This window comes from Calidris pugnax, unplaced genomic scaffold (assembly GCF_001431845.1).
Source record: "Calidris pugnax isolate Ruff unplaced genomic scaffold, ASM143184v1 scaffold44, whole genome shotgun sequence".
Classification (NCBI taxonomy): Eukaryota; Metazoa; Chordata; class Aves; order Charadriiformes; family Scolopacidae; genus Calidris; species Calidris pugnax.
The window spans coordinates 35,152,975-35,297,153 of record NW_015094506.1 but is presented as its reverse complement, the minus strand read 5'-3'; the positions used below and the strand labels follow the sequence as shown (position 1 = coordinate 35,297,153).

The 144,179-nt window shown below is 39.4% G+C and overlaps 2 protein-coding genes across 3 annotated transcripts in view; both read left to right on the top strand.

Annotated features, from left to right (window-relative positions):
- Positions 1-27,675, top strand: part of ATP6AP1 (ATPase, H+ transporting, lysosomal accessory protein 1) — a 53,924-nt gene extending 26,249 nt beyond the window's left edge. For both annotated transcript variants that reach the window (XM_014964009.1, XM_014964010.1), the window contains 4 exons: positions 14,777-15,018; positions 15,607-15,660; positions 21,823-22,060; positions 26,757-27,675. In XM_014964009.1, coding sequence (XP_014819495.1) covers positions 14,777-15,018; positions 15,607-15,660; positions 21,823-22,060; positions 26,757-26,966 — 744 coding nt within the window. In that variant the 3' untranslated portion in view covers positions 26,967-27,675. The remainder of the gene's footprint in view (positions 1-14,776; positions 15,019-15,606; positions 15,661-21,822; positions 22,061-26,756) is intronic.
- Positions 27,676-31,603: 3,928 nt separating this feature from the next.
- SLC13A1 (solute carrier family 13 (sodium/sulfate symporter), member 1) lies at positions 31,604-92,405 on the top strand. The gene is made up of 16 exons (XM_014963242.1): positions 31,604-31,702; positions 63,683-63,816; positions 65,666-65,794; positions 66,519-66,655; positions 70,305-70,492; positions 71,174-71,231; positions 71,321-71,387; positions 71,895-72,058; positions 76,600-76,719; positions 77,927-78,025; positions 78,115-78,216; positions 84,455-84,558; positions 85,466-85,575; positions 86,229-86,390; positions 87,346-87,483; positions 87,585-92,405. The coding sequence occupies exons 2-16, from the start codon at positions 63,718-63,720 to the stop codon at positions 87,726-87,728; spliced, it is 1,821 nt and encodes a 606-aa protein (XP_014818728.1). The 5' UTR covers positions 31,604-31,702; positions 63,683-63,717; the 3' UTR covers positions 87,729-92,405.
- Positions 92,406-144,179: the final 51,774 nt, after the last annotated feature.

Here is a 144,179-nt window from a genome sequence, read left to right as displayed (position 1 = left end):
TTGACATAGTATAATAGTATCAGAGAAGAAACTGCAGGAATTCCTTGTCCTTTAGTCCTCTCCTCTCTCTGCTTAAAGAATTCATTATAATAAAAAGTAAACTTTAACTTATAGATGAAGAATATGCACTTAATTATTTCCTAGCTAACTCAGGTGTTGGTTTTTTACTTAATAGAGGTAGAGTCTCTTTAAATAATTACAAAAGAACTGCTTAAGGCTGGTTGAAGCCAGTTAGTTGTCACTCTAGAATAAAAAAAATGAACAAACATTTAGCCAAATTAGCTTGGAAATTGAATGCTAAGGGTGTGAGAAATGCTTATCAGTAATTCTGGATGATTCATTCATGTGTTAGTGGGAAATTCAGGGAAATAACTGAAAAATAGTGTTTTACATTTAACCCTGGACTTTGCATGAGGACATTAAGATCTACCTACTTCTAACATTTTTGCAACTTTAGCTTTCATTTTATATTTACACTTATATCTATATATGCTTATTAACTTCACTGGGAAATGAGGGCAGTACAGAACAATTTTTTTTTTTATTTTCAGTTGCTAACTAACCTTTTAAGGCATAGATGAAGCCTATACAGGTGTTCCATATACAGCAAATCAGAAAGTTACATTTATTTTGCTTTTAAAACTAAGAACCAGGAAAACTGGGGTGGAGATGGTGGAGAAGGGTCCAGGGGAGGTGAATCCGGTCTTAGGGAAAAACCAGAAACTGGTAAAATGCAGGTATAAAAATTGCAATGAATACTCTTAAAAATACAGCCATATATTGGCAGAGGTCATAAACATAATAATTCAGAATAAAATTAAGGTATAAGGCTAAAATAGGATAGAATAAATGAAATGTGTAATTGTAAACATATATTGATATGGCATGTTGGTAGGCATGCTAAAAACCTTCTGGAAGAAGAATGCCACAGTCAAGAATTTATCAGAGTGACAGAATAGATCTGTAAGGGACTGCTCTTGTATCTTAAAAGAACTTTGGATTCAAGGAGACAAAGATTAATATGCTGGGAATTTTAGAGTCCTGTTTAAGAACAGAATCTTTGAAGACTGAGGTCCAACATACCATTCGAACAATATGATTTTAACCTAAAGAATGAAGTGACCCACATATTTGGTGAATTGCCAGTTGGGAAATGTTTGTAGATGGCAAGATGTGTCTTTAAACACAACATATTAAAAGCTTGAATTTTATGTCAAAAAGCATTTTTGAAAGACTGCTTCTTTCTCCTCACCCTCTTCCCAACATAGAAACACCCCAAACTGTGTCATAATTAAACAACAGAGTGACAGTGGTTATTAAGCTATAAAAAGTAGTAAAGGCATGATTCTAAAATTCAAAGTCCTGTATGCATATGGAAAATTAAAAGGAATATAAATTCTTGCCATTTTAGTGCAAGTTCTAATGGTAGATTTAAAGAGATTCAGAGAAATAATGTGCAAATGACATAAATCTATTAGTAAAAACGCATTAGACAGGAATTGTTTCGGAGACCATTGGATCTAATAAAAAAGAGGAACTCAGAAAAATGGGTGACAACACAAAGCCAAATGGGTCTGTGTGTTGATTATCTCTGTGGTGGAACATAGACAAGTTCTCATTTCAAACACTTTTTCAGTAATCATTGAGCTTCAAAAACTTTTGTTGTTACTGCGGTCATAGTAGAAGAGATTTCCAAATAAATCAATAGAATGAATAGCATTATATCACCAAGGTCAGATAATTTTCACCTAATTTTTAACTAAAATAGGGTAAGAAACTGCCGCACTATCAATTATCATGATTTCTAAGGCACAACCTAAATTATAATTTTTATTTTATATATATATATATAAAAATTGTAAATTAGTTCAGCTTTAATTCCAGAGGAGCAGGAAGTGGCAACTGTGACATGGGGTTTGAAAAGAGGCCCCATATCTCTGGAGAAACACGACCAGGAAACCTACCCTCTGTGCTGGCAAAATTGGTTGAAACTAAAGCAGTAAATATGTGGATATATGAAAAAAATATAATATGGATTAGGTGTTCTCTGAGAGATATAAAATACGTTGGTAAAAGTGATCCTCTTGCTACACTAAAAATGGTAAAAATATTGGTTCAGAAACAAAAAAATTAAAGGTAGGAAACAAAGGATAAAAATTAAGAATCAGTGTTTGCAGTGGGGAGTAATTACCAGTGGGATTCTGTGGGGATTGATGTTGATGCCTGTGCTGCTCGACAGAGTTGTCCTTAGTATGGAAAGGAGGTGGAAATCCAAAGGTGCCAAAGTTTGCTGATGTACTGACGAGCTGGAGAAACCACTCACAGCACTGCGTTACTGGGTGATAAAGTGACAGATGAAATCCGTTGTGAAGCAAGGTAGCACACATAAGGCAAACCTTAAATAAGGAAAAACAGCAAGCACCAATTAGTTCAATGAGCCCTTGGTGGGTGCAAGTCTGCCAGAGGAATACTGTGTGTGATTCTGGCCATCCCATCTCCAAAGGGAGACAGTAAAGCTACAAGGTTAAAATATTTTAGCTAGGAAAAGTGACAATTCAAGAGGGAAAGAATAAATAAAACCACCAATGACACAGGCGGGCTAAATAGGAAATAATTGCCCACTTTCTCTGACCAGTATTCACGATTGTCACCACTCATAGAACATAACGCAGGAATTCGGGAGCACCAAATTCCTTTAAAGAAACAAAAGAAACTATTTTGCAGTGACAAATGTGCATTAATTTCAGTGATTTTGTGAGTTAATGGAAGAAGGATGGAAGGAAGATCCTATTACAGTGTTCATTTGAAAGCAACCTTCAGTTTTGAAGGTTTCTAAAGGTTGAAGGTTTCTAACCCAGTTTACAGAAATCAAGGAGGGTATCCTGGGACAAGTATTGTTTGTGTTTACCCTTTCCTTATTTTTAGCTGCCAGTTACTATCAGTGGCAGTGGCAGTGAGCTAGGTGGACCTTTGGTCTTGCACAGTTCAGCTGGTCTTGTGTCTTGGCAGTGGGAGGCTGGCATATTGACATAGCATTTCTCTGGAACAGGAATGTGAAAGGTAATATACGTAACTTATTTAACTAGAGGTCATGAGCCAGCAGAGACAGCCAACAAACTATACACAACTGCAGTAAAGGAAGCTCATGGACTTTCCCCCTCATGCTCGCCTGTTAGATTGGTGTAGAATTGCCACTTTGGAAAATGAAAATAGTTGGCACATCAAAAAAGTGCTTGCTGCATGTAAATCATTGTTCTGCTGGCAATCAGGAAATCTATAACAAAAAATCATTACCTAAACATCTACCTGTAGTATTCCTGGTCTTCCTTCCCTTTGTAGGAAATCTAATTAATAGAGCTGGTAAAAGAACCAGGTGGTGCAACCACAGGGATGCCCTGTGCACTGGCAAAAGCATTTATATCCTGCACCATTTGATTTCTATTGCACCTTCTGTTGTCTGTGCTGAAGGAAGAGCTGTTAAGAGGAACAAAGACACATTTTACCAATGCATGACATCAGAATTTTTCAGTAATTAGTAAAATGCAGATCCCTGGTCCTGGGAAGTGTATGTGATCTGATGGCAGGATAACAAAGCCCTACATTTTAGTCCATCCAAAGTGTAACACAGTTAAGACTAGTTAGAAAAAACCTGTATTATTTCACCGTAGTTTCAAGTGGCATATTATATCTTTCTTTTAATTTTAGAAAAGAATTTCTTCACTTCATGTAGTGCCACAGAATGTTTCTATTTTAGAAATTCAGTGTTTTGTGGCAGGAAAACATTTTGTTGCGCAGTTCTAGATCTCCTATATTTTCGCATATAGTGGTTATGTTTCTCTTTGCTTTCTAACTCTTACCCTGCCTGTGATCCCCTGAAGTATTAGACACTGTTGAAAGCCATCAGCTAATGATTTTCTGTCATTTGAAACAGAAAAGAGGGACCATCATTTTTCATACATAGCCATTGTGCCTATGCAGTCATTAAACTCATAAGTACAGCATATATGCCTCTAAAATTAGGATAGAGGATGATAATTTTTTTGTGCAATTTTCAAGCATATTTATGACTGTAACAGAGAAATACATCCTTACTTTAGTGATGGATAGTTCTATTGAAATGTTCTCTCTAAAAGTTCCTTTCATTAAACCCTACAGGCTTTTCCATAAAAATCTGTGAACCTGGAATTGAATGCAAGCCTCCATTCAGAGTTTGCAGATGAGAGTTCGAGCAGACAAAGCTAAGAACTAGGCCAGGGTGTTAATGAAATGTTGACAGACTGTTACGGCAGTGTTTGTGTATTGAAATACAGATCTTATTTCTTTCTGAGAACCATATTACTCCATCCCTTGTAGCTGACAACCTTAAATGGAATCAAATTTCAGTCACCTAGTATATGGTATCTTTCTTTTTAGATAGTTGTCTAATTAGAATATTGACTGATTACAGAAACTTTTGGTGCTAATATCTTTTGAGGAAATACTGTTAGACCACTCTGCAGTCACCTGTGTTAGCACCAGGCAAATTACAGCAGACCCAGAGGCGATAGTGGGAGGGCTCTGGGACTCCTGAACTGTTGGCTGAGGATGCTCTAAGAGAAGAAGCAGATTTGCCCAGCATGAGGTTGACAAGTCTTTGTTTCTTCTGGGATCCAACCTAGTGTTGCAGCACTGTGCTGATCCATGTAGGCTTATCAGCTCACTCAAATCTCACATGGGAACCTCTGTTATTGTTGTATGACATATGTCCTTAGTGTCGCTGGTTAAAAAAAAAAAAAAAAAGAAAAGAAAAAAGGCAAGAAACTCATCCTTTTCCTGCCAAAATGCCACAGGCCTCTTATTTAATTTGTTAATGGAAGCATTGCTCTAAAAGCCATGCACAAAGTGGCGCCTGACATCAAGTTTGATATTACATGGCGTATTTTGTTCTTGTTCTGTCCTTTTCATTTTACTAAAACCTCAGTGTCTGCAATTTTATTGAAACATTGCAGCTGTTCTTCTCTGATGGGATTTCTTGTTTAGCCCAAATGACTGTGTGACTTCACAGATAGATATTTTATGAAGCATAAAAAGTACCATTCTACATTTTAGTGCACTACTGTATGAAAGTTAAGCTCTGAGTATTCTAACAGCTGATATCTCTTCCTCTGGGGCTTTCCATCAAATCACTTGCAAAATCCTCGAGCAGAGTAAGGAGAGTTTCTTGCCTTATACTGAGCAGAACTATTGCAAGGTGAATGTTGGATCCTCCTTTGCCTCCTCACTGTTGAAAACTCCTTCATCTTCTCCTATACGTGATTCCCTTATGATCCTAACAATATTTCTTGCTATTGCTCCACAGTTTTTCTCAGTATCTGAGCTGCCAGCCGGAGCAACTGATTGTGGTTGAACCAAATCCGCAGCCAGGCTTCCCATTACCTGGCACTGAAGCTTGGCTATGTGGTAGGAGCAGAATAGGCATCAAGCTGCTAAAGCAATCTCACAGGAGTGATGGAAGGAAGTTGGTTTTTGTTTTCTAATGCCCCTCACCTTATAAGGTTCAGTTTTCCAAAGCTTAATATCAAAGCATCATGACTACCAGACAGAGGGGTGGCAGTTACACCTAAACGCTGGCAAAGATTGCTTGCTTTGGTCTCATTTTGGTTTAGTTGATGGGCAAGAGATTGGTAGGAGATGAAGGAAATTATGAAATTGAGATTGATGACATTGACTGAGATGTGTTAACTGGAAGGGTTAACTAGGCTTCAGTGGAAAGATATCTATTTTGAGACAAACTTGGAAGAGGAAAACAGTTTTATGAAGAGAAAAGAAAGCAGGGTAATCTTCAAAAAAGCTTGGATGTTATTTCTAAGATTAGCTTTGTCTAGACTTTCTGATGTGAGTTTCATTTTTTTATATAAATATACCTTCTAACTTAAATACAGTATTGTCAGAAAAATTAAGTGGATACTTAGTGCAAGAAAACAGAGTAGAAGGTAAGCACCTTTTTATTGATTTTCTGTGAAAAAAAATGCTTGTTTTAACTTCCCTGTCAAAGGGATCCATTCTGCTAGAATTATTGGCCTTTGCATTTTAATTCAGCAAAACCAGGAAGACAGAGCCAAACTATCCTCACAAGTTCCTGCAGTGCAAGTTTTGGCTTCCTCTGTTTTCTCCAGAAGACTTGTCACACACAGATGGAGATGCTGAAAGCAAAGAATGGTGTTGTCACAGTGAACACAGTATTTTTACAGACAGAATCTGACCATCTGAAAAACACACTGGTATTTAGACGGTAATTTATTACAGACGGACCTGATGAATTGTAAGAATGGCATGTAGCTGTTTAAAGTTACAAATAAATTTCCTTAAATTATCAATACAAATTTGAAATCTAACATGTAATGTTATCATCCTGTCCACACCACTTTCTTCAAGCTAGGATAAAACAGGGAGATGGGCTCCCTGGTTTTGTAGATTAGTCCTCCAAAGTGCTGCAGGATCAAAATACTTAGTGGAGGGAGGGAGACTTTTATGGATCTTCAGATTTTTAATTTCCCAGTGACTAACCTACATCCAGGACAAACAGTGCTGCCAACTCTCCTGGCACTGTGAGTAGCACATTTTGGCCTGTCTGCAGTTTTCAACGAGGTAACCCACTAGACCCCCATCTACCCTCAGTCCAACCCTCACTATATGGCCGTTTCTTCTTATTGCAGCAGAGGCTCCTCATCCTTTTTCACATCTCCCATGGCAACTTGGGTTCCACATATGAACATAAGAAAGCAGGGAAAACAACCAGTTGGAGTGGGTATTCCCCTTAGCAGTCTAAAAATGATGCAAAATCTGTAGCTTCTTTTATCTTTATAGCAGAATTGCCTGAAACAGGGCCCAAAATCTAATGTTAAACCTGGGGAAACTGTCATCAGCGAATACTCCTTGAATGATACATCTGGTAGCTCTTATTGCATTTTTTTTTTCTCTATCGCATATTAGATTGAAAAATCTGATTAGCTAAAAGGATGTAAATGCATTTTAACAGTCTGGTAGATTGTTTTCATTGGAACAATTGCATTTGGGTTATTTGTCCTAAATGAAACTTAAGATGGAGAAGTAAGTGTAGCAGCTCCTTCCACTGCTGCTCCAGCTTATACATAGTCTGTTTTACTTTCTAAAATCTTTTTGTAGGCAATTCCTGCTCTTCCTTAAGTTAGCTAAAAAAGTTCGGTATAAAAAAGTCCATTAAATGTTGGAGCAAGAAATATCACCATTTTCTTCAGAAAATTAGGACTGCTGTGGCATTTATGGATGTTCTTTTATGCCCCATACATGCAAAAATTCCTTGCCCCATTTTAAGGCCTTTCAAGCAGAATGATGGTTACAAGTACTGCATCACAGTACCTTCCTCTGCCCTGGGTTCTGCCACTTGCATGGTCCTTCACTCCTCTCTGCACCACTTTCAGTTGCACAGAGTACTCACGTTCTCTGGAAAAGACAGTCAGAATTCTCTTATACAGCCCAGTGCTGCAAAAGGACAGCCTGTGAAGGAACACATCTAGACATAAACTTATGAACTGACACTGTAGATTGTGTTTCTACAGGCAACTGAACTAAGCAGTATCATAAATGTTGCAGTTTTATTGTCCCTTCTAACAGAAGATCTTCAAGTGCTTGGTCATGACTTGGGTTCTATGCACATGTCATAATAGCACTATCAATTAATAAAGAGAACATTATCTCTTACAGTGGGATCATTGTCTCTTACAATGAGACTTAAATTTGACTTTAACATTTGTGTCCCAGCCTGTGAAAGACCCTGGGAGATGCAGAACACCAGGTGGGAGCCGGGTGCCATAGTCCCCAAGCCATTTGACTTACTGGTAGAAGTACACATGGTTGGACAGGGGAGCCATCAGGTGATAATGTGAGCCAGTAAGCTTGGTCATGTATCCTACAGAGCACTATAACGATAGTAATCATTGTTAATAAATGATTGCCATTTATATAATGTACCTCATTTCTGTGGATTCTTTCCCCTTTGCTTTGTCAGAATATTAATAAAGAAGAAAAAAAGAGGTGAAGGATTCCTCTGGGCAAAATGTCATGCTACTGACACTTATTCTGATGTCTTGATTAGGCTTACAGTTCTTTAAAAGCATGTGAAACAGCATAGAATTCACTTCAGTGTGGTAGCAAGCAGTGGCCTAATGTTTCCTACCAGCTGCTGAAGTGGAAGTGAAAAGGAGAAAGTATAGCCTTAAAAAGGAAACCATTTTCTGGAAGTTTGATTTCAGTTTTTTGTGAGGAGTCCATTCCAGTTTCAGTAATCCAAACTTAATTGTGCTTTGAAAACGTTTTTCTTTCTGTGTGCTTTTAAGTATGACCACTTTAAACTCCTTCTCTCGGTCCCCCAGATCTACATTCTCCATCAGGATCTACCGTAGATCCATGAAGTCAGCAGGGAAAAGAATGAGATTTCTGAGAAGTTCTCCACTTCTGAGTATACTTCCATGCTACTCTTTATGTATCTGTGTATGTGTGAATGCACATACATATGTCAGCAGTACATGTATCCAAGCCCATACTTTTGCCATAGTATTGTAATAGTTCAATTATGTATGGGTTTGGAATTAGGTTACTTTAAAGTGAGTTTCTCTTTTTGCTTATAACTTAGAACAAATTTTCTAGTTTGGGTATCACTGAAGAGAAGTGCATTACATACCTGCTTTCTTTTTCTGCACAGACTGCTGATTCTTCTCAGTTTAAAGTTTCTACTTAGAAAAAATTCATTAATGTTGACAGGAAATATATCTGAGTAAAAAATGTAAGAGCTTGGCTCTCACAATCGAAGGAGCTTACTGCGGCTTATGCATACATACAAAAATTGATTTTTCTAAACGAGGTTCATAAATTTTCCTGAATCTACACAATGCACATTTTTACCTGCTTTGTTTCCCTTGAAAACTGTATTGTAGCTTTACCTCATGCTGTTTGCACTGAAGAGAATTAATATGGAAGGAAAGAACAATTTTAGAAATTGTATTCTGGTTCTGATAACACCTGCAAGTGCAATTACTTGGGATTTGTGCAGTCTTTAGATCTGTATGTTTTACTGTATTATATGCAAGTTATAAAATTCCAGATGATTTAGTATGAACAGAAATTTCAAATTTGAAAAACTACCTTGAAGTAGTGATAACCTACCACCCTGAATGAGATAGGTAAACGAGCAAGAAAGGTGTATTCAAATGAGCTTCTGGTAATTCCTGATAAGCTAAACATCTCCACTGGAAATGTCTGGGGGATTCTGAGTATAACTAGGTCACCCTACAAACATTCTTGGTGGAAAATGCAGTTTAAACATCCTCTGGGTTCACTTGCAGCAGAGCAGAAATTTTGCCTCTGTCAGTTTTCATGATAAAGAATGAAAGTGAAAATTAGTTGCAGGTAGGTAAGATCCTTTGCAACAGAGCACAAAAGACCGTAGTTGCTGCATCGAAGCTTGCATTTGAATTTGAACTTACTCAAAATTTTGTGCTGCTCCAAGCCGGCGGGTTTTTTTCAGTACTGTGCTGTCGTGGTTTAACCCCAGCCAGCAACTAAGTCCCACGCAACCACTCACTCACTCCCCCACTGGTGGGATGGGGGAGAGAATCAGAAGAGTGAAAGTGAGAAAACCCATGAGTCGAGATAAAGACAGTTTAATAGGTTTAAATAGCAAAACGAGGAATTCATTCACTGCTTTCCATCAGCAGGCAGGTGTTCAGCCATCTCCAGGAAAGCAGGGCTCCATCACGTGTCCCCTAAGCCAGGGATTGTGCATTCAAGTCCCATCTGGGGTGGAAGACAAACACCATAATTCTAAATGTCCCTCCCTTCCTTTTTCTTCCCCCAGCTTCATACACTGCGCATGACGCCATATGGTATGGAATATCCCTTTGGTCAGTTGAGGTCAACTTTCCTGGCTGCATCTCCTCCCAACTTTTTGTGCACACTCACACTGGCAGGGCAGTGTGAGAAGCAGAAAAGGCCTTAACTCTGTGTAAGCACTGCTGAGCAATAATGAAAACACAGTTTCAGCACTGTTTTCAGCACAAATCCATAACCTAGCCCCATAGTAGCTACTGTGAAGAAAATTAATTCTATCCCAGACAAAACTAGCACATATGCCTAATTTCATGCCTTTGTAGGTGATGGACAGACAGTATCTCATTTTGTACTGATTTCACATTTTGTACTGATAAATTAATTCAAACAACGGGATTCGGAAAAAGTAGTTGGCAAAATATGTGTAGTTCACTCAGTGGGCAGGAAAATACAACGTAACAAGATTGGTGTTCTATATCTTTTGAAAACTAAGAAACTAAGTCTCTCCATGGAGACATGGACAGTGGGATAGAGTGCACCCTCAGCAAGTTTGCCGATGACACCAAACTCGGTGGTGCGGTCGACACGCTGGAGGGAAGGGACCAGGGCAACCTGGTCTAGTGGGAGGTGTCCCTGCCCATGGCAGGGGGGTTGGAACTCGATGATCTTTAAGGTCCCTTCCAACCCAAACCATTCTATGATTCTATGATGCTATGAGAGCGCTTAAGATGCAAGGGGGAGAGCTGTGAAATGCAAGATTCACCAAATCTAGGGCCAAAATTGAATTTATATTTTAAGATAGCCTAGAGTAGGAGAAAAAAAATCAAAACCCACAGATCATTAGAAATCATAAAAATGTAAACAGTTCAGAGTCTCAAAAATAGAGATAATTGATAACTGCTTAACGTTCCAGATTTTGACAGCTCAAAGCACTGTTTTGCTACAGTCTTGTGCTGACAGATGAATGAAATAAGTGTAATCAAATACATTCTTTCTGCTTGCTATACATGTGATTTTGTGAGCTTTACACTGCAAAGAACATCTTTGTTGTTATACCAAATTCAAATGCTTGCCTTTCAAATTGTTGACCTTTAGCAGTGAGATACAAGCAGCCATTGCCTGCATTGCAGATTTGTGGTACAGCATCTTTCAGAAAAACGGATGTATTAGCAGGAGACGTTCTGGTGATGCTGGCCATAACAAGGCCATGATGCTACATCCATTAGAAAACATGGAGGAAAACTGACCTGTTTGAGTGGGAAGGAAACTGAAATGGTCATTTCAGAAAAATGCTTTGAAATGTGCTGCTGCTTGGCTGGGATGTGAATGCTGAGTGGCTTCTGATGTGCTACAGCCAAACCCCAGCAAGCAGCATTCTGCTGGGAGTAGCCCACCTTGCATCCAGCACACAGCAGCCTCCTAGTGTCATTTTTTAAATGATAAGTTAAGAAAAAAGATATAAAGTAAATTGAGAAAATGCAAGCTCTTTTCTGCGTTTGTGAAGTTTAATGCCATTAAGCAGTGTCTGGTTCTTACACTGCACTAACAGAAGTGCAGTGTAGGGTTTTATGTAGTTTTGTGATTCCAGCAACCGGTTTAATCATGTTATGACTAAATTTGGAAAAATTACCATTTATGTAGGGTATATACAGAGATTGTACTATAGTGCACAGTACAGTATGGAGGCAGGGACTAGGCTAAGGTACAACGTAAAAAGAGAAAGGGAGTGGACCCTCTTTGAAACTATGGAAAGACCTTCCCCTTCCCCTTGCTATTACAATTAGAGCAACAACTCCGCAGAGAGGATGTGGTCATAGATCCATACTGTTAGAAAAGAAAAGGAGCAACAAGCACCACAGGACCGTTTTCTTATTCTTGATGTGCATGCCTAAACATAGCAATAAAAAAGTCAAGAAGTACAAGACTGAAAAAGAAGGCAGAACCATCTGTTGAACTGATATCTAAAAATCCCACATTGAAACTAGTGTGAAATGTAGCCTGTTTCTATGGTTCATTACCATTCATCGTTTCAGCCAATGAAAATTTTATTTTCCCAGTATTTTGTATTTTTCTCATATGTTTGCTACCATTCAATTTATATTTGTCATTTCAAATATCTAAAATGGCCCCAAATCTTTTTTCTCGTCTCTAGTCATTCTATTTTGAAACAGACAACAAAGTCCCAGAAACAATAACAAAACAAATGAATAATTTTGGATGTAAGGTCTGTTTGCTTTGAAAAAGATCTGTATGTTTGTGCATCAAAATGTTGCCAGATCATCTGTCTTTCTCCTTTCCAAGAGAGATGATTCTGAACTAGGAGGCTTGCAAAACAGATCAAAGGGAAGAATTTTGTCCAGGCTACTTCTGTTGCAGGTTCAGGTAGTAATTACAGTGTTCAATTCTGGTCTAGGACAATGTAAGTGGCATCCTTTCTTTTCTGTATCTTACTTAATCGGGTCTTGTGATTGTTTCTGAGATCAAAAGTGTTATTGGTAAATCCAGAGGAGTGAGGCAGTGACTCACACATCTCATGGTTCAGATTAGGTGAAGGCGAAGGGGGCATTAATCAACAGAAAAAAATATGGTTTAAACATTGACAACACTGCCACTATGGTTTGCTCCTAAATAGTCTAATTTGATTTACAGGAATTCAATGTAAATATAATCCTTTTCTCAAGGAAGTACCTTGTCATTTATAGTTTAGAATGAAATATATGGCACGGGGAGGCTGATTTTAATTCAGTAAGCTCATGTTTGTGCAGCAACAAAAGAACAAGAAAATGTTCCTGAAAGAGAGAGGAGGGGATGGACGGGGGAGCTCTCCCTTTCCCTCTGCAGGTCAGCTGGAAGGAACGACTGCTGTCTTCAGGTCTCCAGTGGGTCCGCTGTGGGGTGTTTCAGAGGTCCTCCTTCCAGCCTCAAGACTACATTTTCTTGAATCTCTGTGTTACTCACAGGTAACTTAGAGAAATGTGTCTCCAGGCGGAAGGGGTGGACGTACAGGCCAGTGCAGGCATCCTGCTGCCCGTGGCTGTGCAAGCCAGAGCCCCCTGGGCTGCACAGTCCTGCGCACAAAAACCACCACCTGCATTTTCAGCCACAAATCTGAATGAAACGAAGACCACTTTTAGAAATGGTCTTGGCAAGCTGCGTTGCCTCCCATCTTCAGCATGGGTAAATCTTTTAAAAAAGCTTTAATTATGGGAAACTAGTAGATTTCTTAGTCCCTGACAACCCTTTTTCGCAAGCAAATGCTCTTTCCATTCATATGCTTTTTCAGAGACCAAAGGGAGTCTTTCCATGAGAGCCTCACGACAAAGTACTGGCAGCATAGCAAGAGAAATAAACCTGCAGTCCCATGATTATATTCTAATAGCTTTCTTTTTATTTTAAGATACTTAAATCTAATCCCCCAAGTTAACCCAATCACAGTCTCCAATGTAGCATTGTTTTCAGCTATTAGCAGGTGGTTTTTAAAGCCCTCTTTAGATGATCCGCAGGGCCCACATAGTGAAGTCAATTGTTAGACAGGATATAATTTAGACTTCAGCTCTTCCTCTCAGTTTGAAATAAAATGATTACATTTCAGGAGAGCCTAAGGGAAGATTAAAAGTTTTATATCGAAAGTTGAGTATTTTCTTTTGTTGTACACTCTTCTTTTAAAGAAAATGGTATTCATTTAAAATAATGCACGTTCTCATGTTTTTGAAAAGGCACTACTCTGAATTTAAAAGAAATTCATAAAGTATGCATGTATGGGAGAGGAAGATTGTAATCTTCATTTGAGCACTTAGACTAAGTTTTTTAACTCAGCCCATTCTGCTTTGTTCATAGAACAAGGTATCTGCAAAGACAGGTTGTAAATAACAGATGGCCCATAGCATTTAGAGAGCAGCAGTTAAGGTGACAAAATCTTCTGGGGCTGCTCTCCACAGACAGGTTATAAAGCGGTATTATAGCCTCTGTTCCAGACTGGAAAATGGTCCCTGCCTGTCTTTAAAACTGTTAAAAATGGTTCCAGGCAATAGCTCCACATAATTATAGTTCTGGTAACCCCTGTGATGCCTCTCATTTCTTGTATCCAAAAGTTATCCAAGGGCAGAGGCCATGTGCAGAATACAAAGTTGTAAAACTGATATGGGTCTTAAAAATAGATGGAATAGCCCAAATATGAACAGAGTAAGAAGTGAAGAATAAGACGTGATCAACAGGATTAAGTTATTGTCTGATAAATTCAGCTAGCTTTTGCCATTGACATCAATACGACTGTTATACCAAGGATGCCCTGGGGACATTTGTAAAAAAGCATTACCTATTAAAGAGAGTTCCTGGAAGCCTCTTAAAAGAAAATGTATATATGCAGTGAAGTACCTTGTAGGAGTTCACCATATCAGCCAAATAAGCATAGATCTTCTTTTTCCAGAAGCCATCAGAAGAGTCTAAATATAACACTGCTGCAGTTAAGTAGCCTGCTTTCTATGCCTGGTAAAAGAAGAATTGCAAAAGCTGTTATTGTGACTAAGGAGGGGTGGTCACTGAACTGGCAAGTTGAAGTTTTCTTGTGATTTTATTGCAAAAAAAAAAGTTAATTTCTTTCAGTATATTCTACTTAAAAACTAAAAATTTTTTTCCACCTGCTCGCACTAATGTACACTCCTGTCTTAAGGCGGTTTTAACATGGTTTTACGTTCATTTGCCTAATGTCAGTGAGGCTTGTTGTCACATGTGGACACCTGACCATGGGAACCTACATTCACACTACTTCATTTGCTTCCATACTGCCAATTAAATGGACAAATAATAATAAATATTGAGATTGACTGAGAATTTAAGAAAGATGGATGCTCATGGTGCAGAATGGTGAAGGTCTGTGTTCAGCTGATGTTATCTCTTGCAAAGGAGATGAGTTGTTAATGTGCTGTTATTCCAGATTTCAAGAAGAACCGATGTGATGTGGGAATTAAGGCGACAATTAATGGCCACTGAGGAAGAAGACAGTTTATCATACCCTCCTCTGAATGTGACCACTGGAAATGAAACATGCATCCTTTTTTATGCTAGTAATTTCAGCCTCAAAGCCAACAATTCAGTTTCTATAGATTTGACGAATGCAACATTTGTAACCCGGAATGCGGATACTTCTTCCTCTGAGTGCTCAAGCATCAACACAACGTGAGTAGCACAAGAAATTTCATATTATAATACCTGTGATTCTGAAAGCTGATCAGAAATGGTGCAATGCTATTTTAATTTTCTCCTTCTAAGGCATAAAACAAAAAAAAAAAAGCTAAATTAGATATTCTTGGCAGAAAAAGATTGTGTCAGGACCACAGAAATGGTTCAGATGCAGCACTTTTCTTTTTCCCTCTTGCATTCCTTACTTCCATGTTTATTTATATTTGGTCCAAAAAATTTTTCCTGTCCCCAATCTTACAATCACAGAAATCTCCACTGGCATTAATGAGATCATAATTTCATTGTAAAATTCCCTTGAAGCAGAATATTGCCACTTACTAGGTAGTAATTCAGCTGGAAGTACATTAATGAAACATGATCTCTGTTTTCCTTTACTTCGAAGCACCTGCTCTTGGTTAAAGAAAATTAGAGAAATATTTTGTCATATTTTTTTGTGTACTGAACCTTTGCTATATGACTTTTGTAATTGCCTATTGATTTAGAATATTCCCTCCGATTGAAATGTCACAGTGATCTAATTAAAGCTGACTACTCTAACATTAAAAATCTGTTTCTTGTTCTTAGACTGTCATTAAAATACACAGACCTGGTGAATGGAATCAGGAGCCTAGAGATAAGGTAACTTATGATTTATTCTTCAATAGATCTTTGTGATGTACAAAGCCTGTTTGTAAATTAGGACTAAAAACAGAGGAGGAGTTAAGTGAACATGTTTTCAAAATTATAGTTTGGTTTCTGTTCTGAGAAGTAACTAAACAGGAGAACAGTCTTTATATAGAGAATATATATTAATATACTCAGGTAAAATTTTGAAAAAGTGGTATATGCTGATAGTTATACTCTAAAGTACTGGTGTATGAAACATCCCATTTTGCTAATAGGATCAGACCATGATCTCGTCTCGGGGAAATCTACCTGTGATTTGTAAACAGTTCTAGGGGCTGAATTCTACTTGCATGGCCAGGGCTGCGTTTAGTACTAATGTGGATCACTGGTGTAGTCTGTCAGAGTTAGTTTGTCGCTAATGAGGGGTGCAAAAACTCATAATTTTTCTCCTCCATGAATGATGACAAGACCATGTTTCTCCTGCAGTTAGAAAAGGGAAGAAAAGTTTGGGAATGGGAAGTCAAAGGGAGAACTTGACGCTGTTGCTGTCACTAGAGAATTATGAGCATGGGGAAAGCATCTGCTACTGTTTGAGGGCTGCCATACAGCTGCTGGTCCACAAACCTCAGTTCATTCTTTAGCAGCAGGAATAGCAGTTAAAAATATTTTCTTAACCTCTGGCTAGGATAATGTGACCTGCTTTTTTCATTTAGGTACCTCAGTTAATTGCTTAACTTCATTTGGGAAAGACTTGGGCCTAGGAACTTGCACTGAATTAAATTTGTGTATGTCAGGGGATGAACTGGATGCTTGCTTGGGCAGCAGGAGGAAAAATGGCTTGGCCATTGAAAAAGCTTTTGACATCTTGAATAAGGGAAATTGAAATCCAAGGAAACCAAAGAGAAGCAGTTTAAAGTAATAATGAAGAAGACAATCAGAGCTCAAACAACATTTTGGTAGGAGAGTAAAAGAGGCACGTGGCACCAAGATGATAAGCACAAATGAGAAAACACCGTTATTTACAATGAGATAGAAGGACATTCTACATTTAGGTAAGAGGACCTCCAGAAGGACATGCGTTGAACACAGTGATGTATTTGGAGTTGTATTGGAGTGCATAGAGAGACTTGCAGTCATCATCAGAGATCATGATAGGTGGCAAAAAACTAAACATGCTTTGTTATTTAACATCTTTCCTCCCCTCTCCAAGCATGTAGAGCTTTGTGAAAAAATATAATGTACAGATAAGATTGCTGTTAGTATAGTGTTTTTACTGTTTGACTACTGTAGTTAGCTTTGTATAGGGTACTTGAGACTTGTCCTTGGTGATGGAGTCAGGCATTTCTTGGTTTCAATACTTTAAATTATGAAAGGGACATGCACTTCCCTGAACACAATTGGGAATTAAGGAAACATTTTCCTTGTGTCCCATTCCAAAAGCACTGATCTCAAACGAAGATTTTGCCCAAGTTGTGTCGTTAGTTTTACTCCAAGTCACAAAATATTGCTCTCTTTTGTGCTTCCCTGGTGCTTCTTTGTCTACTCTCTGCTGCCCCTGTCTCACTCCCGTTCAGACAGACCCACCAAACCAGTACCCTGGATTCTCGTTCTGTGTCTTTGCTCATACCGGTACTCTCCTTTGCTCATTAGCTGCTCTCCTGTAATCTCTTTCTGTATGAATGAATCTGGTTGCTTTCTACATTTGTCTTGAATATGGCCATCCTCAGCGTAACATCATGCTTTCTAGTAAAATTACCGTTCCAAGAAAATAACATGAGTCATAAAGCACTTGAAAATCCTGTGGAGCATGACACTGTGCTGCAAAACTAGCTACCAAGTTAATGGATAGATCTAAGAGGGGTTGTTTTCTTTAGTTAACAGGTTTTGTTCAACTATACAACAGCAAATTGTAAACCTTAGGATGCTACTATAGAAAAAAATACTTTGGCTGTTAAGACATTTATTTTAGATTTTGATTGCTGCAGCAGGCATAAGATGATCAAATGTGATGTTAGTGCATGCATATTGACTTAATGAGGATTATTCAGGTTTACACTTAGTCATCTGCTTGTTAAAATCTTATAATTTTAATTAATTATTGGGAGAAAACTTTAATGGGATTATGAATCTGAGGTGCATCTGAAGAGAAGAAATTTGAAGCAACTCTGCAGACAGACTGACTGTAAATTAAAGGAGACTGCCAGTACAAAAGGTGAATGGTTCATGTTTTCTCCCTTATTCTGGAATATTTTTTTACATCCTTTAAACCTGTTTTAGTAAAGGCAGAAATACTCACAAAGTTTCTCTTGACCTGTGCTTCTGCTTGAATACATTGTAACAAGATATCAAAATGCATAAACAGCCCCTGTAGCTGGGATAAGAAACTCATGCTCCTCAATAGGTGAGGACTTGAAAAGACAGTAGATGAAGTCCTGCCCGCTGTCATGCCCAGCGAGTAATTAAAGTAACATAGACTGGCTGTGTTTTGTAGGAGAATTTGATTTATTCCATTGGGCCAGGTGTGATCTGGGTTTTTAAGAGCCCCTCAGCGCATTTGGACGCAAAAATGCCTAAACTGATTATTTTTCATGTGTGACACAGGTGCTTAGCAATAAAAAATGGAGTTGAGGAAGAAGATGAATGGGTGGCTTCCAGGGTAGTTATTGCTCAGGCATTCACTGTGCATGGGTCTGCTTGTGGGAGGTAGTGAGTGATTGCTTCTGCATTGCCTTTTTTCCTCTTTCCTTTACTCATTAAGCTGTTTTTATCTCATTTCACAATTTTCCCCATATTTGCACTTTCTGTTCTAACTGTTGAGGACAGAGGATGAGCAAGCAGCGACCTGGGTTCTTGGCTGCTGGCATCAACCCACAGCACCTCAGAAGTCTTTATAAAGATAGCTTTCTGCTAAAGATGCACCTGGTTATTTGTGCTGCTTTATGTTGGATTATCTCTTGATCTAAGAGGCAATCGTGTCATTTTAGGCCTCCATTAGCTACCATAATAGAACATTGCATGGCATATAATGCAAATAATAAGATATGCTCAATAGAACCAGAGCAACGTATTGGTCTTTTAATGATTCAGGAACACTTTATTCACTTTGTTTATCTCAGTATGTCTAGTCTCAGGAGCTTCTAAAACCCACAGAGATACATTCCAATCTCTGTTTCCCCCTTCTGGTTCACTTGGATCACATGTCTTGTTCAAGATGACTCCTTGGTAAGATCACAGTCTGCCTCAATAAACAGGACACAAGCAGGGCAAAGAGTGTTTAGAAGGAAGACAGTTTAGAGCTATTGTTGCATTTTCTTCCCCTGTAAAGGCCTTTTACTTAGGTGTAGGAGAGCATCCCTTGAAGACTGAAAATGACACCAGAGAGGACCACATTCAAATAGCTGAATTTATTCCTCAATAAAAGAGGCTCTAACCTCAGCAGCATGAGTTGTATAGTCTATGGCCTCGCGCGGAGCAACTGGTCATATCCCACCTCCTAGCAGCTGGAATAGCTGCTTTGTCCTATGCAAACAGCTGCCATCTCCATCTTCCTCCCTCCAGCAAAAGCAGCAGTCCCGTTCCTCCTCCTCTGCTTGCAACAGAGAGGTGAGCTGTAGGGGGTGGTAGTTCCGTGCTTCTAGTTGTGCTGGTTTCAGAAAAGTGATCTGACAGCTGTGGTTCTCTTTGAGCCTTTGAAACAGTAGTGATTCCAGAGAGCTTCCTCTTCAGAAATAGCTCTCCTTGTAAAGAATAGCCACCTGAGATGGTGATCAGTAACAGGTGATAACATTTAGAGTTCATAGGGTTATCTAGCACAAAGGGAGTCCAGCCTATGACCAGGAATTGCTTGTGCCACAATACATAAAGTATATGATGTCTGTGTGAAAGTTTCCTTCCTGTATTGTCTCTGATGTTTAATATGAACATGGCATTTTCTATAAAACCAAGGTACTTTCAGTTCTGCAGATAAAATCTTTGTTCTCTCTCCTCCCCTTGCCATTTATTTGCTATACTGCGCTCATTCTAACTAAAAACATAAAATTAAAAATATTAAAATAAAATATTAAATGAAGTAATTCTATTTATTTTTGTTGTTTGAATGTCTTTTTTGACATTTAATTATAGTGAAACAATTTGAATTAATTATATGAGTTATCAGTTAAGTGTGTGCTTGTTGTGGGCTATTCACTTCCAGTTGTTTGGAAAAACGCTAAGGATAAAAGCCTGTATTATTAAGTTAACCGTGCTCCACTATTAAGTGAACCACACTTCACTAATTAGAACCTCAATTTTCATAAATCTGTAAGAAACAGAAAACTTTAGTCTTTGGTGCAACGTGAAGAGCCAGTGTTCTCTTGGAGGTCACTTAAGACTGTACTCATATACATGGCCTTATAAAACTTGTTTATTCATACGGTAAGTCTCCAAAGAATTTCCTTGTTTGCCACTTTTCTTATCTGCTCAGCAAAAGTACAGAGCACACCCACATCTGTGCTTGGCATGAACATTTAAGTAAACTTCTCTGTGTTTATAACTGGCCTTCAGCTAGTGCCTATAGCATAGCTACTGAGACACCATGGAAATTCTACTCAGATTGTGCTGTGTGGCAGGAAAAGCAATTGATATCTAGGCTAATACATGTTTTAATTTTGGAACTTGATCACTATAACAATAGAATATTTTCGGTAAATATTTGTGAAAGTTTACTAGATGAAATTCAAATGTTTTTTTTCTTTTTCACTGATGCTTGCAGCTAAATGTCATATGGAAAGAGCTGTTTAGGCTCAAAACATAAGGAGTGCCATATGACAAAACACCCTTTTCTCAGCTGAACGACACTGAGTTCTAGGATTCCTTCTTAGCATTTTTAAATTCTCGAGGATTATGAAGTTATATGAATCAAAAGCCACAGATTATTAAAAAAAAAAAAAGAAAAGAAAAGGAAAAAGGAAAGGCTCAATTACTGTGGCAACCTGTCAAAATTTGTGTTACTCCTAAGGAGCATTGTTTGAGTTGAGCTTAGACTCTGTGTTGTGTGAATGACAAGCTTTAATTTGTGATTTAAACAAACAATATTCTACTACAGAGAATATTCTCTCTATATAGACATATATCAAATAGAACAGAAAATATTCTATATTGTGCCACATTTATAGATGACTGCTTATTTTTCAAACCTGTCATAATTGCATCTAAGTACTACCCCAAATTTTAAAATCCACATACTGTATTACCCATTGTGGACAGACATATTAGAATCTTTCATTTTGGTCTTACTTGTTGCTGAAAATATTCCTCTTGTAAATTTTTTGTGGTTATCAATAAGATAACAATACATATATATATAGACCAAGTAGGGTTAAAGTATTAAGCAACATACAATAAGGAGAAAAGTTTATCATTTCCTTATGAGATAACTTGAATACCAAAAGGTAACTGGGTAAAAAGTGGTAGTGTTTCAAAACATTTGGGAGATGTTTGGGCTGCAGCGGTAGCAATGTATATATAAATCCCATGATTATAAAGAACTGGAAACTGCTGCAATATGGCACATACACAGACCTTTTCAAACTGAGAAAACATTTATTTGTGTCTAACTCGCTACAAATTGGGAAACCAGAGCAGACGACCCCTCCACACTCTCCAGTGAGAGAAAACTCTATCTTCTACTGCAAATTCAGACATTTGCAAAGGCAAATTGCCATTTTGGCATCTGGGACCAGGAAAAATTGCAATGATAAATCAGAATGGTTATCTTGCTTCTACCTATCGTATAAGCAATTTAAAAAAAAAATCCCATGAAACATTTATTGAGCACCACTGCAGGCCTACTGACAGTCTCTCAGGTTCTGCTCTGCTGATTATAGACTGTTGGTAACTGATGAAATACAGCAGTGGCAGAGGCCCTTGAAGAATGAAATCACATTTGCTCCTTGCCTGCCATGGCTATGGAAAGCTGTGCTTGTGAGATGAGACTCTGAGAAGTAGTAAAAACATATCCACAAAGTTTCTTATGAACAATCCCAATGACATGGGAGGCCAAGCTAAGATACTGACTGTGATGTTTGCAGCTAGCAGTAGTGAATCTTTATCTGCCACCAGTACTCTATCAAATGAATATTAACTTTCTCCTTCTGTCATTTTGACCTTTTTTTTTCCTCTCTGTTGTCTTTCTAGGTTTTTAATGTCCAACAAGTTCTATGGAGCCTCGGCTAGAAATTGGTCCACTTTAGATTCGGTTGAGATTGTACAAGATGGAGAAAAGTTTGCTAAATTTAATGTTTCTGTCATCTCTGCTCCTGCAGAGTATTCATTTCATTGTCAGCTGGTGGGAACAAGCAATGTCTATCCTGCAAGGCTGATTCCATCCAACAATGAGGCAAAAAACTGGGATGTTTTCATTTCCAGGTTGCAAGTGAGTACACATTGACATTTCAGAGATAATTCCAAGAACGATTACTTGCTATTGTAGGTGTTGAACGACACACATTCATAATGCCCTCACTTTCATTTCAGCCTGAGGGAAAATGTAAAAGAAAAGCTGTTCCCCCTAGGTGAGCTATTCAATAAAGGGGTAAAAAAGACGGCAGTTGCTGAACAATAAGAACGTGAAAGCACAGCTTTGAAAAACAAAAAACTATGAAGTTGTCCACAAAAAAGAAAAACCAATAAACCCAAATGCGCTTAATCAGGCAAAGAATGACTAAGTCCCCATGCCTGTTTAATGAATTGGGCTGCTCTTGGAAACATGGGCCTCTTAGGTGGGTGGCTTTGTGCTGCTTACTTTGTTTTTATTTGATTTCTTTGCACTTTGTTTACCTGGGAGAGTACAGCTTAGTGTGGTTACTGTTTTCAGTGACATAGACTGTCTGTACTCCTACAGACAAAGCCCAGTGCAATTAGATTTAATGGAAGGTTTGCCATGGACTTCAATCAGGAGCAATGCTAGGTCCCGCATGGCCCACAGGGAGAGCAGTTGGCTTTTTTTTTTTTTTTGGAATGAGGCATAGATTTTCTGTATATTTAGTGCAGTAGTACAGACTGCATACGTGAGGTGTAGATGATTGAGTATTTATCATTTTGAGCATTTATCTTGACTTAGGGAAAGCACATCAACATTTATATCTTAAACCACTATTGCACTAAGGGATCTCTTTGATTAAAGAGATCATGGAAATTATAGGAATAATTCCAAACTGGACTCTATTTGTCAAAGGTGAGCTAACCCCATGATAGCTGGATACAAATGCTGCTTATAATTGTAATTATTATTTCAATAACAAACCAAATCTCAATAATCTGAGTGCAGATTTGACAATTCTGTTTAAACAATAGAAATCTCAAAAGAAGAGCATTGTTGCTGAGATTTATTTTTCACAAATTCCACGATCAAGCTGAGAAGCAATGGAGCAATACACACCAAAGTTGTAAAGGTTCCTCCTAATGGTATTTTTTATGGAAAGGCTTGAAAATACCTGCATCCATGCAATTACACTTTGCCTAGTCAACTCTGAAGTTAGACTTTGGTATCACTAGGTTGTGAAACTACATGGAATACAAAAATACAAAGCATCCACTTATAACATAGCTGTTCCTTGAATTTCTTTATACACTGATACTGCTGCCTTCTCAAAGCTTATAGAGAGGCTTTGCTCCACCCCTAGTACTTATCCTTTCATTGGGGTCTTGATCAAGAGTAGAAGTAGTAGGTTTCCCACCTTCCTTATTGTTTTGGAGCAGGAGCTGCTTCCACTGTTCAGACAACAAAACTTCCAGCTCCTCTTGGGAAAGGCCTTTTTTTCTGATCAAGTCCTAAGCCTGGAACACAACCTGATAAGTCCTGTTCTGATCTTTTGTGTTGTGTGAGAACAGAAAGTCACCATTTTGGGCTCATTTCTATCTGAACTAGATCATACCTTTACAGGTATCTCCCACTGACATGCAGTGAAATCTGATTGATGTCAATATCTTTGTTCTAGAATAAGTTTTAGAAACCCCCAAACTCTGTTGCATGGTGAAAACAAGCACATGGAATGTGGCTCAGTGGTTGCAGCCAACGCAAAATCCTGTTACTGAAACCGAGGAACGTGATTATCATGTCAATGTTATGCACTTAATTAAAAATCGGAATCCAATGCCAATCTAGCTGATATAATTGCACTTTGCAACGTTAGGTCCTGAAAAGAGAACCACTGTATTAGAGGGACACGGCACCCACGCAGTGAAACCTTGCATAGCTTGTTCCAAGGCAAGGCTGAACTGATGCAGTCTTTTAATGTTAGTTCTGGAGCTAGCTTAGTCACGGCCACCTGAAGAACCTCTGTGGGATGCTCATAGCCTAGGATGTCACCACTCGTAGCTCTACACAGTACCAAAGCTGCTCTGTTTTTGTTGGGGATTTTGTTGGTTTTGTTGTTGTTGTTGTTAGAGAAATGGTTGTTCTACCATGATACCTTTTACCCTTTTGAGAGGGTCTCATAATTGTCTATGAAGTTAAAGAGGAGGCTGCCACTGAAAGCACTGCTTTTCTTTACTATGTGTCATAGTGGTTTAGAAACCCACTTTGTTCCTAAGAAAAACTGCCAAAACCTTTAAAGCCAAGAATATTAGTATTCGTTGTGGTGAAATATTTTGAAATTAAAAAATTAGATGTTCAGTGTACTTTAGAGCCATGAAAACAACAGATTTTACTTGAAGGCTTTGTCAAAGGTCAAATGATGAGAAAACTCCATTCAAAAGAGTATTTTCAAAATTAACAGTAAATGCAGACTAGAGTAACCAAGACAAATGATACTTGTCCAAACACTAAAATTAAAACTTCCACAGTACAGAGACCTGTATCCAAAAGGCATTTACATTCATAAAAATTAGAAAATCACATGTAAGTATTTTTAACTTTCTATAGGTAGAAATGCTGCTAGGAGTCACATTTTCATCTCCCACCTGGGATCTAACACCCCCACAGAAATGATAAAGCTTCAGAAAAACAATAAAAGAACCCTGCATATACTTCATCTCCTGCCTAAAAGTAGATATAGCATTTTAAGAATGTACAATTAAAGCTTTCACCTCGAAGCTTCAATAAGCATAATCCTGCTTCAAAAAAAACCCCAATAGGATTGACATAATAAAATTCAGTATTTCTGGCTCTAAATCAGAAGAGGCAAAGCCTTTCTAAACCAAATATACCTGTTAAGTGCTTCAGAGAGTTCTTGTAAAATGTAGTAACAAGTGTATATTGTTTTCCAGGATTTCAATGCGTTTTTGGAACATAAGTGACATAAATCATCACCTGATTTCTGCTTTTTATTGTAAATAAGTCTTTCAGACTACATTTCATGACTATTACTCACATTCTCATCTGTTGTCAAAGCAGTGGCTTAACAAGCAAAGGCTTTGGTAATCACCTGTACTCTCTAAAACTGTGCAAACTGTTATCTAACCCAAAAGCTTATTTTTGCTAATCCTGCTTTAATCAGAAATCTGACTGCCTACAGTGAAAGCAGCCAGTATTTGCAAGTTAGCTCCCTTTATCTGACTTGGAGAGGTTCTTCTAAGAGGCCCAGAAAAGTTTGAATTGTTAAAATTGTCTTCACCTCCACAGTATCTAAATAGCCCTTAGTTCTGCATGTGATAATAGTTTTATTAATCAGCATTCTGGAAGGTATAGACATAGATCTTAACACACATATTGCATACACATTAAGTGCCTGAGCCATGAATTAATTCAAACCCAGAGTGCTTACTGGTGTAGCATGGTATACAACCCACATACTAATTTCTTCAACATTTGTACCAAACACCTTTCCTAGGAAGTACAAAGCCTTTTATTACCATGAAGCTTTCTGTTTAGTTTATCATAAAGCATAGACTAATCATAGAATGGGAACACAGAAAAGTAGAAATCCATGATCTTCTGCTTCCTTGCTTATTGCCTGGCAAGGGAAGTGATTTAAATAAAATAGTCCTTTTTTTTTTATTTTATTTTGTAATATTTTATATAAAATAGTAAGTTTTAAGGTCTTATTTCTTTACTGATGGATTTATGTGCTTTCCTTACACACCTATTTCAAAGAATCTGTAAATACATAAGAATCCCAGTCTACATTTTTTCTTTATAAAATTATTTAAGAAAGATTCAAAAACACAGATCAGTTTAATTCTTTCCTTCCTTCATTTTTTTTCCAGCAGTTAGATTCCCTTTCTTCTGAAGGAATCAGTGCTTATGTCATTATGTGCATGGGTTTAGAGGGGGGGGATTGTCTTCCTTTTCTTCATAGTTTACTAATTCTTTGACTGGTTTTAACAGAATTTTTAGAAGGATAGTGACACTTAGTTTCTTGACACTTTTTGCAAAATAGATGTCTATGCCAAGAAAAGATCCCCAAATTAGTTGATTTTTCTGAAGAAAATAATGTGGCAGGAGCTCAGCCAGCGACAGACCTCCAGAATCCAGTCAAAGGGGAGAGATTACAAATTTTTCTAACTGCTGGTAAAGTTTATATGGGTTTCACATGTTAATAGATAACACAAATCCAACACCTCAATGAAGAAAGCGCTTTCTCCTGTTTTGAGTCTCATGTCTAAGGAGAGGGGAAGAAAGGTTTCACAACAGTTTTCTCCTTGAACTTTCACTAAAACTGAACCAAAAAGGTCATCTTCATTAGAGGGATTTTAAAGTAGGTTTCAGGAGTTCTGCTTGTCAAGCAGTTATTAGCTAAAAATCCAGGGTATTTCAACAAATCTCATGATCTGTGGGGACCTAAACTCTCCTGCCTTTGAGTGCTTTGAGTGTTCTGGTTCTTAAGCAGTCATTGAGCTATACTGATCACGTGTCCCCATTGGGACTTTACTTCTAAAAGTAACACAGATTTCTGAAGTGGGAAAACTCCCTCATGGCAAACAAATTAATTCTGCATCTTTAATTTCCTGGGTGAAAAGGGCACTTGGAAAATTGTTATGCAGACGATTTGGTTCTCACTCTTTTTAATGGGCAGAGTGTGAGTGATAATTAACAGGTGTGGTTTTTGTAGTTACCACATACATCCTGAAACTAGGGCCTACACTACATGTTTAATTTCACTTATTTATCTACTTTTCTTCATTCTCAGATTCAAGGCTTCAACATTGAAAACAACCAGTTTTCCTATGCAAGTGACTGCACAGGTTTCTTCAGTCCTGGAATCTGGATGGGCTTGGTGACATCTATAATTTTACTGTGGATCCTGACCTATGGAATCCATATGATCATGCAGCTCACAACAAACAGTAGATTTGATGATCCCAAAGGTCCAGCTCTGTCAGTTCCTCAGACAGAATAGCCATGGACTGATTTAATGCTGCTCCAGCTTTTCCTGGTCTGATATTTATGATTTTTATAACATTTAACTTCATAATGTGTGTAACCTAAAAAGATATCATAGCAGAAAGGTGTAACTAAATTACATATAAAAAAGATACCTATTTTTGGCAACAATAATAATTCTACATGTTATTACTATCATTTGTTAATAGCTATCTGTGTTAAGGGTGTGAGGTAGGGGTGTAGAGTTTATTACTCTATCTGGATATTAGAAAGACAGGTACAAACTGCCTCCAAATTAACTATTATTGACAAAGAAAAGGATATCACAACAGAGATACTTAACTACACATTGAAACTACTGGTCTCTCTAATGGCTCTTTAGTATGTATATCATGTTGATGCTATATCTTAAGAAGGCTGAACTGTTTCTTTGCATTTTTTCTCTTGAGAAAACCATCCAGAAAAGTACAGAACTAATAAAGTATAAGTCCCTAAATAAATGTTCTTGAAAAGTCTTTTCAAAATATATGGACAGCTGATGGAGTTACTCAGCAAGATAGGTCCTTGTCCAAACTGAAAACAAAATTGGTTTTGGTGTCATAGCAATGAATGTAACTTTTCAAACTCATAACCTAAAATCAGCATCTTAACAGAGATAAGGTAATTTTCTTAGCACCCTTCCTTTTCCAGGTATCTTTGGAATAGTTATGAATTTTGTACAAAAAGGAAAAAAAAAATTATAGAAAATCATTAGAAGCACTGTGCTAATGTACTGTTTAAGTCTGAGCATGTTTATGGTTATCTCAATGACTCCAGAAGCCCGAAAACATTCAGAGTGTGCTGGATTCTTTTGCAATTAGTAAAAGTTGCTACATCTTCTCATTGGGCAATCTGACTAAGGAATGAATTACTAAATGTTATGAAGAGCTACGAAATAGTAAAAGTGCCAAAGTATATTGGTAAAAAAAATGATAAAAATAACATTTTCATTCTCTCTTCTGTAATGTTTTGTTATGACTATGCATGTTCTGTTAGTAGTTAAAGAACAAAAAATATCATTTTGACAAAATAACATTCATCACATGAGAAAAATTCTAACTTTTCTGATCTTGCTCCATGTCATAGGACAATGATACAGAGGAACGACAGTTGGAATCAACAATTTAACTAGACCAAAAATAGTTTCTACCCATCTTTACTGGATGTCACATTTTTATTATGCAGTCAAAGAAGTAAATTAAATGCTGTCTGAAGCTATTCCTCCTGAATCACTCAATCCTGACCTCGAAAACAAAAAGAAAGCTGGCAGGTAACTAGCAGAGATGACTTCTCCGCTGTAATATTTTTCCCAAATGTTTTTCAAAACCTCAAAGAGTACTGGCATTTGATCTATACAAAAACGCTGTGTTAGAAAGCTACATTTTTTTTTGCAAAAAACTAGTTGCCAGGAGAGACAACTGGACTTGTTTTATTAATTCCCCCTTCAAAGCAAGTTACATGAATGGGACCTTGAAAATTGACATCATAGTCATGAAACTGATAGCTACAAGACAGGAAGGCTATTACAAAGGGCTTAGTTAGCTTTCTTATGACTTTTATCTAGATTCAACAAAATTTGGAACAGATTGTCTTCAGCAGTGACAGTATACAGGACCCAAAGAACAGCTTTACAAAACCAGCCTAGGATCGTATCTCCAGCAGTGGTATGACTATGGCAACCACGTGGTAGTACTTGCTGCAGTTTCCACCATTTAAGCTCAGGGACTTCCTCGGCCTCAGACATGGTGTCAATTTAATAACTCTGGGTATAGTTATAGTTCATTAATTTTTCCAGCCTCCCCTTGAGCCTGTGGACTCTCCTAGAGCTTACAATGTCCTGATTGTGGCACTGGGGACACCCTCCCTTGCTTGCCTGGGCTGGACTCCAGAGAAGAGCACCCTCCCTTGCTTGCCTGGGCTGGACTCCGGAGAAGAGGAGGAAATGATCTCCTATAGGCTGTACCATGGTGAAGAGATGATATGCCTCTTTCAGAAGACATCAAGCTGGAACAGATGTTGGAAGAGATGTTTGTTGGATTAGCTTTTCACTGATGCAATAAAACTGAAGACCTCAGAAAAGAACCAGACTGAACTGTCTGCTGTGTTTGATATTGCACATTCTAGTGTGAAGGGAAAGGCATTTTGGGGGGTGAGAAGGAGGGAGGGGGAAGATTTCTCCTTCTACCTTCTCTCGCAACAGTGATACCATGAATACAGACAAGTACAGCCTGTAGGGGCATGTACTCTATTTCTCCCTGTGATGGTAAACTCAAGCCTTGTGTTACAGCCTTTGATGTGGGAGGGTTATCTTTGTGAGGTCTGTGCTGGGAAGAACAACAGAAAAGGAAGGGAACTACCCACAGCACTAGCTGTCCTGGGGGACAGGTAGACTGGGCTCTGGGGACAGCAGCCAGTCCCTCTTAGAAGAGACTCTCTTTTTCTTTCTTAACCTGCTTTTTGTCCACGTGTGCTGGGTTGACTTTGGCTGGCTGGCAGATGCCTACCCAAGAGCTCTGGCCTCTTCTCGCAGGGGCCACTCCTGCTACCAACACCTGGTCATGGACACCCAATAGACCATATCAGGGGACCGTGTGTGCTGCTGGAGTCTCCATGCCGTCTCAAACCCCTGCAGCTGCAAACCATGCTGCCCTGAGCTTGGAGACAATGACAGCTGATGACTGATTTCAGCAGGGCTGGATTCCTTCCTTCTAAATAGGGCTGGGCCTCAGGAAATTCTAGCAGGATTTTGCACCTGCCTGTGTTTGTTTACCTTCCTGAATAAAGTTGGAACTTCTCAGGGGCTTTCCAGTTCTGTGTACTGATTTCACAATTCAGCTTAATCACAGGTGTACTTGTTAAAACATGCCTGTTTCGGGAGCTGTTCCAGCCAGAATATTAGCTCTGTCTGCAAGGTGTGAGCCTTTAGGACTTCATCCAGAGCTCACTGAAGTTATCAGAAGTACTGGTTTCTGTGAGTGCTAGTTCATTTCTCTACCAAGTGCAAAATAATTTAATAAAGATGAAGAGGATGATGGGAAAGAGAGTCAGTTAGAAAAGTTGAAGCTTTGGTTTTATTTTCAAATATACAAATAAATGAAACTTTTTCAAGAAAAAATATCAGAAGCTATCAAAAAACAATGGCGTAAATTGAAAAAATGTGTTTAACTGTAAAAAATCAAGATTAAAGCCAGATAAAACCCAAACCTAGACACAAAAGTCCTGGAGCCATAAGTTAAGGTATTTCCTCATGAAATTCAGCAATGATCATTTGTTGGAGGGGAGAGCTGAGATGTAGCTAGGATCTGAACCTCCTGACCTGATAGAGGTTTGCTTTGTGTCCTGGTTTGTTGGTTTCTCTGCTTGTAAAATAACATATTTCACAAACCACGTGGAAACCCAGCAATGACTTAAAAAGAAACAGAATTATAATAGAAATAGTCCAAGAGTAGCATTTTTATGTAGGCAGTAAAGGAAGAGAAGTCATTCCAGCTGTCAAGAGAAGACTTGATGAAGTAATTGGCTGCTCCTCTCCTTCTGGGTGCCTGACAAATAATGAATATGGAAACCTAAATCAACAGAATGATTAGGCAATGTCCAGCCATTACAGGGCTCTGTAATTATGTCAGCAGAATCTGGGGTTCATGCAGGGGAAACTAGAGATGCTGAAAACAAGGAATGACTGTGAGAAGTTACATCCTAAGATAATCAGAGGTGCAAGAAGAAGTCTCACTGTTGGATACTGGTCAAGTCTGGCAAAAAAGCTAGCAGCAGTCTCTGCAGGTGGTGATGGTTGTAGGGACAAGTGTAGTGAACTACATATTATACTTATATATTCATATATATTATGTGCAACTTATATTGAACAAGAGGATGAGGCAAACACTCAAGAGGGGCACGGACTCCTTTTCCTGTGGGCTGTTTTTTCTTTTGCATCCTAGCTGATCTCAGCCAGGTGTCAGATGCCCTCTAGGCTGCTCTCTCAGTCCTTGTCCTCCTCCTCCTCCTCAACAGGGCAAGGGAAGAAAATAAGATAGAGAAGTTTGTGGGTCAAGATAAAGGCAAGGACACCACTTATCAGTCACAATCATAGGCAAAACAGACTTAAGAAAGATTAAATTATTGCCAATTAAAATAGACTGGACTGTGAGAAACAAACCAAAATTAAAACAACACCTTCAGCCTGCTTAAATGCCAAAAAACCTCGTGTCTAATATCATCCAGTACAAGAACCTGTGCTTCTTCAGTTTGCTAATAAAGGTTCTGCTCTCAGATTGGTCCATTCCCTTAAACAAAAGAGCTGTTTCTTCAGAACTCAGATTTCTAAAGGCTTAAAAATTATTGAAGTGCAGAGGGGAAAAAAAAAAAAAAAAAAAAAAGGAAAAGATTTGCTAATAAAGGTTCTGCTCTCAGATTGGTCCATTCCCTTAAACAAAAGAGCTGTTTCTTCAGAACTCAGATTTCTAAAGGCTTAAAAATTATTGAAGTGCAGAGGGGAAAAAAAAAAAAAAAAAAAGAAATGAGATGATCTTGCCAAGGGGTGGTTCCCTAAGTAAGCCATTTCTCCCTTCCACAATGTGGGACGGTGTCTTTCTTAGTCTTCTTACCTGTGTGGGTGGAAAGGAGACTTACGACAGTGACTGAGCTCAAGAGCAGATCATCTGTTATAGATGTCCCACAAATGAAGTAGCTTGCTTATACTCATCACAACTCTAGGTATGGCTCCTGTTTGAACACTGGTTCCCTGTTCTGGATTGGCTGGATTTCTGTATAACACTCGGAGCTGGTATGTTCTTGAATTATTATAGCTGAACTTCGTTTTATGTGTCATTATTATTGCCCTGATAGAAGATACTTTACTGAATGATCATAGAATTGCAGGATCATAGAATCATATCTTTTCTGCTTTGCAAATGGCAATGTGGGTGTCCAGTGGAAGACTGAGAAACCCATTTCGAGTCTGTGTTAATACCCCTTTAACTAGTTGTGTGGAAGTAACATAAAATGAATAGCGTACAGTCACCATGATATCACATGCAACTTTCTTTAGTTAATGAAAACTGCAAAAATAATGTTTGCAACATAAAAAAAACCACCAACAAATGCTTTCATAAAAGTACTTTTGGAAGGTAGCTAAGTTTAGGACTTTCCAATGTAATGTTTGAATTGTAATTTTGTGTATCCTATTTATTCTGGATAAATGTGGATGCGTATGGAGAGCAGAGTGATCAATTTATCTATTTAATAGATACCTTTCACTGAAGCATACTGGCATGATTTGAGACATTACTGTCCCTATCTATTCTGTCTTTCATTCTTGTATACCTGTGCCTCAGCTGTTCATTAAGTTCACGCTGCTCTGCTCTCTTTTTCCACCAAGGATGTAATATATCAGATTTTACAGTACAGTAGCCGAGATGCAGGTGCTTTTCTGGGTCTGTCATTCCTGCCACTGAGTAATAAAATCCTGGCAGAGGAGCAAAGCAGATAGCTGCAAACACTGATGTCTCAACACATTACTGTGATACTGGGGAAGGATTTTTATTATAGCTCTCAAAAGGGGAAACCAAAGCATACAAGGGCTGTATGCCTTGTCAGGGTCAAAGACTACATTGCTGATAGCCTGAGAGGCAGGACCCACTCCACTTTGGGCAACGTGTTTTCTGTCTCTGCATGCCTGAAAACAGCCCAGCTAAAAATGTTAGGGCAAGCTTAGGAGTGCTTTTTTTCACACCCTGCTACAAAGACGCCTAACGGCTGTCCGTGGCAGAAGATACCTAGAAGGCATCAAGATCCGGCTGTGGCTGCCTTCTCTCACCTTGTATCTTCAGACTGCAGTTGAACAGGAACGTCCCAGCCCCCCAGTGGTCTCAACCCTTCTCTTTAGTGGTAAAGAGGAAAAAGGAATGTGGAAGAGGAGTGGCAATGCAGATCATCCTCTTTTCTTCAATAGAGAGTGAGAGTCCTTGCACTTCTGAATGGTCACCAGGGTCCTACACCCCAACGGGTCCTCCAGGTCTTCAACTTTCTCTCCCAGAACCATTCTTTGGGGCTATCTGCAAACTAAAGCAGGAGCTGCCACTTTGGCTGCCCTCCAGAAACTTGGAGGTAGGTAAAAGTGAGTAGGAGGAGGGAGCCCTGCAGCTATACCTCATTTACCTTACCACATGCACGAGGTGACAGAATTGGACCCCAGAATGTTTGCAAGAGGCAGTTGAATTCTGAATGGAAAAGCCTGAGGTTTCATCTATCTTTTTATAACTAACTAGTATTACAATTACAAAATAGGTGGTCTGCTTTTGCTTGTAGGGCTTTCATGGATGTGTACTTATACAGCAAGAGCAGAGCAGGTGCATTAGTTTTCATTGATTTAGATTTTCACAGAAGTTTTTGGTTGGTTTTGAGGCCAGAACGTAGGCCTTAATGCCTCACTACCACCAATTTGTGTGGTCTAATAATGATTAATAGATACTTAAATGGAGAGAAATTAGTGTGGGTTTGGTTTTGGAGGGGGAAGGGGTGTTGTTTTATTTTTTATCTTAAACAGCACAAAAAAATTCTTTATTAGATATAGTAGGGAATTTAAAGTTTGCTCATATTGTGACATAATTTCAACCCATTTCTGCTATAATTGCTTTTATAGAACTGAAGTTCAAGGGGGCAGAAAGGGTTTAGTGGTCATAGATTGTTTGGCTCAGCATGCTTCTGGCACCAGATAAATAAGCTAAAGATTAATGATCATTTTTCTTAATTGTAGTATCTGAAACTCTTCCCTGCATAAAATTGGTGTCTAAGAATTAAGACAGACACAGGTTTTTGCCTAATGAATTACTATCTTCTGTTTGTTATGAAACTCTTGGTTAACACATGAGCTAGTTACTTTTACCACATTACCTTATCAGAAAGGTGAAGGACTCCTTCAGTAGGGTCATTGTTTTCATCTGGAATAGCCAAAGGTTTCACTTCAAAGATTCAGTACGATTGCACGTTACTCATTAAGTAAAATCTGCATCTTGTCTAATCAGCAGTGTATGTGTCTGCCGCAAATCCAGGGCTGGATTCAGCTGCTGTGCAATGGGACTCTGGTTCTAAAAGCTGTTTATGGTGAGGCCGTTGCTGTACCTGGAAATTACTCAGTGATTAAAATTATATCTTATGCATTCCCCTTCTTTGATACTGCAATATAGTGGGCCTCCTGTCCCAAAGTGTTAGCACAGAACTTCAGCTGCAATATAATCTGCAGTCTGACACTGCATGTTCTGCAGGAAAGAAAGTTTAAAGGGTACTTGCAGCAGAGGAGATGTTGTCTGTTATTAGTGTTCTAAAGGAAATAATTTCATTATTGTCATTACATATTATTGTTTTAGTGTATTTGGAAGGAGGATGATTTTTTTCCCTTTAAATACTAAGTCTGATTTTAAACAATTACCTGTTAGATGCCTCCAAACCTGTTAAGGAACTTACTGACCTTGCTCTACTGGTGGTGCTGTGGTGGTAATCATTTCATACCAGAAACTAATTGAGCCTCTGATACAGAAAGGGTCTGCAAATCAAAATGTATTGATGGAAATTGCTTCATGTGTATGGAAAGACTGCAGCTTTTTGACAGAACATAACCTCTATTTGCTCGTGTGCTACGGCTATGGTGTGAAATCATCTATTAAGTGAAGAACAGAACTCATATGTGAGATGGAATTGGTTGTATAGGTCACATGCTTTGGCCAAGACACCAAAATTAGCAGTTTCCCCCCAAAACCTGAAGGATTAATGAGAAGGTTATACAGATTTATGTCTCACTCCTCTGCAGTGTGGTGCTCCCACCACCTTTCAGAAGCACTGCTGCTCCAGTGTTGCTCACCAGTTCAGCTCCCATCAGCACCCACCCAGCCTGCTGGTCTTACTGACTGAGCCTGACCTTGCTTAGCCTGTTCAGTCTAGCCAAGGTGGTTAGGACTGGAGATCATGAGTCACTGCCTAATTTTTCTAAAGTTCCATTTTTGTAAGCTCTCCAAAAGCACAAGCAATGCAGAGCTTACATCTGCTCAAAAAGATTTTAGCCAAAAACTGAAAGGATAGATAGTCAAGGACCAAACCGTATCTCCTTCTGATGAAAAGAGCTGTACTTCCTCACATATAGATAAATGCAACTTAGAAATTAGAAAATGGCGGAATGGGAAAAAAAAATTCCTTCTTATATGCAGCAGCTCTAGAATGAGATTGAAAGACCTGCACAGGATCCATGATTTCTGTATAAATCTGTGAAGTGCTGCAAAAGTTTTAATAAGAAGTTTGTAAAGAAGATGAAGTTCCCCTCTTCTTCACAGTTTCTTTCCTGTGGGGAATAATAGATAAGTACATATGTAGGAAAAAGTAGCAGGTGCTTTAAAATATCAGGAATGTTTCTGACATCATAAACTTTATTCAGTAGGAATGCATATATTTTGAAAAACTACAGGCCAAAGGGTTTTTCTCCAACTTAAGCTTTTATTCTGAGAAAGGATCTGCTTCTATGGAAAAAGTGAGCATCCCGATATTTGCTTTTTGAAAACAGAGTCTGGGGGAGAGTCTGCAGTGTCAGATCTCCTGTTTGCTTGCTCTGAAGGTGGCAGGCAGGGAAGACAAAACACCGCTGTCCACTCCCTTGCAGACTGTGGGATGGCTTGCCTCATGCCATCTTGCGTTACAGGGAGCGGGGAGGCAAAGTGTCCAACTCTCCCTCCTCTCTCCTTGCAAGCATTGGGCACAGCAGCCGTACCTGTGCTCTCCTGAACACAAGGAGTGTTTCTGAAAAGCACATTAGCCCTCCTCTCCAAAGGAAGAAGGTATCAACCCGCTCCCTATTAGGCACAAGTGGTTTGGCAGGTGGATATTGAACTTTGTGTTGTTTCATGCTTTTTGCTCACAGGGCTGTGTTGTCCACCAGGATGTCTGACTTTAAGCTTTGCCCGAGTTGAAGATCACCTGGTTTCCCCTTTTCTTCATGTTTGCAGTGGGCCTGTTTGCTGGTTAACAGCAAATGGGAGGGGGGACCTGTGCTGATTTGGAAACACTGTGAAGTCCAAAACTCCCCCTTCTGCCCACGCACAAGGCAGCACCTTCTAGCTGGTCCTTCCTGTTAGGTGACCCAAATGCTTAGAGCTGAGTTTAGCACTGAAAAGCATTTGGCAAGTGCAATGCATATCGTTGGAGAGCAGCACAAGTACCATTTGTGGTCCTTTGCAGAGGGAAAAGCTGCTTATTTGTTTAGGCGATAGAGGCTATCGTGCTTAATGTGTGATATTTGAGTCACTTCCATGGCAACAGGCTCAGAGAGAACAAAGCAGGACACACCAGATCACATAACAGCTTGAAAATGGAATAGAGAAAAATTTACATAGCAAGTTTCCTCTAACTTTTGAATTTTACCTCTATTAGTTAACTGTTGATTTAATCAGTGAAGTAATTGCTGTACTGCCAAGCAGTAAAGAATAAATTGGCATTGATTTCTTTCAGTTGTCAGGCATCCCTTGTTTCTGTAATGACAGGGGATGTGTCAGCACAGTGTGGTGCCCCTCTCCCCCTCTGCCCAAGGATAATACACGCTATGCAACAGATGCCCTGCCATGATAACTGTATTTAAGGGGCAGCATGAGTTAGAAAGGAGGGCCTGGTTCAAAGGCATTGGAATTTTTCCATCTTGTTCCGAGAGCTTCAAATTTGGCCTGATCTCAGACGTGTGGCACAGCCCATTGCATGGTCTGCTGAGTAAGAGGTCACAAAGTACTGTGAACCTCCTGTGTTTAAAGGCAAAAACCTTTGTGTTCCCATTCTGAATTAGATCTGGTCACTGGGATTTTAATCACCTCGCCACAGGCAGGGAGAGGGAAAGACTACTTTACCCCTCGGGTCCTTGTGTTATGAGCATCACTTGCTCCATTTCCTTGGGCTGGCTGACACGTGTAATGCCAGAAAGGGCTATGGTGCCCATGTGTCAAAGGGTTTATTGTTAGGCTTACACAAACTGCAGGAGAAGGGAGGATTATTAAGTGGAGCAGCTGACATGGAAAGACATACATGCTGTGTCATTAACAGAGTCTTCTCCGATAAATCTCTCATAAATCAGAAATTGCTGTTGCAGTATGATGTGCAAAAAAAAAAAAAAAAGGGCACAAAAGGCAACAGGGTTTCTTGTTAACTTCAAATGCAGATAGCCGCAGATGAGTCAATTATGATGCAAGCAACTGGTTAAGTAGCTTGAACTTTTAAAACTTTAACTTTAATTAAGTTTATTGCTAGAAGTGTGCCACTTAAGATAAATCAATTATTGCAGAAGAGGATTTCTGTCATATCTCTGGCAGCACAGCCTTCACCCTGAGCAAGACAAGCAGTAGACAGTAAGATTTGGTCATTTTTTAGCAGACAAAGTAGGGACTGTCAGATTGCAGTGTGACTTTTGATTTTTTGAAATGAATGAAGTACTCACCAGCCATGTTAGCCAAGCCATTTTTCATTTTTTTCAGTTGACAGTCAGACATTTCAGGTCTATGACATCCTTCTGCATTTGCTCCTATCTGGCCCTTGTATAGCCTGGTACTTGGCCCACAACCCTTTTCTAAAGCAGCTTTAGGAGTAAATAAAAGAACTTGCTGGTCCTCAAAAGCTCTCTGAGTATGTAATTTTATACTCTGACTTGAACAGCCCCAGTTTATGCTGTAGGATACACATGATGAGGGGGGGAGATCTCATTCCTGTTGCAGAAATCTGTACTGCAATGTGATGTTTAGTCCAGCATGGAGGTAGGTGTCACTGACAGATGTTTACATGTCAGAGTGCTTTGATGTTCAGTCCTTTGCATTACTATTTCATATTCATTTTCTAATTTATTCTGTGTGAAGCAGACACTTGAGATAAAATGCTTCATCTTTAGTTTTTTTAGATTTTAAAATATTAAGCTGCTAAATATAACTCTTCACAGAGGTTTGTGAGTACATCAGGAAGACTTGGAGTGCTAGAGGTTAGAACTGGGGAAATCCATTTTTTCCAACTGTCATCTGATCTACGGACAATCTACATCATTTAGTGCTAAATCATTGATCTCAAATTTTGGACACAATTTTATGATACTTGTGGTTGGAATTTAGACAAAGAGCTGAAGCAAAGGCCCTCAAACACCATTCTGGTTAATAAAAGCAGGTGTTGTCCAATGCAGCAAATATTATGCCAGTTCAACTTAACTGTCAAAAACTAGAAATTAACTTCCAGTGTCTCACCACTCTCATTGTAAAAAATGTCTTCCTTATATCTAGTCTAAATCTTCCCTCATTTAGTTTAAAGCCATTACCCCTTGTTCCATCACAACAGGCCCTGATAAAAAGTCCATCCCCATTTTTCCTGTAGGCCCCCCTCAGGTACTGGAAGGCTGTTGTAAGGTCTCGCCAGAGCCTTCTCTTCTCCAGGATAAACAACCCCAACTCTCTCAGCCTGTACTCATAGAAGAGGTGCTCCAGCCCTCTGACCATCTTTGTGGTCCTCCTCTGGACCCACTCCAACAGGTCCATGTCTTTCCTGTGCTGGGGGCTCCAGAGCTGGATGCAGTACCCCAGGTGGGGTCTCACCAGAGCAGACTAGAGGGGCAGAATCACCTCCCTCGACCTGCTGGCCACACTTCTTTTGACGCAGCCCATGGCACGGTTGGCTTTCTGGGCTGTGAGGGCACCTTGTCAGCTCGTGTCCCACATTTCATCCACAGTACCCCCAGATCCTTCTCAGCAGGGCTGCTCTCAATCCTTTCACCCCCCAGCTTGTATTAATACCAGCGGTGATGTTCAGGTAAATGGTGCAGGTGCAACTGCAAAGTGTTTTATTCTTCTTTTGATAGCTGAACATCCACTTTTTCAGGTAAAAGGTCTGAACCATTATTTCTTTTGTGCCAGTGAAACAGCATTAGTTTAAAATAAACTGAAAAAGGAAAAGTTTTTTATTTTAGATTAAATGGCACTTAGGCTCATGACAGCTGTCCTAATTTTCCCCTTGCTTATTGTAGTGGTAAAGCAAGACTTGTCACACTGAAGTAAATTAAATGAAACTTTTACTGTTATTTTGGTGTTTTGGTAGTTTTATTGCATTGCAGGTTTTGATTTTTTCCTTTCTTTTCCAGAGAAAGAGAAGTTTTCAAGTTAGAAGGAAACTAGACATTAAAGACTCAGTGCAGTGTGTCTACAGTTTCAGATGGAGTCTTGTAGGCCAGATTTTAATATAAATAATTTGGCGCACAGATGAGACTGATAAAAAAAAAAAAAGCCCTAATAGAACATAAACCTTGATCATAATTCATTTAGCTAAGTTACTTCGATGGTTTTAATAACTTATATCCTGTTCCGTAGTGGTGTCTCTGTTGAACATTCCTCTGGAGGGAAGAGGTTTTTCAGCTTGTTTGGCTGATGAAAATTAAATAGCTGGGAAAATATGAAGCAATGTGAAAGTACTTGGAAGCAATGAATCCTGGTTGTCAGGGTATTCTTGTTGTCCCCTCCCCCAGATTTTTTTACCTGTTCTTGAGAAGCAGAGTGAGCCTTGCAAGTTCTTCACAAAATTATAATTCTGTGTGCTTTTTTTTGGTGGATGTTTGTGTCCAGCAGCTCGTAGAAAGCATCTGGGAAGAAGAAGTGCCCTGAACTTCAAATGGCTTGCAAATACTGACATTTTATACTCAATCAGTATTTATTCAGTTAAATATGTAGGTTATTTAATGGAAATTTTGAAACACAATTCTCTCACTGTGGTTTTCTTTGTCAGTTTAACCCCCATGCTTAGTCAGTACCTGTAATAGAACCAGACGCTCTGACATCAAATGCACATTGGTTCCTTACAATTTGATAAAAGGAGAGAAACATTCTGACTTTTTAATTGTGTATGAACTGAAAAGCATGAGGAGAAGCTCTATAAACAGTTATTCAAAAGCTTTTTAAAAGTTTCAAGTGGAAGAAGTGAGATACGTTTAATCCCTTGCTCTTCCTGCATGAGAAGTCTGACCTTCTTCCATCGTCCTTTGAGCGAGTAAACCCTCAAGCTGAGTAAACACTAGAACCTCAGGACCATGATGCTAATTTTTATATTTCATTATCTGAGGAATGAATGAAAATTAATAGGATAGTTTTTATACCTAGAGAAAAATTCCCCAGCGGGTTCAATTTCTTGTGAAGCCTGGAGGCTTTCAACAAGTCAGTGGAGTACCTTGAAAAGCCAGTTTTGAAAACTTTTCCCTTCCTCCTGAGTAGTACTGTTTGTCTGACCGTGACACAAATTGTGCTGTGGTGAAATGAACTGAGCTGGGAGGACTGCATCCTTTTAAACAGAGAAAGGAACCATTTTTAATTACGATTTTTCTGCAGGTCAGCCTGCCAGCAACTCCACTGAGGAGCAAATAGAAAGGAAAGACAGAGCAGAGGGATAAAAATGATAGGATGTATCAAAAGTGAGATAAAAAAAGGAGGAGCAATCAAAGAAAACACTGGAAAAATCTCACTCTTCCTCTGAAAAAGCTGCTTCGGATACTGTGAACAAGGCACTGCTGTTAGGAAAGGCTCAGCTCCACTGACCAAAGGAAGGGAAGTTGAATACATGTAGCAACCAGAGCTGAATGAATACCATTAATAGTCATTCACCTTCTAAATGGATTTGCTTTGATTGCTTTTGTACCATCTTTTTTGGTTTGTTTTTGGTGGATATTCTACTGAACTTGATGTAAACAGTGACTATTAGTTGATTAATGTCAACTCCTTGGGTATTTGTATTAACTTTAATAATAGCATACTAATAGTTCAGAATCCTTAGCAGAAGAGATATAAAAAACCTCAAGGTCCATTATTCTCCCCTAAAAAATATCTTCTTCCTTTTGTTTGGGGTGTTATAAGACACACATTAATATATATTACTGAAGATGACTGAAAAGTTTTAACAAAGAAAGCTTTCCAGTTTTGTACGAACGACGCACTGTGTAGCCCATAAATAATCTTACCCAAACCTCCCTTAAGTGGCAAATGTTTTATACTTATAAAGGTTTGAAAATTTATTACCATTCAAATTCTACTGACCTTTAACATAGCAAAGTTTACAAGAAAGTTTTAGTACTAAAAATAGTTGCATGTGTTGCTGTTGTAACTTTGAACTTCATACACGCTTATGTTACAAATGCAGCACGTGCTTCCTATAAAATACAGTTTTACTGCAATGTATTGACAGTCTGTTATCTGCTGTTTTCCGTAAGAAGCATTTGTCAAATCATGCTACAGCAAACAATGAAGGTCCACTGCAAAGAGCAACCTTGGCAAAAAATAATGTAAATGCAAAATGAGTTAAAATAAAGTGAATTAGTAGGAAACTAGAGAATCTTCTGTACAGATTTTTGAAACTCAGCTGAGAAGAACACAGTGTGTGTTTTCAATTATACTCAGCTATAACTCACCACACTGCCTGAATTTGACATAACCACTGTTTGTGCCACATTGATTACTAGCTGTAAACCAAATATGCTCAGCTGCAGAGATTGCTCAATGTCAATTTGCATTAGGTAAGGAGGTTAATTCCTGATTATTATATTTATTGTTCCATAACTTTCAATATCAATAACAGAGGGCGTAGACTTAAGAAGAATGTTGTTTTGCAACGTAGCCTATCCAGATCTTGATTTTTAATTATTTTTTTTTAATAAGGGATGGGCCTTAATTGCAATGTTCAGATCCACACTACCCCTGACCTCCTCTGCATGTCTGCAGCTGCCTTTCTCAAAGTCTGGTGACGTAGTTCAGACTCATGATAAAATATCAGCACTTTTTGGAGTCTGGTTGCAGGGAAGAGGGGAAGTGATGGATGCATGGGCTTGGGGCGTCCTGTGCTTTTTTCCTGTGCATCCAGGCTCCACAGAGTCCTGCACCCCAGGCTCGTGCTGCCTGTCCTTGTTGCAGGCAGCAAAGTGCTTCAGGCTCTGGGGAGCTGCAGCAGGACCTCAGCCTTGGAGAAGGCATCCAGGGCACGAAGCAGACGTGCTGAGGTGACCAAAGCCCTGGACATGCTGCCTGCTCTCTCTGTGTGTCTCCCAGAGATGGCCTTGCTATTTGGCTTGTCAAGAAAGAAGACAGGTGAGGAAGATATTCAGAGGGTGAACAGCTTTTAATGGGGCTGTGCACAGCACACTTCCCTTTGCCTCCAAGGCTGAGCAGCAGGGTTTAACTACTCTTATCCTGAGTGCTGGCCACCAAAAAGTCAGCTGAGAATTGTTGAGTCAGGCAGATTTGACTTTTTGTTTGTTGGTACAGATGTTTTCGTGCCGGTTCTTTAAATAGAAACTAGGTCAGCTCTAGCCAACTGGAAAGAAGGCAAAAATGGGGCAAATTGCTCCCAAGTGAGTCAGCATGCCAAGGGACTGGGAAGGTTCAAGAGCCAGCAGGGAGAGGTCGCAGGACACGGAGCTGGGAACCTGCAGCTTGGAGACAGGAGCTGCTGCAAGGAGTAGGGAGCAGCCGGCCAGTGCCTGCCATGGCCAGAAGGAGATGTCTCCAGGTCAAGGGAAGCTGTGCAGAATTTGCGATGGTCGGGAAGCCACAAAACTAGCTAAACAAAGCCCAGAATAAAGGACTGATTTGGAAAGGGGGATCTAAGCATAAAAACTTACTGTTTATATATTTAATTTTATTAGCAACTTACCTAGCTGATTTTTTTTTTCTATTTAAAATGTTAGCTGATTTACTTTATATTATAATAAAACCTGGGATTTTTGAGGGGTGGGGTTTTTTTTGTTTGGTTGGTTTTGGTTTTTTTGTTAATTTTCAAAGCCACCAGTTGCCTTTGAGAAGCCCTACAAGGGAAGGGACTTCAAAGCTATGGACAACTTTCAGTCTCATCACCTGGCTGTGGTCAGCTATTTCCCCAGCCCCAGCAACACAAACTTGAACCTGGCTGAAGACCAAATTCTTACAATACAGAGAAATTCTCTCCTTGGCTGCTCTGCAACCAACAGCAGCAAGTGTCCTGTTGTTAGATCACCCTGACACTCCGCAAAGGAATGTGGAGCCATTGAACCTTGTGACAGAGGAATTTGCAAACTGCTTGATTAGTCAGGAGAGACCTTGCAGAATCTGAGAGAAACTCTCATTAACCCCCTCATTGTTGTGTTTCAGAATACCCGGGGAAAGGGGTGTGTGCTGCATAAACACGTGACATGTATATCCTGTAAGGCAGAGCTGTCATGACCACCCATAGTGTGTTTGGCTGCTGGGTTAGCAGTGCCTGGTGTCTGTACACAGCTAGAGCACAAGGACCCTAAGCAGATTGGGAGTCCCTTTGGTGGATGCTGTTGATACACACACAACAGAAATCTCTGTTGCAAACTGTCTTTCCTCAGCAGTCAGAAGAGACACATCTAGTTTCGGAAGCCACAGGTCAGGCTACCATCCCTCCTCTGGACCAGGGCTGCAGAGCTGGCTGCTGCTCCCCACTGGCTGTGGGCAGGCAAGAGGAATTTGGCTGTTTGGGGAACGATTGCTGTCAACTAGAGGTTGTCCTTCCTCAAGGAAAAGCACTGAGCCCAGTAGGGGTGTCACCCTTGAGCTCTGTCAATCTCAATGCAAGGGACAGAAAAAAGGGAGGTGTATTGCCCCTGATGGGGTGTTAAATGAGGGGGCCTGAATGGTTGGTACAGTGTCTGCCTGACCTTCAGTACAATACCAGGGCTGGAAATGTCACTCTTTTTTTCTGGAAGTGTTTTCTTTGTATTGAACAAGTATCTGTGTTACAGTGAGTTTTTAAAATGTTGAGTCAGGTAGGAAACAATGTTTTTCTGAACATAAGATAAGGTGACCAGGGTTTGCATGGATGGGTTTTTTCCATGAAAGTTACTGTATCACACAGCAGGAAAGTAAATAAAAGGTTAATTTCACTGAAATGCTGACAATTTGTTTAAAGTGTATCTAACAGTCAGCCGAGGAGCTTATTTAAGAAACTGCTGTTCAGTTCACTTTGTAAGAACCCAGCCCTTGAGAGCCCAGAGCTGCTGTGTCTTGCTATCCAGCAGCACATACAATCTTTTCCCCTGAACTATTTACTTCTGCCTTTTTCAGGGGTAAAGTTATAATCTCTCGGGATATGTTTTAGAAAAAATTACTCCGACGTGAAAAAGTTACTGATATTTGGGGGGTTTTGTTGTTGTTGTTGTTTTTTAAATTATTATTCCACCATGGCTGGATGATTTTTTTTTATTATTTTTAATTTTGGGGGTTTTAGGGGGGAGCATGGACTAGAAAGAAAACATAATTCAGGGTTTAGTTTGGAAGAACCAGAAAGACAGGAAGCTTGCAGGGATACCTGGAGCTCATTCCTGCAATCTGAATCTGTAAATCTTTTACAGACCTATATATGTAAATTGGCTGATTGTTAATCTTTGCAAAGATTAAGAGTAAAGGTAGTGACCTGAAGCCAAGTTAGAGGGTACAGTGATTAACATCTCTCCATAACTAACTTCAGTAAGGAATTCCAGACTGCCATACTTTACGTATTTTTTGAGTTGTGAATCTTTCCTCCTCCCTCATATTTTCTTGGGAATTGGAAATATATGGCTACTCAAGCCTTTCATATAAATGTCAAGAAATACTGTTGATGTATTAGACATGAAAGACGTTTTTGTTTTCTGACCTGTTTTGTGTCACTTTCTTCCTGATTTGCATCCACTGGATCTGGTGCTTTGACTTACCTGACCTAAGCAGATCCTTCAGGCAAGCAGTTCATTGGAGTGGGTCAGTAGAGCTGGCCCAGGCAGGGTGTTTCGAGTTCTCAGGAGCTGTTAATATAAAAACTCACCTCAGTTTTTGAACCAGATTGAAACCAGTTTAAAAGCAGAAAAAAATCCTGTGGGTTAGAAATTTAAGATAGGGGGAACTCATCTTTCTGAGACATGAGATGTTTCCAAAATTAAATTGTCCGGCTGGCATTGGTAGCTGCTGCTGGAAATGTGGCCTGGCGACCTGAACAAGTTTCTATGCATCACTGTTACTGATATGGCAAGACCTAGAGCATACAGTCCCTCATTCCTGCTTCATATCTGCTGCACAAAGGCAACAGCTGACCTTTATGCTGTAAATCCATCTCCTAATTTTTGTTGAAATCACTTGCTGGAGAAGCCTTGCCCAGCCCTGATGTGAACTTGTGCGAGCCCATTGACTGGGGAGGCTAGAGGCTCAGCCTCACCTGACTGAGCTGGCAGGGAGCCGGGCAGCTCCAGAGCTCTGCCCGGGGGACCAGTTTCTGCAGAATTATGCTGGACAGTCAATGAAAATTCTTCACCAGGACTGAGAGGCTTCTGCAGAATGTTTCCAGATGTTGGATGGGGGGGCACAATAAAACAGCACATCTCAGAAGTCCGAGCCCTACTCCTATTGCTTTTCTTACACTTAGCCATTTCTGTAGGAAATCACTGTGGTTTCTACCCTTTATTCCATGGTCAGCTCCTGAGGGAATGTGAGTATCCCCCAAGACTGCAGTATAACTGAACAAATTTGTTATTTATTAGGTGCCCACTGTGTGCTTGAGAACTCCTGTTGGCTTCAAAGGATGACATGGATAGGCTTTAAATGAACAATTATTGAAGACCTGGAATGCACACACAAGGAAAAAAAGCTCTTAAAATATCTTAAGATCCTAAGTACAGGCTGAGAATCACTTCTAATAACAAAGTAATAGCATCTTTCTGCAGCTTTTATATATCCTCTTAGGTACAATTAAGAATTCTGAATCTTTCCACAAAAATAGGATGGCCCTGCAATATTAATTTACATCTTGCTTTGAACCTGAGATAAGTAAGTACTTCAGAATAAGGAAGAAGGGGATGGGTGCTAGCCAAATCTCATGATTCGCCCTCCCTGATCTTTCAGGCTGTTACAGTTCAGCACTGATTCAAATTCAAATGAGGCAAAATGGAACATAACATCTGGTTCAGTGCAACCCTGGTTCTGGTTTCTGAACTTGCTCTATTTAAAAAGAGAATATTAATGGTGAAGCAATTACTGATTAATATTTTTCTCTTCTATATTTATTCTGTATTACTTTAATAAACATTACAGGATTCAAAGGGCGACTTACAGCATGATTTCACATCTGAATTTTAGTCTTTAACCATTGACATTGAAATATGTTTTCCTTGAAATATATGTTTTCATTGAAATACATCTTTTCCTTCACTGTCGATTAAATAATATTAATACAAGTATGGTCTCTTGTTGTGGGCCTGGACTTGAATCCCACAAGAAATTATTTTCTTGAAAAAAAGAATACATTTGCAGCATGGTTTATAAAGTCTGATGTTGCCTTTCTCATGACACACTGAAGGGATTGCTCCCAAACTCAGTGAAAGAATCTTCCTGTAAGATAATAAATTGCAAACACTTTGTTTATTTAAGCTAAGGTAGACACTTGCTAATTCGTGCAGATTAATTCCATGGGTATAAGACCACATTTACATTTTGTCAGTTTTCATCTAAGAAGCATTAACCTTTTTGAAAATTACTTCTCAGGTGACTTTTTTCCTACCGCTCCATTATTCCTTTGGAGATTTCCTGTGAAAATGTTGAAAAAAATAATCTATGAAAATATATTCTTATCAAGCAGAATTTACTCTTCAAAGTTGAGCTGTTTTTCTTTAATGTGACAGCACCAGGTCTTGCTGTGGCTGCAAGTCAGAGTACTCCTGACGTAGTGCAAACACTGGGCAATGTAGATGCAGACATCCTGGCACTACATATTTATTTTGGAATATTCTTAAAACATACCATTAACAATGTAGCTACCTTAATTTTTTATGATAAATTTCATTTGGTAGTAAAATAAGGACACATGGACCTGGGCATTAAAATAGGAGGAGAGGCTGCCTCCACCCACTTCTACCCCACTGTCATGGTGTAAGCCCAGGCCGCAGCTACACACCACGCAGCCACTCACTGGCCCCCATGATGGGATGGGGGAGAGAATCGGTAGGGTAAAAGTGAGAAAAGTTGTGGGTTGAGATTAAGACAGTTTAATAGGTAAACAAAAAGCTGCGCAAGCAACAAAGCAAAACAAGAAATTAATACCCTGTTCCCATGGGCAGGCAGGTGTTCAGCCCTCTCCAAGAAAATGGGCCTCTATCACATGTAACGATTACTTGGGAAGTCAAATACCATAACTCCAGACTTCCCTATCTTCCTTTTTCCCCAGCTTTATACACTGAGCAGGACATCACATGGCATAGAATATCCTTTTGGTCAGTTGGGGTCAGCTCTCCCAGCTGTGTCTCCTCCCAACTTTTTGTGCCCCCACAGCCTACTCACTGGCAGGGTGGTGTGAGGAGCAGAAAAGACCTTGAGAGCTTAGCAACAACCAAACCCATCAGTCTGATACCAACACCATTCCCATCCCAAATCCAAAACAAAACACTACACCAGCTGCTAGTAAGAAAATCAACTGTAACCCAGCTGAAACCATGACACCAGCCCTGGTAGAAATTGTTTGGCTGCAGCCCCCTCTCATCACTGCAGTTTCAGTCTGAAATTTAAACTTAATTAGCATGAATATTTCTTGACCTTGCTCAATGGGGCTAGTGATGCAACATGTGTGCTAGTACCTTACGTTCTTCAAGCAGTGGTTTGTTCCACGAGCCTGGTCCATTTCACTGGGGCTGCCTGGCCTGGGGTATGTTACAAGCCCGCATTTATGATGAGCAAAACACTCAGCTTTCTGGCAGCACAGGAGACATTCTGTCAGCCCAAGCTGATGCAGTGCTTACCAGGTGTTGACCTAGTTCCCACCTAATGAGTAAAAAGAGGAATATGTTCAGCTAGCTCCAGGACTTCACAAGCTAATTTTATTGTACATCAAGCTTGTTTGCTACAGCATGGCAAGACAGGAGTACTTGTGTGGTTTGGTTTGCTGGTAGATGTCATAGTATTTTTCTAAAAGAGTCTAGATTACAAAGAATCCCTGAGTAAATATGTTTATTAAATGTGTTTATTGTCCAAAACTGGTCAAAGATTAGGAAGTAAAGTCTCAATTCAGATAACCTCAGCTTTTATCTGGATGTGAAATATTCTCAGGACCTTATAAACCTAAATGACTGCCACAATTTTATCATGGATGATGACTAGTCACTGATATAAAGAACAGCTGAAAATTGAATGAATGAGCAAGGAAAGTTCAACTGAAGTTTAAGCTAAAATATATGCCTGTCAATTAGAAGACTTTGAAAGAGCTCATCTAGCAGTTTGGAAAACTTTATAAAGACAACAAGCACATAAGAGTGTTAACAGAGAAGATACACTTTCAAACTCAAAAGTATTATGAAGTCCAACATATAACTAACCATTATAAGATGTATTTTTTTCATGTATTTTAGCATGTGAACGTTTATGAAAAACAGGTACCATTTTGGAGAATAATATAGCAGAAGTTTGACCAATGAAATGCTCCTTGGAGTAAAAAAAATTAAAAAGCATTTATTTTCACATGAAGTTAAACATGATGGAGGAATATTGAACAAAAGTAAGGGGTTTTAAAATGTATTAATAAAATGGAAATAAAATTTTCTTTTACTGAAAGGAAGGGAACTGTTAAAGTTATCTGTGACTATGAAATGAAAAAAAAATAAATTTAGGAATGATCAGTTTAGAATAATTACTCCACTGAGCAATTTCACATAATGACACTGATAAGTTAAAATTTCCCACATATTTTTGACAAACTATCTTTACTCAATTTTATGTTTCACTAGAATAAATTTAGTACTTTTTTGCAATGATATATCCTCTCTGGCTTCCAGCAAAGAGGAAATTGAACTTTGTTCTGAGTATAAGTCAAAGATAATAGTTAATGGTTTTGGCTGATTAACATCTTTCCTCAACAATAACACAAACTGATTAAACATCTTAGACAAAAGCCAACATGGCTGATGACATTAGCATGTCATCAACACACAGGCAGAATCAATTGTAAAAAGTGTAATTATACCACTTCTAATTAGCTGTCATCACCTGAAATAATTAAACAACAAGAAGCTCTTAAGGTAGCAAACAATCGATGAAATGATTTAAATATTTTCCCTTCTCATGTTGCTTCTCAACAGAGATCATTATGGTACTATTGACTCAAATTTTAGTTGATAGAAGACCATGTAAAGTTGCTGTCATGAAGGAAAGGCCCCTACAAACAACACCACATCGTATAGTGCCGTTCTAGGCAGACTTTTTCATGCTGCTTTTGCCTTCTGTACCAGACTAAAGAGAATGGTTTGGATTGGAAGGGACCCTTAAAGATCATCTAGTCCACCCCCCTACTTTAGGCAGGACCATCTTTCACAAGATCAGATGCTCAAAGCCCCATCCAACTTGCCTTGAACATGTAGTCTTCCAAAAATGAAAACTCTGATCTGGGAGTCATATTGTGCAATTAATTTTAAAGCAAAATTCCCCCTCCAAAATGATAAAAATCAAAAGCATAGTATGGTTTTTAAACAGGTGGCATCTGCTTTTTAGTGGCTCAGATTGTTTGCTGAAAATTGTGCACTATTTTCAGAAATATATTTTGAAATTCACTGCCAAGCTTGTGTTTTGTAACTTTGAGGAATATCATTAGCGTTTCATGAAGAGACTTACAAACCTATGTTTACCCTAGCAAAACCTCTATGACTTTGTTATACGAAGAATGCACACACTCCAGTGGGAAGAAGTCTGAAAAATCTGTGCTAAAAACTCCAGGAAGGTATTAGACCATGGTGCTTGGCAAACAGGTCTGCCCATACAGCCACTCTGGTGTGCACACAGACTCTCCCAGGCATTGGGAGTGTCTCTTCTGGTAAAAAGACTTGTCCATGCAGATCCATTACAGGTTAAAGGTTTTGATGCACACAGCAGTCTTGGATTCACACAGCACCAACTACACGGCTATCTTTCAACAAGAATAAAGTCACATTTTAGGGAGGCAAAAAGTTGCTAAATGGTGAACTAGACCTATGAATGATTGAAGGCTGGTCTTCTGGTTTTGTGGCAGTCATGTGATAGCAGCCCAGAGAACATGTCTCTTAAAGAATAATGTTATTCCCTGCTCAGTCAGCAAGCAGGATATGCAGGAAGTTGGAAAGTTTTTGAAGGCCTGGGGGTTTTTCATGGCGTAATTGGTGATGGAAGTCAGCCAGAGTTCAAGACCGCAGGTATCAGTTGCCCAAAGGCAGAATGACTGTTGTCCTTAAAAGGACATTGGACAACCATGTACAGGAGACTGAGGTACTCAGTGAAACTGCTGGAATGAGGGTGGAGCAAAATATTGGACAAAGTGGAAGGATGGCAGTTCCTTCATCAGGAGGATGATTCCAATGATTCCAGTGGGAAGACTCACAGAAGTTGAGTACCCAGGATGAATAATGAGTATATTGGAGAAGGCCTATGCTATCTAGAGTCATTAGAGGAGATGATCCTGCTTCAGAAAGATGGGAGATTATATAGTAATTGCTGAAGCATTTGAACTGGTTAAAAGAAAAAGGCTGTAAGTACAGGTCATCTTCAAAAATCATGGCACTAATGTCCTTCAGGCACAGTGGGTTTCTATTAAAATCTAGAAGGAATGATATAATGTGCTTAAAATGAACAGTGAACTTTTTAGTCAAAATTTTCAGTCAAGTCATGGTTTGTTTAGTTGGTTTTTTCAGTTTGCTTGCTTTTATGCAGCAAGGAGTTTGGAAATGTATTCGACATGTCAGATTCTGTCCATTCAGAAATACAGCCTGAGAAATGTGTTTCTTCTTCCCCCATCACATCATGAAAATAGATTTCATCTGGTTTTTGTGAACTGCTTCCCCAAAAGTTGTGAATAATCTCTTCCAAACAGCACTTCCCCAGCAATTCTGTAGTTTAGGAAAAGAAATGTAAGTAAGTAAAATTGGAAAGGAAAAATGTTTGTTTGTGGTTTGTTTTTTTTTTTTTTTTTAACTACCGCTCTTTAGCAAATCAGACCAAAATCATAGGAGTTCAACATCCAAACTGTTTCAGAAGCCTCCATTCTCAGTCTGGAGACAACGATCACATACTGTTCAGTCTTGAATCTCATGCTATTAAAATTCCACAAAGGTGCTTTTTGTCTGATTGCTCTGCATGTCAGTTTACCTCCTTTTCCATACAAATCACATTGTCCCTGATAGCATTCTGCTAAATGTAGCAGTGCCTGTTCCTTAGGAGACATTTTTAAAAAAGAAGACCAATTGAAAAATGAAAAAACACAGTTTAAAATGCATCAAATTTCATTTCCATAAAGATTTACTATCTTAGTTCTTAGAGCATTTAGAGTTGTTGGAGCAGTTGTCTCTCATCATGTTGTGGGAGCACTTCAGGATGGGATTTCATCCGACACTCCTAAGTGCTAAATCTTAGATATGTTATTACGTTTCCCAACATCTGTTGCTTTGATTCCCTTGTGGTTTTTAGAAAAGCAAATCTTGATCAAGGCCCAGCACTTTCACACCATCATTTCTCTCCACCACTGATTCAGTGGGAGACACCTGTGGCTGCACACCCAGTTCCACCACTGATCCTCACTAGCATTCTGACTGTTTTCACTTCCCAGCTTTCACATCTGTAGCAGGGAGAAAGGAAGGGAGAAGGAGAGTTTCGTTCTCTTCAAATGTGTTTTCTGGGGATGTAAATAGAATTTTCAGTCACAAAAGATGTTACGCTTTTGAGGAAAAATAATAAGCAGTAACAATAGGAAGCAGCCAGGCAAAATTTCCTGAGCTGGTTAAAAGCGTTGCAGAATATGCAAGATCTTGGGGAATTAGCGCTTGTGATTTATTCCATGCTTTCTGTTTAGTAAGCATTTATTCTCAATGGCATCTTTCAAAAGATGGCAATCAGTGTTGGGTTTATACTAAAGATATTTATTTTTTCTCTGGTAATAAAGAAACCCCCTGATCCCAACCACTGGTAAATTAATACGCAAATAAAATTAGAGATGTTTTCCATTTTTTGCAATGATGAGGAGGGAGTGAAAACTAATTATTCAATAATGATAATAATAATGAAGTTTAAAATTCAGATGCAATCTTTTTTATTGATGGGTACATGCTATATCCTGTTCACTGAAAATATAAGACCCAAGAAAAAGAGAGTTGTTTCTTTGCTTAGTGATCCAGGTCTCTTGCCGCCATTCTTGACTTCAGATAACCTTTTAAGATTTGTTCCCTAAACAGGCAGAGAATAGAACACATCTGTCCTAGCACAGACACCTAAAAGTTAGACATCTTGCTCCAACCCATTTGCCTGGGGCTTTTTGTAGTCAGTGAAGAGAAACACTCATCTTCAGAGGGTAATTCACCTCAGCCTTGTATAAGCACCTCAGTTTAGCAGGGTAGAAGTACTTAAATCTCTCTGTAGACTGTGAAAAAAGGTTATGGTGACCAGTTTAGATGTGGGTGTGTAAAATTATAAGAGAATCTCACCACAGTGCTTACTTGAGCCATTTCAGGAGCTTTCTTCCCTCTGCATAACACGTTTTAGAACACGGTAAATTCAAAATTCAAGCTCTCAGGTTCTTCTTATATAAAAAACTTAACTTTGTTGATAATGCCTCAATTTTGTTATCAATAAGTATCATCTTGAGAATCATTAATAAAATTTTGTAAAAGTATAAATCCCTCAAATATTAAATAACATTCCTTTGCGCTGATTGTTCTTCCACTGATGTCTTCCCTTTGGGCAGTACCTTAACCATCTTACAGCTCTTGCAGTGATATATATATGTCTCCCACAGCATCCTTCTCTCTAAATTGGAAAAGTATGCATTTTATGGTGGACTGTTTGTTGGATGAGGAACTGCTTGAATGGTAGCATCTAGATAGTAGTGGTCAAGAGCTCAATCCTCAGATGTTGATCAGTGATAAGTGATGTTCTTCAGGGGTCTGTACTGGGACTAGTACTTTTCAATATCTTCATCAACAACATAGACAGTGGGATCCAGTGCACCCTCACCAAGTTTGTGGATGACACCAAGCTAAGTGGTGTGACTGACATGCCTGAGGGATAGGATGCCATCCAGAAGGTTCTGCAAAGGAGCAAGAAGTGGGCCCTTGTCAATCTCATGAGGTTCAACAAGACCAAGCAGGTTCTGTTGCAGTATAAGGGGTAATGACTTTAAACTAAAAGAGGGAAGATTTAGACTAGATAAAAGGAAGAAATTTTTTACAATAACTGTGATGGAACACTGGAAGAGCTTGCCCAGAGAAGTTGTGGGCTATGAGCAACCTGATCTAGTTAGAATCATAGAATCGTCTAGGTTGGAAGGGACCTTAAAGATCATCTAGTCCAACTATCAACCTATCTCTGACAAAAAAATAAATAAGAAGTAAGCAATAAAAAAAATCACTAAACCATATTCCTGAGGACCATGTCTACCTGTCTTCTGAACACCTCCAGGGATGGTGCTTCAACCACTTCCCTGGACAGCCTATTCCAATGATGGATAACCCTTTCTGTGAAGAAATTTTTCCTAATATCCATTCTAAAACTCCCCTGGTGCAACTTGAGGCCATTTCCCCTTGTCCTATCTCCTGTGACTTGGGAGACGACCGACCCCCACCTCTCTACACCCCCCCTTCAGGTAGTTATAGAGCGTGATAAGGTCTCCCCTCAGCCTCCTCTTCTTCAGACTGAACAACCTGAGCTCCCTCAGCCTCTCCTCATAAGACTTACTCTCCAGACCCCAGTTGAAGATGTCCCTGCTTATTGCAGGGCAGGTTGGACTAGATGACCTTTCTAATGCAAACTATTCTATGATTTTGTGATACAGACTGCCTGTTAGAGTAATTAGTCATATATAGGTATAACAAATACTTTGCTGCTGGATTAGATGTGCTGCTTTAAAATGTTGTTTATCTCATTCTATAAATATATCCTGTTAATCCCATATGATCAACCTTTGACAAGGAAATAATGATATTTTTTTTCCTCCACATTTCCAAGGACCCAGTCCTGCTGAACAGTATATGAACATTTTGTATGCTTTTGAAATTCCCAGGAAGTATCACTTAACTGAAGTGTTCCTCTTAGTTTTGCACAATAGCATTGCTATTGTATCTGCAACGGTCAAAAGGTAAATGAATGGTAAGGTGGAGAGTGGTAATGTAACTTACAAGGCCATTGACAAGGTGGGGTAGGTTGACCCAGTTCCGCAGCTAAGCACCATCCAGCTACCTACCTGCTCTGTCCTCAACAGTACAGGGGATAGAATAGGAAGAGCAAAAGTAAGAAAACCTGTGGATCAATATAGTTCAATAAGCAAATGAAAGTAGAAGAAAAAAACAAACTCAAAACAATTGATGCAAAAGCAATCACTGACTACCTCCCACAAGTAGACCAATGTCCAGTCAGACTCTGAATAAAGTCTCCCTTCCCCAAACACCTCTCCATCTCAGTTTTTAGCTCAGAGCATGATTTTCTATGGCATGAAATGTCCCTTTGGTCAGTTTGAGTCCGCTGTCTCTGTTGTGTCCCCTCCCAACTTCTTACACACCCCCGAACTACTCACTGGGAGGGCAGAGTGGGAATGTCTTGATGCTATGGAAGGACTGCTTAGTAACCAAAATATCAGTGTGTTATCTACGTTTCAGTCACAAATTTAAAATACCACAAGATCCAAACCAGCACCATATGGGCTGCTATGAACAAAATCCAACCAACCCAACCAGACCCAGTGAATCTCCACCCCTTATTCCATGCCGTTCATGTCATGCTCAGGTCTTACACTATCCAGTACATCCCCATTAAGCACCACCCTCCTCCCTGTCATGTGAGATGTATATATATATCTAGATAGATTTCATTCCGTTAGTCTATGGGCCATCCCTATAAAACGTTCATAAAATGTCCATTGAGTTCATTTAATCCATGACTCGGGCTTCATGTGTTACGGTATGCTCCAGACAGGAGATACAGCATATTGTGTCAAATTATTGGCTCGGGCTGGGCCTCTGCTGTACTTGCTTGGCTTCTTGCAAGGCTCATTTGCCATTGGTTCAGGTGATTCTTGATGTAGTGCTTCCATTTATATGCAAGTCCAATTACATATTATTTTCCCCCAAGGAGATTAAACCTTGGGGGAAAATAATATGTAATTGGACTTGCATATAAATGGAAGCACTACACAACACTAGGTTTCCCTATTCTTCTGTATTACCCACCCAGTACCCAGATCTTTGAGTGAAAAAACCTGAGCCCGACCTTGGATTTCTCCAGGTGCTTTATGCCAGAGGTTCCAGTTGAGGTCGTGCTCCCCATCAGCTACAGCTCAGATAACATTTTTTACATCGGGTCCTGTCTGGACTGGACCATTGGCTACTGCATGAACTATTTGCTGTTTGATTCTTTCAACAGTTTGTTGTTACTCAGGGCCTCAGTCAAAATAGTTCTTTTTGGTCACTCAACAGAGAGGACTCACAAGCTGACTGTAACCCGGAATATGCATTCCCCCGAATCCCATAATGCCTAGGAAGGTTTGGGTTTCTTTTGTGCTAACCAGTGGGGGCATGACTGTTATCTTATTGATCATAGCTATCGGGATGTGTTGATACCCATGTTCTCATTTTATTCCGCATAGCTGTATCTGCCATGCAAGTCCTTGGATCTTGCTTTGGTTTATGGCAAAGTCAGCTTTTGGAAGACTCTGATTTTTTTTTTCCTTTCTCAAACACTTATTCTATTGCGTTGCCCCACACATGAGTTTCTGAACACAAGAACCATTCTTCAGGTATGAAAGAGAAATAGTAGCCCTCAGCCAAGTTGCAAACACAGATATGTGGACAAAGTTTCAGCATAAAAGGATTATCCTCCCAGGCTTTCCTGAGGTCTGGAAAGATGAACTACAAAACTCCATTCAGCTACTGAGAAAATGCACAGAAGTTGTCCACGGCTAACTCAAGGCATAACAAAAATTAATGAAGCATTGCAAGAAGGTGAGGGAGTGAGGGATCAATACTGACCCAGATCAGCTGGCAGTGGCTGGTATAATGAAAAATATTCTTCCTACAAACTTTACCTATTTTCTATTTTATCCCCTGTTGTAAACACATCCTTGTTTTTCAAACTGAATTTACCATTTTTTCCCCTCATCATTCAGTAGTACTTCATATTAGAAGCCCTTTCCTCTTCACAAGCACATGTATGTTTAAGGTCCCTGTAGGCAGTCTTCCATACTTTTGCTTGTTCCTGGTTCCTGCCTATAAGGAAAGTTTTGTGCCAAATTCCATGGCGTCTAGGAAAGCCTTCCTCCACTAATCTTACTGTACTAGAAATTCATAATTGTGGTGCATTGACCTTGGCTGGATGCCAGGTGCCCACCAAGACGCTTCATCACTACCCTCCTTCAACTCACAGCAATTCCCCAATTAAGGGATCTTCCAAGAGGCCAGGCAGGGTAGACAGCTGCTTGATCTTGTCTGTGTTCATAGTGGCTACACCTAAAGCCCATCGCTACCCCTTCAGGACTTTGAAGTACCCTATCCTGAGGTAGTCTATGTCAAGGTTACAAGGGGCCTCTGGGCTGGTCACAATGGAGCACTTTTCCCACTTTGTCCCCTGTTAAGCTCACTTCAGCATGCAATACAGACAATTCTTGGCGTCTCCCTGTCACTCCAGAGATCCATAGGGGTTCTATGCCTCTATACCTTGGTGGTACCAGCATACCCCGTGCACCACTGTCTACCAAAGCCTTATAGTTCTGTGGGTCTGATGTGCCAGGCCATCAAACCCACACAGTTCGATATGCCCAGTCATCCCTTTCCTCCTCCTGGCCGAAGGCAAGGACCGTCTATTCCTGCCTCTGGTCAGAGTATTTAGTGTCTGATTCTTGCAGCAGCAGACCAGAAGTCCCCTCACCAGGATCAAAGGAGGTCATCTCAGTTCTTCTATGTCTGGGATATCACTGATTGTCTTTTTTGTCTCTACAGCAGCTAAGCTGACATCTTTCTTGGGTGACCCTTTCTTAACAGCTATCTTCCCTCTCAGTTTGTGTACATGGGCTTTCAGCTTAAAGGCAGGTTCACCATCCCACTTCCTCATGTCATCCTCCTGGTCATGCAGGAAGAAGCAGAATGCACACCCCTGTCTGGGGCAGGAGAGGACTGATTTATTTCCCTCACAGCTGTAGGGATGAGGAGGTACAGAGATTTTCTTTGATGTTTTGGAGCCAAGAAGACACTCTCTCCACAGCCGATGTACCCGTATCCAGGCAATACAGTGCTGCCAAGATGTTAGAATACAATGCTGAGGCACCTTCCTCCACATGGCCTGTGTGCAGAGGACAACCTCTGGATGTCTGGAGACAGTCTAGATCACTGTAGATGACCTCCAGCACTAATTCTCTCAGGTACCAGATTCCTTCATCTGCAGTAGTCCACTTTCCTTGGGAGTTTATAAGATCTTCCTTGAATGAATATCTTGCCCTCACACTTAAAAGGAGCTGTTTCCAGAAATTAGAAATTGCTGTCTTTTTTCCAATTCCTCTCTCAGTCCCCCCATTTCTAGGAAGGAGATCCAGCTGTTGGGCTTCCTTACCTTCCAATTGTTGACTGTCAGCCCCATTACCACAGCATCAGGGCAGCCAGGCAACAATCCCCTCACCTGACTGGCAGCCGTGATCTTTCCAAACTTCTCAAAGTTCTCATGAGGTTAGGGACCAGACTGTTTCTGCTTCCTCTGAAATCTCTCACTCCTTCCTCCAATTTCTTTGTCAAAGGACCAGCTTCTTGATCAAACCTTTCCTTTTCTTCCTCCTCCCTTACTAATTGATGATATGGATCCACTCTTTTCCTTGTCCACTGTTTCTTTTTCACTACTGGGACAGTTACTGTAGCTGTTGTTGGTGTTCGGGTGCCTGCTTCAACCACAGTTCTCCGAGAGTACTGAACTGTGGCTCGATAGGCACAGGCCAGGCCCCAGTATATTGCTAGAAGCTGCTGGTTTTCACTGGGGTAGACAAGACACCCTTCTATCATGTAGAAGGTCATTGTCAGTTTACCAGGGTTGCTTGTCTGTTCAGGTGTAAAGTCCCAGGTTATAAGGGGTGATAACCACCATAGGAACCTGCCCAAATCCTTCTACACACCCTGCCACCCAGGGACCAGCTGCCTCAGAGCACGTTTCAGCATTGCCTCACCTAAAAGCAGTCTTCTCTTACATCAGGATGACACCAGGTTCCACAAACCCTATAATATGCTATCAGTGTTAATTAGTAGTATTAAACAACTTATGTAAGGGTGAACAAGGACCTTGGGAACCTGCATAATAAAACCATCCACATCAGTCCCAGATAGGAAGAAGGTGATGTGTTCCTTCATCCTCTCCACAAGACAGATCCCCCAGCAGAGCAAGGCCATTGATACCAGGGCAAAGCACGTAGACATCATTTGTACTAGCATGTTCCCAAGCTCAGCAAAATAAAGAGATAAGCAGTGCAGCCAAGAAACTCTGTGACCCTCACAGGAGCTTGCCACTTCATAACTACTATATCTATAGCATGCATTATACAAAACTGCCTTTGTCTCATGCTCCTCGTTGGGTACCAAAAAGGACTGTGGTGGGTTGATCTTGGCTGGATGCCAGGTGCTCACCAAGCAGGTCTATCACTCTCCTTTTCAGTAGGAGGTGGGGAGAAAATTAGCTAGAAAAAACCTCATGGTTCAAGATAAAGGCAGTTTAATAAAACAAAAGCAAATGCTACACATGGGCCTAAAGGAAAACAAAACATTTATTCTCTACTACCCCTCAGCAGGTGATGTCCAGACACTTCTCAGTAAGTAGGACTTCAGTACACATAGCAGTTGCTTTGGAACACAACCACTTCCCCAGGCAGCCTATTCCAATGCTGGATAACCCTTTCCGTGAAGAAATTTTTCCTAATATCCAATCTTAACCTCCCCTGGCGGAACTTGAGGCCATTTCCCCTTGTCCTATCTCCTGTGACTTGGGAGACGACCGACCCCCGCTTCTCTACACCCCCCCTTCAGGTAGTTATAGAGCGCGATAAGGTCTCCCCTCAGCCTCCTCTACTTCAGACTGAACAACCCCAGCTCCCTCAGCCTCTCCTCGTAAGACTTGTGCTCCAGACCCCTCACCAGCTTTGTTGCCCTTCTCTGGATCCGCTCCAGCACCTCAATGTCTTTTTTATGGTAAGGGGCCCAAAACTGGACACAGTACTTGAGGTGAGGCCTCACCAGTGCCGAGTACAGGGGAATGATCACCTCTTGGGTCCTACTCACCACGCTGTTCCTGATACAGGCCAGGATGCTGTTGGCCTTCTTGGCCACCTGGGCACACTGCAGGCTCATGTTCAGCCGACGGTCAACCAACACCCCCAGGTCCTTTTCTGACAGGCAGCTCTCCAGCCATCCTTCCCCAAGCCTGTAGTGCTGCAGGAGGTTGTTGTGACCCACGTGCAGGACCTGGCACTTGGCTTTATTGAAACTCACCCTGTTGGTCTGAGCCCATTGATCCAGCCTGTCCATATCCCTCTGCAAGACCTTTCTACCCTCCAGCAGATCAACACTGACACCTAACTTGGTGTCGTCTGCGAACTTACTGAGGGTGCACTCGATCCCCTCGTCCAGATCATTGTAAAGATGTTAAAGAGAATTGGCCCTAGTACCAAGCCCTGTGGGACACCACTCATGACTGGTTGCCAACTGGATTTGACTCCATTCACCACCACTCTCTGGGCCCGGCCTCCAGCCAGTTTTTAACCCAGTGGAGAATATACCCATCTAAGCCATGAGCAGCCAGTTTCTCCAGGAGGATACTGTGGAAGACTGTGTCAAAGGCCTTGCTAAAGTCCAGGTAAACAATATCCACAGCCTTTCCTTCATCCAGAAAATGGGTCACTTTGTCATAGAAGGAGATCAGGTTTGTCAAGCAGGACCTGCCCCTCGTGAACCCATGCTGGCTGGGCCTGATCACCTGGGCGTTCTTCATGCACTGCATAATGGCACTCAGGATGATCTGTTCCATGACCTTCCCAGGCACCGAGGTCAGACTGACAGGCCTGTAGTTCCCCGGATCATCCTTCCGACCCTTCTTGTGGATGGGCATCACATTTGCTAGGCACCAGACGGTTGGGACCTCCCCATTTTGCCAGGACTGCTGGTAAATGATGGGGAGTGGCTCCACAAGCACTTCCACCAGCTCCCTCAGTACCCTCGGGTGAATCCCATCTGGGGCCATAGACTTGTTTGTGTCTAGGTGCTGGAGCAGGTCCCTCACCACTTCCCTTTGGATTACAGGGGCTTCATTCTGCTCCCTGCCCTTATCTGCCAGCTCAGGGGTCTGGGTACTCAGGGGACACCCTACTCCATTACTAAAGACTGAGGCAAAAAAGGCATTCAGTACCTCAGCCTTCTCCTCATCCTTTGTCACTATATTGCCTCCCATATCTAATAATGGATGGAGGCTGTCCCGAGTCCTCCTCTTGCTACTATATATTTATAGAATTTCTTGTTGTTTTTAACATCCAAGGCCAGGTTCAGTTCAAGCTGGACTTTGGCCTTTCTAATCTTTTCCCTACATAACTTTGCAACCCCTCCTTCTCCTTTCTCTTAGCTTTTACTGCTGTGCAGATGTCATATGGTATGGAATATCCCTTTGGCCACTTTGGGTCAGCTGTCCTGGCTATGTGCCCTCCCAAGATCTTGCCTAGCCCCAGCCTACTGGTGAGGGAGGAAAGCTGGTGAGACAGCCTTGATACTGTGCAGAACAGTGCTCAGCAGTAGCCAAAACACTGGTGTGCTACCAGCATCTTTGCAGCTACCAACAAAAAGCACAGCACTATGAGGGTTGCTACAGGGAAAATTAACTCCATCTCAATCAGACCCAATACAGTTATGTAGCCGAGCCTCTATCTATCTATCTATGTATCTATCTATTTATCTATCTATCTGTGTCTATCCACTTTCAGGTTACCTGCAAAAGCTTGACTGCTCTAGAAACATCTCAGTATAAGTTTGGAAGGAAACCTCTTCCTTTTAATTCTTAGTTTCACCCTGGCCATCTCTGGTGGCTGACTGCAGGTCTCCGATCAGGGCCCCACAGGCAAGCTTGATAATTTCCATGCTAATTCTGCAGGCCAGTTTTTACTGTCTGATCAGCACTAATACACTTGGATTAGCACTGGAACTCTCTTTCCCTATTCTCTTTCTTTCTGAAATGTGTACGTCTACCTCCACACAGTATTTTGCTATAGCCATGGTGATCTGAGAATGCTGAAGAAAAACAGCCTTTATGGTCTTATATCAGCTAGAAGGTATTATCTTTGTTCTGCCCATTGCTAGTTTATCGTACAAACTGCTAATGAAAATATGGGCTAGAAAATTGATCAGAATAGAGCCCTTAAGGAACTAATTTGAAATATCTTCTAAGTATGAATTTGAAACATTTGCAACATTTTTAAAAAGAACAACATTTTTTACCAATTGTGCACCCAATCATAATTTCACGTAGAGCATTTCTTCCACACTTAGTTCTGTATTGCTCCTAGTTCTCCTAAAAAGTATAATAAAATCAAATAAAATGCATATATTTTATGCCTTCAATCACTAAGTTAGTTGCCCCATAAAATAAGAAAATTAGGTTGGGTTCAAGTGACATATCAGCCTATTTCATCTCCATGTATGCCTGACCAATTTTCTAGGAACTTGTAATCCTTCACAGTTTTTCAAATATATGGCACATCAGAATATATTCAAATATATTCTAAAATATTTCTCAGATTACTGCATTAATTCTCACCCATGAATTATGGGTGGATTTCATCTGGAACTATTGCCTTGAATACATATATTAAATCTAAATAGTCTGCACTCCCACCAGCATTGTGCCCATAGTACATTCCCTTTTCCATGTTAAAATTAATTTCATTAGAGAATTGGCTGCCATTTACCTTTGTGAAGACTCAAGCTAAGAAAGTGCTGACTACTTCAGCATTGTCTGCAGTTTGTCATCCCTTCTGTTACTAAATCCCTCTACTCTTCTCTCTTTTCTTCTTACTCATGAGACTTTTGTGAAAATTTGCTTTGACGTCTCCAACTGAAATACACTTCACGTCACAATCTTCCTGAATGTATTCATCTATATTTTTGTTATTCCTTTATAGCAGCTCTCAGACACGTGCCAATTTTTCCAGATGTCATAAAATTATTTTTTCATTTTTTGGATATTTGAAGCTTACCTGATGCATACACCATTTTGTTCTGCTCTGCTCACTGTCTCTGAACTCTTTAAACCAGGTTTGTCATTATATATTTAGAATAGCCACTTTCAAAAGCTAACAGTTCACTTGAGCTTCTTTATCCCTTACATTATCTTCTGAGGAGGTTTCAATCTCCACCCCCTAGGTTGTATTGGAACTGTTTTCCCAGTTCTTTCTGTGCAGTAGTATAGGCTGTTATTTCATTATTACTTTCGTCCCCAAATTATTTCCCACATTTGGGTTTTCAGTCAATTCCTTCCTGTTAGTTAGATTTGAAATATTGCTTTCTTAGTAAAACCAAAGTTCTACCTTCCTGAAACCAAAACTTTATCTGCAATCACTGGCAAACACTTGGTTTGTCTGTGCCCTGACACATGGGATCCTTATAACCAAAAAGTTATACGGATAGTAAAAATCTACCTTATTACCTGACCTTTGGATGGTTCTGATGGTAGCTCAAAGACTCCTTCATCTGTCTCCTTTTCCAATTTTCTGCTTCATGTAAGATCCTGAGCATGAGACATTGTGTTCTTTTCCCTTTTGATCTTCACCCACAGATAGTGTACAGCCTCTTTCCTGACTTTTCCTCTTCTTTGTTTGATGCTATTCTGTTGTATTACAAAGTCTGTGCGAAGTTTTCTTTTATTGAAAACAGGAAAATTCAAGCAAAAGGGTTTATTTATTTTTTACTTTTGACTCAAAACCTCTCCTACTCTTAGCCTTCCTTAGGACTTTATATGATGTACATGGAATATCTTACCCTGTTCCTACATGAGAAGAGAAAATGAACTATCATACACTCACAGCCAACCAAGACAGAAAAAATAATTTGTTTTTCTCATGCATTTCAAATTCTAGACAGATAGAATCAATAGAAAGATTAAGGCTGGAAGGGACTTCTGCAGATCATCTAGTCCAACATTTTGTTCAAAGCAGTGCAAAGTTCAGAACTAGGTCAGGTTGCTCAGGACCTTGTCCTATCAATTTTTTAATATCTCCACAGATGGAGATCAAGAATTTTTAGTGCGGTTCACTAAAATGGTCTTGCATGTGTTTTCACATAATGCCATAATTGGTTTTTAACACATATTTTATGTATATTAGACATTTTGATTTCCTCCTGAAGCCAACAGTGACTGGTAAAGCACCTGAAATTTGTGCTTATCTAGTTGTCTAAAACCTGCTCTAATTACATGAACTTGTTATGAGGAAGGCCAGGAAGAGAAAGTCATGAGGAAGCTGACATCTAGCCTTGGTTTATGATGAACACTTATCTTATCAACCTACTGTTAATAAACTCACTAAAACAATAAAGACCAAGATTTAATTTTAACTTGCTTTACTGGCCTGCTTTAGCAATGGCTAAAGGTGATAGCTTGGAAAAATATTAATCAGAGTCAGCTATTTAAAGTCAGATCTATTTTTTGTCAGTTTCTGCAGAAACATTCATCTACCAGCCATCGACCATGAAGATTCTTAGCTACCTCCTAGCTTACCGAAGGTTCCTGCTCATTGTCCTCACCCCACTGCTTTTACTTCCACTTCCACTTATCATCAAAACCAAAGTAAGTGATCTGTTTTGAGAGGTAATCTTTTTGCATGGGTGTATGAAGTCTGAGATTCTCAGATCTTTTCAGAATTACAGAATGGCGTCAGTTGGAAGGGACTTTGAGTGACTTCATGATGTTTGCATTTTGGATATTTTATTTTTTTTTGTGAACTCAGATTATTTGCGCAGAAATCTAGAGAAGACAACAGCTTTAATGTAATATTCTGTGCTGACTGCATGAAGTTCTGAGTTATATATTTGTTTTCTTGTTCAGGAAATGTTTTTCTCCTTTAACATTATGTAGACTGCATTGACAATCCTGTCCTTACTATTACATTTTGGCCACTTTTAAACAGCTCTGTATGATTGGCAATGAAGATGAATTGGCAGGATGACAGCTGCAATTACCTTTTTATTTGATGAAGGATTTTTTTAAGTTCATCATATATTGTGTTGTCTGATAGCAAATGACTTCAATCAATGATCTGAGAAATTCCTTCTGGTTCCTAAATAGAGCAAATATTATGGCAGAACATAGTTTTATTTTACTTGGAATAAATTCTCTTGGCATTCAGTGACTCTTGTGAAAACTCCAGGTTGATGAATCAGCTATCTAAAAATTTCATTAATGATTCTATTTGGTATAGCTCTGATGTCAGCACAATGAAATGGAATTCTTCTGTGATGTATTATCACACATGCATCACACTTATTGTGTGTAACGGTGCATGAAAGTCTAGCTCAGAAGTCCTCGCATCTCAGACAGATAGTGGTTACAAAGCAACACGCTTCACACTGTCTCATGTCACAACTTCAATATTTCAATTTCCTCACTCAGAGGAAATCCTTGAGAAATTCTTGATGTGGTAGGACTTAAGTGAGATGAACATTTGTTAGGTGATAAATGAATTGACACTATCAAATTGTTTCATACATAACACAAGCTTCTCCCAAAAAATAAATGTTAGCCATAGCTGACAGAATTGGATTTAACATTGTTGTTTTCCAGTCAGAGGTTCCCAGAGCCACTTCATTAAGTTATTTCTTTCCCAATACAAACCTCAAAATCTGCTGCTGTTGAGTAGTTTCATGCCCTAACCAGTGGCGTTAAAATATCTAAACATTTTCCTCAAGAGCAAAAATATAAATCAAAACTACACAAAAGAGGTTTCTAGGATTCTAGAAGAAGCTAGGCTCACTTCACCTCATTATATTTGGCTGTGGATGCATTTTACAGTCAGCAGTGAAGTAAATTCTCCTGAAAAAAACTGAAAAAACATCCTGTTTTCCAGTTAAATAAAAGACACTAAAATTACAGTCTTAAAAACAACTGTGTTTCTTGTCAGTCTTGCACAATGCATTTTATATTAGATTATATCCTTGCCTTTTTGATGCTGATGACAAAATTTCATTGAATATAAGAGAGACAAAATTTTGCCTATTGTTGACTGCCACTGCTCCTAGAGGTTTAAAGGTTTGCTTGCAGCTGCAGCATGCATGTGAGTTATGTTAATTCCTGGTCTGAGAATGCTCCAGAATGACCTGTGTGATTAATTGTGCTTGAAGGAAAAGACAGCTGACTTTTTTTCCAGGTTTCATAAGTGGTAGAATTTAAGTAATTTTACTATGTCTTTAAAAAAAAACAAAACAAAACAAAACAAAACCAAAACATAAAACAAAACAACGTTTCATATTTTAGCAGAATTATCAATACCAGACAATAAGTAGCCTACATTCAGGTCCCTTGACTCACACAAGTTCCAGGTGGGGAAAATCTCTTTACAGACATAGCTGGGTTTTTTGCAGTTGTGATTCTTTTCCTGGATGATCCACTCATATTTTTGTTGATGCCTTTTGTGTTCTAGGCAGCAGAATGTGCATACACGTTGTTTGTAGTTGCCATCTTCTGGCTCACAGAAGCTTTGCCGCTGGGTGTTTCAGCTTTACTCCCTGCCTTTATGTTCCCGTTGTTTGGTATAATGCAATCCAAGGAGGTAACCCTTTTTTTCCTCTCTATCATATGGATTTCAATGATAAAATCTCCAAAGAAAGAACCACATAATGTTAACACCTGATGGACTAATCCGGGGTTTTGCTGAGTGCCAATCACAGTGGGTCTGCTTCAAGGTTTGCTTGCATGCTTTGTCCTCAGGACTTGTTCATATTTCTTTAATATTTTTCTCCAGATTGTGATTCAGCCCTTAGATGCCAGTCGATGGGAAAGTGCTAGACAGATATAAAATATCCTTAACATTACAGAAGTGAGATGACACACTAAAGACCCCATGTGCAAAATGCTGAGTATACATCTTCATGTCAAATAGAGAACACCACAGATCATCATACTCTAAGTCTATATTTAAAGTTGTTCTTTTATCTGTTGGATGGATTGATAAATTTATAAAAGCAGCATTTAATTGGTAATTTAGTTCATATGTGAGATGTGACTGATTATCTTAGGTTGTTCATATCATAAGCGTTAATTTTTCTTTTTATTTTAACACTATGGGCTTTAGTGCAGTTATTCTTGTATCATTTGGTTAAATGAAATTATCAGTTTCAATGAAATGAACAGTCTAAATTTAAGCCCAAACTATTTCTTGATATCTATTTCAATATATATCCTTAATGAATTTTTTTTTTCATTAACCTGATAATGCCAAATACTAACAGAACACCATCATTTAGTTACCAAAATATTTTTTGTTTTTATTTCAGGTGGCATCTGCTTATTTTAAAGACTTTCACCTGCTTCTGATTGGAGTAATTTGTTTGGCAACATCAATAGAAAAATGGAATTTCCACAAAAGAGTGGCTTTAAGAATGGTGATGCTGGTGGGTGTCAACCCTGCATGGTATGTGCTAAAAAAATGTCTTGAAGGCAATATCACTTGTGGAAAGCTATGTATTCCAGAACTCATTGCCTACTACTTTTTCTGTAGTAGAAGTCCAACCTTTATTTTCTACTGAAACAAAGTAGAAGATGTGATTGATTTTTAAGTGACACTTGATTATTTTGCTGAAATCCTAATTGAAATTTCCCTATAGTGATTCTGTTCATAATAAGGAACCTTCTGAACAAAAAATCTGATGAATTTTTTAATAACATAAGGGTCCTGTTTCTTAATTATGGCAGTATATTACATACCTAACGACTACAACTGAAAATCTGTGCTATACTTATTATTAATTCATGTTTCAATACTTTTTGCAAAATTCTGGACACTTCCTAAAAACACAAGAATAGTCTAAATACGGTCATAAGATTAAAGATGTGGTGGGAAAGGAAAAACACATTAAGCCAATGTCTTTATTTATGTTTTCTTCTTTGTCTACTTATGAAGAAAATATGAAAGGAATAGGAACTTCGCCAGCTGGATGATGTGATGAGGGAAATGAAATCTCACACTCTCTATTCATGCACTATCAGCATGTCTCTTACGAAGTGAAAGCTCTTCTCTTTGCTTGTTTCACAAACTTACAGAAAAGCTTTGGGCCCACAGATTCATCACTCAGCATACCAGTAAGGCTGCAGATAAGATCTGTAGACCAAGTCTGGTTTTCCAGAATGCATTATGCTTATAACTCCTTGTCAGGAAACAGACAGTGACGGGAAGTAAAAAGTCAGAAAAACAGAAACCCCGGTCTAAGAAAAAAGATGCCTCTTAGATGACCTAATAACACCTCATAAAAATGCTGGATTACTTCTATTCCTCAGTTATTTTTCTGTCTTAATTTTAAATATTGCATGTATTCTGATTTTGAGTGCATCTTTTGGTGGTCTGTAGCTTTTCTCTTTGACAAAATGTTCCTTATATTCTCGTTCAACTGTTTCCCTTTTATCTTTAGCTGTATTCATGAGCTATGCAGTTTTAGTTATTTCAACTTCTCTTTTTTTTTGATCACTCCTAAATCCTCACCTTTTGGCTGAAATCTTGAAAGGGAGAACATGAGTGGATGGTGTGCTAAGCCGAACACTGCTGGGGAATTTGCTGTGGACGCAGAAACCCGCAGACAGCTGCTGAGGATACCTAGAGCAACTTCACACAGCCCACCTTGTAACGCTGAGGAAGCAGTATTCCTCATAACTATTTCAGCCCTGTCACATTTCCCAATCATGGCAAGAGGATGATAAGATTATGATAAGATGATCTGTGAGGGAGAGGATCCTCCCACCTCTCAGCATCTGTTGCTCGTTAGCTGTGCCCACTGCAAAGTGAGGCACGCTGTTCTCTGTGCAGAGCCCTCCTCCTCTGCTAGCAGGAGTTCCCAGCTGGCCTGTGCACACTGGAGCTTCATCCAGACAAGGTACAGATATCACTGCAGGCAGTTTCTGCATTAGAGGACATGGGTAATGAAGCAGTGGAAGTAGGGTAGCAGGAGTCTGATGGATTCTGCATTCTTCTGGAGAAACTGGCTTGTATCAGAAATAGTGTGGCCAGCAGGACTAAGGAAGTGATTGTCCCCCTGTACTCAGCAGCGGTGAGGTCCCATCTCAAATACTGTGTTCAGGTTTGGGCCCCTCACTACAAAAAAAGATATTGACGTGCCGCAGCACATCCAAAGATGGGCATCAAAGCTGATGAAGGGTCTGGAGCACAACTCTTCTGAGGAGCAGCTGAGGGAACTGGAGTTGTTCAGCTTGGAGAAAAGGCGGCTGAGGGGAGACCTTATTGCTCTCTACAACTGCCTGAAAGGAGGGTGTAGCGAGGTGGGGGTCAGTCCCTTCTCCCAGGTAACAAGCAATAGGACAAGAGGAAATGGCCTCAAGTTGCACCAGGCGAGGGGGCTGCTTGGATATTAGGAAAAATTTCTTCACAGAAAGGGTTATAAAGCATTGGAACAGGATACCCAGGGAAGTGTTTGAGTCACCATCCCTGGAGGTATTTAAAAGACATATAGATGTGGTACTTAGTGGTAGATTTGTCAATGCTAGGTTAAAGGTTGGACTTGATGATGTTAAGGGTTTTTTCCAATCTAAATGATTCTATGATTCTATGACTTCCTAAAGAAGTCCTGTCATTTGAGCTATGCAGTCTGGTCTACAGACTAACAGGGAAATATGAATATGTCTGTGCAACCTGCAAGGACTAGATGAGTAATAAAAGACCGATTATAGGTAAATGTGACAGAAGTTATTATCCAATGTTCCATGAAGATTATTTTTTAACAATAGCATAGGGAGAATAATGCAGAAAAACTGGGACTGAACAGATTAGGATATATTTTATTATTTTTAAAATCAATTTTAGAATCACTCATTAGATTGCACCACATTGTACTAAATGGTCACCTGACCATCAGTCCATCAGATGCTGGAAATTTATGATGAACAGTTTTGAGACACGTTAGTGAATGTCTTCATTTGCTTTGAGTTTAAAACCTCATGCAAGTTGTACTGAAATTATATTTCTCTATAATGTGAACATTCTTATTCAGTGTGCTCAGTATGACCAATATTTTCTGCATAAAAATTTCTCCTGAAAGCCCAAGTCTTCTCCAACTTCCATCTGAGGACTTAATCAAAAACTACATAAAGTTAATGGGCTTTACTGTAACACCACAGTCCCTTCACTCACAGTTGTTTCCTCACAGTGGTGATGCATAGAAGGTGTTTAATAACACTGGCAACACCTTGGGACAGGGAGTGAAGAGGACTACTCTCATTTACAACATCAAAAGATGCATTAAAAATGACAATGTGGTCTGTATTCTAAAATTACCGTCCAGCTTCATCAGATGCAACATGGAATATTTGAGTTTTTTAGTGTAAAACTAGAATCACTCCAGTCACTGATGCAATTGAGTGCATTGCATCTGTTCAATCAGGAATTGCACAGATACAATTCCTATTTGGTAGTAAACTTAGCACAAGCTGTGCTAAGACCAGACTAAAACTTTGTAATAACCTTCACTTTCCCATTTAGCATCAAATATGATGTTTATTGAAGCCCAAGTAATCCCTATGCCTGTTTCGGGGTGCTGATTAAGAACCAAGCTAAGTGCTACCTACTGAATTGCTAATATTTGTTCCTAAAGGACTTACAGCCTAAGTGATACGTCCAGGGTTTTGATCTAGCTTGTACAATACAGGATTAATAGCATTAGCAGTACAGCCATTTTAATTTTCATTTGAACTTGTGACATGCATGGTGCTCTTCAAAGATGATTCAACTACAGTATCAATCTGCAAATAATCTGTCAAGGTTTAGGCTGGGCTAGCCACTAAATGAATGACATTATTGCTTCCTTTTTGATTTATAACATATTTGAACCTTTAACTCTAAAATCTGTGTGTCTTTTCAGTGTCTTTGATCAAGGTGATTTTAATTCATAAACGTCTTCAGAGGTCAATTGTAAGCTTTAAATTTTCAGTACAACCTTTAAATTTTGAGTGTTTCCTACATGCAAGCTTTCTGTTGAAAAACCTTTCCATTTATATTAAATAGAGCAATGATAGGAGGTGTTGCTATATCAGTCACAAACTCTTCTCTCCTGTTTCAGGCTTACACTGGGTTTCATGGTTAGCTGTGCGTTCTTGTCAATGTGGCTCAGCAACACCTCTGCTGCTGCCATGGTGATGCCAATTGTAGAGGCTGTAGCTCAGCAGATCATCAGAGCTGAAACAGAAGCTGATGCACTGGAGATGTCTTGCTCTAATGGCTCCACCAACCCCGCACTGGAGCTAGACGGTAGGCATGCAGTGCAGTCTTTCTTTGCCCACCTTCACTCTGCAGCAGGATAGATATGACATGAAATAAAGTTGAATGCCTAGGGAAATATTATCATTACGTGCTTCATTGTGGTGAGGGTGGTGAGGCACTGGATTGGGTTGCCCAGAGAAGTTGTGGATGCCCCATCCCTGGAAGAGCTCAAGGTCAGGCTAGATGGGGCTTTGAGCAATCTGGTCTACTTGGAGGTGTCCCTGCCCGTGGCAGGGTGGTGGGAACTCAATGAAGAGAAGAGGAAGAGGAAGAGGAAGAGGAAGAGGCTGGCTTGTTCAGCCTAGTAAAATGAAGTCTGAAAAGAAATATGACTACAGGCTACAAATACACTAGGAGTTAAATACTAGCAAGAGAAAAGAGATCATTAAGCTTGTTGGGGTAATGCCGGGAGAACAAATGAATTTAAATTAGTTATGTACACAGCTGGATTGTAAATTAGGAATGGATTTCTCATCAATAAAAAAGTAAGACTTTGGGGAATAGGAGCCATGAAGGAGTACAGCACAACTTAGCTGTTTTTAAGACTGGCACTTGTAAATGTATTCATGGAATGATGGGAAGTGGTTGCATGAAATGGGACGTGCTGATGGAGCCTTTCCAGTTTTGCTCCCTTAAATACTTATCTGTCTTTCCACCAATATCTTACAGAAAATGTAGGAGAATGTCAAAGCAGTGACTGGAAAGAGAAAGAAAAACAAGTTAATGGGTAATAGTTATTCCTTTACTAAATTCTGCTCTAAAAAATTCTCTAAATAGAATACCTGATTATTACAATATATACCTTTGTTTTTCCAGATATGACAATGATGTGAGTGTTATTGTGTGCACAACTGAAAAGGAAAATGAAAAAGACAAGGAACAGGTACCTAAGATGACTTTTTTTTTTTTTTAAGTGCAGGTAATGTGTGTTTAACCTAAGTCTCACTCCTATGCAACACCTAACAATGCACAGCCAGCAATGAATTCATGTGATTAAGATACATATGTGTAGATACACGTACACATCCAGTTTGCATATTTAGTTATTTCATTAGTGGTTTTGTGCTTCCAGTGTATTATATGAAAGTTAAACCAACCTCACCAGAGAACAAACTCTATATATCAGGAGTATATATATATATCAGTACAGCTAAAGGAAGCTCCTGTGTGGAGACTGAGACAGCTCAGACAAAGGACTTCAGGATTTGACTTTCCACTCTTCTCCTTTGAATGAATAATCATAGTACCACTGTAACAGCAATGCAGATCACACAACACATGGCTATATTGCCACCAAATTCTCTGGCTGTTCTGGGACATCCTTGAATCCTGTTTTTGTGCTTGATGATGAGCCTTTCTTATATATTAATTGGTGTATATTCTTTCTAAGGAAAACCTACCACCTGCTGAAACAAGGAGAAAAAGCAGAGAGGACAAATACAGTGGGGTTTTTAAAGTGATGTGCTTATGTGTTGCTTATTCTGCTACCATTGGAGGGCTGACCACAATCACAGGAACGTCAACTAATCTGATTTTTGCTGAGCACTTCAATACGTAAGAGACCATATTGAATTATTTTTGTTCTTCTTAATCCAGAATTTTAACTGTTCTTTCTTGAGCTCCCACATGGCTCCCCAAAAATGCATTAAAATCCTAACTCTTTGATTTGATATTATTTGATTCTATTACTTCCTTTTTGTTATTTTTTGCTAAGGAGGTAAAATGAAATTGCATGGTTGTATTTGTCTTACACTGGAAAAGGCTATAAGTGATCACTCAATACATGAAAAAGACGACTATTATTTGGTTAAGTAATACTTTACTCTTCGCACAGATGCATGGAAAAAGGTAGGCTTTTCTGAGGAGGAAGACACTACTTAGCCTGAATATGACAGACACTATCTGGCCTTAAAGGACTGCTATTCATTTCTAAGTACAGCAGGAGCTACGTTCAGGTCTGCTTAGCAAAGTGCATCAGGAGACTTTCAGGAAGATAGTACATTGTGAAATGACAAATTTAGGTCCATTAGTCAAAGAAAATGTGAATACTTTCAAACCAGTCTCAAATTTTGCATTCAACAGGACATATTGGTTTGAGATTATTAAAAACATTATTTAATATTCCTTTTCTTTTCTAAGTAGAACCACTTTGAAAAGAAAATTGGCAGATTTCATTCCAAAGTTTTTGAAAACCCAATAGTTCTTGCTGAACTTTTTTTTTGTTCTACAAACTACTCGTTGCCAGAAACATTCCTACTCCAATTTTAAAATGGCAAAGTAAGATATAATCCTTCCACTACCCTCTGCCCACTATTCTGTACTGCCTATGGCAAAATGGTGATAGATTTTCTTCCAACCTGTGTTTCATGAATGGATTAAGTTTGGCTTCAGCATGCTGCTATAGAAAACTGAAGTGATGCAGTCGATAAACCAGCCTGTGCTAAGAGAATAGCAACAATGGAAACAGTATGGAAATTATAACAGATTGCCTGTTACTGGGGCCAAAGAACTACACAGGGCAGACTATGACATTATAAGTCCTTCAGGCTTAAACTTCCAGACACATAAGCATTTCTGGTTCAAGCAGGCTTCACACTCAAGCGCCTAGAAGAATTCAGATTGATTACTAGGGGTAAGAACTGTTCTTGTTCATTTCCCTGCTGTTGTAGAAAACTTGAAGAGAACTGGCCTGCAGCTGGTTTTTCAGTTTGTCTTAGCTGTTAACAATCTCTTCAAGAATGCATAAGCAGATTGTTGCCCTCTCACTGGGTCTTCACCCTCTGCTAGGAGCACGGGCTGTGCATGGAGTGCTGCAGGTGTAATCCAGTTTTATACCCCACCAGGATTTTGCTTAATCTTTACACAACCACTGAGACTAATCCTTAACTTAGGCTGAATCTACCACCTAACTGTGCAAATATTTTTAACTGCCTTGCTCCCCTTCTCCTTAGAGGCTTCGTTTGTATTTATGCCCTGTCTGAAGTGGGAATTAGCCTGTTAGCATTACTTGGACACCTTTGCAGTCTACCTTCATGTATCATAAGCATTTGAAGGAGGATAATGCAGCAAAAAAGCTGTACATACAGCATATTCCTGGTTTTCCCGCTCAGTGATAAAACACTTAAAATGGCACTGTGAAATTCCATATTCCTTATATCGTTCTGATTTTAGTATTAAATAAGCTGGAATCAGTGTTTACTGTTCTCTCCTTCCTGTTTTTTCATTTGTCGCATGAAGATGAAGGTAGTGTATCTGTGTTAGCACTGGAGCCTGTATGTTGCTGGGAATTCTCAGCCTGCTGATCATTTAGGAAAAGAAATTTTGCTGTGATCAAGAGGGCAGAAGCATCTCTGTCAGTGAGATCAGCTTCCATAAGGGCTCCTTTTCAAGACACATTTGTCACTTACCCTCTCAGGGTCAACTCTATTCATTCTTTAATTGTATGTAAAAGGACACTACAACATAGGGTCTAGAATATAGACTACTGCAGAAAAAAAAAATAAAAAGAAGAAAAAAAAGTTTTGGCTAAGACACTAAGCAGACATTGTCAGTTAGTAGGCTAAGGATTAGTCTGCTCACACTGCCCATAAGATACCCAGAAGACTTTACTGGCCAGGGAAGCATCAATGAGGGTGAGTTGGGTTGTTTCTCACTGCTCCCTAGAACAGATCCTTGATGATGCTGAGTGCCTTTCTTCTGACTCCATATTTATTCTCCATGTTTTATTTATTTTTTATTTTATTTTATCTCTTTCCATATTGGTGTTTTTAATCTTGAATCCCTCAAGCTGCTGCAGATCCCCATATCAGTTATATCACATCTGCAGTTTTACCTACTTAATCTTACATAGCTGTGGAGACTTTCTCACAGCTCTTTCCCACACAAAACAGTTTATTCAGTGCTGAAAACCAAGGTTCACAGCAGGGCCAAGGATTGTAGGAGCACAGGCAGCTGCACTCGGAGGTGAGGGAAAGGCTGTGGAGAGGTTAGAGAGAGGATGGGTTACCAGACAACAGCGGGTCGTGGAGAAAACTCATAGGAGTTCTCCCTAAGGTGCTTGAGAAAAAATAAATCCTACAATGCAGCCTTTCATTCAGGGTCACTGATGAGTTACTCAGTTTCCTCAGTCCTATTCTGATAACCAACTTTGACCTTCCAGAAACAAATTTTGCCAACGTAACATTATTTTCAACCTAAGCACTTTTATTAAAGTCATAAATGCAATAATCTTATCTGGATTCATTCTATGAGCCAAATTTATTGGTGTTTGTAGCATTTGCTGGAAAGAGTTTGTTGCTATTGGTACTGAATCACTGTAAAATACGGGTTATTAAAACCAATCACACTTTTTCAATTTCCAAAGGAAATAGGTCCAGAAAAAAGTTCATTGTGTCCTGTTCATTCTTGTCTCAGGCAAGACCTGTAGCAGATAGTTCAAGAAAAGCAGATAATCCAACTAAAACTATATAATAGATAATTTTTCAAATAATTTAATTTGACTATCCAGTCTACCCAAGGAATATTTTCTCTGGAGATGAAGAATAGCTGATTTTAATATTAAGATTACTAGAAACAGTTACATAGATATTCAGCCCTGTTGAAATCTGACCACAATAAATTAACTTTTTATAAAGGGATTGACTCTTCAGTATAAAGTTTTCAAGAGCTTGTCTTGTTGCTCAATAAGGAAGTATCTCACATAATTCAAGAAAGAAGATCATGAACACTTTTGCAAGTGGTAAAATGCTAAGTCATTATGATGATGATGCCACTTTTTTCCTATCTTGGAATTTGTACATTCAAAAATTGATGTGGCTGATTGCATAATAAAAGCCAAATAGCCATGTAATTAATAAATTATATATAATTATAATAGCACAATGCCTGTTCTTGTTCCATTTGCACTCTCATCACTATGTATAGTTGCAATTAGATGCAATGAGAGTATCACCTCAAGGAGTAGCAATTCTCCTCAAGGAGTAGCAGTTCTAGTTCAGTTTCAGCTGATGCTTTAATAGCTATATATGCAATCATTGTAAAAAATATAGATCAATTCTAAAATTTGCACAATACTTGAGAAAGCATTTATAATAAACATTTACTGCCTCAAAGATCTATGTGACCATCAGAATTCCTTTTTCTTCTAACAAGGCCTGAAACACAAAAGATTAGCCAATAATCAGAAATATTGGAACTGGAATTACAGCCTTTGCCTGGATTTGTTATTTCCCTTCCATCTGATTTTTGCATCAAGGAGGAAGGTTGTTCAAAGAAACTAGAATTTTCTGACTTAGCATTAGAAGCTCTCCCAGTAAAGCCAGAGGAGTTCAAAGGAAGAATAACTTCTGTTCATAAAGTAAATTGAAAAACAGGATCCATTTACCTGACCTTTTTGCCTGTCTGGCATCTATCTTGTTCAACTTCAAATTAATTTCTTTCAGAAAAACAAAGCCTATTGCTCCTATTCTTAAATGTACATGGCAGGGAGAGTTCTGGTTGAATGACCAGCATCTAAACAGTAGATTCAGACAGCTTCAAGGAGACAGGATGACTGGAGAGACAATCCACCTAGCAAATGAACATTTCTGCTTTTCCTGGAAATTAGTAATAATTTTGTTTCTAATCAGTTTTGAATCCCTTATGGAAGCTTAATAATGCAAGTCTCAATATTGTCTCCACTGTTGTCTTCCAAGTTCATTGGAACCTCTTCATTTCAGTATATTTTCTTGTGCTGAAATCTCCTCTCAAAGAACTGCTTTTCTTCAAGTTCTGTTTCTTTGTAGTCCTAATGGTCCTTAACATCGTGAGTGGCCCTTCCTTGCCTCCTGAACTCAGGTCAGACACGTCTAGATCAGTGTCAGATCCCCAGACCTGTTGCTGATCCAGTGCCCAAGTAACTGGCACAGCTGGTTCCTGTAGGGGTCACAATCATCGGGAACAGGATGGGAGGATGAGGAAGAGAACACCAGAGGCCACCTCCTGCTGAAATCAGCTGCCAGCCAGAAGCATCCTCTTGCAGCAGCGTTTTCTGGCACTTCTTACAAGTCTTCATTCCTTTGCAAAGCTCAACTGAACAGTTTTTTACTTTTATCCAGACGTTACCCAGGTTGCCAGTGCATCAATTTTGGATCCTGGTTTATCCTTTCCATCCCCATCACAGTTATTATTCTGGTGCTCTCCTGGGTCTGGCTCCAGTGGCTTTTCCTTGGGTTTGAGTAAGTAAATTTTATAATCAATAAAACTAAATGCTGATGATGTAAGAGAGATTTTGTAGCAGGAGTAAATATTGCATCTAAATTTAACAGGCTCAATAGGAAGATAATGCAGCAACAGTGATTTTGTGTCCTTGATTAATATGGATGAGTCTCTGGATGGGACAAGAATTTTCTAAAATAAGGATCCTTGACTACTCAGCCCAAAGTGAAAAGTCCATACTACAAATTATGATATTCCCTTAGAATATACAGACATCATCATCAAACAGTGCATGTGTGCAAGACAGAAGAATATTGAAATTTTTCACAGTTTGGTCTAATACTGGAACATCTATAAACAGGGCGTTGCCCTTCACTGAAGGGATTGGCTTGAATACTTGAGCAATATCTGTGTTATAAACTGGATGATTATGTTTGTAAATGTGAAGTAAAAAACTTCAACTTTTCCAAAATTTGTATGTGTTGGTATGAAAGGTTTTTCTCCCCCAGAGCTTGTGCTTTTAAAGTTTTTTAGGGGACAATACTTCTTTTGGGCTGATTCTTCAGAACCTTGCTCCTCATGAGTTCACTAACCTCTGCCAGAGATAACAATGGGCACACCTGTCTTCCACAATTACATGGCCATGTAAGGGCCAAGAGATGAAAAGTGAGACTCTCTACTCTTCAGCAGATTTAAAATAATCCTACACTTACCACTCCTTATGTGAACAGTTACTGTTTCATTTTTCTTGATTGTTTCATTAATGTTCTTTTTAATACTACATAAAGGTCTTAATCCAGGATGAAAACCTAGCTCGTACCAAATAGCCTGCCAATCAGTTTGCAGGCTACTCATGAGATACACATCTTTTTCATTACAAAACAAAGTAAAGCAAAGTCATAGATGACTTTCATTAAATAGCCAGGTCATGTATTTGATTGTTTCAATTAGTTCCCATGATTGAAGTTTCATCCTTTCTGGGCAAATGAGCTAGACAATAACAGCACACATTTTGTTGCTGCCTCTGCCAATCTCCCATTGAGCTTTGTCAATTAATTCCAATATGCTCGGCTTGGTGTGTGATAATTGAATGGGAGATACTGTATTTTAAAGTGAAAATTTTACTTTGGTAAAGTGTTATTGGTGACTGGAAAAGTTAGGCTTTTTTTTTTTTTTTCCTGTATACACAGTTAATTCATTGTTCAATATTGCTGATTTACATTCCAGTTTTAAAAACATGTTCAAGTGTGGCAAGAAGAAAACAGCTAGAGAAGAGGCCTCAGCACAGGTGATTCGGGATGAATACAAGAAGCTTGGATCAATAAGGTATGTCAAACTATGGGTCTGCAAACTAGAGTGAGTATATCCAAGTGCAAATTCAGGAAAATGTATAACCCATTCTGTTTCTGCTATAGCTACCCAGAAATTGTTACACTTGTCCTATTCATTCTAATGACCCTGTTGTGGTTCACCAGAGACCCTGGCTTCATCCCAGGATGGTCTTCACTTTTCCCAAAGTAAGTAATCTTTTTAGTACACCAATGAGAACTGTACTGTACCTTAGCTACATACCTTCTTTTCTTCTCAATTAAAAAAAAAATAAAAAAATAGTTTCAACCCTTCCAAATATTCCAGGCTGAAATTGTTGAAAGCCTTTGTAGTGTATACAGAAGAGGTAAACTCCAGCAATTTCAAAGATGTATGTGTGCAATATCTGAAATGTGATAAACCCATTACAGGATAAAATACAGTGCCTCCTAAGAGGATTTATGCCTAGTTTTTAAACTTGATCCAATGAGGGACAATGCATAATGATTGATGTTACAGCATCCTACTTCCTCATTAAATCTACAAGTTCAAGAATAAATCTTTGGTTAGAATTTTTTGATCTACAAACTATAGTGGCTTCTGCACTTGTATCCATACTGGCCAACACCCCCTGCTTTGACAGCCCTAATTAATGTTATAAATTACTATCTGTTAATACATAACTCTCTTAATGTCACAGTTCAACTAACCACCAAAATGCCAGGATCTATCGTGGAACAATTACTTTTTTTTGCCTTCAGCTGCAGCTTGGTTTTCAGTCCCTTCCCCAGGATCACCTACACTTTTTTCCCTAAGAAATCAGTTCCTCTTCAGGAACTTAGAATGCTGTGATATCTCCTGTTGTTTTGCTGTAATTACTGTAATTTCACTTCTGTTCTGTGATAAAGGTCTGAGTTTTGCGCTCAATTACCAGGGAGTAGTTGCAGGATTGGGAGGAGCAGGACTTTGTGCTATTTGGGCCCTTTTGGATTTAACATTTATCACTGGGTGGGTCAAAGGCCAGTGTTGGACTTGGATGGTAATTTCCCATTTTGTTTTCCTTTAAGTGTGTCATAAATGACACGTGAACATACATCCATCATGCCTCCTTTCTTTAAATATACTCCCACCATTCAGGCACACACACACACACACCCCCCAGTACTCTGCCAGAAAGTCTGGTAGGAGATATTACAAGAATGAATTGTAGACCTTTGAAGATTTAAAGTGCAAAGCAAAAAATTTTGAGTAAAACATAGCATTAAAAAGTAAAGTAAAAACTAAAATTTTTTTAAATTATGTTTTCATTATCTAAAGAATTGCAAAAGAACACCTTTTCCCCCTATAACAGCAGCAGAGCTGATGATCATTGTCTCATATGAAATGTCGTATTCTTGAAGGGGTTTCGGAGTGTTGACCTAATCAAGTAATCAGTCAGCTAAGCAATCAGGCTGGCTTTGTTTCTCTTTCTGCTTCACATTAACATTCAGTGCTCATCCAGCACCGTTTAACAAGATACATCTGATACTGAAAAACAGACATTGTAAACAATATTTCAAATTTGGGACTTATGGCTCAAATGGGTTATTTCAGTCCAAAGATCCCCGTTTTTTTATTTAAAGTTGTCTGTTTGCTGTTTTCTGAGGATTTTGTTCACTGGCAGAGAAAAGTAGAATACTCTCATAATAACTGTGTTTGCAAGTTCTGCATTGGGATGTTCCTTTGTGGATGTCCTCTAATATTTTCCTTGGAAGGGAATGCAAGCACGTGTCATGTCACATTAGGCTGAATCATGTTATAATTTGGGTGAGGTAACCTGAAGAGAGACAAAGCTTGTATTACTCCCTAACAAAACTTTTAAAGGAAGAGAATATTCTGCCCTCACCTATTTCTAGACAGCTTTAATTTATCAATCAATTGCATTAATTGACATAAAACCAGGCAGTTGGGTTTTTGCTTTCCTGGACAACAGAAAACTTACCAGCCAAGACACATGAGTGGGGCAAGGAGCCAACAGAGGTACAGCTGGGAGTGAGCCATCTTCTTTAAAGAAGACAGAGAAGCAAACAGGAAAAAGAACTCAAAACCCAAGAACTGTGGTTCTGTCAATGGTTACACTGCGGTCATCACCGTTATGTCCAAGCAGCTTCTATCAGTGCACTAATTGCAGGTTATATCTCTTATGCGGGTGTTCCCCAGTGCCTCTGTGTACAAAATCATTCAGTGTTTTGGATTTACATAGACTGATAGGCATGTGCACAACACTCCTCAGACAACACAACATGTTTATGTTACAGGAAACAGCTGTAAGGAAATATTCTCTGCCCATAGAAATCTGATTTCTTATCAGAAACCCGATAGTACTTATTTTGCACGGGACATTCTCCCACAGTCTCAAGCCAGCCTCAGGGAATTTTATCACCTGTACAGATGATCTTTGTCCTAAGGAATAACTGCAATGTCAGAACTATAAATAAACTTGAGACCATCCATGGCCAGTGCGTGGGTCTTATTAGGTATGATTCACAGCACTCCCAGAATCTTAAACCAGAAGAACCCTCAGGTCATTTTTTCTGACATGCTGAAGACCAGAAGAGCTACACAGTTCTCTGTATCCTGGTGTAAATTTATTTTGCTAGAATGTGAATACCCAGAAAGCAACCAGGCCTGATTTCAGGGTGACAAAGCACAGGATCTTCAGATTTTGGAATTTATCCCTTTCCTTGATAGTCTGTCCTGGTGGATAGCAATCTCTGTTGCCAAACTAAACAAGACAAACTCGCACCTTGTTTTCTGTCTGAGTATATCTTCTAGCCATCTGGTTTTGTCTTTCCTGCTGGATTAAAAACTTTTCTGTGAAAGGTGCTTTAAGGTTATACTTATCTGATTATATGGTATAAAAAAAGATACAAATATATAAAATATATAAAAGATATCTTTATCTGATTACATCCTATTACAAGCTTTCTTTTGACAAACAACATGGAATGCTTAGTTTTGCTTGACAAATTTTCACCACTCTCACTACCTGTGTTCATGTTCTCAGCCTCTTGCATGCATCCTCACAAGTTACTGAATATCCCTTTAAAACACAGACACTGATTTATTTATCTTTTTAAATTCCAGCAGAAATGTTGGTATTTAATGAGGATACCTCCCTGCTTTTTAAGGGCTCCTTTTTTAAATGTTAGCCAACTTTTGATCCACATTTATGCTGTATCAGTATTGTGTAGAGCTCATTTTTAAGTAGCATTATCAGATACCTTTCAACCATACACTACGTTTACCTGTTAATTTTCCTTAAGAAAAATTTGTGAATCTATTAAAGACTAATTCTTTACAGTCCTTCCCTGAGCCCCATTAACTCCCTCTGGAGGCAGACAGCGGGACGCTTTAATAAGTGTTGTATAACACTACAGAGAGCAGCACAAGGTAAAACCGCCTGTTTCCTCCCCATCTGTTGACAGCAGAGGATTACACATCATTTCTGTTACAGCAGTTTCCTTCCATGTTCTGGCTTGATTCCAGGCTGTAGGGTATTAGCTTCAGTTAGAGGAGTTTGAAGTTGGCCTTTGGCCAGAACTTTATGAACCTCATAAAAACCAGAAAGTTCAACACCGGGCTTCAGTTGATTACAGCTGATGTATGCAAGGTGGGCTTCCCTCACGCTGCCTCAGATTATTGCCTGAGTGTATTCTTTCTTTTTTCAGTATGGTTTATTCTTTTCTTTACTTCCAATACAAGGGCACTATGTACTTTTGCCCACAGCCCTTTTCTCTACAACGACCTCAGCTGGAGTCACTCTGAGATCTCCTTAACAGCTTTTTTGCTTCCTTATAGGACAATCAGATTTGCAGTGTTATAAGCAGGTAGAGGTTGTACAAGCAATTGTATTACAGCTGGGATAAATGGACTTTGAATAATGTTTATCTCAAAATTTGGTAACGATTGAAAAGCTTCTGTTTGGAATGGTGCCACGTGTGTCTTCATAATAGGAGGATGTTTTGTGCGTCTCAAGCAGGTTTTCTGGTAGTGGTGTTTTTTATTATGGAATATTACGCTTTTATGAGCAAAAGAGGGTACCTCCCTAGTTCTACAAGAGGAAGAGCAAAGTCCAGCACATGGGGAGGAACAATCCCAGGCACCAGTACAGACTGGGGGCCACCCAGTTGGAATGCAGCTTGATGGAAAAGGACCTGGGGGTCCTGGTGGACACCAAGTTGAACATGAGCCAGCAACGCGCCCCTGTTGCAAAAAAGAGAAATGGTATCCTGGGTTGTGTTAGGAGGAGTGTTACCAGCAGTTCAAGGGAGATGATCCTTCCCTTCTGCTCATCACTGGTGAAGCCACACCTGGAGTGCTGATTCCAGTTGTGGGCTCCCTAGTGCAAGATGTGGATATCACAAAGATGATTAAGGGCCTGGAGCATCTATCCAATGAGGAGAGGCTGTGAGAGCTGCGACTCTTTAGCCTGAAAAAGGGAAGGTTGAAGGGGCACCTTGTCAATGGTTAAAAATATGTGGGAGGGTGCAAAGGCTCATCTCAGTGGTACCCAGTGACAGTACAAGAGGCAATGGGCACAAACTGGAACATAGGGGTTTCCTCATGAACACTAGGAAATTATTTCTACTTGTGAGGGGGACCAAGCACTGGCACAGATTGCCTAGAGAGGATTCTCTGTCCTTGGAGATACTCAAAAGCCATCTGGACATGGTCCTGGGCAAATGGCTCTGGATGATTCTGCTTGAGCAGGGGGGTTGGACCAGGTGACCTCCAGATGTCCCTTCCAAGGTCAACCATTCTGTGAAGATGCAGCTGCCTAAAAGAAAGTAGCATCATGAACTGTTTCTGTATCTAAATCTTGCCTTCCTTCAAAATTCCTAGGAAGTCTTAAGAAAATGCAGGATAGGATCCTCGAGAAAGAGTTTTTCTGCTCTTTAGACCAAGTGCATCTGGTCCTAGGCTAAAGCTGATACATAGGCAGAACCCTCTGCCTCAAAAACATGATAACAAAGTAATAACTTGCTTTTAAAAGGTGTTCTCTGTACTAGCAGACAATAGGAGGCAGGAGGCAGAACATATTAGAGAACCATTTCAACTTCTATGGCTGCTTCATTTTGTGACAGTGTTAGCTAAAACTATGCTGGTTGTAGTGTCAGTGGGCTATGCTTATTAAGGCTTTTTGAATCTCACCTAAAATTGCAAAGGGATCTACCAGGTTATACATTTGTAACCTGTAACTGGGAGAAGATTTTCTCCTTTCAGTTAAAAGCCCTGGTTTAATATAAAACCTTAAGCTGCTGGGAAGTTATGCTTGGACCCACTGTAGCTGCATCTGCAGAAGAGCTTGAGGTTGAGAGGACAAATATATTCATTCAGGAACACTTACAGAAGAACCTAAAGAAAATAGAAAAAAAATAATAACAAAGCTTCAGAAAATGTCAGGTTTAACTTTCTTCAGCAAAATTCTTATTCATCTGAAATAAGACAGACTGGGATATGCCACCACTTAGCAGTGTGTAACTGAATCAGATAGATGTGTTAAAATGGCCTTAAAGCTCAGATTTGCAGTTTACCTGATCTTGGGGCTACTCTGTTCAAGTTAGAAGGAGATCATATTGGATTAAGAAACATTAGTGCAAGAAGTTCTCAGGCACTGGAAATGACCAAAATAAACATTGCCTTTGTGTCTATCAGCCTAGTAGTGACAGCCATAGGAAGATGGTAATAAAGCTGCCTTCTCTGAGCTACAAAACCATCATCCTTTGTGGGTATGCCCAGTGCTCTTCAGGCCTTTTGGACTGAATATATTACAGAGCATATTAAAGTTATTAAATTTATCATTGAACTGTGAAAATTAGTTATTTAAGCATCAGTTTTTTCCAAATATTCCCCTCCTCCAGCTTACTTCTGTATGACAAAGTAACACATGCTTACTCAAGGTGCTTATTTATGAATTTAGAGGGCTTGCATCTACTATTTCTACAGATGTGGTGATAGACCTTGTCTGGCTGCAAGATGGCCACCTGGTTGCTCTCTCACTCCCCCTTCTCAACAGGACAGGGGAGAAAATAAGGTCAAAAATATTGTGAGATGAGATAAAGCCTAGGAGATCCCCTACCAGTTACCATCACGGGCAAAACAGACTCAATTTGGGGAAAACTAATTTAATTTAATTGCTAATTAAAGATAGAATTGGATGGGGAGAAACAAAACCAAAAAATGAAACTCCTTTCCCCCACCCCATTTCTTTCCAGGCTCAACTTCAATCCTTCATTCACAACTCCTCTACCTCTTTCCACTGCACCAAGCAGGGTGGGGAATGGGGAGGTTGTGGTCACTCTCTAGCATCTCCTTTCTGTTGCTCCATCCTCCTCCTCCCTCTTTTCCCTTGCTCTTCCTGACTACATATATTTATGTGTTTTTTTCTTGTTAACTTCTCCTTAGGTATAAAGGCTATGCTACAGATTCAACAACTGCCCTAGTGATAGGCATCCTGTTCTTTATTATTCCAGCAAAAACTTTGTCCAGGGCTTCAAACGGAGAAAACAGTTGAGTATATTTTGGTGTGAATTTTACTACAATAAGGTATCTAAGATGCAACCATATGTATAGCTTCTTGCACTTGCCGGAGGAATGTTGTTAAATACTAATGTTACAGTTAGTTTATATATATAAAATACAGGATAATACCTTACTGGGATATAAAGCAACCCTGGCCTAGAAGTCAGTGCTAATACTTAAGCAATATGAGCAGCAGAAGCTCTGTGCAGGAACCTGCTGCCTGCAGCCCACTGCACCTTTCCATTGACTGCAAAGTTTGGGATCTGAATAGAACTGTACAGGGCAAGGTTGGATTTATTTTTTGAAAAAGTTACTGCTTATTTAAGGTACTCTATAAAATTTGACATGGTAAATGAGTCCATTCTCATTTAATTTTTCACTTTCAAAATGGAATTTACCCTGATTAAAGGATACCTCCGGCTTATCCTCTTTATGCATTCAATTCTGCTGCCGAAATCAATGACATCTAGGGTTTCACGGGGAATGCAAGATCAAAACGTAAATGAGTCTAAGTGAAATAGCATTTGCTCAGCAATCTGTCTGAATAGTGTAGTTTTATTGAGAAAATTAAAGGCATTGATATCCCATAGCTATCTCCCACATAGCAAAGGAGGAAAGAGGGACCAATGCTCCGCTGGTGGAAATAGTTGTAGCTCTTTTGTCTTCAGGCTGTGACAGTTTTCACCAGCTAAGGATCTGTCCCAGGAAGTACAAGTTGTTGACGTGAAAGACTTTCTTCATGTTATAATGATGAGATTTTGCCTTTGACTATTTCCAGTATTTCCCAAGAACTTCCTCAGAGGGATTATTTCCAGATGTTTTTCTGTATGTTTTCAAATGTTGGTGGGGGGTTTGGTTTGGTTTTGTTTTTTTTTTTAATTTTTTTTTCTTTAGCTGCTTTTGGTTACACTCCACTGATTACTTGGAAGGAATTTCAGTCATGCATGCCCTGGGAAATAGCTATTCTTGTTGGTGGCGGGTTTGCACTGGCAGACGGCTGTGAGGTAATGCAATTTATAGAAGATACTGAACAATTAGCATGACCCACATCAGGAACAATTCAGACATTCAGTGAACTCACAGTTATTCTCTTGTTTTAGCAAGTTATTCTGTAGCAATATTGAACACAATAAATGTGACAAATATTCAAGACATTCAAAAAGCAGACTTACCAAAAAAATAGTTTACTTTGACTTCAAAGACTATGCACAATGATGACTACTGCTTTTTATTTAATTTGAACCTGATGGTGGTAAGAATTGTGCAGACACACTATTTCCAAAGCCTTAGAGTTAATGTCCCATGTCATTGAGGTACCTCCCACTTGGAGCCCTATTACTGGCTCCTCCAGTAAATCAAGATTGTTTGGGCCCAATATGCATATTACAAGTTTCTGATTATGACTCCTCTAAACATCTCAGAGGTGCAAATATAAATAGATGGAACATAGTTTGCATAAGTTCCTGTAAGACACCACTGCATTAAAAATTGTGCTTAAAAATATGTAGTAGGGATATGAAAAATATTTCAGGTATTTTCCCATTTACACAAATACTTCAAATTCAGCAGATGAGTAAATTGCTGCTCTATACTATTTATTAAAATTTCTTTTCAATGATTTGTAATATGTAATCATATTGTTATATTCCTTATGCAGGTTTCAAAACTTTCTGAGTGGGTAGCAAGTAAATTGACCCCTCTAGGATCGTTACCCCTGTGGCTGGTTATCCTGATATCATGCCTTATTGTCACTTCAGTGACAGAAGTGGCCAGCAATCCAGCTACCATTACGATATTTTTGCCCATACTAGCTCCTTTGGTGAGTATAACACAGGTTGTTTTTAATCAGAATCTGTTTTATCATCCATGTAATAATACAGCTGCTCAAAGCAGCAATTTTCACAAGTCTCCATAAAATACTTCATGCATTTTTTTGCTGTGCTGTGTTGTGCATTGGACACTTGATTGTTTAGGGGATTTCTTACAAGAAAGGCTGAGAATTCAGTAAAATTAGGTGACAGTTCAACACTTAAAAATTGACACTGCTATTCCTATTTGTGAATAGTCAACGCACTTAAAAATCTCTCTTAGTGTTTCTTCAGGACCATATCTTCAGTGAAAATGGTTAACACTGCAACTTACCAGCTGTCACTACAGAGAAAAGTGGTCTAATAGATGTGCTTTATATGTAATTCTTATTTCTTCTCTGCTTAGCTCAATTGTGTCATTTCTTCTCATCTTTATAAAAACATCCAGCTCTTTCTTCTTTTTCAAAACTTACTGATCATCTTCTAGTCTGTAGATTTTACTCTTGGCCAGCCTAGACACATACTAATGCCATTTCCCTCTCTTAGAAAGAAACCTCAGTCCTCACTTCATTGAATCCCTCCCATGTATTATATAAAAATTCAACTTTATCATCTTTCTGGCAGTGTTTTGCTTTTAGTGTCTGTGCAGTGCCCAGACTCTTTGCAGTAGGCTTACTTTATGGACTCAACTACAATTAGAAAACATCAGGTGTGAATTTAAAGTTGTGTAGCTATTCTGCATTAGAAGAACCACTTTTTTCCTCTCAAGTATTCCAAGATATAATCTTTAAATTGAGTTATCAGAAAAGACTATTTTTCACTGTTTAAAATGGTAGTTCTGTTCACAGTTCACTTGTAATATATATATATATATACACAACATATATATAATCAGTTTGTATTTATGTATTTCATTTGGCAAATGTGTCCCTTGACAGCTGTTCTCTCTCTTTTACTTTATGACAGGCTGAAGCCATTCATGTGAACCCACTTTTCATTTTGATACCTGCTACCTTGTGTACTTCCTTTGCATTCCTGCTTCCTGTAGCAAACCCGGCCAATGCCATCGTATTTTCATATGGTCATTTAACTGTTATGGACATGGTGAGTTTTAAGCAAAGCTCCCTAAAGGAGATTTTTAGCATTTTTAAAACTTTCTCCAGTGTCTTGATGGCAGTTTCTGCTTTCTTTTTCCTCTCCTTTAGGTGAAAGCTGGTTTGGGCATTAATATCATTGGAGTTGCTGTAGTTATGCTTGCAATTATGACCTGGATAGTGCCTATATTTGATCTCTACACTTACCCAAGTTGGGCACCAGACATTTCTTATGGAAATACCACTGGGCTGTAAAAAAAAATCAAAAATCCTGGGGATTGGTTTGTATTGGTTTTGTTTCTTTTCTTTTTCACTGACACGTGGTGAGTCACTTAAAATATTTTTTATCACCACAATAGGGAACCACATTACTATAAATGCCATGTTTCACAGTCCCAGAGGCTGATGATCCAGTTTGAGAGTCTAATCAGGAAGAGTGCTGGACTGTCTAGATATCATAAAATTAGATCAAGCTTCTAATCTAGTTCAGCTAGCCTGAACTTTTATCTCTTCATGTTATGAAGAAAAAAATAAATGTTTATAGCCATTATCACTGGCAGTTTGCCCCCATTCTCAGGGTAGCAGAGTAATGAGATTTAAATGTTATTATTTCAAACACATTTTCCTACTATTTGCTAATATCTGGGGTTTGTCCAAGAACATAATGGTTTTCTGCTTTCTAGATTCAAATGCTGTTTGAATGAAATGGTGTTGATCACAAACAAAAGATCAGGCGTGGGATTGTCTTGAAAACATAGTTTACAGACCTGTCAAAAAATGCACGGAAAATGGAGAAGAGCAGCATGACCACTTACACAGCACTTTATCTGTTAAGCACCTTGTAATTTGGAAGGAGAATATATACTTAGGCATATGTTTAGTCTACCTCCTTCCAGGACCGCACCGAAACATGTTGTTGTTATTCAGTATTTTTCTGGATAGACAAGTATTGATAGATCAGAGTTGATCTATATGAATGGAGACTAAATTATCATTACGCCTCTCTGCCAAAAGTAGAGATATATCTCCTTGATTAATGAAAGCACAAGATAGAATGATGAAGATGTGACACTCAATCCATCAATGAAGACTACTACAGTGCAGCTTCAACTGGAAGTTCATGGTCTCTACAGGACAGGTGGCAGTTTAAGAGTTCTAGACTGTGTTAATGTTGGAAACACAAAACGGCAATGTAGTCAAAATGGAAGTTTGAAGTTCAAAGATCTATTCAAATAATGATGTTTTATATGGTTGTTACATGTTTTTCACTGTGAGGACTACAGGATTGTTCTTTTCATCTGTTGGGAGGACTAGTGACAATTTATAAAGAGCGTTTAGTTAATCGTTGGAACCAAAGCTGCATGTATTTACCTTGGGTCATCCCCTGGGGCACCTTTGTGATGGTTGTAAACCATAATCTGTCTTTTATTGTAAATTATCCACTTTTCCAAACAACAACAACAAAAAAGCTCTTTTGTTTTGATTAGATGGTTTACATCTATTTTTGATAGTGCATATTTAGAGATGTCAGTCATGACTTTTATAGTGCCAGAACACAGTATATGGGATTGTTGTATATGTAGTTTTTTCCATTAGCTACTGCTTGCAGATTCAGCTGCAATGAGTTATTAAAGAAGCACTTTTTCTTAATGATGAAGGTTTTTTGTAAGTAATTGTTATCTGTACATGCCACCATACTTTTCATCCTGAAGGCTGCTGCTATCTCTTTAGGATGGCTATCTACCTTTTATTTCCCTTTTTTTGTATTTTTTATACAGTGCTTGGCAGAGTCAGGCTACATCCATGACCAGGCCAATCAGGAGCTGCCAATATACAAGTGGTTCCCTATACAAGTGTTTAACTGATCCCCTGTAGTAATGACTGTGATTACAGAAATGCAACACCTGGCCAAATGAAGCCTCTAACTCATCAGGTACTAGAAGGAAACGCTTATGCAAGTAGCTAACCCAAGACATGTGTCTTGGACTGTATTATACGGTGTCTTTCAAGAAGAATGTACAACACAGAAACAAGTAGCTCACCGTTTATGTAGGCTTTTGGTCCTGCAGGTATAGAGAGGAGAACCAGCTAAGAGAGTGTTCTTACTTTAAGGTTCCCCGGTATTGCTTTTCCAGCTGTCAGTAATTTTCCAATTATTCAAGAGTGCTGGAAACAGTGAATCATAGAATATTTCAAGTGTAAGGGATTTCAGAAGACCGTCTCATCCAACCTTGATCAAAGCAAGGTTAGCACTGAATGCAGACCAGGGATTTGTTTAGTCACTTCCTGAAAATCTCCAAGATGCAGACTGCACATCTTCCCTGGGTAATGTTCTCCAGTGCTTTGCTGTCCTTGTGGTGAAATGTTTTGTCTTTAAACATATGAACAAACGTATATTCATTTTAGTGGAATAGACTAATTTTTCCTTCCTTTTTTTGGGACAGAATTTTTTCTAGGTGTAAAACTGGTTGTTGTTTTTTTTTATTGAAACATGAAAAAGGGGAACAATCCTCTCTGTGACCTTACATTCATGACTCCCAGTGGACATGATGTTTTCAATCTCCACTGGTCTGTCTGCCCTACAAAGTATAAAGTATTATAACCATGTGGCAACTGTTTTTCAGACAGAGGAAATTTGCTGACTGCTTATGAGCTGTCCCCCAGTTTTATTAATGTTCATGGTACGGAATTGGCTGGTGTAACCTCAGCCTTGAATATGACATTGAGGTCTGCAGAAGTCCATGAATGCACTGCTCTGTAAAATCATGCTTTGACACCTGTATTCTCTCCTCAAGTTGCATATCTTCATGGAAGAAAATAATGATTATGCACCATTTAAGAGAACTCTTTAGAAGTTGTCAGCTGCAGTGTAAGCTGAAGCTCGATTTGTGCCCAATCGTTTTGAGCTGTTCGTTTGCTCTACGTTTTGCTTTATTCATAGGATCATAGGTAATATGATAAGAAAGGCCCTCACATAACACAGACCACCGAATTTCCCTAGACTACGTTTTCAGGACAGCCAGTGTGACAAAGTATTTTAGTAAATAAAAAAGAAGATTCAAATTGTTTAACGAAAGATGCACTTCTAAAAACTATTTTCACTACAACCTGTGTATGCAGTGGATAATACGCAGAAAGAGAAGGGAGGGATTTGTAATGAAAGTTAGTTAATCATCTGTTGGGCCATGTGCATTTATAAGGTATCAAAATGAAACACAGAATTATAAATAAACTTACTGTCAGTGACCAGTATCTTAACTGTCATAATGTGACAATTAGTACAAAAGTGAAACAATCAAGCATGAGGTTTTGAGAGACTGTATCTTGTAAGTAAACCAGTCATGAATAAAGGAGTTGGTAGTAGTGGGAAAGTAGGGTTCCACCAGGATTTTTTTTCTCTTGTTTTGCTAAAAGTTTAAAGAACAGGTCAGACACAATCTCTGAGCTGAGTTGTTATTATTATTGCTGACTTATTTTTAAAACTTTTAAGAATCTTTTAAGTCAAAATGAACAACTCTGCAGTGCGGAGACTAATATTGCTAGAACTTCCTCACCTAAGAGTGTTGAAATGGAGGAAAAAGAGAATTTCAACATCGTTGGCTCTCTGTGTACCCGATGGGGTATTTGGCTCTGACTGCCAGCACTGAGCACCGTGCTGGCTGCCAGCACAAAAAGTGCTTTTCATATGTCACTATTATAGTCATTGCTTTGTCCAGAGTTTGTGTGTAATGTGATGAATGGTGGAAATGCATCTGTAATTATTTTAAGAGTTGATTAATATATGATGACTGCATTAACTATTTGTAAATTTCTTTGTGCATAATTTTTATATAAAATAGTGTGTTTTTTCTTTGTCTCAGCCAAGTCTAATTAGTCTACTGTATTAGTACTTAAGTAATATTTATGACTTACTATTTATTTGTGGTGTCATTCCCGCTGAATTAAATGGATCCTTTGCCCTGTATTTCATTAGGGGAGATATGCCAGGTCATTGTTCTCCTTTTCTATGGCCATGCTGTATTTAATACACTTTTCACTTTGCTTTTGGAAGATGTGCTTTTTAGATTACCAGAAACCACAAAACAAGTGAATGCTGGAAAAAGCTTCTTAACTGTTCTATTACTACAATGAGATAGTCAGATCAATCTTGCATGGAAATCCTCTTATGTACTTTTGAAACGAAATATCTGTGTTTGTTTACTGCAAGACTCTTGCTTGTTTAATGCCACCCAGCCTGTAGCCCGAGGGCTCACTGAGGAGCACAGCAGCTTAGGAAGAGTGTAGCAAAAAAAAAAAAAGCCTCATACCCTTGATCTTACAACTTTTTGACTAGGTGTAGACACCAAGCTGGTTTGCATATTAATTACAACAATCAAAAGACTATTGTATGTTATGTGCAGTTTCTGGTAGGACCAGAAGGCTTCTAGTGACCCCTTAAGATGCAGAGATGCCCGTTGCTGGCCCCCTCTCCTACCCTGCCGTTGGCAGCCCACAGGAGGATGCCAGATGCCCTGATGATGACACCTTGTTGCCCCAGAGCTCCCAAGGCTGAGGATATTCCCCAGGGGCAAGGTCTGCACAGATTTCAGTTTGTTTTGCAGCTATTAGTGATAAATCATAACTTCAGTTACCGGCTTAGTTCATTGTCTCTGCAAAGTTGATTCGATGATTTATGGTTTTGAACAATTAGTGAAGTCTTGTCAGTGTTATTCCTTAATATTTTTGCCTTGTGTGTTCGGAAGCTGTTGTATGTTACTTTACCTGCACAATATTCAATTTCTGTACAACTTTCCTTTACAATGCTGTTCTACTAATTTTAAAACAAATATTTCCCAAATGCTGTGATGTCCAACTTGCATTTAGTGATAAATTATGAAGAGCTAAAATTGTGTTCTTTCTTATCTGTCAATAAAAGTGCCTGAGATTTCTTAAGCCCTTTGTATTGTTATAATATCTCAACATCTGATAAACATGGCAGAGAAGAGTACTTGCTGAGAATAATTTAAACCTACTGGATATCAAAGAAGTCCACTTTTAAAAGCATTCAAAATGAAGAAAGTAGGAATTCTGCTCTCTGCTAAGTTCCTCTACAAGCAGAATAGATGTATCACACTCTAACTGCTTGGTGCCTCATTAGAAGATCAGAAATCAATGCATATGCCTGTGCAAAACAGTACCTGAGTGGTTGGTGCTTGATTCAGTGTCCCTTGAAGTCAGGAAAAATCATTTTAGGAAAGGGTGCTAGAGCAGGCCCACAAGGACAACTGGAAGAGTCACTTCCAAGCATTTCATTTGACCATCCTTCGATGAAGAGCCTCAGTTTCTGACACATTCCGTTGTTGCAAATGTGGAAACTTGGGTGTCAGGCTCCAAGAGCAGGTTTCAGATTGTTATCCCAAAACCTGTGTATAAGGTATGGGGAAAAAATAATTACCATGTAAGGGCTGAAACCAGCAAGCTGATACACCCAAGCCAACCAAAATAAAATGCTAATGAAAAGAATATGCCTGAAACTCTGTTCTTAGGCATCAATCCAAGGGCATTTCCGTGCGACCTGCTTCCTTCACTTACAGATTTCTGTTTCCATCCTGCAGCATCCTCTATGATCATGGGAAGCATGAAAACTTTTGTGATTCCTCCTCAAATGCTGGCTGATTTGAACCCACAGCTTTTATATCCCAAAAGAGACCCCAGTGTTACCAGGCATAAGATGCGTTCTCCTCCTGACAGACTCCGTGTAGCCAAATTCCTGAGCCCTGAAAGCATAGCTACAAGCCCATAGCATGGGCAATGAGCTGTGAGGGGAAGGTCTGGGTCTGGCAATTGGGACAATCACACTTTTGCCCTCTCCCACTGGTACCCCTTCAAGGCAAGGAGAGACCTTCACCCTGGGCAGCTGAGGGTGAGAATGTCTTGCTGCAGTTGGATCATGGTCCCACACCCCACAGAGAGACATAAGCACAATGACATTCAGAAATGCTTAAAATAGGAATCAGTCTAAACAGTTTGAAAGAGTAATTTAACATTTCCAGGACTAAACAAACAGTCAGATTTGAAGATTTTTCTTTGAATAGGCCTTTGGGTAAGTAAGCATAGAAAAAAAGTTGTTCAAAGTCTGTGATAAAATACAAAATTTGGGCTTTCAGGACAGGCTTTTTTTAAACTAAAAATAAAACAAAATCTTTTTATTATAAGTGGGTTTTAACACAGGATTCACTGAGATTTGTCAGGCTGAGAGGCTCAGCCTTTACAGTACACAGAGCATCACTGAGATGAGCTGTTCTTCACCCCGAACATTGTAATTCATGCTATATGACGTCCATCTTCATCTGTGCACACCATGAGCATAGCTAGCAAAGCAAACATAAATGTATGCACTAAAGCTACATAACATAAGCATTCCAGACATGTGTAACTAAGCCGCAAACATTTGATAGTTTTTACTATTTGACTCAGCCGAAGCAAACAGAATAAAAATCTCTTGTTTATTGTAGCACTTGCTTGAGTGCATGACAAACGGCAAAAGCATTTTCTGTTCTCCTAGGTGATTTCTCTGAACAATTGTCCTTTATCAGACTTTATGTTGTCTTGTAAAACTCTGCTTCTTATTGTGAAGGAAAAAGAAAAAGGAAGAAAGGAAAAAGAGAAAAGAAATGAGAAGGACAAGGGAGCAAGGGAGAAGGAAAGGAAGTGATGGAGGGGGAGAGAGACAACAAAGCTAACCTACAATCTGCATTTCTGAGTCTCACCTTTCAGAACTGGTAATGATCCGTGTACAATGCTGACAACTTTTGCTGACATCCTTCATGGATTTGAAAAGTTCAGTTTGCATAATATAGAAAACCATGTGCTGGCTAGTTCTTTCTTTAGATGCTATTATAATGCATCAGAGGAGAAGGAAATGGATGGCATAGATAGTACCATAATTTTCCCTGTTCACACTGTGAAAGCAGATGGAGTTTTGCACCCATTAAGAACAATTCTTCAATTCCAATAAGCCATTAACCCTTTCCTGGTTGCACTGAATATTTTCAGTGTAGCAATTCTAGGATTTGTGACTTAGGCAATATCTCACAAGTGGTATTTTTGAACACCACTTTTGAAATTCTCAGGTGTGGAGCATCCTTCATATGATAGTGGATTACGACTAAAGCCTTATAATCAGAGCCAAACTTGCAGTGCCTTCCTGCAGCCACTTACCCCCTCACTCTCAGGTTGTATTGCACTTCCAGGTTGATTTTGCAGACCACATGGAAAAATAGATTGTGCTACGCATGGTGCTGACAAGATCTATGAAGACTGTTATATGAAGTTTCCAGGAGCATGGGAATTTTCTGCTTCTGCTACACAGCTATGATGGGCCTAAATCACATGAAATCTAAGCACCCTCTTAGTCAACGGGAGATGGAAACTCCTGTCTGCTTTGATTCCCCTTCAAAGGTAGCAAAGCACAGGAGTGGACAGCTGATCTTGGTCCAGGCAAACAGGTCTCTTGTCTATAACTCTCCCTCAAACTGTGTCACAACCCCAGTTAGCTAAATGTTAACGGGACTCTACTCCAGCCTCTTCCCATGGATTTTATCCTGTTCTTTCACCTGGGAGCATAGCTCTGGGGAGAGCTCTGGAGATGGTCTTCTGACAGTGCGTGCCACTACAAGCAGCCTGCAGTCCAGGGAGGTGTCCTCAACCTGATTCAGCTTCTGCAGTAACCTCCAGAATGATTTTCCCCTAAACACATCTTGGTTCTTCTTCCTCATCCACATCTGAGACATGTCAAGCTACCTCTGATATAAAACCACTGGAGTGTTTTCCTGACAAGTAAATAACATTAGCAGAAAAGTAAAAAATACTAAAGGAAATCAGTAGTGCTAATTACTGCTAGCTACTGTATTGTGTAGGATCTCAGCAAAATTGTGAGGGATTTTTAGGTTAGCAAAGCAAACAAAAGTTTAAAACCTTTTAAGAAAGTGGTGATAGACAGCATTAATGGAAGTTTTGCGCTATTTTGCAGGGGATCAGAGCTATAGAAAATCCTACTCATTTTGCTCTTAAGAATAGTTGTAAGCCCTTTCAGTGTGATTACCCAAGGTTGTGAGCTACATCCTGCTGAAATCCATTTGTAAATAAAATTCATACACTTTTCCTAAATAAATAAAATCACATCACTTGATTATGGTTACAAGTTAAATAGAACTGTTTCCCAAGATACGTGCTCCCGTAGGATAAAATGATGCATCTCAGCAGGATCAAGCAATTCATTGCCAGCATTATATTGGCTTCTTCCTTAATTGTGAAAATAGCTAAAGATTGATTGGAATGAAGAATTGGTTTGGGCTTTTTTCATGCTTTTTTCTGTGGCTACTAAGACCTTAAAGCATTGAAATATCAAAATGTTTTTGTAGCTACTTATTACTACAAATTCAAAGGGGAATATTTTTTTTTTTTGTAATTTTGATTATAGCCAAGACACTAATGAAATTGTATGAACAAAAATTGTAAATGAAAAAAGTGTGGTAAAATAATGACATGGTTTGAATTTGGTTGACATATTAGCATTTGCAAGTGATAATGCAGCTATTAACTTCAGGTGGTACTACTCCAGCTAGAAATTAATAGCCACTGAGAAAGGAGATCTGCATTCAGATAAATGCCAAGTTCAGCTACTGAATGATTCAACAAAGTAGACGTTGGATGACACATTACAGAAAGTTGTAAAATACAGATTCTAATACTTGATATATAATCTAAATTTTTCTCACATAAATTAGACATATCTCAGCTAGCATCAGAAGACACGGTGACTGACTGATCATTGTTCTCCATGAAGGATTCTCTTTTTGTCTGTTTTTAACACTTAAAGCTGCCATTCTGTCCCTTACTCAGAATTCTGTTTTCTAGCCTAAACAACTGTTTGTGTACGTTCCTGGGCATGATGTCAATGGCCAGTCATAGGTAGAGAAATCAAGCATGTGCAATGAGACATCTATACCTTTGTGCACAAGTCTGATTAGCTGTGCTGCTGATGTCTTTACCTGGATATGGCAGCAGTAGCTCCTGTTTGAAATTCAGTAGCCTGAGGTCCTCTGTACCCAGAAAAAAATTACGCAAAAGTATGGCAAAAGCCAAGTAGGTTTTAAGCAAAATGTAAATCTCTAACTGCTAGAGGAAATCTTTCAGTATGATGTCTGAATGGTGGGTTTTTCAACATTTGGCCATTTTGCATTGCTAAACGACCTCATTTCTTTTTCATTTCATAATAACTATTTTCTAAATATTTTATCCTATTTTTGTGCTCTTCTGGACTCTTTGCAGTATAATCATATTCCTTCTGAACATGGGAGTGCCCAAAGAGATGGGGATCCCTGTGGATGCAATAGTATAGGCAGATGTAACTGATAAATCTAGATAAGGTCCCATCAGTTCCAAGTGCAATGCAATAATTACTTTAAACCTCACCTCTCTGTTCATACATTATTTTTTTTTATTACTTTTGGAGAAGAGGAGAGGAGAGGAGAGGAGAGGAGAGGAGAGGAGAGGAGAGGAGAGAATGAATATATGAGAGAATATATATCTCTGCTTTTTTGGAAAGTGACTCTTGGTTTTTTGAGTGCAGATTTTGAACATAGATGTATGCCCACACTACATACTTTTCTTGTAGGTCATTATCACCCTAATTTACTTAGGAGAATGTAACGGAACAAAAACCTTTCTAAAACCAAGATACTTTACTTTTATTGCTTCTTCATCTACTAGACCAAAGTCACTAGGTAATCAAAGAAGGAATTGCTTTCTTTGATGTGACTTGCTCCTGCCAAATTAGCATTGGCTGTTTCTTATTAAGTTATTATCCTCTAAATATTTTAAATTGATTACTTAATTATTTGTTTCAGTAGCTTTCTGGATATCAGAGCGAGCTTGACACATTTAGTTGATCTGTCTTTATTCCTGGCAGACCTAACCCTCTGCTATGAGGTCTCACAAACAAGTGCTAATTACTCAGAAATTGTGTCATGTAAATTCCTTAAGTACTCGAGGACAAATTTGATCAGTTAACCCTGATCTGAGTACATCGTACCTATGCAAATGTTCTTTCACGTGTTCTTTTCCTATTCTCGCTTGCTTCCTATACCCTTAATAATTTGCATGTGTTGAGCATCTTGTCACAACTGACCTTTTGTATAAAAATTACAACAGAAGTAAAAGGACTGAAGATTTTGTCTTCTTGGTGACACCATTAATTGCTCCTCTTCCATGTAAGTTGTATATATACTTTATATATATATACTTTATATATATAAAAAAATATATAATAAATACATTTATACTATACTTTATATTCCTTCTAATTCATTTGTTAAACAATTTTTTATCTTTTATGTCCTTTGCTACTTGCAATGCATTTTTAATATTGGCTGGGGAGGATTCTGAGAAGGCAGGAACCATTAAGTAGCTACCAGTAAGCAGTCCTAGTTTGTGGCTTCTGCTCAGCTTGGTGTCTTTGCGCGTGTCAGGCAGCAGAAGGGTGGGCATTATTGGATAACCAGACTTCAGGACCCTGTAATTGCAAAAGCCATGGGAACACAGATGTTGTTCTCACATCTGTCTATGACTCTGTTCCTCAAATGTACAATAAAGAGGAATGGATGTGATTCATCACTAATTTTTTAAGGGAGGCAAGAGTTACTTACATTCAATTCATCTCTGAAAAAAAGAAATTACTCTCTGAAGTTTAATTTTAAGTTCAGTATTTTACATTAAGTTCTATGGTTCTATGGTTGTTTTCATTTCATGTATGGAAATCATGTGGTTTAAGCTCTGGATTTTCTTTACCCAATTTCTTTCTCATCGGGCCTCCTGTGCTAAAGGAATTTTGCTAAAATAAAAATAGAAGAAATGTTCTCAGTATGAAGAGACACAAAAATGGGCTTTTTGGTTTTCTGCTTCAGGATGCTCATCATTATCAAACTAATTATTCAGGAGTATATTGGAAGTTCTTTAAACAGCTGAACAGAAACTTAAAGGTATCTACCTAGGATGTAATGGAGTAGCAATTTTGTCTATTTTATTTCTGAGGAGTGTCCATATTTATCCATGCTTTTCTGGCTTCACAGAACTTTGATGAAGTGCCTCCAAGAAGCAAGCAATGACATCTAAATTATTTAAGGAAACATTCCTACCAGTATAATGACTACTAACCCATCTCAAGAATAAAGGTCAGTAAAACTATTAGGGTCCTTGAGCTTTGCCTTCCTGATATTTCCAATTCCTCTAGCTCATTTCCTTCTGATTTTTAAGAAAGGTAAAATAATTTGACCTTGAATTTATTATGGCCTATACCACTAATTGGACTGCAGGTAGCAGTTAGAAAAAGACAAGGAAGATGAAACTAAATAATCATCCGCACACATTTTTTAATTTGAGTTTTAATTGGCATTGCCTCAACTAATCACAGTTAAGTGAAGAGAATATACAACATTACGTACACAGCTATAAATACATTTGCATCAGAAGCTGTTTAATGGATCTGTGACCAAATAATAAGTTATATTAACATAGCAACATAGCACTCACCTTTCAACTCTCGCTGGAAAAGAGTTCCTGTACAAAAGCTCAGTGTAGTGGCTAAGAGAGGACCCTGAAGTAGGAGACATGGGCTTCTCTTCATTGTTTCGCTGTTGCCTCATGCAACGCAACCTTCTGGTGCCTTTTTGTTGTTTTTTTTTTCCTGGCTGTACCAATGCTATTGAAGATGATGGGGAAAAAACTCTCACTTTTTTTCTAGGAGATTGCTGATATTCAAAAGTTGCTCAAGTCAAATATCAAGTCAAAAGCTTGATATTATTAGAGTCAGAATTAATATTTTCATTGGAATAAACCAGAGACTTATGAAGGTCATAAGAAGGTGCATGGTGTGTTGAAACTTTCACTGTATTATTTTGTTAAATCTGTACATAAAATAAAAATTCTGCCCTTTCAGGATAATACAATTCAGTACATCATACCACTTTAGTGAAATGCAGCCAACTCCAGGATGAAATCATTTAAGTGGTCTTTAGATGACCTAATCATAAGACTGATTTATATGCAATCGCTTCTCCTACCCATATTTACACTGTGGCGTGATTGTGGCTATAAAGAAATATAGGACACCACCTGCTAAAAAAAAAAAAAAAGGAAGGGAAGTGGTGCCTGCACTTTCTTAAAATAACTCAGACTAGACTTAGTTGAGGATGATGTAGTAATATTGTATATTATCCAGGTCTAGCAACAGCAAAATTAACTAAGGTTAACTGTTCCCTAGACTGAGAACTACCCGTAGGTGAGACAGCCTCCTCTTGAGACAGTAGAGCCCAACAGGACAAGGCATAACTCCTGGACCTCATGTTTTGAAGCTAATGAGATAAAGAGAACCACAAATCCCTTTCAGCACCTAAATCAATGAATGTTGTAAGCTTTCCTACTGCTTGGTTGGCTTTCCTAGCTAGTTCGGTTTCCAGCCACTTTTTAGAAAAACAATCCTCTCCTCTGTATTGTCATACATCTTTTATCCTGAAAGAAATGCTTAAGCGCGTGCACAAAAGAGGAGGGAATTGTCTAGAGATCCCTCAGAAGACTGAATTAGGGTTTGGCTGATCTTGTTCTAGTGCCCACAAAACAGTAGGAAAGTTTCGTTATTCAAAAATGCCACACAGTCAGTAAACCCCAAATTTCCAGCAGCCCCAATAAATGTTTGGTCAGTCATCATTGCTTTTCCTTTGATATGACCCACAGCCACGCCAGCAGGTATCAGGACAAATCCCACACACAGACAGGAGTGCTAGCATGTGGAGATTAAAAGAAAGGGTTATGACTTATTTAAGACACTGTCTTCTTGAAACATCCCTTGAAGACACAGTACAAGAACTTGGCCATTGTAAAAATAACCATCTGAAAGAGCCTCTCACAGGTGGTTAACTAAGACAGAGTTTTGTGAATAAATACAGTTTATTCACAAAGCATAGTTCAAATGAATAGTCCCATTTTGTGACAAATCAGTGTCTTTGTACTATAGGAATAATTACTGCTCTCTGAGAATTTAAGATTGTGCTATGTGGTCAGCCACTGAGTGGAAATATTATTAACATGATTTACAGAACTTAAAGCCAAAAGGTGACTTCGGATCAAACAATCTGTCTTGTCTGCCCTTAAATGTTCTGGAGATAAGAGTTTACCCTTTAATAGATGTAACACTAACAACCCTTATCATCCATGGGTTGGATGGTGATTGGAAGGAGCATGGCTCTTTCATTGTTCCGTGTTCACCTTAAGGAAGACATTCTAAATTGTGAGTTTTGCTGGAAATAAATTATAATGCTGTGGTAGGGTGCATTTTTGTTGGGTTGAAGCTGGGTGAGAAAAGTATCCCTTTACTTCAAAAAAAGGTGGGGGGAAGAAAAAGCTTCTGCTGGCATTTATGGTAAGCAAATAACAGATGTGAAAATCTAATATGTTCATAACAAGGTGGAAGAACTAAGCATATATTCACAGACAGAATCTCCAGGAATCCTAATCTGATAAACTATGGCTATATTTCAGCAACAGCAGCAAGAAAATATTGACATCACGGCAATGCACATTAGCACTCCCTTTTATTCATAAGTGAATTATGATTTATCTGCATGTTAGTCTGCAGAGAGAGCGACGATTCTGCTAACTGTATTTACCACTGAAAAAAATGGGGAAAAAAAGAATAAGTATATCTTCAATACTTTTTGGTAAAATAGTATTTGAATCAACTATGTAGGTGTCTTTAAGAAGCAGCAGGACAGTATTTGTTTCAGGGCTTGTCAAACTGCTTATCACTGGTTTGTTCCAATATGCTGCTGGGTACTCTGGCTTGAAACCAGGGCATCATGCCCTTAAAATGAAGCAATGTGTAAGTGCTTTACTGGATAGCAGCCAATGATACCAGGCAAGATGAAGTCCATTGAGCTTTTAATGCTGCAGTTGTATAGTTAAAATTTACAGATAACATAAATTGGATATACCCAAGAGTATCTTAATCTGTTCATCATATTTGGGAACGTACCCAAGTGTTTTCCTTTCTATTTATTATGAATAGATACACCCTGAAGATCATATTTGCTGCTTTAAATTCTACCTCTCCTGTACAGGATCCAGCTGCCTGACAAGACGACAAGTTGAATGTCAAAAAACCCAAGCCTAAGAACCTGTAATAAGAGATATTCTCTTTCAGTAGCAGTGATGATGTTTTTAAGTTCCAAGATGATCTCACTGAGCTGTTTTTGCTTTCCTCGCAATCACAGGCACTGTAGCTACACAATTAAGGGGGAAAATGAGTTAATATTTTTTCAACACTTATCTAAATGTTGTAAAATGATGGCCAGAGGCAATTATTCTCCTGTTTTCCAAATTCTTTGACTCCCTGTCCCTCGTGTGTTTTGATTTTGTTTCTGTTCTTGGTCAGCCTCTGGGCTGCTTGCACACTTTGTACAAACAATACACTAAGGCAAAAATAACCTGAATTAATATCTAAATATTTAACGACCAAGGTCCAGAGGCAGATATGAGCTGCTGTTATATACCCTAAAACCAGTATATTTCATGGTATGGGGTTTGGGAAAGCAAGTTGAAATAGCAGGGAATTTTGTATAAAATCATGGAATATCCTTGAAAAGGGATTCTAGAAGAGTCAAATTGGAGATAAGGGTAACACTGGATTTGGAAGAGGAATAAATAGCTCTTACACATTCACTTTAAATTTTATAATTTTAAAAGTCCAAATTGTTTTTCCATTAGAAAAGTCCAAAAGAATGTTAGTGTTTGCCAAGGAGTATTTTACTTTCAATTTCGTGAATATTGTGGATATGCCTTAAAGAAAAAATCAATATACACAGGCTATTGGGAACTCCTCTCCAAGCCCTGCTGGACGTCCATCACCAGTGATGCATTTAATCGCTTCCAGGCTCCTAACATTTCCTCAGAGATAGTGCTCAGCTTTTTTTTTTAATGCACTTCCTACCCTCCAAATTTTCTTTTCTTTCTCATCCACCTCTCCCCATTCCTGCTATCACAAGACCTGGGCTCTTCTCCCTTTCCCAGCTTTTCTCCTCCATGCACACACTGTGTGCAGAGCAGGGGGAAACACTTGGAAGCTGAGAGGGGACAGGACTCTTCTCTGTCCTCATCGTGGCCTGAGAAGACCTGGGTTTCTTCCCACAGACCTCGGCAGGAGGAAGCATTGTCCGTGAGCTGCGATCAATTAAATGTAATAAATGAGCATGTATGTGAGCATGTGTTTAGACAACCGCAGAGCAACCATGCTCTGATGCCTACAGAGGCCTACCTGAGCTTTCTATCACAAATGGATTAATCAAGAGCAGCTCATCCATATAAAAATATTATCCCTGCCATGCAGCCAGAAACCATGCTGTCTGCAATATCGTGATCAGTTGAATTGGTTCTTCCACTGCAAATTAAAACTGCCTGAAGGCAGCTTTATTTCATCTAAAAGTTTTTTTCATGTCTTCATATAAAATGATAGAGAGAGACTATAAGCATGATATTGCTTTTAACTGAGTTTATTAAAAGCAGTTTTGTAGGCTCTTTTGGTCGTTGTCCCCTTCTTTACATATACAAGCTAAATGATTCAGCATTAAAGCCACAGTTGCTGTTCAAAGGAAATAAAAATCTGAGGTTCATCAAGCAAAAGCACGGGCTGAAGTAGGAGCTAAGATATTTAAAAGACTGGTATTGAAACGGAGTGATGTTTTTCTCTGCATTAAATTCTTCTCACTACATTGTAGCCATCTATAATATAGGTGTTTCAATTAATCCACTTGCCTGGAGTCCTTATTCCATTGCAAGGGAGAGAGAGATGCCCCAGAAGCAGATTGATTTTCTTTAGCACCATCCTAGAGAGCACAGCTTCAGCCCTCTGAAATGGCTCCACCCAGAGGCAAGGGAGAGACTGGCAAGAGGATGCTTCGACTAAGATGTTTAACAGTAAAATGGCTAAAACTTTAGCCTGCTTCAAAATGGGGCCTCAAGCTATTTATCACAAAGAGCCAAGAAACATCAGCTGATTAAACCTGGTGGGAAATGTCATCGACCCAGAGTTCCCCATAGGTGCCTGCGGGTTCCGTAGGATGGCTGCCCTGTGGAGACCCTGACCCATCAATACTAACAGGCATGGCTGTCGTCTGGGAGCAAAACGTAGTAGCCCTAGAGCTACAGGTTATTGCCTTCTCCATTTTTTGGCTACAAATACTCTCCTGGCAATGCCACAGTGATACAGAGCTTATTATCATCCCTTTCTGCAATTCTTTTAGGGCACTTTGTAGTTTAAGACAGGTAGGAGAAGCAACTGACAGTCAGTAAACTATGTCATTTTGCAGGGAGCCTTTGGCTCCTGAAATGATCATTGTCAGTTGGCTTAAATTACAGAAATCTTCAGGCTATTCTACCAGTGTCTGGATTTCTCAGGGTTATGAGAAAAAAAATCAAGGATATCTTCTCCTCTACTCAGTAAAAAGCAAAGAAAATTTCTCACTGTAGGTTGGCTTATGACAAAAAGAAAAGGTAAAAAAAGCAAAACCCTTTCTCACGTATTTTTTTCATATGAGCAAGACATCAAAATCTGAAGTAATGACATTAGAATCTTTTTGTTATGGTCTCCAGGGCTGCAGAGAAACACAACAGACAGAGATGTGTACAGCCTCGCACAACTCACACAGTGGTCCCAGCTTGCGCCAAACACTATCCCATCTATCCCAATTCACAACGGCAGTGCAACAGAAGGAGGGAGAAAGCCATTACTTATTGTTCAGTGTTTCATCCCAGGTTACATTCTTTCAGAAATAATTTTTCGACCCATAATGAGCCCATTAAATGGCACTTACAAGAAACAAAAAAAAAAGTTTGAAAGATTTTTTTTATTCTGTCATCTGACTTCATTGTACTTCTCTAACATTCACTCAGCAATTTATTTAGCCATAACCATAAATTATGTACCTGCTAGCCAAAGAGATCTTAATAAGTGAAAGTGACAGAAAGACCGAAAGACCAAGATTAGTTGACCAGTTCTTTTCTCCACAGAACCCATAGCTCTAATTTTAAGTCATATCACATTAATTTGCTTTTCTTTCAAAAAATATTTTTAGTCCCAGCCCTTTCAGATTGTTGTGTATAGATATGAAACAAGGCAGGTGCATGAACTCCCTCCTTTTTATTCCTCAGTGTTATGTTTGAATATTTAGCATTGGAGAAAATAAAAGCCAACAACAACGAGATTTCAATGCAGGATTTCACAGTACCTCTTTGGAAAGATATTTGTATGATTAATAATGTTGAAAGTACAGGATATGAATCAGCCTCTATGTCCTGATGATTGGCTCTGTAAGAAGAAGAAGAAAAAAATCATCATACCAGAGGAAAAATAAAGTATTTATGAAGAATTACTGAAAGTGATTTAAAGCAATCTACTTGCTGACTTACTAGGTAATCACTACAAATATGGCTTAGGGAAAGAAAGATTTCTGGCCTTACTTTGGTTTGAAAATATGAATTGACATGCCAGGATATGACTCCTGAGCAGGACGTTTCTGCTTCTTATGCACTGGGCAGTTTAACTGCTCAGTGAAAGGTGCAATTGCTGTGAATGCAATGTCCCTAGCATAAAAAGAACGACAAAAACCTTAGTGCACAGATCTGAAATCTGGTGCAAATGCAGACCTACACACCCCCCAACCCCCAGCCCAAAAAAAAAAAAAAAGAAAGAAGATGCTGTCTTTGAATTATCTTGGGTCAGTAGCAAATCTCTGACTATACACTGCAAAATAGGTATTCCCATGCATTCCGTGATACAGCAATTTGTGCTTGCTTTTCCTTTGGTAATAGGTCTTATGTAGAGAAAAGTAGGGATGAACATATTCAATTAGCTTCCTGAAATACAGTGTCATTGTTTCTTTCTCCTACCTTTTTATCCATGGACATTTTCCCAGTCATTTTTAGTTACTGCCTCCTGTGGGCTTGTGTAGCAGACATGCTGACTCCTTAATTAAAATCGCATGCCAGGAAGTAAGTAAGTGCCAGCTGAATGCTTGCCTCCTACTGTTGCATTCTGTCAGCTCGGGGATGGTTTTCTTTCTCCTCCCCCTTTATTATTTTTTTTTTTAAGGAAATGTCAGTTGCTGTTTCTGAAAGTAAATTTGGGAAACTCTGGAAAATGCACTTAATTTGGTGATTAAATCTAGAAAATATCATTATTTTTTGCATAGAATAAAAACACAAGTACATTAAAAGTAAGAAGTCGGTTTTCAGGGTCTGAATAACCCAAAGACTGCAAATGAATACTGGAACAAAAACTTTGATGGACAAAGCAGAGTGGCTTGTGCTGCAGGCTCATACCAATCTGGGGACATATCTGCTGCAGACTCCTGAAATTAGGCAAGAACCTCCCTTGTACATGTTCCACCCCCTAGATAGGACAAGGGGTAATGGTTTAAAATTGGAAGAGGAGACATTTAGATTAGATACTAGAAAGAAATTCTTTACTGCGGGGGTGGTGAGGCGCTGGACCAGTTTGCCCACAGTAGTTGTGGATGCCCCATCCCTGGAAGTGTTCAAGACCAGGCTGTATGAGGCTTTGAGCAACCTGCTCTAGTGGAAGGTGTCCCTGCCCAGAGCAAGGGGATTGGAACTTGATAATCTTTAAGGTCCCTTCCAACTCTAACCATTCTATGCTTCTATGATATTTCATTGTTTTTCTGGAGACAAAGTCCTGTTCAGGGAAGAATGAGAAGTGTGGACGTCTGCCTGAAGCTTCCCAGGCTTTGAGAAGAGATGCAGGGCAATAGCTGGTCTTCAAAAACACACAGGTGAGGCATACATGTCTCTGCAAAACAAGTAGGATTGCACGCTAGCAGGCTATTGCCAAAAGTGACATGGCTGGGAGGCAGCGAGAGGCTGGTTGCCCCATGCTAGCACCCTTCTGGAGGCTGTTGCTTCTTCTCCACACGACTTAGCTTCATCTAAGCTTTGAAAAGCAATCACTTAGCTTCATCTAAGCTTTGAAAAGCAATCACACTACATTTGCTCTGAACCAAGGTGGGATGGAGAGTTAGAAGCCATTTCTAGAATGGGAAGGTTGAAGACATAATCATTAGGGCCAGAACTAGGCTCTTGAATGCCTTGCATAGAGGCCAAGACATTCACTCTTCTCTGCCTCACCAACATTTGTTGATCTTCGCCATTGCTTCCTGTGATGTCAGGCTCAGGCAGTTTCCCTGGTTGCTTATAGGAGACTGAGTAAGAACAGAAACCTTCTTCCAATGAGAGGGAAATAAAAAGTGTTTGACAAAAGTTCCTCCTGTCCTTCTAGTTCTACCTTTCTTTATACTCCTCATCCTGTGAATATAAACTCACTTACTCTTCCAAAGCTTTCCAGATATCTACAGGAGTCAGAATGATTGCTGAACACAGTTGATGTTGAAAAGGACAAACAATGGAACTGTTGACTTCCAGGTAACTTCTGCTCTTCCCACTCCCAAGAACAGAGCTCCTGGGCAGCTGGAGGCCTCGGCAATTTGCCATTTGCCTGCGTGCTGTACCCCACAGCTTTCAAGGAAAAACAAGAGCTTAGCAGCTGTGACAGTTGGCTACTTTACTTTTCCGTAGCTTCAGGGTATGATTTTTTTTTTTAGAATGGCTGTTGTTTTTGCACTTAGAATAAAATCTTGATCCCAGCAAACCTGATAGGAAAGTTCCCATTGATTTCAGCTAAACCATGATGTCAACTTAATATTGTAAAATGGGAGTGCAAAACAAAGGTTTTAGAGACAAGTGGCATCTTTTATTAGAGTAACTGACACAGTTGGAAGAAACAGGTAAACGTTTTGGAGAACAAGCTTTAAAGTTCACGTTGCACTATGTGAAATATTTTTCTGAAGTTAAAATATACATGAGCACAAGCTGAACACACTAATCTCCAAATTAATTACACTTTTAAGAATTAATTTTTGAAAATACCACTCATTTCAGGCTTCCATCTTTAGGTTGAAACTGATAAAGCACAAAGCTCCACCACAACCAAAACACTGAAAAGGAAAATAAATAAAACAAAGACTAAAATACCTTTGTGATTTGCTCTAGGTTATTTTCTCTGCCTAAGCCATCACAGTGCAAACTGAACAGCAGCTAAGAATAGATCCTCATGTAGATGAGACAACAATGGCTCTCTTGCTTTGGTTTGTATTTTAGTTCTTATTTTCCATGTTTATTGCAAGCAAGTTAAATGCAAAAATTGTAAGTTCAGATGTCTGGCTGCAATCAAACTTTTTTGAGTTTGAATTCCAGTGAGGAGAAAAGGAGCAGAGAAAAACATGGATAAAGAAATGATAAAATTTGAAACAAAACTTTTAAAAACTAATCACAGTTGCTAAGTAACAAAAACATACTTAACCTTTGCTAATGATTAACAAACCTCAAAATTCCCACAAGCCAGAAAAAAATAAAGCAAAGGAGTTTTGCAGGCGTTCTTTTATTTTGGGAGTTTTCTAGGTTTCTTACAGTTTTTTCTCTTTTAGAATTTGTAAGGTGATAAGAGGGAGGAAATTACCCAGATTACTGAACTAAAGAAGGCGTCGCTTCCCTGTGAAATATTAGCAAGTGATATTTGTATTCTGAAGATATTTTTTCCCCTGAATGATACTCATCTAGAAATAAGATGTGAGCCTGATATAGCAAGCTAGCTTTAGGGTAGGGGTCTATTTTTGCAATGCTCATGTCACTTACTCATCACTGCGAAGACACCATGTAGAACTTCACTTTGACTGTTAAAAGTCAATTGATGATAAGACTCTTCACAGAATATTCTCCTGTCAGGATTTTATTCTTTTTCTCTAAGTAAATGTAATCACAGATATTGCTTAAACACTATTATTTCTGCCTTTGAAAAGTCTTATTGCATGTGCTAAAGTTAAACCTGGTCTATCTCTGCTGCATATCTCTAACTTCATTTATAAGGCGTTTATTACTGTTTTGCTAATTTTTTTGTAAACTTCCCACAGGAGAGTATATAAGGGAACAAATTCATTTCTCTCTAAGGGTGAAGCTTTTAGATAACTTAAGGTTGTACAGTGAGTTACAAGCATAGGGCCATGAAAAACACATTCCAGATTTGCCTTGGATATCCATGAGACTATATTTCAATCCACAGATATCAATGCCTCCAATGCACAGAATCACAGAATATCGAGAGTTGGAAGAGACCCACAAGGACCATCAAGTCCAACTCCCTCCTCCTCTCAGGGCTACCTAAAATTAAGCCATATGACTAAGAGTGTTGTCTAGATGCTCTTTGAACTCTGACAGTCTTGGTGCCGTAACCACTTCCTCTGGGGAGCCTCTTCCAGTGACCAACCACCCTCTCAGTGTTACTTCCCAAGTAGTTTTGCCTACAAAAATCTCAGGAAATCAAAGACATCACAAGGCAGTCTGTCTCCATGACCGTCTAATGAAGCCTAGCTAGATTAGTTGAGGTTTATCCTTTGTCTATCACTCCACTAAGTCTGTTGTGTGTGTCTGCCTATTTAAGAATTGGAGAAGCAACAACATGCAGTTATGAAAGTAATTAATTTATACTTAAGATCTTTGATGTCTGTGCATTTCTGCTGTGTGATTCCATTTCTGCATCTAATAAGATATTTTTATTACTGTTTTCCACTCTAATTGCCCTTTCTGTCTTTCATTAGCAGGCAGTACATCCTTGCAGGGTACGCTGACACCACGTAAAGAATTGGTGTCTGCTACTATAACACAGCCTTTGTTTGGACCATCAAGGACAGAGGAGTAGGGCAGAGCTTTCTTATTATCTCCAGCTCAGAATAGGATGTCACACACCTTTTTACTGGAAAACAAGATAGTCAGTAAAATTGGTTGAGTATTTTGGGGATGATATGCTCTGTTCTCAGAAAAATATCAATTTATTGAAATTGAAACATTGAGAAGGTGGAGTATTAACATTTTTTCATACAATTTCTTTTATTAAACATAAATTCTAGTTTCCATTTTGAAATTGTATTTAACTTCAATAAGAGAGAGAACAAGAAAGATGTTAAAAATTAACCAATATCTAAAACTATTCAGAGTCAATTGGAACACTATATTTTGATTGCCACAAACTAACAAACACGAATGTGATCATCATTGTGCCAAAAACTTTCAAGATGTCAACTATTTATCTTGAGCTTGGAAAGAAAATTCTTTTGATATCACAAAAGCATTCTTGGGATGAAAAGCTTATTTCCTGGAAAAGCAGAAAGAAAAGGTTGGCAGAATTTTTTCTAAGAATAGGAATGTCAGACAGGTCACTAATACTTTGACAATTTGTGTCGTTATCAGTTCTGAATTTAAAAGCTTACACTCTAGTAGATGGCAATTTAAACCACCCATGGACTAAGATAATAAAGATGAATTCCCCTGCTGATCTTCAGAAGACCCTTTGAAGAGCTAGATTTGGAGGACGTACTGTGTATCAGAGATCCAGATGTAAAATAATATTTTTCATAAATATACTCGATGCGTGTAAAGTTTATTTCATTTATCTGTGACATCTCTAAACTAGACACGTAAGCCATAGGTGATGTTGTGCTCAATTTCCAATTAAGGGATAAAAAGAGGCACCTCCTGTTGTTGGTTTATCAGGCTTCTACTAGAGATGTATTTTAGTATAAACTGAATTGCTCTGTTTGCATATTTACCCGTGTAGAAGGTTAAGGCACCTAGGATATCTAGCTTCAGCTTAGAGGTCTAAGGTTTGGGCACCTAAGTAAAAATACATGATTTCTCAAGCTTGTTTGCTTTATTTTTATCATCACCAAGATGATGGTGTCTTTCTCAGATTGTTATGATGGTTCAAAATGTCCCTCCCTCATGTACATGCTTTACCCACGATACTGGGTAAACACAGGTGTGTATACTACTTGCTCATCTCTGGAGAAATTATTAGATCTTCATGTAAATCTATATATGATTAATCACAAATGCAAGAGTTTTATTAGAACTTCCAAAGTACTAAAATACCTCCAGTGTAAGCAAATTGAAATTGCCCCAGGATTATGGATGTTATCATAATAGCACTGAAGCTATTGCTTTGCTTCATAACACTGTTCTTTTTAAAAACATTAAACATCACATTTATTTTAAATACCAAGATCTGAAATCAAGGAGAGAGTTATAACATAGATTCATTTTACTTACGTGTTATTTAAGGTTTAGAATTTCAGAGAAACACCAAACTAGCTAATTACACTCTCCTTGCTGATATTTACATTAAAGAGCTCATATGAAACAGGAGAAAAAATTGGCCATATCTTGATTGGGTTAACAAGGTAGACAGAAAAATCAAGGCTGATGAAATTAAGTAACGACTGCTATAAACACTAAACACATTTTTAATGGGTTCTCCTTTTACTGTGAAAAGTTATATGAAACTAGCCAATGCACTAGAAAATGAAGGCACTGATGGGTTGCAGGAAGCACGATGCATCAGTCGCTAAATACTCCAGACGTAAGACTTGTTACATTTGCAAGCTATACAGAAACACAACTGAAGTTAAATTTTAGGTAGATAAAAATTCATGCAACAGCCTGAAAGGCTTCCTGCAAAAATTATAAATGCGATGGTTGAGATATTGAGCTTTGTGCTATTGAAAGATTAATCCTATAAACTTCTAAATAAAGCACAGCTCTCCATATTCTGTTCATTTATAAGAAATGCATAGAAATACTTACTGGTCTATACTTTTAAACAGAATAAAACCTCTTGGTTTTAAAATTTAATTATTTCTATTTCCAACAGATATATGCCAAGTAAATTGAGTTAACAAGGGATTAAAATGACGCTGGAAATTTACTTGCACTCCCCTGCACTCTTTCCCTGGCACACTCAAAATGTTTGTCTTTTATACTAGAAGTCTTACATTTGCCATAGAGCTGGAGAAATTTCTGTGGGCTTCCACTGGGTAAGATGAGGGGAGAATGACGGGGGAGAATCGGATGTCCAACTCATTACTGTAATTGTCCCTCTCCAGATCTTAGTTTCTGAATATGAATTATATCTTGTTGCCCCCTTTCTGTATGCCTCCTACATGCACACCCTCACACATGCACATCTTGTTGCTGACAATTTCTAAACTTACAGCAACTGCCTTAAATTCATTTACACTTTCAAGGAGCAGCAAATCTTAATATTGAAAGGGACTAGAGATTCAGTTTTTCAAACAACCTCCTGCTTTCCCTTTGCAGCATCTTCACAGGAATTCCCACCTCTAGCACAATTCAAAGTCTAGTTCTGGAGTTATGTCCAGAATTTAAATTGTCTCATACGGCACTCCATAGGTGAAACTCACTCGTATTCTTACAGTTGCTTTTTCAATATTCTGCTTGAAATTTTGCATCAGCTACCTAAGTTCCTCATTAAAAGATAGATTTGTTTTCAAGACCCATTCCCAGAACTCCAGGCATTACACGAAAGCAAGGAAAGCCCCTTAGAATGCAGTGGAAAAGGTTTAAAAGCCTGCAAAAATACGGCCTTTGAGCCAAAATCCAGGGTCAGAGTATCTGATGTACACTGAGAAATACATGTTCACAGACCTGACAAAGAAAAGACCCTGAGTGATATTTTCATGCCTGACAGAAAACAAATAGCACTTTATTTACAGAAGTTTAACTCTTTTGACACAAAAGATTTAATCAGCCTCCTACTTTGCTACATTTGGTAGTCCCGAACCAATTCTTTTTTCTCTATAAGGATTCACATACACATCTGTACAGAGGAAAGCTCCCCCATGATCAGATGTCTCCTCTAAAATGCAATTTCATTGCCAAAGCATCATGGCTACCGGACAACTTAGAGGCCGAAGAGGGATAGACAGGCTGATCTAATCATTTGCCTGTCAGAATAGAAAACGAGTTCTCAGTTCTGGTGCCATTAGCATTTCAAAGAGAGTGTGACAGGCATAAGTATTTTTAAAAAATAATAATTCTGTTTCTTCCCAGATGCAGAATCCAGCTGTTTGAAACTAGCACCAAAAGAAAAGCCAGGCACATCACATACAATCCAAATGTGCTGACATGCCTGATCTCCACTTAAAGGCTGGGTACGACAAAAATGTTTGAAATTCTATTTGATTTTTGAGCTCTTAATTATTTCAGCAACAGTAACGCTTCAAGAGAATCTAACAAAGCAGTAACAAAACCACAGAGGTTAAGTATAAAATACAAAATAAACCCATCCTTGCAGGAGAGTATTTAAAATGGCCATAAGGCATAATCCAGCATTTGAGATAAAAGGATCCAAAGTGAGCTGCTGCTGAATCTAAAATTCACCAGGCGCTTTTATTTTGGCCCTAAAATTTCTCTTGCCTTTGGCAACTGACCTTAATCTCATGGAGACACCCTCATCAGTGACAGCCCCAAATCCTACAAAAGGCCAGGCTGTTATCTCTCAGACTGACGGCAAATGGAGAGGTGGCAGCGGGTCGTACTGTTGGATCCCACCAAGTGCTGCCACCCAGGAAAGCCAGACCAGGGTTTAATTCCTTCCCTAATTAGATGGCCATATCCCCCACAAGAATGCTGCAGCCATCAGGCTACAAAATACTACCAAGTGGATGGAAGCATCCTACAAGCACACTCAATTCATGCTTTCGATAAGGAGAAACAAGAATTCAGATGTTGCCTGTGCTGTTGATAAGCTCCAAGAAGCTCCCCTGCAAAGAGATTTTCTGTAGACCATTCAAAGGCAGCTGAGTGCCTCAAGTCACTCATCAATCAATCATCTTTATAAGGGAATCTAGCTCTTTTCCCTGACTACATTACAACATATACAGTGGCCGTAGTTTGACCCTCCAAGTTATCCTAATCAGGTTAGTGCCTAATTTTATAGTGTTGCAGTATTTGGTTTTTTTGGGGTTTAAATGGCTTGTTTGCATTTCAACCTTACTGCACAAAGCCCTCCAGAGATTCCTGGAGAGTGGAGATAAAAATGTATTCTCTGTGGCTATATGGGAGTTTGGATTTTTTTTTCTGTAAGTATATCCTTTGGCTTTATGATAGCTTTCACACAACAGAATCTTCTATGAGTTACTCTGCATCAAAATCAAAAGGGATTCCAAAGAAAAAAAGTCTTATTTCTAACCTGAATGCATGAAAAAATTAGTTCCTTCATTGACTGAAAGGTTACTTACTGTGGGATCTAAGCTTGTTGTTTACTTCTGTAATTGCTATATCATTAATTTCTAATTATCTTATCCTGTGTCATAGCTGTGGACGCTTGGTGGGTACCCCTAATATTTATGCATATGTACAGATTCTTTCATCTTGGGAGAGGGGCTGTTTACACTCTTACATTGATCAACATTTTCCCTCACAGAAAGAATTTATTGCACAGATTAAGTGCAATTATTACGGGTTTAGAAACAAAATGCCTCTGCACTGCTGGTATTTTCAGAAACTGGATACTGATCAAATTCCTGGCAAATAATTCCAGGCAACACATTTTTGTTCCATTTATTTTCTGCCATTGCAGTATATGATCTCCACTGTTCACTAAGGCTGGCATCTATTTTTTCATGTTGATGAGACTTTTGCTTCACATCAACACATCAGACAACTGACAGAAAGACTGGCCAGCTTTCTACAAATCTCCCCTTCTTGCTCAGACTAGCTCTGTGTTCCTGTTATCTTGTCAATTTTCTATTGACAATTTTTGTCCTCATTCGTACCAAAGAAAGTCAATGGAATTTATTACTTGTATGGGAGAGAGAGGAGTATTATCCTAAATCCTCAGTGAGTATTTAGGAGTTAGTACCCAAAAGACTATTGGAAGTTTGCGTGTTTGGATTGTATAGCATGTCTTTTGTTGTCATGGACAGAGTGAAAGATTCAAGCCCCATCTCCATGCTGTTAATGGTGTGACTGCAGCAGGGTAGGGACATCAAATTAACCCAGGTAATCTATATATCTATATATGTTGGACATTAAAAGCAAAGGAGTCACGGGGACAGAAAATTAAGCCTATAGCTTTGGCAAGAGATCAAAGCAGTTGCCCAGAGTTTGTATATATCTGAGCTGCTAGTTCAGATATGTATAACACATCTCCCATTGTACAGATGTAGCCAAAGAGCAAGGCTGAGTGTGGCATCTTTCTGACAGGAGAGCATGTCACATCTCACGTAACTTTTGGTGGATCACTGAAAAAGCTGCTTGCAAGCACTTTAGTTCTTTCTGTCAGTTCAACCCTGATTAACCTGAGAAGAGTTGGGTTTTATTCCTGGTTCTGCAATGCGACTTTGGGGGAAATCAGCTTCACTTCCCTGGGTCTCTCTTTGCCTTCCTGTAAAATGGAATAATAAGAGCTACCTAAAGTATTCTAAGACCTAAGAGGGGAAGGAAGTACAGAAAACAAAGCACTCTTATTACTTCACCTTATCTACACTATATCTCTTCTTCCAAACAACGTTTTGTTCTAAACAGAAGAAATTCATCAGAAGTTCAGCATTATCCTTGGCCCATCATGTTTCTATGGTTACAGAGCCTGTGTTTTTCATCTGTAGAAGCTAGCAAGAATTTTCCCATTTTAAAAGACTGCCGTGCCCTTTCTCTCTGACCCTTCCTTATCAAGGACAGGTTTTTCTCATTTTACCAGCCTCGTCAAACCCTGGACTGAATGCATCACCGAATCAAACTGCAGGACAAAGCACTTCAATACAAAGTAAGCATTATTTGCAGTAATACCCAGAAATGTCATCATAAAAAATAGAAATGTAGGAAGGGATGGTAAACTTTACCCCTTAAGGCTTATCCAGTCTCTGTTTTTCAGCAGATTGGGCGAGCCTTTGCATGGTGGAGGGAACACGATCCTCTTCCTGCCAACAGCTGCATTCCTTGGCCTTGCTCTCCAGCCTGTTGCACAGTTCGTGTCAGAGAGAAGCCACCAAGCTTCATCTCAGATTAAATCCATCTTGGATTTTTCCCTCATGCCATTTGATTTACTATATGAAGTGCAATACAATGCACATAGAAACATGTATTTATATACATGTATACACAGTTGCAGTACACAAGCCATACACATGAACACACACACAAGCTCCTCTGCTAAGTGAACCGCAGTGGGGCAGTACAGATCCCTTCTCTCACCCCCAAGCACTCCTTGCTATGATAATGCAGCATGCTTATGCAGTAAACTTAAGCTTCCCTTAAGCACAAGCTTGCGATTCCCTTAACTTCCTCTAAAAATACTCCTTCTTTTCTCTTCTCTGCTACCCTATGAAGAAAAACAACCCCCTCTTCTCAGAAAAGAAGAAGAGCGCACTGCTTCTCAGGGTAATGTCAGAATTTGGCTGCTTCTGAGCCAGCTCCCTCTTTATTCCTCCTTCCGACTTGTGTATTCCTCATTTGCATTCCTTTCTTTCTGAGGAAGAAAGGAGTCTGAGGGATTTTATCTGTTGCTGTAACATCAGTGCAAATTGCCACATAAAAACTCAAAGTTAGTTTGGTGCAATGACCTACCGCGCCTTCTTCACAGCATGCTTAATGGAGGGTTTTGTGATGGCACAGAAAATGCCCTGTACCGGTACTGTGCAAGATGCTCAGTGCGCTCTTGAAAGGCTGATGCTGATGCTGGGTAACGTGTCCATCTCTCTCTCATTTGAGGGGAAAACATGTAAGCTCTCCCTAGGCCAATCACAACCACCAAGCACCAGCTCACAGGCTTTGCTGCAAGTTTGTCCATCTGGAGTTCTCCGCATGTCAGCTTTGCTTCAGTGACCACATGACTCCAACAGAAACCTCTGCAGGTACTTTTTCCAAGATTTTTTTTTTTTTTCTAGAATTCTTTGGGAGCTTCCATCTTCCTTGTAAAGAACCCTTGACCAAAATACTATTTCCCTCATTATTCCCGGTCTTATTCCTTATTTTTTGCTGGACTACTGCTAACTCCATGGGGAAAGACCAGGGGTTAAAGAACCCGCAAGAGTTCCTGAAAGAAGAAACCTAGGAAAAAATATGAAGCAGAATAAGCAAATATCCTCCCAAGCTTCATTAAAGGAAATTGAGATTTCCTCTGTTCATTAAGGCAACTTCTCCATGTTTAATAACTCTTACTGTACTTTTCTCCCGTGAACCAGCACAAGCTCACCTTGAACGTGTGTCAAATTTCCACAACATTCCAGGGTAAGGAGTTCTGGTCTAACTAGGCATGGGATGAAGCACCTCTTCCCTTTGTTTGGTTTTGTATTAATCTCTACCATGCAATCTGAAAGTGTGTATCTCTGGACTATATCTTCAGACCTAGTTTGTGTAAATGTACAGTGAAGCAGAGGAGTAACAAATCAATACCTGGCACGCGGTTCCAAATGATTGGCGTGAAGGTTCAACTCAGCAGAGGCTGGCACAAGCAAGATGTCATTAATTTAAGAGATAGATCAACTAAATCTCATAGAAGAACAAGGTGATGTTCACTTTTTCTTCTAGATTAGAGATTTTCGACATAACATAAATATTTAACTGTGAAAGAAGTTTTACCAGGGGTGACATTTGCCACAAAAGGTGTAGGAGAATGAGAGCAGGGGTGACTTGAAGAGAGACATGTCACAGCCCGTGTCACAATTGTGCTGGTTCAGCACAATAACTAAACCTAAATATTCTACTATTGATTTATCTTGCGCCCCCAAATCTTTACAAATAATGTCAGGGCCAGACAGCTGCTCAACCTAGCGCAGAAAGAAGCCAGGACAGAACCTGCTGGATAAAGACTTTGCTGGGGGCGAGGAAAAGGGCTCTTCTACAAACCTGCCAAGATGGGGAAGTATCTATTCCATGGTGCTCCAAAGTGCCAGCAGAATTTGTACTACCTTCTACATATATGTGAAGGAGGATAACCAACCACTTTCATTTTTTCACTGAAAATGAAGCCACAGAAAATTTATAATAATAGAGAAAACTTTAGAAATTAGTAGTTGTCAAAAATGTGTCAACACTCAGCTTCATTGGTATAATTATAATGATAATCTTTATCATTAATAATTAATGATTTTTTCTGGATTGTTTTCCCCTCTTAAACGCATTTTGTTAAGCAGTCTGCAGATTAGAAATAAACTAAAGTTGTCTATCAATTTTAGATTGTAAGCTTTGAAATACAGACTTTTCTACAGAATCTGAATAAACTGCAACGCCAAGGCCAAACTGTATTTAAAGGGTCATTTTTATTCCTTTGGAGTCTTTGAGAAAGGATATAATTTTCTGGAAAGTTCTGAGAAAGATCAATGAATCCTATTTTCAGCTGATTGATGTAAATCAGCAGAGAAATCAGCTACCTTCTTTTGGCTTCTGTTTACACCAGCTGTAAATCTGGGGCCAAAACTTTAGGTCTGGTTATGGTTAAGACCTATTTTTATGCCTCATCAAAAGCTTAAATGCAGTTTTAATTAAAAATAAAAAATAGTTTAATGATGAAATGGTTGCCAATTCCTCCTTAATTATCACGTTCACCAAATACTAGAGCTAGCTTGTCAGCATTTTGAATTTTCTAAGTGGAAAGAAGGAGAGGAAATAGATAAGATGTCAATTACAGCAAAGTGCAATTAAGATTATTGGCAGATGAAGACCCTCAGGGAACTACAGTCCCACATAGCAGTAAGCTTGATAATCAGATGGTCCAACCTTGCACTAAAGAAGTGAATGAGTCATGTTATACAATGTAAATTAATCATTTCAAAGAAAAGTTTAAAAGAAAAATAGGATAGAGAAGAACACAGACAAAATCCTCTCTGCTTTTTTTTTTTTTTCTTTTAAGGGACAAACACATTTCTCATCTGATCACAAGTTTCTTGACTGCATGCAGAGCAGGGAACCCAAGAGCTTCTGGCACACATCAGCCGTGTCCCAGCTCTGTACTGGAGTGAGATCCAGGTGTGCTCCTGCCTGAATAACAACCAGCAAGGGACCCCGAGCGTGCAGTCCCTGAACAGAATAACTGCTCCACAGCTTAGCTGGGGGGAAACTGCTTTGCAGGGTTGTTGATGGGACCTGCATGTCAGGACTCACCACAGCACTCCCCCAGCAGAAAAGCCCAGGTGCTGCTTTTTGCTTCTGCTATTAAACCATAGCAAAAGCAGCCAACTGACCTTCTGTGTGGATTATCATAACAAAAAAAAGACACACAAGGACTGGTACTGAAGGCAGTATCAGAAAGTAGGGAGGCTTCCTGGGTTACTACATTCTGCGTCAAGTTAATTAAAAAATTACTGCGGCAAGAGAAAAACCCCTACCCTCTAATACCAAAGACAGTAATAGTTGTTTAAAAATGGTGGCAATCTTCCTACCAGCCAGCAACCTTGTGCAACAGCACTTGTGTCAAGTGAGAAGCATGAAAACAAGGTTCTTTCAGTTCATGTTTCCTTCCACCACATCTCTCTCAAACAATAATGAGGCTGGGGACAAAGGAAGTTATTGTAGTCTTAACAGCTGTAATAAAACATTCACAGCAGCAGATACCATGAGATAGCTCAGTACGGCAAACAGCATTTCTGTCCTTGACTGCGTCACCACCACCGAGGCTTCCCCGTGAGAGACCTGCTGCACTGCCTTTGCATTTCTTGTTCTGAAAGGGGTGCACAAAGGGGAGCCTTACCCATTTTCCTCCCTATTAGCACTGCCTAAGGGATAGTAGAACTCAGAAATACACATATGACAACCACATTCTCCCTCTCCTTTCAGCTTGGAGCTCCATCAAGCTGTGCTGTAATACCTTTTTATTCACTGAAGTATCTTTTAAATCTAAGTCATCCATTCCTTTCAGTATTCAGAGACCCATCTGCTTACTCAGGGGACAGGAGAAAATTGTCATTCCTTTAGTCAGCAATAAAGCACCAGCACATTTCAGAGAACACCAGTGGGGTTTTATCGTGACTTCTGCAGTATGCTATGTTAGTTAAGTTCCCAATAGTATAAGAAATGCTGCCCTCAATTTTTCTACTGACAATACTGTGGTGACAGGGACCATACAAGCAAATAGCTCTTACAGGCAGCCTGATAGACCATATAGATAAACTAGAAGAGAGATAAATTCACATTGTCTCATGCATCGGTAGAATTCATCACTGAATTCAACCCGCAGAAAATATAGTTCTAGTGAAACCTGTGCTGGAAGGAACATAGCTCAAGTTCCAGAACCAAGGTGAACTGGGCACAGAAAGTGCTATTTTGGTTCACAGAGGCAGGACATTTCTTCAGTGACTACCTGAAAGAATAGGGAGTTAGCACCCTATTAGCACCTTAGCAGAAAGAAAAAAAAAAAACTTGGCAATTATGCCTAATAATCATCAAGGATGACAGCTGCTTTTTCGCATACCTGGCACATTGTGGCTTCCAGCATCAACTGCAGATGACGGGGCTGTGCAGGTGACATCCGCATCCCAGTGACTGGTCTCGGGCCACATGCTCAGATGATAACTAGGAATCATGGTGCCTTATCAGTAGATGACACGCTGTAGTTTCATAATCTGCTGAAAACCCCCAGATCATCAGGCAGAGGGAGACAAAACACCCTTCCTCATCCCATCTGTAGTGGTGGGAAGCTGTCCAGTGTTAGCGTGGAACAGGAGAGTGGGCTCAGAGATCAGGCTGCTCCAGGCAATATTTTCTACTTTGAAAGAGTTGTTAATTTTGAAAGAATTCTTACAGGACTATACAGCTAATTAATACTGGGTCCAAACTCTCAAGTAACTTCTCCTTTACTTTTTTTCTTTTTACTAGAATTTATAACACTACTCTGTCTTGGGAACTGACACATCTGCCAGCCTCACACTGGCGATCTATTACAATAACACAGCGTAGGAGTGACAGGTTCACTTAAATAGTATCAGGATTAACTAGAATAGCAATGGCAATTGGCTAGAATTATATACTATATATGTGGGGATTTTTTAAGTAAGCCTAACTTTGCAAATAAAATATACATAATCAACTGAAAGGAAATGCAGTTGTCCCCAGTAGTCATTAAATTATACTTTATGAGGGACAAAATGCATTCCAGTTTAGAAAAAAAAAATCATTATGGTGAGAAAGGCTTTCTGATTAACCAGCACATGAAGGAATTTTAGTGGATTTTCCTTTATTTGAAATCTTTACATTAGATTTATCTTTCAAAAAAACCACACTGTAGCCTAAATGGAAAATAATATATTCAGTGCAAAAATTACTGGCTCTGTGAAGTTGGGTGGTTAGCTGTTTTGATCACTGTGTCTCTCTATAGATGAAAATACATAACTCACTGAAAAAAGTTGACCAACTTAGTTAAGTTAGTGATATATGTAGACTACAGACAAAGGTGCTGCAAGTTATCAGGATAATTATTTCACTAATGACCAATCCTACTATGTAAGTACTCTCGTATCCCAACCCAGAGCTCATCTTTTCATTAAACAATAACATAGCAATAGACTTTTCTAATTCCATATTTTGGTGAAAGTGAAATGGATAAAGTAATACACACAACAGAAAAGGAGCTAGTGGTAATATTTGAAGACCTTGCTCATTTTACTTTTGATGAGAAAGAAAATTTTGAAGTCCTAAATTCCATTATGCTTCTTTTTTTTTTTTCATATAACTCCTATTGTGCACATCACATGAATAGAAACCTGCTTGTAAACTCTAAGTTATGAGCACCAAAAAGAATAAAGTAGTTGAAAGCTTCCTCCATAAGTCTTCACAGAATTTTACATTCAGCAGCAAATCAGGGAGTCACCAGGGTAGAGCACTTACAGAATCAAACTTAGATTTAGGTTAACTAATTAGGTTAACCAACTAATTTACAGCCTTATTTAGAGATTTGCATGAACCCCTGGCATTTTCTGCTTTTTCTCTTGGTGAGACACATAGGTCCCCAAATTGAACTTTTGTGTCCCCCATAGTGTTGAGAAGATGAAAAAAAAAACACTTCTCTGAAAGAGATTGGAGAAGAAAGGGAAGGAGAGGAAGTTTTGAAGATAAAAAAAGAGGTTTTCTGAAATATTTTAGAAAAGCTGGATCCAATTTTATATTGAATCTCAGGGAGGAAAGACCAACAAATTTTGGAGAGACAATAGGTATGTTTGAATGGAGATACGGAGGTTTTGCTTGCGTAAGTCCTTTTAAAGGTATATATATGCAATTAATTATTTAACAGTCTAACAAAATTTTGGGACTGAATGTAGAATGCTGAGATCCTCTTCTAAGTTAATATTGAATACAGCCTTTCTATATACATTTCTATATGCTTCTGGTATTGAATACAGCTTTCAACTTAAATCCTTGTCTTCTTCCAATTTCTGTCGAAAGAGAGAAAATATTATGCAATTTACACATCCTAGACTAGACCAGTTTGGAAAGGTTTTTAAATGAAGTTTTGATAGTTAAAATATTTATGTTGGTTTTTTAACATTTTTTAAACACTGTTTTCTAATTTTCTGCAAATGCCAATGGGAAATAACATCGGGGGGGGAAAATTTATTTAAATGGGTACAGTTTGTCATGAACTCCATATCTGTCTGAAATGATATGATAAATATATTATTGGAAGTGATTATTAGGAAAGTGGGGGCCTATGAGGTCAAAACTAGGAGCTAGTTAGTACCCCAAGAATAGTTCACTTAGGAGTGCTCATGGATGAGAAGCTCAACATGAGGCAGCAATGTGAGCTGGCAGCCCAGAAAGCCAACCACACCCTGAGCTGCATCAAAACAAGCGTGACCAGCAGGTCAAGGGAGGTGATTCTGCCCCTCTTCTCCGTTCTGGTAAGACCTCATCTGGAGTACTGTGTCCAGCTCTGGGGCCCCCAACTTAAGAAGGAAATGGACCTGTTGGAGTAAGTCCAGAGGAGATGATCATCCAGAAGATGATCAGATGGATGGAGCACCTCTCCTATGAGCACAGGCTGAGAGAGTTGGGGTTATTAACCCTGGAGAAGAGAAGGCTCTAGGGAGACCTTATAGCAGCCTTCCTGGACCTAAATGGGGCCTACAAGAGAGATGGGGAAGAACTCTTTATCTGGATGTAGTGATGGGATGAGGGGTGATGGTTTTAAACTGAAAGAGGGTAGGTTTAGAGTAAGTATTAGGAAGAAATACTTTACCGTGAGGGTGGTGAGACACTGGACAGGTTGCCTAGAGAAGCTGTGGATGCCCCATCCCAGGAAGTGCTCAGGACCAGGCTGAATGGGGCTTTGAGCAACCTGGTGTCCTGGGAGGTGTCCCTGCCCACGGCAGGGGGAGGTTGGAACTCGATGATCTTTGAAGGTCCCTTCCAATTCAAACCATTCTATCATTCCATGATGATATGATTTAGCTGTAATGGGTATTAGCTGAAAATTTCAGCACAGTCATGAACTAGCCTTCTGGTCACACCTGTCATTGGTTTGGCTCCTTTGGTTGCTCTAAAAAAATTCCAAACCAGGTACACACACTTGCTTACATGTTTTTCTCCAAAACATTTTCCCCACAATGTCATGGACTAGTACAGATGGTGAGCAGCACAGAAGCTGCAGTCACCTCTCCATCTCTCCCCAAAATTTATTATTTTTTTTTGTCACCAGCTACCACTCCTGAAACCTCCTTCTTCAGGGATTTCATCCCTCTCTTCAGTCCTTCAAGACACATTTCAGTGGCTGAGAACTAGACAGTGTCTAAAATATCCTTGTATCCCCTCCATCCTGAAGGAAGAAAGAAGGAGAAGATCTCATGTACCGTACTGTGCCTTTTTACTAGTCCTTGCTGACCCACTGTGGGGTCTGATCGACATTTTTCGTGAAAAAGTACTATCCTCTCCTCTTCTTTGTATCAGACCGATTAAAGCTTCTAGCCTCTCTGAGGCAGGAACACCATTCTCTCGCTGGCTGGGGAGGTGAAAACCCGCAGCTGTGCATTGCATCGTGGCTCCCGTGTGTTTATCCCTCGTGTGAGGGGCAGACAGGGGGGCTGGCAGCCTCCCCAGACACTTTATCTGCAATAACTGCATTGTCCAAACAGCTCCCGAGATTTACGCTGAGAGCATAGGCTGCCCTGGGATTTGACTGCTATATTCTGCAGGGCTATCAGGGCTTTAGAGCAAGCATGACTCACAGTTGTAATGATAGAAAAACAGTTATAAGGCTAGTAAATGCAATATGGAGGAAGCTTGTAGTGCTACCGTTTAAATGCTCTCCTCTATGAAGTGTACTCCATCCACATCCTTATCTTAATGGATCTCAGATAAAATTGAATGCCTCTCAATCTAACTCTTTCCATCCCTCTCTCTTCATACTCATGCTTTCTTCTTTAGTCATGCTTGTCAGATCCATGTTAAGTGGATAGTTACAATTTACGGATTATAACCTAGCTTTTATTTTGCTTTTTTTTCCCCACCATGTTACAATGACACCCTAGTGGGCCTGTCATGTATATAACTGTACCATATAGCTTTACAGTTTTATGCATAGTTAAACTTTGTTGTCTGCACCTGCCATTAAACAGTTTTTGGACATTTCTGTTACCTCAAATATAAATATATAAAAAAAAATAGTTTAAAGTGTTGTTATGCAAAATTTAATAAAATAGGCTGGAAACCATTTATTTATACCTGAGCTATAATGAAACCACACAGCAGAGGTAATATTGAAAAAATGGATAAACATTATACTATTTTTAAGATAGTCATTATTAATAAATATTATTGAAATCTGATTATAATAAATACTTCACGAGTACATTAATAATAGTTACTAATAACCATTATGTAATTGAAATATTTTGATTTCTGTGCATATATTTATACATTCAGCAATGATCACTGTGTTTAAATTACTTCACTGTAATTGTACATTCACCCTTCATGCAACCTTGTCTTTTTTTTTTTCATATCCATTAATTTATGCAATACATACTTTATATCGTTTATGACAAACTTTTCCCCACACTTTTCAGCTACTTCTCTGGACCATTCAAATCTTTTTCATTTGGATTCCTCTAGGTCAGGCATTGAAAGACCTGATCCAGAGAAACCAAAGTCAAGCTGAATATAATTAATTGACCTTAAGGAGGCCAGCAGCATCCCATTAACATTCAAAGTATTCCCTCCTGGTACCTGTTTGAATCCTGGTATTTCTGAAAACCACTCACCAGTCTGGAAGGAGAAGACACAGAGAGAACAGGGAACAGAGTGTTTTGCAAAAGCCCAGGGCAATGGGCAGGTGCAGCTCCTGGGGGAATGAAGCCTTCACACCTGGCAGGGCTGCTGTGGCCTCCTGCTGCTGGGAGGTGCCTGCTAAGTGTTCCTACAAATGACATCAGCTTAAACCACCCTCACCACTCTGAAGAAGCAAGGCTTGATTCAATCCCTTATCTACCCTCTGTGAATACAACTGGAAGTGCTTGCTTTCCTTTGTGTTTCCCCTCTGACATTTAGCACAAAGGATTTCTGTTTGGCCTTCAGCTTGTCTCACCCCTTTTCAGCAAACCCATCCTCTTCTTTTCTTTTTTCCTTTCTCTCTTTTTTTTTTTAAAATTTTTAATTTTAGTAGTGAAATAGAAACCACACTTAGCAATTCCTCCATGGGTTCTTGCTCAATTAGGATTTGCAAGGCCCTGTCCTTGGCAGCAAGTGCTTTCCCCACTCCACCAAAGCCCCTACTGAACAGCACTGCTTGCCTGTGTGGTGGCACTGCCCATCCAGGAATCAGGAACACATGGAAGGATGCAGAGTTTAGCCCTAGGACTTGTATGAAAATTCAGCTTAACTATCTATCCCAAGCTCTCACTGTCATAATTAGAAAAAGCTTCCAAATATTGTGAAGAAAAATAAATGTATACAGCTTTCTGGGAAATGTTTGGCAATCTCTCTACAAGTATTATAATTTCTTTCATATATTTTTTGGTGGTGTTGTTGTTGCTTGTAGCAGATGGCTAGTTTATAACTTTTGCCCTTTGCACAGGAATCTTTGTTGTTATTGTTGTTTGTTGAAATAACTGGCTTTCAACAGGGTTTTTAGTTTAACTGACATACTTTTCGGGAGATGAGTGAACCTTAAAAATGTTTGTTGAAGCAAAGTGTCTGGTCACAGACACACATTTAAATTGGGGAACATGTACAAGGCAATTTGGGTAGGATATTCAGAACAATGTATTGAAGGAAGCTGCTGTTTGTAAGTGGCTATTTACATAATCTGCCATTTCTGTTATCTGCAATGTTCTGCACAACAAAATTACTGCGAGCAAATGAAATTTAAATGTCACTATATGAACTAATTTTAGCCAAAGCATAAGAAATTTAAATTAGCTCATAGTTAAAGCAGCTTGCATTACACACTTAGAAGATGAAGTAATCTTTTCAGCAGGACAAGGCTCAGCCCTGATCTTCTCTCAGCTGGTAATTTGGCCAGCCCTCCGTATTTTGAAGGTGAGAGGTGTCATTCTAAGAAGATGACACACCAGCCTGCCAAAATAACACTCTTCTCACACAGGACACCCACCTGCAGGCCACCTTATGCTTCAATTTGAACTACTGAACAAGAGGATATTCTTCTTTAACTGCACAATAATTGATATGGTCACATCTGGGACAACTAACCAAGACTGAAAAAAACATTGGACATTATGGGTCCGGTCCCTGCAAGTGTCTTCTGGCTCTGATTCAGCAAAGCAATTAAAGCTACGCTAAATAGCAAGCATGTGAGTAGTCCCACTGAAATTCAAAAGTACTTTGTGCTCTTTAAAATAAGGACATGCTTACAGTCTCTGGTGGATTAAGGCAAGGAGGAGCACAAGTTTGTGGGAACAAGTCTGTTGCCCTTTTGATAACAAGGTACTTTTTCAGCCCTGTGTGTCCCAACATGCTTTCTGAATTAACTCACACAGTATCTATACCACTAACAACAGTATTTGAGGAACTGGCATAGACAAAGGAACACAAAGTAAAGCATGTGCTCTGAGTAGCCATCAGCAATCTTTGCGGCAGAAGTAATTTTTGATGCAACATGGTGGGGAGCCCTCTCATGAATAAACCATAACCTCCCCATCTATTGGGGTTGCATGGTGCAGAGAGAAATAAGATGGTGTTGGGTGGTTCTCCTCATCTTATCAATGCATGTCTTCTAGCTGTCAAGGACTGTCCACTGCATCAGCTGATGTTCCTAATACATCCTGTGCATCCCCCAAGATCTCCCCCTCCTGTCTGTCTTCATCTCCAATATCATTACCCACATGAAGACACCCTGTGAATCTTTGCTCCTGCATTACACCAGAGATGTGCACTTGCTCACTGGTCCTTGGGGCTGCTGCAGGTAATGAAGTCCCTTCCTTACATCTACTGTGGCATTGATGGCTGAGGAACTCAAGAAGACCTGGCTCTTAGGCTACAGCATCTGCTTGTGGACACTCAGCACTCATAGCAGAAGCACATGGACCACAGGAGGTTCAAACACAACCTTCCTCTCAAAGATCTCATGCAGATCAGCATAGCATGGGCAATGATGTTTGGTTGCAACCAAGAGCCACACCTGTATGCATATGTCCCTCATCTCTTTAATTCTGGATCCACACTGTGATTCAGTTTGTACAAAGCCAGGTCAATCCAAGTGACCCAGTGCAGCTTCGCACTAGGACAGCAGAAAGAAATAAGAGAGAGGGAGACAGAGGAGCTTTCTAATCCCCAAATACACCAGTACAAAGACCACTTTTGCAGATGTTGCCCATGGTTCTTTTTTCCTCCTATACAGGCCCTTAACTATGCACATGTTCTACTATTCCATATACATCTTTTTGTAATGAGATCCACATATGACTCAATGATAATGACACAGTCATGGAGATAAATTAGGAGATTACAAAGTCTGCTGATGACTCTAAGGTAGCATAGATGACTGCTATTGTAAAGAGGTGCAGGGACACTTCAAGGTCCCAGATGACAGAATGAAAACCACTCCTAACTTTATATATTGAAAGGATGAGCTTTGAAACAACTATTTCCAAGCAGCAAAATTTGGTGTCATACTAGATAGCTTTATGAAAAGTAAGATTTCCCAGTCTTTAGAGGACCACTTCCCCAGAGAGGAATAAATATTTTTTTTGTTATTATATGCAGTCTTAAGGAGCACTTTGCAAAATGTAATTTGTTATAAGAGTATTAAAATCATGCTTTAATAGTTTTGTATTAAAATGTATATTGGGAGATAAAACTAATGTAAATTGTTTTATTGGATTATTTCCTGCACTTTATCAAATCCTTGTCAGGTTGCTTGTAAAGACTACAGAAAAATCCCGAGGGTACCATAATTATGTTTCATAATACAGTAATTATATGTGTATAACTTTAAAAATTAGAAATCTTTAGGGATATCTTCCTCTTATAGGCTGTGGTATTATCACAATCATCTACAGTTATCTAGACATTTATATAATTAAATGTCTGAATTTGCTCCTGTTTTTAACTTTTTCCGCTAACCGTGTATGTTAGTACGTATTTTTGTACCCACATATACAGAGCTTTCAGTGAAAACCTACTTAGAAATTATTAACATTTTGGATCAAAATGACAGAATTAAAATCAACTTTTTCTTTTAAATAATAGCTCTTTTATATCAGAACTCTTTTAAATATAGGTGGTTTCTTTGGTACTAACTCAGGACGGCAGCAGGTACTAGATCAGTATAACCAAAATAAGCTTTGCTTTTCTGCAACTGCATTACAGGGTTAGATGGTGTCCCAAGTCCCTGCCCACCTGAGTTACCTGTGATTGTTGCCTGAGAGTGAGCCTGTGGCCAACTATAACGATCAGACCCTTTCCTGCCTTGCCAGTATTCCCATTGGTTAAACATACTCTTTTGTGTGGGAGGAGAAATTGCTGGCCAACGCTTTTAATTTCCACCCTTCTTTGTGAGGAAATGAAGAGCTACGGTCTAATCACGGCATTATAATCAGAATCTGAAATGGGTCTGAGTCTTATATAAGTTTAACTCCGTTTACTTTGGCTGCCTTTTACAGTGGTATGAGTGTGAAATGAATCACAGAATCACAGAATCACCATGGTTGGAAGGGATCTCCGAGATCATCGAGTTCAACCTCAAAAAAAAAACCAAAAACAAAAACAAAACACCAACAAAATGAAAACAACAAAACAAAAACCACAACACCCCACCACATCACACCCACCCGCAAACCAATAATCTTGGGTACTAGAGCATGCCCTGAAGAGCCATGTCTACACATTGCTTAAATACCTCCAGGGATGGTGACTCCACCACCTCCCTGGGCAGGGTGTTCCAGTGCCTGACCGCTCTCTCTGTAAAGTAATTCTTCCTAATATCTGATCTAAACCTCCCCTGCCACACTTTAGACCATTTCCTCTGGTCCTGTCATTATTCCCTTGGGAGAAGAGGTCAACGCCCACCTCTCTACAACCTCCTTTCAGGTAGTTGTGGAGGGCAATGAGGTCTCCCCTCAGCCTCCTCTTCTCCAAACTAAACATGCCCAGTTCCCTCAGCCTCTCCTCATATCACTTGTTCTCTAGACCCCTCACTAGCTTGGTGGCTCTCCTCTGGACACGCTCCAGCAGCTCAATGTCCTTCCTGTAGTGAGGGGCCCAGAACTGAACACAGTACTTAAGGTGAGGCCTCACCAGTGCTGAGTACAGAGGCATGGTGACTTCCCTACTCCTGCTGGCCATGCTGTTCATGATACAGGCCAGGATGCTGTTGGCCTCCTTGGCCACCTGGGCACACTGCTGGCTCATGTTAAGCTGGCTGTCCACCAACACTCCTAGGTCTTTTTCTGCTGGGCAGCTCTCCAGCCACTCTTCCCCAAGCCTGTAGCTTTGCCTGGGGTTGCTGTGACCGAAATGCAGGACCCGGCACTTGGCCTTATTAAACCTCATCCCATTGGCCTTGGCCCATTGATCCAACCTGTCCAGATCCCTCTGTAGCGCCTTCCGACCCTCAAGCAGATCAACACTCCCACCTAGTTGGGTGTCATGGAATCATGCCCTCTATTTTTTATCGCCATGTCTACAGCCAAAGTCAAGTGATACAGATCAGCCAACACAAAGGGGCCAGCATCTTAAAAAGCAAACTACTAAGTTACATCTATACCCTGCTTCTAAGCTGGAAACTGAACATTTCAAGGCTGAGATGAATAAAACCAGGAATCTTGAGAATCATAAGGGCTCTGGCAGGGAAGAGGAGGATCCCCGAACAATGGCTGTTGTCTGGTCTCTGTGCCTTTTCAAGTCCTGCAATAGAAAATTGTCATACCACTACCTGTTACATGCAGAAAGGAGTGGTAAAAATCAGTGGAAGAGGAATTATAGCCTTGCTTGGGCTGCAGTTTTATTCCATTTAATTGAACTGCTCAACAAAACCAAAATAATAATGTTATTAGCCAGTTAGGTAATCAAAGGCTATTTTTATATAATAAAGTTCATAAGGCTTTAGCATAACAAAACCCAGTCAACACGGAGTTTGTCCTGCTCAACATAAACTCTATTATGAAACATTTAACTATGTACTGATTCATTTGACCTGCTTCACCATGATAAATGGAGACCCATGTTCATCCATATGTAATGAATCTCTGCAGAAAAGGCCTTCATACAATGAAAACTTGCAACAGTGGGAGTCATTACATTAAATAATATTAAAAACTGGGGGGGGGGGCAGAAAGTAACACAATCAATTTTAGAAGATTGTATGGTCACCGTCTACAGACCCATACAAGAGCGTCGAACTTTGATATGTGAACACACACAGGCATAAGGAATTCAAGTGCATAAAATAGGGGTGTCCTAGAATACTTACTGATTAATGGGCAAGTAAAGACTGAATATTCATTTCCAGCAAAGTGAAGAAGTGAAACAGCAGATAGCAGAAGCTAAAGCCCTGTCTCTCCAAGAAGAACCTTATTAATGAAGAAATTAAATGTGAGCTAAATAGAAAGCCCTCCGGTAAAGAAGAAGGGTACAGGGATCCATTTACTGGACTACTTAAAAAATTTAGAGACTGAAGACTAATTTCACTGTCATCAGTGTAAACACAGAGAAATTCTGTGATTTCAGTGGAGTTGCTCCAGACTTTTGGCATTTTTAATGACAAGTTGGTCCTTGAACTCTCCATTTGTCACAAAGATCAATCTTTTTCCTGAGCACTGAGTACTATTGTATGGTTTTCAGTTCTGTAGGAGTTTTGAATAAGATCAGTATTTTATCTCTTTATGCTCTTTTTAATATTCCAGGCTACAAGTTTCTGTAATGTTCTGTGTGGTTGCCTCCATAAACTCTCCTTATTCTGAATTCATTGAACAGGTGTTACTTTTATACACCTGCAGATGGTAAGGCTACCAGAAAGGACATCAAAACAAAGCTAAATAGCACTTCTGAAAACATAACACCAAATCCTCATTCAGCATAGACCTATGATGAGTAACTTCAAAACAGGCAGGCTCCAAATGCTGAATTGGATTTAGATGGAGTTGTGGAGATACAGAGTTGGAGGAATAGTCCAGGAAGTCTCTCACTTTCTACCAAAAGATAAGCTTTTTGCTTATACAAAGGAAGAAGTACTTATCAGACCCTCAAAAACAACTTTAAAAAAAAAAATCTCGGATAAAAAGACCTTTTTAATTTTGGCAACAGAACCAAAAGAAGTTTGGCAACAAAATCAAAAGAAGCGTGTCCACCAGGTCAAGGGAGGTGATTCTGCCCTTCTACTCTGCTCTGATCAGACCTCACCTGGAGTACTGTGTCCAGCTCTGGGGCCCCCAACATAAGAAGGAAATGGACCTGGTGGAGTAAGTCCAGAGGAGATGATCATCCAGAAGATTATCAGATGGACGGAGCCTATGAGGACAGGCTGAGAGAGTTGCGGTTATTAAACCTGGAGAAGAGAAGGCTCTGGGGAGACCTTATAGCAGCCTTCCTGGACCTAAATGGGGTCTACAGGAGAGATGAGGGACCCTTTATCAGAGAATATAGTGATCAACTGAGGAGTAAGGGCTTTAAATTGAAAGAGGGTAGATTTAGATTAGATACAAGGAAGAAATTCTTTACTGTGAGGGTGGTGAGACACTGGCACAAGTTGCCCAGAGAAGCTGTGGATGCCCCATCCCTGGAAGTGTTCAAGACCAGGCTGGATGGGGCTTCGAGCAACCTGGTCTAGTGGAAAGTGTCCCTGCCCATGGCAGGGGGGTTGGAACTCAATGGTCTTTCAGGTTTCTTCCAACTCAAACCGTTCTATGATTCCATGACACAACCTCGTTACCTTAGTCCAGTGCTTTTTCGCTTCAAGAGGGATGTGAGCTTCTTGTAGTGTCTTAGAGATGACCTTGCACCCTTTGCTTCCTCCCCACTCAGAGCTGCAGTTCAGGGAAGTTACTTGCACTACAGAAAACTGAAAACAGTTTTCATGGACTGGCTAAGTTTCTAAATGAAGAAGAAGAGGACAGAGATTATGGTTTCCACAGCAAAATGCAATTAAAGGTTGTGTCAACCTGAAGCAAAAGGAATTGCACTTCTATTGCATGGCAAATGACAAGATGCTGTCTGCAGTTTGGATTTAGGGAATATTTGACAATATTGACAGTACACAGTAAGCATTTTGAACTAAGTTTTACTAGTAGCCTCCATGACACTATGTGCTACATGATATATGCCAAACCAAACAGGTAGACATTGATAAACGTGTAAGCAAATAAAATTATAAAAGTCTAATACGTATATCTTAAGAGCAAGATATGCAGAAGACCAACAGCTATTGATTTAATTTCTTAGGCTCAAGTGCTGAGAAACTTGTACATTTTCATTTTTAGAATATGCTAAAACAGATCAGGTCCATGCATAATAAAATAATACATTACTTTTCAGAAATATTTTCCAGAGGAAAAAATTTGATTGCTTTAATGATCAGATCCAACTAGCACCTTTTCATGCCAAAATAAAACTGGAGTATTAACAAAGCAGCGGGGTTACGCAGCCCTGCTTCTCTCCCACTATTTGACATGAGGCAATGACACAGCTGAGAGATGTCGTTTACCCTACTGGCAACACTTCTGCATTGGAGACCAATCCTTCTATCTACAGCCAAGTCTGAGCCATAATACATCATTAGTTTATGTACAGATGAACATCTACATGGCTGCTCAGGATTAAAGCACATAAAGAATAAAGTCATAGCCCATGAGACTACAGGGAGATTTTGGGGAGAGAATTAATATATATTTACCCAAATTTGAGTTAATCAGGATACAGGATAAAAATCTTCACTTCTGATCCTTTTTGTAGAGATATAAATAACTCTGCTTTGTTCCTCAACTCAGTCACATTATCAGCTTTGAACCCAAATGCATTTCTATTCATTAACTAATAGTGATCACTTTAATGAGATTTTCATCAATGTTGGCCACAAATATTTTACTTCTCCTCAATGACTCAACATTCTGAGGTTGTAAAGGAATTGTCTGAGAAAAATCATAAAGTGCAGTCTGGCCTTTCACAGCAGCTACAATTTGTCATGAAAATACCATTTAAGAATTCCCAGCTGATTGTTAGTTCCATTGAAATGTTATTAACTAAGAGTTTCCAGGGAACAAGGGAGAGAAATAACGTCTTGATTTCCAAAGTTACTGATTTGCCAGTATAATGCACTAGAAATTTGGAAGAACTAGATTCTAAGGATTCTAATCAAATATAACATTTCAGGCAAATACCCTAAGTCGTAGACATACATTGTGAAATGAACCTTCCTCGTTACTTGATTATGAACAGGAAATAAAGAAAAAGCTAGCTTAATTCTGATTGAACTATTAGGTCCTGAAAACTGGTGTGTTATTTATCAAATCCAGGTGGAAACAACTCTAGATCAGTGCTCAGACCTGAATATACCTGCAACCAGCTGGACAGGCAGATAGGTTGCACAGGTACTCACTTTAAAGGCCAATTTACATTTATGAGCGAGTTCTGATTACACATAGGTAAGAAGTCTTGCAAAGGGAGTTCTGTATTCATGTGCTTGTTTAATACACAAATGCAACAGCAGCTACATTAAAACAGAAAGCATAATATTTTATTAGGCAAGAATAAGAGCATACAAAGGGAAAGGAAGCATTATTATCACAATTTTACAGAGCATGAAATAATGAACAAAGAGCTTAGTAGCTTATCTTGGGTTACATAGGAAGCCTGTGGCGCAGGCAGGAAATCAAACCCGGTCTGCCTGCTTCACCCCCATTTCTCAGCACAAGACACCTTTAAGTCTGCATATCTGAAATCAAAGGCATACACATTCTTTCAGACTAAATCTGTACAGCTCCATTCTTGCAAGTAGTAAACCTTTAACTTAATCTATAATTGAAGAGGCAGCATTTCCAGGAGGCAAGTCCATGCCAGGGCACTGGTTCAGTACAGAACATGGCTACTCATGAAATTTTTAGTACTTTTTCTAGTATCACCTCTGTGGTGCTCAATGTTTTCTATTTGAACTCACTATATCTAGTAAGATCATGACCACAAATAAATAGGTCAGCAAGAAAACGAAGCAATAAAGAATATCACAGATATAATCTGACCAAGAGACCACTAGCTGTTACAGAGCAGAACAAAAAGTATTACCTAATTAGACCTGAGGCCACAGGTTTGTAAGATGAAGTAACTTTGACAGGTTATTGGCCATTGTAAACTCTTGCTGGACGTGTCTCCACCATGAACTGTACACCCACACAGGTCCCTGTTACACAGGTACCAAGAAGCCAAGACTGAGGAGCCCCCAGGAGAGCCCTGCCTGGCCACTCTCTTTCCTCTCTCAGAAAACTGGGCTGCACAGAAGACTGATGTGGATCGGATTTGTCCTGACACAAAGTCTGCAGATGACCAGACTAGTCATAGCCACCATACTGCAGCCTTACAGTACACACACTGCTGCTAAGGTTCAGGTCTTCCACCACACCTCCTAACTTTTAATTATGCTTGGCCCATCTCAGCACTAAGAATTTTTTTTAACCTTTGGCTGCTACTAAATCCTTGTGAGAAATATTTTCCCCATCTGTAAAGAAAACACACCAGAAAAACTAAATATATACTTGAAAATAGCATCTTGGAAAAGTTTTTCCCCCAGTGTAAGACACACAAAGTAAAATAAATGAACTTGTGTCTAAACGCAAAACAAAATTATCACTATAACATACCTGTGTTGTTATGGCTTAGAATAACTCTGTGAACCACTGTTGCTGATAAAACATACTTTGTGATCACACAATATAATGGATTACAGAGCAAATACCACTGAGTTAGAGTTGGTGCCACAGAAGTATTTTATGAATGGTGAATCCACACAGGCAGTTTCCATTAATATCAGTGACTTATCAGTGCCATTCCTTACTAGTTTTCCTGAATGGAATGAGAATCCCTGATAAAAAGAATAGATACCTCACCTCAAAACGAGAAAAAAAGTCTGAAGCACAAGAGTCATACACTCTGCATACAATTACATATTGCTTGATGGATGTTAAAAGAATTGTAGTAGCTGGTGACTTGGTCCCTTACAAGCATAGGACTGAGTAATCTCAAGATGCGTGTACATCGCTGGGTAGATGTATGTGTACAACTAGTCTACTCATACTTTATCATTGCTACTACTATTATTATTGTCTGTTTCCCTGTCATGCACAGGAGAGACATAGCTCCTTATTTATCCTATGGTCTTTATAGTGACTAAGGCAGATTTTATTTCTTTTTACCCTTTCCACTTAATTTTAAAGAAGCTTTCACCTTCTGGAGACACACAGGTAAAAATGAGTTCTGGGAAATTTGCATTGTCACAGCCCCCAAAGCTCTTTGGCCAAGAAAGCCCTATTGCAGTCAATGGCAGTTATCTACCCATCAGTCCTGCACAGGGTGCAGGGCTGCAATTCTGTTTGCTTCTATATCTGACACCTTCAGAGAGGACCTTCATGTACATATGGAGAGTACGGAGAGTGTTTCAGTCTCTCTGGAGCCTCAATGAAAACTTCTTTTAAAATCCTTTCCATTCTTTCCTCCATAGCATCTTTACTTGAGCAGAAATGTTGAAGCAGTCCCACCTGCCTATATGCTGTGCTTCCAGGGTGTCCAACTTCCCACAGCTAAGCGCCCTGCCCTGCCTGCCTGCCAGCTATTAGCTGATACCCAGGGACCTTTCCACTATGTCTTCTAGTCCATTGGAAGAAATACCATAGATTATCAGCTAGTTCATTAAAATTCTCCCTGTTTTAATTAAGACGCAGTCTACACCTCTCACTGAACTTCAGGAGTTTACTGCACTGTTTTGCACTCCCTTTAAAAATCTGACAAAGTCAGCCTTGGTGATTACAGGGCTTTCTAAAGCTCATTTGACTGCCCCAAGCTCATTGCTTTGCCCTCAGCTGCCTTCATTCTCAGGAAGCCCTGCTCTGCTCTGACCTCCTCCTTATGGGATTTCCCTCCATCTCCCACATCTTCTCGGTGGGGTTGCCCATCCTAGGCTCATCAACTTTTTCTGCTCAACCTCTCTATGACTTCAAATCTGTGAGCCTTAATGACTTCTCATCAGCTCTCAATCCTCTCCTGCTTTGTCTGCCCTTTAGTCTGCTAATGTGGTAGTTGGTCCTGGCTATGTTTATGTTTCCTCCACCTTTGGGCATCACCATGGAAACTGGCTCCATCTTGCCTGTCAGTCAAGCCCATAGCATAGCTGGCACCTTTGGCAAGAACTCTGAAACGTCAACAGTTTTTCTAAATAATATTTCTAAATTATGATCCTTCTTACTATGCTGCAACTAAATATTTGGTCGCATTCTTATGATCTCAATACTTGATTGCTGTGACATTTTTTTGCTGGTTTTGACATGTGTCTTCTTGCCTGATGGTACCTATCAAAATTCTTATTCATGGAGCACCTTCCTGGCTTGTGGTTACAGCAGCATTGCTTTCCTCTCTGTCTCTCCATGGACACTCCTTTTGCTGCTCTCCAGCTACACTCCATGTGTCTTGAATTCCTCCTAGCCTCTGTCTATTCTACCTGAACCTCTTATTTAAGTGTCAGGAGTCAACTTGCAGCTTTGAATTCCCCTCACACCAGCTTCCACCATGCACTTGCTAATTTTTCAAGTAGGCATCTTTGGGTTGTCTCCCCCCAAGACTTACACAAAGTCCCCGATGGACATCTCCAGCAACGATGGTCATCACTAGCTGTTGCCACTGCCCTACTTTGTGTCTGCTGTTTCTTATGTCATACTTGAGAGGCCACCTTTAATGTGCTCTGTTGAGATAAACAGGTCTGAACCTGAGCTTTGGGCTCCTGGGCACCGTGGTGACAGAAGTAATGTAAATGTTTCAGGATCTGAGTCCTAATTTCTTTGGTGCTCAGAGTAGACTCTCTAAACTTAAACCAGACCAAAGGAGAGTAGGAATCAGTCTGTGCATTGTAGGTTTTGTTTGAATCTATATAACATGGTTCCGGTCTGAATACAGTTTTGCGGTATGCAAGAACCATTTATTTCCTACCATGTACCTCTTTAGCTGCAGAAAAATGAAGTGCTGTGACTTAATCACAGGAATCCTTCCTCACCAAAAATTATATATAAAGTCTTCTTATGATGTATTACAGCTTCTAAAAATAAAACAAAATATCTGCACTCATTAGAGTGCATATGAGTCAACATGAGTGATTCCAACTTTTGGGCTTTTCCACAGATACCTCTACTCCAGCCTTTAGAGTTACCAGTTTAGATTCACTCCATACTCTATAAAAACTTACCCAGGAAAGATCCATTAAAGTACTTTAAAAATTCAATATTCAATGACTTAATTAAATCTACAGGATAAAGAAATAAGATAGAGTAAGCAAATGAAACTGAAAAGTAGTTAAGTCACACAGCAGAGCTGCCTCAGTCTCAAATCTTTCCTGAGTAATAGATTCTTAATTTCTGTACTTAAACTACGTCAGGATAATACATTGTTTTGTGTGGAACTGTTCTCTGCTAACACAAGGAATGTAATCTATCCAAAAAGGTGAGGGAAAAAAAGGGATTGTGTATAAGCTCATAGGAGCAAATCTACCCCGTGTTATCAGGGATGTAGGTCCATGATAATTCTTGACTATAGAATCATAGAACCATAGAATTGTCTAGGTTTGAAGGGACCCTTAAGGTCATCTAGTCCAACCATCAACCTAACTCTGATAAAAAAAAACATCACTAAACCATGTCACTAAGTTCTATGTCAACACGTCTTTTAAATACCTCCAGGGATGGTGCCTCAACCACTTCCCTGGGCAGTCCATTCCAAGGCTTAATAACCCTTTCAGTGTAAAAATCTTTCCTAATATCCAATGTGAATCTCCCCTGGTGCAACTTGAGGCCATTTCCTCTTGCCTTATCACCTGTGACTTGAGAGAAGAGACCAACCCCCGCTTCTCTATGATCTCCTTTCAGGTAGTTGTAGAGTGATAAGGTCTCCCCTCAGCCTCCTTTTCTTCAGGCTGAACAACCCCAGCTCCCTCAGCCTCTCCTCATAAGACTTACTCTCCACACCCCTCACCAGTTTCATTGCCCTTCTCTGGACCCAATCCTGCACCTGGATATCTTTTTTGTGGTAAGCAGCCCAAAGGTCTGTGAATAGTTTTTCAGCTCTGTTTCCTTTGTTGTTGGGGTGTTCAACAAACAGTGGGAAGAAAAGTTAGTCTGAAACAACCTCATTACCGATAGACCAGCAGTTTAAAAGAGGTCCTCCATAAAACCAAGTCATAGCAGCCATGAACTGACCTTGTGGGGAGCTACAGCCCACACTCAGCCAGGTCACTCAATTGCACCAGGAAGGGCTGCATGGCAGGCGACTAGATGGCACTGTTCTGCTTAGCACAGCTGCCAACACATTTGCTCATCCAGCGAAATACCTTAAGTCCTGGCTGAAGTTGCTTTCATCATCACCATGAACACGAAAGAAAGAAAAGTCAAGCTTAGTGTCTTTTTACATGAGCAAAATAGGTTTCATTTTTTTCTGGAGGAATTTTGGAGCCCTTATTTATTGTAAGGCTACTTAAAGGAAACTGGGCATTAAAAATGAGGTATTACCCGCAGGTCAGTACACTCAGGTGCAGACTGATATAAAAATTTACTGCTTTGTAACTACACATAACTTTAATTGGTTCAAGTAATTCTACACCATATTTACTATTCTGGTAATCTTGGGTAGGGTCTCATTAGCTAAATGCTTTAATTCATTACAGAGTCTGAGTTACAATCAAGCTGCAGTAAGCAATGACAGTTATATTAAATAAATATTTTTCATGTCAGTGTCACTGGTTTTAAGATGAGCCGATTTTAATATGACCGATGGTCTAAGAGGAAGGCAACATTCCCTGTCATTCAGAGGGATATTCGAAACCAATTATTACATGAAAAGGAATTGTATGTATTCAAAAGAGGCACTCAAGGGACAGACCCAAAGGACAAAAATGTTAACAGTTAAATGATGACCTTTCTCGGTGGAGTGTTTGAACCAACATAATGATCGCTGATTAACCAAATCAGGGTTTAACTCTGCTTTGCTAATGACCTAGGGTGAATTTGTGGACTGCACTTTAAAGCCCAGAGCCGACCTGCCCCTGCAGAGCCAGCTGGAGCCACAGACCTGCACGGATGCACCAGCTGGAGCTCACGGGTTTTCCGGCTCTGGTGGAATGAGAGGTGAATTGTTTGTCATCCAATTCAGGCAGAATCAGCCAAATTAACTCAGATCACCTCTTTAGCTGCTCCAAAGAGAATGCTTCTGTGATCCCATCTGTTCAGCAGAAGAGCTTGGGAAGGAAATATCCCCAGAAGAGAGGCTGCAAGAAATGCTTATGGGTTAATAACTTCTTCAATCATTGCAGCTGTTTGCAAAGTTAATGTCTGTGCTTGACATCTTTTTTCTTTTATAGGGTTTGTCTGTCCAGAGCTTGGAAAAGACCTAATGTAATTCAGACTTCATAGGCATAGGACAGGAAATCTTTATAATTAACATAGCCTTTCCTGGTATGCTTCTGTCACTGTATGCAATAATCTTGTGCATCCCTCACCTCCAACTCACACTCGGGTTTTTTTTTTCTGCCAAAGCTGCGAGGAAGTTTTTTCAGAGAGCTTGACATATTTACTTTTGGCAAAGAGAGAATCTGCCACATGCCAAATGCAAAACTTTTAGGATCTCATTCTATCACTTCAGTCTTTTAATCTGGAATAGAAAAGCCAAAACAGTGGGTGAGGACTTCTTATCTTGTATTTATTCTGACTTCTGAAGTATCTTTTGCTACTACATGAAAGAACGCTGCAGACTGTTACATGACAAAGGATTTGTCTGGTTCATCAAATCTTTTGCCTGGGGACTTTTGTGCCTCCAGTATTTACAATGAGGCACCTTCAATTTCTAGTAGCTACATTATTCTTCAACAAACCTTTGCCCTACTGTTACTATAGTCCTAATGTAAACTATTCAGCTATGCCCACAATTAACCACAGCATGAATTGCCTGGCAGCACAGAGAAAGAAATTATGAATTGAAGACCTCTAAAATCAATTCAACAAAATTGATAGAACACTTCCAGCACTTTGCCTGGGAGCAAAGCATTTCTCAGCAGGCCCATCAGGTCCGACGGGGGGGAAACCAGATGCCTGCTCACGCTGCCTCCCGGCTGGGGCTGGAGCACACACATTCATGCAGAGCAGTCTCTTTTCCAGTCTCTGATCCCACATGTCAGACCCAGTTAGATGATGGGTCACTCCTGGGTGTTCAGAGGAACATTCAGTTATTGCTTTTTTTTTTTTTTTAGTGCAATTCTGTTAAATTTAATGCAATTCTTAGCTTTTGCTACTAAGATGAGACATTATCCTGTGAGGATCGTTTATAAAACCCATAAGCTTTCCAGGACCATTAAATTGTGTTAAAACTAGCTCATCTGGGGGTTTTATTATGATTTTTCTTTTTTTTTTCTTTTTTTTTTGTTTTTTTTTTTTCCCTGGTGTGGTGTGTTTTAACCCACTTCAGAACCCCAGTCCTTTGTTGTACAGCTGATGGGGGTTGACTTAGTACAAGGGAACTAGTGATGTGAGGATAAGAAGAAGCAGGCGTGGGAAACCGTGGCAGAGACAGCTTTTTCTTATGGCAATTTCTGGCATGATGTTGTAGAAAAATACAGCCTTTGACTTTCTCGGCACAGAAGAGGCTGTTGCCCAAGGTCCTCCTGAAGCACAGGGTGGTCAGGTGTTTCACTCCTGGCAGAGGTGGGGAGAGTAAAGGTAGAAATACAAACAGCACAACGGTGGTGAGGTCTCTGTGGCTCTACACCTCACCAGAATGGTAATGCTGCGGAGTGCTCCATTTTTGCCCAGGTATTCAAAGCTCAGGAGTCAACTATCAAGACAGCGAGAGTATTTAAAAGGGTAACAGTGGAAGAGGTTGTTTACTGTCTAATACCTACAGCTGGGATACCTTTCAAATCTCCTTTTTCTACCTAGAAACTCCTTAAATAAACTAAAACCTATTTTTCCTTATTAGCCTAGAAAATCGAAACTCACTACCACAAGTTTCAGGATAAAATTCAGTAAACCGGCAATGCCAAGTGTATGAGATGCTAACTTCTGAATTACCAAACCATTTTGTGTTATGTTTCCTGCCTTATTTCCACAGTAAATCCATCTTGCTGCCTCACCAGCCCCGCTCTGCTTTGCTTATGAGCTCTGACAAGATCACAGCTTGAGGTAGGGTGGTTGCACACAATAGGCAGAACAGGGTTGTGATCATGGTAATTGGCTGAGACATCCAGGCCTATAATTGCTTTATAATAACCATATATAGTCCCTTTTTCCACAGCTATCTTGTGTTAAAGTTGTCTCTGACTGCTCAGCTAACTAAGAGCTGTGGTGCACAAAGTAGAGCTGCATGCAAATGGTGTGACAAACATAGAAACCATCAGATATGTAAAATAGTTAAACTCAGGGATAAGAGACAGCCAGTAGAGAAATTCCTGCTGTGGAAAAACAAGGCTTGAGAAGCCCTTGTTTTCCTGAAACAAAATAATACTTAGTGCTTCTTAGGAAATATAGTTCCTTATTTCATATTATTGTTCTATACAACATCCTGTCTGACAGATTTCAAAGGCATATTGCCATTGTTTGCTTGTGGACGCTTTTTAATTTTTTTTAATTGTGTTTCTGCAAATTGATCTGATGGTGAGTCCTCACTCCTGAACATCGTTACTATATTCTTTCAATGTTCTTCATTAAAGAATGCCATCTGGGTGAGGGTTAGAGAGAGATATTCTTGGAGAAAACGTTTTTGTGAAATGCTTTCTATATTAAACTATTTTAAGGACTGTGATTGATTGGCATGAATTTCAGTGGACCAACCACCATAAACGTTAATTTTAGCAAGAGCAAGTCTTGAAGATATTCAGATGACACTTTTCTTAATGCAAAAGGAAATTAATGTCTGGGACAGGTTGTCAAGTAGCAGTTGTATCTGTCACCATCACTTTGTGTGTGTGTGATACATGAATTCGACAACCATATAGAACAAAATGACAGTCCAGATGTGAAAGATAGACAGAAGGATACACAGACTCAGATAAGTCACCTACCTGCCTTTTCTGATGAAAATTTACCATTTTGAATTATATCCCAAGACAATAAACACAGCAATTATATGAATAAAAATGCAGTCTAGCTATTTCATTTAATATTTTAATGATGAGTTTCTTTTTTTCAGCATTGAGGAGTATCATTACAATGTCGAGATTGCTACTGCGGAGAAATTAAGAGGAATAAAAAGGGAAGTTGCAGTAATCAATACAAGAGTAGGAAATCTGTTAGAGGCAAAGCAAAGGAGTTAAAAGACATGGCGTAGGTTTATTAACTCCGTAAAACTTATAAAGGTAGCTGACATTGTGCCCAGGTGGCCAAGAAGGCCAACAGCATCCTGGCCTGTATCAGGAACAGTGTGGTGTGCGGGACCCGAGAGGTGATCGTCCCCCTGTATTCATCACTGGTGAGGCCCCACTTCGAGTACTGTGTCCAGTTTTGGGCCCCTTACCACAAAAAAAGACATTGAGGTGCTGGAGCGGGTCCAGAGAAGGGCAACAAAGCTGGTGAGGGGTCTGGAGAATAAGTCTTATGAGGAGAGACTGAGGGAGCTGGGGTTGTTCAGTCTATAGAAAAGAAGGCTGAGGGGAGACCTTATCACTCTCTACAACTACCTGAAAGGAGGCTGTAGAGAGGTGGGGGTCGGTCTCTTCTCCCAAGTCACAGGCCATAGGACAAGAGGAAATGGCCTCAAGTTGCGCCAGGAGAGGTTCAGATTTGGATATCAGGAAAAATTTCTTCGTTGAAAGGGTTATCAGGCATTGGAATGGGCTGCCCAGGGAAGTGGTTGAGGCAACATCCCTGGAGATATTCAAAATACGAATTGACATGGTGCTTGGGAATATGGTTTAGTGTTGGTGTGTGTGTTTTGTTTGATGTGTGGGGTTTTTTTGGTTTTGCTTTTGGTTTTTTTTATGGTTGGACTAGATGATCTTAAAGGTCCCTTCCAACCTAGGTGATTCTGTGATTCTGTGACATTCATCGAATGTCCTGACAGGCTACCTTGTAGTCAGCCGGTTGCTCAAATGTGCTTGAGAAAAAACAGATGTTTGCTTCAAAACTGAGTGAATTTGATTCGCAGTAGCAAAGATAGAACATTATGGGTCTCCACATGTAGATGAAAATAGTTATGCACAGAGATGGGTGGTATAAATATGGAATGCAACCGCTTCTCAGCTTTGGTGATGATGGGAATGGAGGATGGAGGCACAGGGACAGATCAAGTAGGTACTGTAACAAAGGACTGGACCATGCAGAAAGCAAGTTACACCTGGCATCAGATTCTCCAAGTGCTTTTGTGCTTCTGTGGTGATACAAGGTGTGCAAAATTGTGATGATGTGCTTAAATCAAAGTGGTCTATTAATTTATACTTTTGCCCATGGTATGTTACTATGGTCGTAAATAACTGTGCAAGATATGCGTTACAGAAGTCCAGAGGTTCACAGCTGCAGCTGCAGGAAAAAATGAGAAATAAGTCAAACAAAACTAGCTGGCTTGAGGACACACATAGCTGTTAGACTTCATGGTGTTCTCAAACAGACTTTCAAGCTGTGCGCTTCTCAGTCTGCTTAACTGCGTTTTATTTCACAAACTTGCTAATAGATTAGTCTAAGTTAAACAGCCCTAAATCTGTAGCAGCTGATTTCATTCTCTGAGGAAGCTTTCTAATCCTCAAGTCCAACTTTTAAAGACTTTTGGCAATTGTAACATTAAAAAAAATCCTCACACAAATTTCAGGCAGGAACAGAAAAAGGAATTGCTAGTTTGATCAATCTCACACTGCACAAGCTTTCCATACTTAATTTTTACCCAAAAGACTGAATTCTTCCAGGCTGCATTGAACTTCTTTAATTTCTTACAAATAAAAAGGCAGTAATATCACAGAAGAACCATGTTGTTAATATCGGAATAGATTTTGTGACTCACAAAATTATATTTAAAAAATAATACTAAAAATCTGGGTTCCCATGTAGACCAAATATCTTATCAACCTTTCAGAAGTTTTACCCATAGAAAAGCATATTC

What these genes read in the sequence shown, in the direction of transcription:
- SLC13A1 (XM_014963242.1), top strand. Translation starts at nt 63,718, where the DNA reads ATGAAGATTCTTAGCTACCTCCTAGCTTACCGAAGGTTCCTGCTCATT. An exon ending in TTTGCTGAGCACTTCAATAC is followed by an intron (nt 72,059 to 76,599) that starts GTAAGAGACCAT and finishes ACTTTTATCCAG; the next exon opens with ACGTTACCCAGGTTGCCAGT. An exon ending in TGGTCTTCACTTTTCCCAAA is followed by an intron (nt 78,217 to 84,454) that starts GTAAGTAATCTT and finishes ACTTCTCCTTAG; the next exon opens with GTATAAAGGCTATGCTACAG.